At 31.5% G+C, this 144,179-nt stretch overlaps 13 protein-coding genes across 19 annotated transcripts; 10 read left to right on the top strand and 3 right to left on the bottom strand.

Moving 5' to 3' along the window:
* Nucleotides 1-514: 514 nt before the first annotated feature.
* On the top strand, nucleotides 515-1,297 carry LOC105788942 (60S ribosomal protein L12-3). The gene has a single exon (XM_012616042.2). The coding sequence runs from the start codon at nucleotides 565-567 to the stop codon at nucleotides 1,063-1,065; it is 501 nt and encodes a 166-aa protein (XP_012471496.1). The 5' UTR covers nucleotides 515-564; the 3' UTR covers nucleotides 1,066-1,297.
* Nucleotides 1,298-19,175: 17,878 nt separating this feature from the next.
* LOC105788941 (probable aquaporin PIP2-2) lies at nucleotides 19,176-20,951 on the top strand. Its single transcript, XM_012616041.2, has 4 exons — nucleotides 19,176-19,573; nucleotides 19,652-19,947; nucleotides 20,285-20,425; nucleotides 20,532-20,951. Exons 1-4 carry the CDS (start codon nucleotides 19,249-19,251, stop codon nucleotides 20,643-20,645), a joined length of 876 nt encoding a protein of 291 aa, XP_012471495.2. The 5' UTR covers nucleotides 19,176-19,248; the 3' UTR covers nucleotides 20,646-20,951.
* A 3,539-nt stretch (nucleotides 20,952-24,490) lies between these two features.
* On the top strand, nucleotides 24,491-25,192 carry LOC105788940 (uncharacterized). Its single transcript, XM_012616039.2, is given in 2 exon segments — nucleotides 24,491-24,688; nucleotides 24,690-25,192. Coding segments are annotated over 2 exon segments (381 nt in total). The 5' UTR covers nucleotides 24,491-24,571; the 3' UTR covers nucleotides 24,954-25,192.
* A 2,727-nt stretch (nucleotides 25,193-27,919) lies between these two features.
* Nucleotides 27,920-30,136, bottom strand: LOC105788939 (signal peptidase complex subunit 3B). Its single transcript, XM_012616037.2, has 7 exons — nucleotides 29,980-30,136; nucleotides 29,412-29,637; nucleotides 29,240-29,287; nucleotides 28,977-29,039; nucleotides 28,626-28,679; nucleotides 28,383-28,469; nucleotides 27,920-28,273 (listed from the first exon to the last, which is right to left on the bottom strand). Exons 2-7 carry the CDS (start codon nucleotides 29,535-29,537, stop codon nucleotides 28,148-28,150), a joined length of 504 nt encoding a protein of 167 aa, XP_012471491.1. The 5' UTR covers nucleotides 29,538-29,637; nucleotides 29,980-30,136; the 3' UTR covers nucleotides 27,920-28,147.
* Nucleotides 30,137-40,754: 10,618 nt separating this feature from the next.
* On the top strand, nucleotides 40,755-44,643 carry LOC105788937 (protein disulfide isomerase-like 1-4). The gene is made up of 12 exons (XM_012616036.2): nucleotides 40,755-41,390; nucleotides 41,528-41,657; nucleotides 41,851-42,016; nucleotides 42,104-42,222; nucleotides 42,319-42,399; nucleotides 42,563-42,649; nucleotides 42,793-42,867; nucleotides 43,010-43,078; nucleotides 43,169-43,249; nucleotides 43,329-43,463; nucleotides 43,572-43,628; nucleotides 44,272-44,643. The coding sequence occupies exons 1-12, from the start codon at nucleotides 40,810-40,812 to the stop codon at nucleotides 44,461-44,463; spliced, it is 1,773 nt and encodes a 590-aa protein (XP_012471490.1). The 5' UTR covers nucleotides 40,755-40,809; the 3' UTR covers nucleotides 44,464-44,643.
* Nucleotides 44,644-47,914: 3,271 nt separating this feature from the next.
* LOC105788936 (proline-rich receptor-like protein kinase PERK12) lies at nucleotides 47,915-48,842 on the top strand. The gene is made up of 2 exons (XM_052627563.1): nucleotides 47,915-48,052; nucleotides 48,201-48,842. The coding sequence occupies exon 2, from the start codon at nucleotides 48,210-48,212 to the stop codon at nucleotides 48,693-48,695; it is 486 nt and encodes a 161-aa protein (XP_052483523.1). The 5' UTR covers nucleotides 47,915-48,052; nucleotides 48,201-48,209; the 3' UTR covers nucleotides 48,696-48,842.
* Nucleotides 48,843-55,218: 6,376 nt separating this feature from the next.
* LOC105788935 (hypothetical protein) lies at nucleotides 55,219-59,116 on the bottom strand. Of its 4 annotated transcripts, none has more exons than XM_052627562.1 (9): nucleotides 58,848-59,112; nucleotides 58,669-58,738; nucleotides 57,707-58,195; nucleotides 57,453-57,615; nucleotides 57,018-57,312; nucleotides 56,596-56,668; nucleotides 56,424-56,514; nucleotides 55,962-56,041; nucleotides 55,219-55,724 (listed from the first exon to the last, which is right to left on the bottom strand). In XM_052627562.1, the coding sequence occupies exons 2-9, from the start codon at nucleotides 58,669-58,671 to the stop codon at nucleotides 55,464-55,466; spliced, it is 1,455 nt and encodes a 484-aa protein (XP_052483522.1). In that variant the 5' UTR covers nucleotides 58,672-58,738; nucleotides 58,848-59,112; the 3' UTR covers nucleotides 55,219-55,463. The 4 variants fall into 4 exon arrangements, 3 of the variants coding, with proteins under 3 accessions (XP_052483522.1, XP_012471485.1, XP_012471486.1); XR_008193746.1 differs by lacking the exon at nucleotides 58,669-58,738 and adding an exon at nucleotides 56,166-56,263 and having other exon boundaries at nucleotides 55,655-55,724; nucleotides 58,848-59,116; XM_012616031.2 differs by lacking the exon at nucleotides 58,669-58,738 and having other exon boundaries at nucleotides 58,848-59,111.
* A 7,773-nt stretch (nucleotides 59,117-66,889) lies between these two features.
* Nucleotides 66,890-72,132, bottom strand: LOC105788934 (zinc finger CCCH domain-containing protein 24). The gene is made up of 14 exons (XM_012616030.2): nucleotides 71,518-72,132; nucleotides 71,037-71,129; nucleotides 70,613-70,942; nucleotides 70,451-70,523; nucleotides 70,149-70,281; nucleotides 69,924-70,077; nucleotides 69,694-69,774; nucleotides 69,315-69,437; nucleotides 68,980-69,153; nucleotides 68,754-68,888; nucleotides 68,416-68,511; nucleotides 67,975-68,292; nucleotides 67,387-67,430; nucleotides 66,890-67,292 (listed from the first exon to the last, which is right to left on the bottom strand). The coding sequence occupies exons 1-14, from the start codon at nucleotides 72,052-72,054 to the stop codon at nucleotides 67,046-67,048; spliced, it is 2,538 nt and encodes an 845-aa protein (XP_012471484.1). The 5' UTR covers nucleotides 72,055-72,132; the 3' UTR covers nucleotides 66,890-67,045.
* Nucleotides 72,133-75,843: 3,711 nt separating this feature from the next.
* LOC105788933 (UBP1-associated protein 2B) lies at nucleotides 75,844-78,573 on the top strand. Of its 2 annotated transcripts, none has more exons than XM_012616027.2 (2): nucleotides 75,844-77,405; nucleotides 78,205-78,573. In XM_012616027.2, exon 1 carries the CDS (start codon nucleotides 75,906-75,908, stop codon nucleotides 77,403-77,405), a length of 1,500 nt encoding a protein of 499 aa, XP_012471481.1. In that variant the 5' UTR covers nucleotides 75,844-75,905; the 3' UTR covers nucleotides 78,205-78,573. The 2 variants fall into 2 exon arrangements, with proteins under 2 accessions (XP_012471481.1, XP_012471483.1); XM_012616029.2 differs by having other exon boundaries at nucleotides 75,844-77,417.
* A 2,904-nt stretch (nucleotides 78,574-81,477) lies between these two features.
* On the top strand, nucleotides 81,478-89,747 carry LOC105788932 (la-related protein 1A). The gene is made up of 15 exons (XM_012616026.2): nucleotides 81,478-82,024; nucleotides 82,973-83,534; nucleotides 83,745-83,904; nucleotides 84,437-84,527; nucleotides 84,723-84,794; nucleotides 85,141-85,426; nucleotides 85,505-85,694; nucleotides 85,840-85,906; nucleotides 86,977-87,081; nucleotides 87,176-87,516; nucleotides 87,728-87,871; nucleotides 88,092-88,155; nucleotides 88,555-88,700; nucleotides 88,814-88,918; nucleotides 89,095-89,747. The coding sequence occupies exons 1-15, from the start codon at nucleotides 81,806-81,808 to the stop codon at nucleotides 89,237-89,239; spliced, it is 2,697 nt and encodes an 898-aa protein (XP_012471480.1). The 5' UTR covers nucleotides 81,478-81,805; the 3' UTR covers nucleotides 89,240-89,747.
* Nucleotides 89,748-97,245: 7,498 nt separating this feature from the next.
* LOC105788931 (leucine-rich repeat protein 1) lies at nucleotides 97,246-100,355 on the top strand. Its single transcript, XM_012616025.2, has 6 exons — nucleotides 97,246-97,681; nucleotides 98,604-98,675; nucleotides 98,832-98,975; nucleotides 99,253-99,324; nucleotides 99,436-99,507; nucleotides 100,053-100,355. Exons 1-6 carry the CDS (start codon nucleotides 97,473-97,475, stop codon nucleotides 100,123-100,125), a joined length of 642 nt encoding a protein of 213 aa, XP_012471479.1. The 5' UTR covers nucleotides 97,246-97,472; the 3' UTR covers nucleotides 100,126-100,355.
* Nucleotides 100,356-106,068: 5,713 nt separating this feature from the next.
* LOC105788930 (protein ETHYLENE INSENSITIVE 3) lies at nucleotides 106,069-109,227 on the top strand. Of its 2 annotated transcripts, none has more exons than XM_012616020.2 (2): nucleotides 106,069-106,301; nucleotides 106,721-109,227. In XM_012616020.2, the coding sequence occupies exon 2, from the start codon at nucleotides 106,859-106,861 to the stop codon at nucleotides 108,704-108,706; it is 1,848 nt and encodes a 615-aa protein (XP_012471474.1). In that variant the 5' UTR covers nucleotides 106,069-106,301; nucleotides 106,721-106,858; the 3' UTR covers nucleotides 108,707-109,227. The 2 variants fall into 2 exon arrangements, with proteins under 2 accessions (XP_012471474.1, XP_012471478.1); XM_012616024.2 differs by having other exon boundaries at nucleotides 106,069-106,404.
* A 10,456-nt stretch (nucleotides 109,228-119,683) lies between these two features.
* Nucleotides 119,684-122,683, top strand: LOC105788928 (probable carboxylesterase 18). Of its 2 annotated transcripts, none has more exons than XM_012616017.2 (2): nucleotides 119,684-120,046; nucleotides 121,484-122,683. In XM_012616017.2, exon 2 carries the CDS (start codon nucleotides 121,545-121,547, stop codon nucleotides 122,490-122,492), a length of 948 nt encoding a protein of 315 aa, XP_012471471.2. In that variant the 5' UTR covers nucleotides 119,684-120,046; nucleotides 121,484-121,544; the 3' UTR covers nucleotides 122,493-122,683. The 2 variants fall into 2 exon arrangements, with proteins under 2 accessions (XP_012471471.2, XP_052483520.1); XM_052627560.1 differs by having other exon boundaries at nucleotides 120,641-122,683.
* Nucleotides 122,684-144,179: the final 21,496 nt, after the last annotated feature.

Raw genomic sequence — 144,179 nt, 5'->3', positions numbered from 1 at the left:
GTTGTTATTATATGTGAAAATTTGTTATAAATGGTAAGCAAAAAACATAAAAGTGGGGTTTTATAACAAATTGGAGTGTTATAATTAAATGAGCGTGATGGTTATAAAGAGGACTGGCTCTACATTTTTACCAATAATATATTTGTGGTTTGGTCTTAAGTAGAGTGATTTTATTATTATTATGGTAATATAAATCTAGAGTAAACCAGTTAATAAGGAATATGTTGAATAAAGAAAACTTTCCCAATGTAAATTGGGGGAATAGTGTAAACAAGGAAACCTCTTTAACGTGGGTGTTTACAACTAAAGACTATGTATAAGAAAAATATGATATGAATGGTAGTTTATAGAAGCCCAAATACCAAGACTATACAATTGCTCGGCCCAATGCAGTCTCTGAAAATAGTAAATGACGCAAAAATCCCTCGTACGTGCCTATTGTTCCCCGGCCTCGTAAAAGGTTAAATCGGGTATTAAACAATAAAAACCCTAGCTATATTATGTCATCTCTTTACACTCTTTCATTTTTACGAAAACCCTAGCCACCTTCTTTCCTACGCCAAAATGCCGCCAAAATTTGATCCAAGCCAAGTCGTCGACGTCTTCGTCCGCGTCACCGGCGGTGAAGTCGGAGCAGCTAGTTCACTCGCTCCGAAGATCGGTCCGCTCGGTCTCTCTCCCAAGAAGATCGGAGAAGATATCGCCAAAGAGACTGCCAAGGAATGGAAGGGTCTCCGCGTAACCGTCAAGCTCACTGTCCAGAATCGCCAGGCGAAGGTCACGGTGGTACCGTCGGCGGCAGCGCTGGTAATCAAGGCATTGAAGGAACCGGAGAGGGATAGGAAGAAGACCAAGAACATCAAGCATAACGGGAACATCGCACTCGATGATGTCATAGAGATCGCTAAAGTAATGAGGCCGAGGTCCATGGCTAAGGATTTGAGAGGGACGGTGAAGGAGATTCTGGGCACCTGTGTTTCCGTTGGGTGTACCGTCGATGGTAAAGACCCTAAAGATTTGCAGCAGGAGATTGATGATGGTGATGTTGATGTTCCTCTCGAGTGAGTAAACTTTCTTTATTACTTTTAAGATCATATCTTGTTTAATTTTGTTTATCTGTATGGTTTTGGAGAATTTACGGATATTTTCTATCAGAGATTGTTTTTGAGGTTAATTTTAGATGATTTTAACATTTGTGGGTCATCTTTATGGCTATATATGTGATGTTTAATTCTATCCTCTGTTTGTCCTTTATATTGTATTTTTTTCGTAATGCAAGTCTTGGTGTTTTGCTTAAGCTTGGTAAGTTGGAAATGAATTGAAAATGTGAGTCTTGTGACAATGCTTCAGCTTATTAAGTGAGAAATTAATGGAAAATGTTGCATTTTAGTATAGTTTTTAAGTTATTCAATGTGATTTAGGAACTTGATTGCATTGATCTACTGGTTCTCTATGAGTAATATTATTGAGATTGTATTTTAAGATTGAGATATCTTTGAATGTTGTTGCTAAAGAATCTGAATGCACATACTATTAGAATACTTTGTTATCACAACAGGATTATTTGCTTTGTTAGTTGTAGCCGTCCAGGCTTAGATTATTTTCAAAAGTTTGAGAGTCCTATTCTTGCTGTTGTTGTCAGCTAGACCTTTGAATTTATCCCCGAAACCCTGAACCGGCTTGGACCCAAAATGATCGAACTTGTATTGACCTGGTCTAAAAAAACCTCAGCCTCCCAAACCTTAAATGAAGACCTGGAGCAGAAATAATCCAAAAATTTTAAAACTCGAGTTGATCTAATCTAAAACAAATCCGATCCATTCAATTTACACGTTTATTGGTCTGACCATTTTTACATGCTTAACATCACTTGTCTGTTTAGCTGGTTTAGCTTCATTGCTAAATGTTTGATTTATCAGTGATTTATTTGATTCATTATTGCATCCTGAATAAATGTATTATTGTGTTGTGGGCTATCAGAAAGCTTAGCATCTGTGTAAATTTCAGTCTTCCCTCTAGTATTCTCAAATTCTTAATTTTGTCCTTGGTACTTAAATTTGGTCTCTCTAGTTTGATTATGGTATTAGTTATACCAAATAGCTAACACTTTATGCTGATATGGATTTTTTTGTTGTTGTTGGAAAGGGTGTTTTTAGCTGTATTACCTATTTGGATTAATTAATGACAGCATAAAGGTAGGAAAAAATAAACTATGTCAAATTAAAGTACATTAAAACTCCAATATGAGTATATTTGAGGGACCAAAATCATAATTAAACCTTGTAATGCCCAATTATATCCCGGGCCTATAACTAACATAAAAACCAAATAATAAAGTCCATTTACAAAATAAAAATTAATTTGGTCCAAATTAAATGACCCAATATCACCTAGCCCACTAACCTAAACCTTAGCCCAACTGCAGTGGCCATCAACACCAAAAAAAACAAACAGCAGTCACCCTAAGCAGTTCGCAGCAACCTCTGCGCACGCTGCGCACGATTTCTCGCCAGTGGTACCTACAATGAGCCACGAACAGTAGAGATAACGGGAAATATAGCAAAAAATTGTAAAATTTATTATTTTGGCTGTAAAGGTTCGGCTATAAAAGAGCCAATTGATTTCTGTAATGGGGTTAGAAAAAATCTTGTATTGAAAACATTATTGAAGAAAACAAAAACAAAGAATAAAAAAAAACAATTTTGAAGGTAATTAGTTGATTCCGTTTTTCTTTTCTTTTTATTGTTTTGTTCTTTTTTCTTTGCTTTCTTGTTTTTTAAACCAAATAAACGAAGCAAAGAAGAAGGGGAAAAGTTCTTACCGGTGGCAGCGCCCCGTCGTCGTTGTGGCCGTTTGGAAATGGAATTGGAACGGTAGAGAAAGGGAGGCTACGGCGCGATTTTTGAAATGGAAAAGGGGATAATGATTTAGGGTTTAAAATTGGGGATTTTATAGGGCTTAAAACTATGTCGTTTGGGGCCCCAAAACGGCATTGTATAGCCCAACAACCTGAGCGACCCGACCCGTTTTCTTAAGACTCGCGTTTTTTATTTCAATGGTTTATTTGCGCGATTAGTCCCCTTTGTTTTATAATCTAAATTAATTTTTTTATTTCTTTCAAATTTTGCTGCATGTTTATGCCCATGTAGCTGCACAGCGTGTTGGAGGGTGAGATTAATTTCCCTTTTGGTCCTCCACTGTTAATTGCGTATTCTATTTGGGCCATTTGCATTTTATTTATTTCAAATTAGTCCCAAATTTCTGTTTTAAGTTTAAATTAGTCATTTTTTATTATTGCTATTAAATTAGTTAATTTCAATAGTATTATCATTATTTATTATTACTATTTTATTATTATTTCTATACATATACACACGAATATTTTTTATAATATATATTTTAAACTTTTGTAAATACATGTACATATTATATATATTATTTTATTTTCATAACTTTTATATACATGAATATATATACATTTACATTTTATAATGCATATATATTTTCTATATTATATATACATATATTTTATTTTATTTATATATATATATTTCATTTTTATATATATTTATATACATACATATTTTCATAGTTTATCTATATATTATATTTATACATTTTTATATTTTGTAAATATAAATGCATACTTTTATATACTCCTATATATCATAATTTTTATAAACGTATTTATAAACATAATTATATATATTTTTGTTTCATAATTTTAAAATATGTATACCTCCATATATTCTTCATATTTTATGTGCATTATATATATATATATATATATATATATATATATATATATAATAAATTTTTCATATATTTTATGGTTTTGTTGTTTCATAAAATGTCTCTTTTATGCCCATTTAATTACAAAAGCATTTTAACTCAACTCGTTTATCCTTTGTTTCTTTTACATTAGTTGACTCGTTTTTTTTATTTTATGTTACTTTATTTTATTTTATTTTATCCTTTATTGGATTGTTGCTCGTGCTATTCTCTTTAGCATTTTAAAATATGTTTGTATATTTATTTTTTTAAATGTTTGTTTTTTATTGAAGCATGAAATCATTTTATTTCTTAAAATTTTAAAATATTTGGCATTCACGTTTTTCGAGAAGAATTGTGTCCTAATTTACTGGGCTTCAATTTTTCCGATGAATTTAGAGAGCCAATTATTTGTTTTGCAGTAAAATCACATTTCAAATGAAAGCTTATTCTCAGGAATCCAAAAATGTTGGGTCCTAACTTACTGGACGTGACGTTTTGTCATCTCGAAATAAGAATTTCTAAAAAAATAAGGGTAATATTCGGTATTCGAAATTTTGAGAAATTGTGCCCTGACTTACTGGTGTCGATTTTATTCATTTGACCTAAATAACCGAATATCCTTCTTAGGTTTAAATGCATGAGTTTTAAAAATCAAAAGACAAGCCTAATTTTGAAGATTAAAAATGTTACGCCCTAACTTACTGGGTGTGACGTTTAAATTTCTTTGAAATAAAAATGTCTTATTTTTTAATTCATTCAAGTTAAAAAGTTTTCTTTTAAAATCTTTTCAGATTTTTGACACCAAGGCATTAAACAATCAATTCGGTACCGATTTTGGGCGTTACGAGGGTGCTAACCCTTCCTCATGCGTAACTGACTCTCGAACCTATTTTCTCAAATTTTGTAGACCAAAATCGTTTTTAAGGTGAGTCGATCACACCTCAATAAAGGATCGGTGGCGACTCTAATTTTTTTTAAAGTCGACAACTAATTTTTGTTTTCAAAAAAATGGTTTCGACAGCTTGGCGACTCCGTTGGGGACTGGTTAGAGAGTCGAGCCGTAAATTGATTAATTTTTGTCTTTTGGTCGAAAAATCAAATTTTGTTCTACATCATGATTTCCTCTTTGCATTCATTGGTTTTCATCGCTTGATTAATTGGTCTAAGTCCGTTAGTTTATTTGCATTTTGCATTTCATGGTTAATTTTTACCCCTCTAAGTGGGAGTGAGAAGCTACTCCTTCGTGAGGTTTTCACCTTCGTGCAGGATAGTAGATCACTTTCGGGATACATCCGTACCAATGTCTTCGTGAGATTTTCATCTCCGTGCAGCAATAGGGAAATGTATTCTCTTGAACCAAACTCGGTCCATATGAGCTTATAATGGGTGAGGATCGAGGAATCTGCTGGTTCGGGTACCTTTGCTTTAGAACCAAACCGCATATAATGAGCCATAGGAGCCTACCCTAGGTAGAACCACGCCGAACCCTTAGTGGTCGTCCGAATAAGTGCTCTTTTTGTTATTTATGTTTTTGTACTGACGTGTTTTCTTTTTGTTTTGATTACGATTGCATTGCATTTTCATCATAAAAAGAGGTGTTGATTCACGTTCAGTTACCAAATAGAGAGCTTATCATGGAAAATGGATTTCTTGATAAAGTGGAAGATAATACGGTTGTCCAAATATGATCCAAGAAAATGTGAAAAGAAAAAGATGATAGTCTAATGGAGTACACGACTTTTCTGCAGTGCCCGAGGATTCAGGTTGACAAAGATTGTTCGAGAGTCATTAATGCCCAACCTTTTTAAAGAAGCTAACAAGCGTCACGAGGATGAACGAGTGATTAGATCAAGCAAAAAGAAGGTAGCCCTTTTGAAGAATTCGCGAGATTTATCTTAAACATACGAATGAAGAAAGAGATCGATGTTTCTCGAAGTATAAGGGCAAGGCCGTATATATTTTTCGCTTTATGTAAAGAAATTTATCTTCTAGTAAAGTTTTTTAAACGGGATTGAATAAGAATCGACATCTCTTTTTGCATTCATCTCATGCATTTGCATTACATTACATTATATACATTAAAATCCATTAAAATAGCCTAATTGAGTAAAATTGTTTCAGTTAATTTGGAAAGCCAACACCCTTACTGCACCCAAGCAAAGGCTAGAGGAATGGACCAAAGGTTGGAGAAATTAGAGCAAATGCAAATACAGATGCAGGAGCAATTGACCAAATTTCAACAAGATATGAGGGATCAGTTGTTAGAACTCCAAAGAAATATGATGTGCCAGTTAACCTAGTTATTGGCTAGAGGGTTAGAAAGAGGAAATAGCCGAGTGGTCCACTTTGGAGATGATAATGAAGACCCTTCATATCCTCCAAGCTTCACCCCAACAAATACCCAAGCACAACCAAATGCATATCCACAAAGGGTAATGGTTAACATCCAACCCCAATATCAGACCAGCACCTCGACACCGGCGAATTTCTAGACTGGCTCAGGTTCCAACCCGATGGATAATTTAACTAATCCTGTTGCCATTGATGATCTAGCAGAAATAGAACAGGTGAGGGTGGAGTTCCCAAAACAATTTGAAGATCGTTACAAACAGAAAGGGCGAGAGTGGAACTCCCAAATCAATACTTTTAATACCCTAAGGAAAAAGAAAAATTAGGTGAATAATACGAGTGGGTATAACAAGGGTTATTCAAAGTCGATTACCGTAAGCCAGCCAAAGACGGTTACTACTAGCTATCAGAGCCCTTTAAGGCGAGAATCTTACACGAAGACAAATACAGAAGGGCCTCAGTTCACACCTATACCGATGTCATATAGCGAGCTATATCAAAGCCTATTTAATGCACATGTGGTGTCCCTCTTCTATTTGAAACCAATGTTGCCCCCATTTCCTAAATGGTATAATGCAAATGCTCAGTGTGAATACCATGCAGGAATTGCGGGGCATTTGATAGAAAATTACACCGCATTTAAAAAGATAGTTGAAAGACTCATTAATATAGGCGTTGTCAAATTTGATATGGCCTCCAATGCAGAAAGTCCGCTATCCAATCATGATTGATAATGGATTGAAGAAGTGTTGGGAAATGTTCACATCAATGCCATATATGAAGACACAATTTAAAAAGGGTCCTTGAAGATATTCGCCCTTATCAACTTGGAGATGTTCTAAATAATTGGACTGCAGAGGAAATTCCTGTAGTTTTTAGAGCTTACTCAGAGTAATGTTCAGAACACTCTTATTGCTTTTAGCCTAGAAGTGATAAGAATACCTTTGTGAAATAGGCTCATGTCTGAACGTTATTATTCTAATAAAATACATCTTTGCATTCATTTTTTGAGTCAATATTCTTTCATTCTTTACGAATAATTCTAGATTATTTCATTCTTTTGGATTTTCTTCCAAATCATTCATTCATAATCATACTGTACAAATAACTATTTTATAAATTCATACATTCTTTGTATATTCTTTTGTACCTATAATAGGACCCTAGATATCAATGTCATGAGTGACATTGCTACAGATTTAAAATCTTCTTTTGAGCGAGACATGTGTTTAGAGGGATCTCATAACTTTGAAGATGACATAGATCGTGGCCTATCTCCGGACTTGTTGAGGATGGTAGAGCAGGAAGAGAAAAATTTTACCTCTTAAGGAGACAATGGAGATTGTGACCTTAAGGGAACGTGCATAACCGGAGAAACAAAGCAAGACCTTGTTGAGTTACCTTAAAGGTTCAAAGATGTCTTCGCATGGTCATACCAGGACATGCCCGAGTTAAGCATTGACATTGTAATATGAACAGCAGTACGATATCTGAAATGTGCAGTTTATTCTAGGTTAACATCATGAACGATGTTTTGCCGGGGCAATGCCTTTCTCTTTGACTTACCATAGCTTTGCCCACTGAAGTCGAGTTGCCATTGCTCCGTATTTTTTGTTGGATTTCATCCTAATTGAAGAGGAAGATCTAAAGTTTTTTCGTCATAGTTAAATTTCACCCCAAAAGGCTCTATAAGAGAAACCTGATACCAAAAAAGATCTTTCGCATACAAAATGAAAGTGGAAGATTGTATGCGGAAGTCCTTATCTAGAATAACATTGATTCTGATCGAAAGGGATAACCAAGGCTTGCCTAATCCTATGAGTGCAGATTCAATCCAAAAATAAAAAATAAAAAGAAACAAAAACCTCTACCAGGGCAATGCCTTTCTCTTTAACTTATCACTATTTTTCCATTGAAGTTAAAATTATTTCTCTCTGGGTATTGGCTGAGCTGAAGTAGGATGAAGATCCCATCTCGATACGATCAATTGTACCTAATTGAAGAAAAAAGGCTAAAAGCTATTCATCACAGTCAGATGTACCAAAAACGGATGATGCAAGCTTACGACAAAAAGGTTCGTCCCAGAAAATTCCACGAGAGAGACCTGGTGTAATACCCCCTACCCGTATTCGTCGCCGAAATAGAGTATGAGGCATTACCAGATTTTACCGAATAAATTTTTTTTTTAAATTCAATATAACCCCTTTATAAATATCAAATCTTCCCTGCAAATTTTAAACCGAGACCAATCTGACACAACCAATCCATTTCAATATATTTTCAAGATAGATTTATCGTATTCATAAGATAATCTCATCACATACCAAAACCAAAATTTGTTAGCCATACCACTGAATACATTCATTTCACATTAACATCTACTTTACTAGCTTATACATGCAATTGATTTCCAAAATAAAGTTTCTTTATATACCGAGATCTTGAGGTTGACAGTGTGATGCGTCTCCGACCAAATCCGACCTCTGAGCTCTTAACACTACAAAATAGGAGAAAAGGAAACAGTGTAAGCACTTTGTGCTTAGTAAGCTCATGTAACAAGAATTATACTTACCTAATATTTTCAATACAATACAATAAACATTCATACATCCATTAAATACATTATTCCCCTATCATGCACAAAATCAACACTCAAATTAGTCCAATAATTTCCATGTATCAATAATTTATACCATGATTGATGAGCTCATCAATTTCATGATTTCCATTTCCTTGTTATTTTTCCATATTTATCCCGTTGAATTTCTCGAAATTTCGATGGGTTTTCAGAGGTACACTTTAGTGTACAAATTCGGTTCCGTCAATTCATATTCATGTGCACACATTTCCATTTCAGAGAGCACACTCTCGCGAACCTCATCCTTACAGCGGGATTACCAGTCCAGGCTAAATCCCCTGCAACGACAATTACTCTAATGAGCTTGGATCTGAATTACCAGTCCAGGCTAAATTCAGACCCTAATTCGGATTACCCGTCCGGGCTAAATCCATTTTCCACATATTCTTCGGGAGGGCTATATCAGGATAGGATCACCAGTCCGAGCTAGATCCTTTTTACCGTCAATTCCTTTTTAGAGATCCATCGAATTTTCCTTCCATTCAACCGGGATTTCTTCCCCTTTTTATCAAATATATCAATGTTTCATCAATTTTCATATAATGAACATTCAAATCATATTCACATCAATAACAAACATTTCGGGCATTTAAGAATATAATTCAAGTTACACGAACTTACCTAAACACTTGTTCGTAAACAAAAATCTACTAATCCCGAACTTTTTCTTTTCCTCGATCTAGATTCGTATTTGAATTTTCTGGATCTAAATAAATAAATTTAATCATTAATCTAATACATTTCATGTTCATATGTAACATTCTCTATAATTCCATTATTATTTATAGTGCATTCAAAGCTGTCTCACTGAGTCACAGTCACTAAATTATTTATATCTTGAGCTACTGAACTCCAAATTAAGATCAGCTAATTTTCCTAGAAACTACACTCACATATATTCTTACCATAAAAATTTCAAAATTTTTGGTTCAGCCAATAAGTACAGTTTATTCTTTAAAATTTCCCCTGTTTCACTATTCGACAGTTCTGACCTCTCTTCACTAAAAATTAATTATATCATTGTACAGAATTCGGTTGATGTTTCCATTTGTTTCTTCTGAAAATAAACTCATTAAGGAATCTAACCATATAAATTATAACTCATAATCATTTTTTTTACAATTTTTAATGATTTTCCAAAATCAAAACAGGGGAACCCGAATTCATTCTGACATTGTCTCGCAAAATCTATTATATCTCATGATTTACAAGTCCATTGATTAAATCGTTTCTTCTATGAGAAACTAGACTCAATATGATTTAATTTCATATTTTATTAATCCTCTAATTCGATCTCTAAAATTTTTGGTGATTTTTCAAAGTTAGACTACTGCTGCTGTCCAAAACTGTTTTAGTGTATGATGTTAATTACCATTTTCCCTAAACTTTCAATAAATGATAATTTTATCCCTGCTAAATTAACCTCTCAATTAAGCTGATTTTCTCAATTAAAACTTTATCCCATCACTTTAAACTACTTTATAAGCTTTGGAAATCAGAATTTCAGTACTAGACTTTAATTTCAAACTATTTCACAATTAGGTCCTACAAATCAATTTCTATTGAAATTACCTAATAAAATCATCTTATAAACAGATTAAAGCTTCAATTTCATCCTATTTCATCATAACTTCCAGCACATATTCATAGCAACTTTCAAATTCATTCATAAAATCAAAAACTAATGAATTTAGTAATAGGACCTAGTTGTAAAAGCCTTAGAAACACAAAAATTACAAGAAAAAGGCAAGAATTAACTCACTTGGTGCAAAAATTATGAAAATCCAGCTTGAAGAAACCCTTAGAACATTTTTTTGCTGATAAGAATGCAGAAAATAAAGAGAATTCTAGATATTCCACTTTAGTCCTAACTTTTAAAGTAAATTTTGCAATATTCCAATTTTACCCGTAATTATTCAATTCTCCTGATTTTTCTCAGCGTATGCTGCCCAAAATATCTTATTTTGGGCTTATTTGCAATTTATGTGCCTCTTCATTCAACAATTGAGCTATTTAATCCTTCTAGTAACTTTTACACATTTTTTAATTTAGTCCTTTTCACTTAATTGACTACCCAAACATTAAAATTTTCTAACGAAATTTTAATACCATATTAATAACACTTCATAAATATTTATAAAAATATTTTTGACTTGATTTTACGAGATCGAGGTCTCGATACCTTGTTTTTACCCAATTTCTTCAATAATTTCTTTTTCTATCTAACCACTAAATCGGTAAAATTTTTCTATCTATATTTTCATACGATTTTCCTATCATATCAATATTCATGTAAAAATATTAAAATAAATTTCTCTTTAAATCGGGTTTGTGGTTACGAAACCACTATTCCGATAACCTTGAATTTGGGCCATTACACCTGGTATTGAAAAAAAGCCTTTCTCTACAAAAGGATTTTAGAGAAAAATGAGTGCCAAATTGGGAATTTCCTTATGTTGTAAAGAAGACCTTTTCCGGAGGAGCACTAATCTTGAGTGAGATGGATAGTAAAAAACTTATCTAATCCTGTAAACTCAGATTCAGCCAAGAAATACTTCGCTTAAAGAAGAAGAGGACCAAGGTAAAAACCCGCAAAGGGCACTTTAAGTCGTAAAAAAATGATGAAATGAAAAAAATGAAAAAATGAAAATGAAAAAAGTAAAAATAGAGAGGCTAATGTGAAAACCCGCAAAGGGCGCCTTAGACTAAAGGGGATTTGAGTTGAAAACTCGAAAAGGGCAGCTAAATTTTGATCAGAATAGTGCAGGAAGTGATCAGAATGGGGCATGTGGTGGTCTTGATATACCTGAATCAGTAGGAAAGGATATGCGACATCTTGGGGCATCGACAGAGTACTGTAGATCTCTTAAACACATGTCAAACTCAGAATGGTCTTCAGCAAGTTTGTACAGAGAAGTTCAAGCTGCGATATCTAGGGCACCTAGTCTTTATACTATTTATACTTGCTTATTCTTGGAATACTTTATTCTTTTTCAAGATACAAGTCAATTCCTCTTTTATTCTCAATATTCTTGATAATTTATTCATTTTGAGCTATGCTCTCAAATCAATTCTATTTTATCCATCGTTTGGTTCTTTTTGCAAGCATGTTGCATTAGAATAACGATTAATGAACTAATAAAACTTTCACAATGGAAGTTTTGCATATTACTCTAGCAGTTTAAATAATACAGGAATTTAAAACAGGACTATTGTTTAGAATGCACCAAGTTTAAAAGTTGAAATATCTAGGAAGGAATAGTCTAAATTGAGACTATCCCTTCAGATTTTGTTGTCAAAGCATTGATTAAACAAAATGACAAGATGTCGTGTCGGTGATAAGGCTTCAATGAACAAGCAAACAATGATCACCAAGCAATAGGAAGAGGTTTCCTTGGAGAAGAAAGCCTTTATTTGTGCATGGGCATTTGGTATGACACCCTGAGATTGGTGTAAAGGACCAAAGAGCTTCACATTCTGTATCCTTGAACTGTGATAGGAGAGGATTGAGAAAATGTCAGATTTTTCTACTCTTGGGTTACAGCGGGAGGAAGATGGTACAAATTTTGCATCCTAGTAGATTGAACTTTAAAGTTTACAGTGGGGGCTGTTTAATTAAGTGTTTCTTCTGATATGCCAGCTGAGCAAGAAGGCATTGTGGCATATCAGTGATAAAATCTTAATAAACCTTGAGTAATGACGACCTAAGCGATAAAGAAAGACGATTCTCAAAAGAATAATATTCTACATTCATTCAAATGTCATTCATACACGTCTAGTTAGGAGCATTTGATTCATTTTGATCATGACATCCTAATCACTAGGCATAATTAGGTTCATAGATTGAATTATACAGGTCATGTTCCCCAGAGAACAAACCGGTGAAACCATAAAGCCTTATCTCCCTGAGTAGCAGTAGAGTAGGTTGAAAATAGCAGATCTTGTCTTTATGCATTGGCAGCGAAGTAGATCGAAGATACCAGCCTTGTCTCCATGAGCAGCAATAGAGTAGGTTGAAAATGGCAGATCTTGCCTTCCTGTACTGGCAGCGAAGCAGATCGAAGACACCAGTCTTATCTCCTTGACGTTGCAGTGGAATAGAATAAAGCCACAGCGGCGAATCTTACTTCCCTGGCGGTACAGTGGAACAGATTGAAGCTACGATGGCGGATCTAGTTTCCCCGACATTGCAATTTAAATATTGAAGCCACAACGGTGAATCTTACTTCCTTAGCGGTGCAGTGGAACAGATTGAAGCTACGACGGCGGATCTGGTTTCCCCGGCATTGCAATGAAAAAGATTGAAGCCACAACAGCGAATCTTACTTTCCTGGCGGTGCAGTGGAATAGATTGAAGCTACAATGGCGGATCTGGTTTCCCCGACATTGCAATTAAAAAGATTGAAGCCACAACGGCGAATCTTACTTCCCTGGCGGTGTAGTGGAATAGATTGAAGCCACGACGGTGAATCTTGTTTCCCCGACATTGCAATTAAAAAGATTGAAGCCACAACGGCAAATCTTACTTTCTTGGCAGTGTAGTTGAACAGATTGAAGCTACGATGGCGGATCTTGTTTCTCGACATTGCAATTAAATAGATTGAAGCCATAACGGCGAATCTTATCTCCCTGGCGGTGCAGTAGAATAGATTAAAGTCACGACAGCGAATCTTGTTTCCCTGACATTGCAGTTAAACAAATTGAAGAAAATAATCCTATCTCCCTGAAGTTGCAGTGGAGCGGATTAAAATAAGATATTATCTCTCTGAAGTTACAGTAGAGCAGATCACATCTAGCCTTATCTCCCTGAAGTTGCAGCGGAATAGACTGAAGATAGCAAATCCTATCTCCCTGAAGTTACAGTGGAGTAGATTGAAACACCAATTTCTATACCTCTGAAGATGCAGTAGGAAGGAATGGGGCTATTTGAAGAAGAAGAGCACCAAGGACCAGCATGACCGGGCAAAATTTGTCATTTTAAAGTCTTTACTCCGTTCTCGTTACACGTCAACGAGCAAAGAGGGGCAGCTGTAATACCCAATTATTGCCCGGGCCTATAACTAACATAAAAACCAAATACTAAAGTCCATTTACAAAATAAAAATTAATTTGGTCCAAATTAAATGACCCAATATCACCTAGCCCACTAACCTAAACCCTAGCCCAACTACAATGTGGCCATCAACACCAAAAAAAACAAACAGCAGTCACCCTAAGCGATTCGCGACAACACGCCGTTCAAGACCTCCTCTGCACGCGCAAGACGACTTCTCGCCAGTGGTACCTACAACGAGCCACGAACAGTAGAGATAACGGGAAATATAGCAAAAAATTGTAAAAAAATATTATTTTGGTTGTAAAGGTTCGGCTATAAAAGAGCCAATCGATTTCTGTAATGGGGTTAGAAAAAATCCTGTATTGAAAACATTATTAAAGAAAACAAAAATAAAGAATCAAAAAAAAATTGAAGGTAATTAGTTGGTTCCATTTTTCTTTTCTTTTTACTGTTTTGTTCTTTTTTTATTTCCTTTCTTGTTTTTTAAAACAAATCAATGAAGCAAAGAAGAAGGGGAAAAGTTCTTACCGGTGGCAGCACGCCGTCGTCGTTGTGGCCGATTGGAAATGGAATTGGAACGGTAGAGAAAGGGAGGCTACGGCGCGATTTCTGAAATGGAAAAGGGGATAATGATTTAGGGTTTAAAATTAGGGATTCTATAGGGCTTAAAATGACGTCGTTTGGGGCCTGTTTCAGTGGCCCCAAAACGGCGCCGTATAGCCCAACAACCCGAGCGACCCGACTCGTTTTCTTAAGACCCACGTTTTTTATTTCAATGGTTTATTTGCGCGATTAGTCCCCTTTGTTTTATAATGTGTCTAAATTAATTTGTTTTATTTCTTTCAAATTTTGCTACATGTTTATTACTGTTTCAATTTGGCCCATGTAGCTGCACAGCGTGTTGGAGGGTAGGATTAATTTCCCTTTTGGTCCTCCACTGTTAATTGCGTATTCTATTTGAGCCATTTGCATTTTATTTATTTCAAATTAGCCCCAAATTTCTGTTTTAAGCTTAAATTAGTCATTTTTTTATTATTGCTATTAAATTAGTTAATTTCAATAGTATTATCATTATTTATTATTACTATTATTATTATTTCTATACATATACACACGCATATTTTTTATAATATATATTTTAAACTTTTGTAAATACATGTACATATTATATATATATATATATATATATATATATTTATTTTATTTTCATAACTTTTATTACATGAATATATATACATTTACATTTTATAATGCATATATATTTTCTATATTATATATACATATATTTTATTTTATTTATATATATATTTCATTTTTATATATATTTATATACATACATATTTTCATAGTTTATCTATATATTATATTTATACATTTTTTATATTTTGTAAATATAAATGCATACTTTTATATACTTCTATTTATCATCATTTTTATAAACGTATTTATAAACATAATTATATATTTTTTTGTTTCATAATTTTAAAATATGTATACCTCCATATATGCTTCATATTTTATGTGCATTCACATACATATATATATATATATATATATATATATATATATATATATATATATAAAATAAAATTTTCATATATTTTATGGTTTTGTTGTTTCATAAAATGTCTATCTTTTATGCCCATTTAATTACAAAAGCATTTTAATTCAACTCGTTTATCACTGTTTCTTTTACATTAGTTGACTCGTTTTTTATTTTATGTTACTTTATTTTATTTTATTTTATCCTTTATTGGATTGTTGCTCGTGCTATTCTCTTTAGCATTTTAAAATATGTTTGTATATTTGTTTTTTAAAAAATGTTTGTTTTTTTATTGAAGCATGAAATCATTTTATTTCTTAAAATTTTAAAATATTTGGCATTCACGTTTTTCGAAAAGAATTGTGTCATAATTTACTGGGTTCAATTCTTCCGATGAATTTAGAGAGCCAAGTATTTGTTTTGCAGTAAAATCACATTTCAAATGAAAGCTTATTCTCGAGAATCCAAAAATGTTGGGTCCTAAACTTACTGGACGTGACGTTTTGTCATCTCGAAATAAGAATTTCTAAAAAAATAAGGGCAATATTCAGTATTCGGAATTTTGAGAAATTGTGCCCTAACTTATTGGGTGTCGATTTTATTCATTTGACCTAAATAACCGAATATCCTTCTTAGGTTTAAATGCATGAGTTTTAAAAATCAAAAGACAAGCCTAATTTTGAAGATTAAAAATGTTGCGCCCTAACTTACTGGGTGTGACGTTTAAATTTCTTTGAAATAAGAATGTCTTATTTTTTAATTTATTAATCAAGTTAAAAAGTTTTCTTTTAAAATCTTTTCAGATTTTCGACATGAAGGCATTAAACAATCAATTTGGTATCGATTTTGGGCGTTACGAGAGTGCTAACCCTTCCTAGTGCATAACTGACTCCCGAACCTATTTTCTCAAATTTCTTCAATTGAGTAATATTGTTAATTTTTTATATTAAATCATTGACTAAAAATTAACAATTCAACAATTTTGATGCACACCAATGAGATGTTGGTTGTTTTGGCAAAGGTAAAGGTTTAGGTTTGAGTCTCGCTATGTACAAATTATTTGTGGACTTTATATATATATATATATATATATATATATATATTCAAGTTAATGCTTTTAATTTTTAATTATTAAATTATAATAATTGACCTTGATTAGAACATTGATGTACTTGTAACTTTAAAAAGAAAAAGAAACAATTTATATGAACAAAGTTAGCAATTCTACAAATTAAATTAAAAGAGTTAACTTTTCAGGTGTTGAAAAATTCTAAAAGAGCTTTCGATGAAAATATTATCTGAAGTTAAAATATTTTTCTGAATATAAAATTTTTGTTTTTTAATACAATGTTTAAAATTATTGAATGTCTCTTTTAACTTTTAAATAAGAGGATAATGGTCATCAATGAATGTTGTATATATTTCAGTATTACAAAAATGTCATTTGAAGAGTATTTGGTGTAATAACATAAAAGATGATGAATATTTTGGTACAGAGTCGCAAATGAATGATAGGAGTTGTTTAATCAACTAATCTGAGAAAATTTTGTTTAAACTTTTTAGATTGCAATGTGATGAATTTAGTAAGTCTCCAACCTTTGTGGAATGGGATAAGTAATCCTTGCCTGAAATTTCCTCCTCACCGTCCAGCCAATGGCGCACCATAAATCTAGAGAATTTTATTTCATAATCGTCGGACACGTGGTGTCTTTCTAGCCATAACTTACATTCAAGAAAGACTAATAGCTGTTCCAAATGGAATGGAATTATTAAGTCTAAGGATTGAAAGTAGAAGAAAGAAATAGAGAAAAATCGAATTATAAATTTTTAAGAGGTTGATTTATAATTTTTTAGTCTTTCGAAAATAATTTCATTTTGAGCTTAAAACTTTCTTAGATATTATTTAAGAATTAAAGTTGAAATTTAGTTAAGGTTTAATATGAAATGGAACTCAAACATGAAATTAACGTCGTTAGTACATAAATTCTTTTATCACGCGAATTAATAAACAGGCGAAGTTATCAGATAATTATTTATATGCTACGATGATGAAGTTATGAGTGTAACATTTCGAGATTTTCATATGCAAAATTGAGGTGGAATGTGGGTCCATTTTTACATTAATGTCAACATTTTGCAAAACATTATACAAATATTATTGGTCAGCATCATTGTTAGTCTAAATGGTCGGTCTCCTTTATTTATTTATTTTTAAATTTTATAAAAAATTTATATTTCTCGATTTTCCAATCAACAAAGTTTACGAAATAATAAAATGTTAACTATATAAATTTGTTCAATATCTGAAAATGTCCTGAACTCAAAATGATTCAAATCTCAAATAATTTAAATTCGAGATATATACTAACTCGAAAATTTTAAAACTTGATTTATTCCAACCTAACAGATCTATTTTGAAACTATTTCGAGGGTGAAATTGACATCCTAGATGTTTATCATTTAGGATGCATAATTTTATTTAAACAACCAAATTTGTTTGGCTGCCAAGAAAATGATATCATTTCACCCATAACGAGATAGAATTAGGGTATACGCCTTTTAAACAGTAAAGTAACTTCCTCTTTACACTTGCGGTGAAGTGTAGTGGGTCAGTTGAATGGCATCATAGCCCTCAATTTTGGCTGGTGCTTTATGCTCTAGTAGGAGTAAATTTACTTTGGTGGAGAATTGTTTTACAAAAATAATCTTTTTTGAGTTATTTTAATTAAAATGAATTTTATTATTGTCTTTAATAATTAGTTTCTAATTTCACTGCGACAACCTCCAATTTTATCACTATATTAAATGATCTCACTATCGCCGTTCTTTTAACCTCATTAGAAATAAACAGATCGACCATTCAAACTAACGAAAAATAAAATAAAAGAAATGAAGAAAAATGAAATAGGTGGTTGAAAATCACAAGCATGCACATGTCAATGATTAAACAATAACAACAAAACATGAACCACATATTCATATCTTCTTGCAAAACTTAAATTTGGCTTTTAGGTATATATTCAGAGTCATAAGTTTATCTGGCAAAGTCCTCACCAGCCCACCATACGACAGCAGTTTTGCTTTATTTAAATAATAATTCATTTAATAATTAAGGAATCTGACCTATTTATTTATTTATTTAGGGTTTTGCTTTTTAGTAGTTGTATGTTTAATTTGTATTTTCTCATCAAACAAGTTTGGTGGATTATAGAAGAGTATCATCCATTAAATGTAAAAGGGATAAATTGTGATTCTAGTCTCTCTATAATGCTAAAATTTGATATTTAATCTATAATATTATTACTATGTTCAAATTGATACACTTTGAATAGCTCTTGTTAAAACGATCATGTGAAATTTTCTTTAAAAACACCTTAAGTGTTTAATTGAATATGGTTAATTGAATTTTCAGATGGTTACGATTGTGTGATAGAATAATATATTTTTAAAGTTCATATCATCACTATAATTATAACAACAAACCGTGTTATCAATTTTGAATTACTAATAACATTATAAAATTAAAGATAAAAATTTTAAAAATTAAAAGAAGAGATTAAATTTTAAATTTCATCTTAATAGAGGATTAAAATGAGAATTAGCCCTAAGTACAAGTAAGACAGTTGAAAACTTTAAAAAAATAATAGGGAAATTAGAAAAATAAAAACAAATGAATAGTTAAGGGTGGGACCATGCATATGAAGATAATCTAAAATTGGACGGCTTAGAATAAATGTTAAAAATAATCACATCATAATCAATCACCTTAATCACTATCATCATCATGATGTCGCCTCCTCTATGTTTGCCCCTTATATACACTCCCTCGCCCACTCACCCCTCTTCACCCATAGCTTAAACGAACATTTTCACAGCTTAAAACACAATATGACTAAGGATATTGAGACCACGGCGGAGCAAGGCGGCGGAGCGGAGTTCTCAGCGAAGGACTACCAGGACCCACCACCGGCACCGTTGATTGACTTGGAAGAACTCACCAAATGGTCGCTTTATAGGGCGGCGATCGCTGAGTTCATTGCCACCCTTCTTTTCTTGTATGTCACAGTGTTGACTGTGATCGGGTATAAAGTCCAAACCGACCCGGTAAAGAATACTGTTGACCCGGATTGTGGTGGTGTTGGTATACTTGGTATTGCTTGGGCTTTTGGTGGCATGATCTTTATCCTTGTTTACTGCACTGCTGGTATCTCTGGTGAGTGTATAATTAAATGCAAACTTTTGGTATAACATTGGGTGAGGAAAACATTGTTGAAACGTGTGAACCCAACAGGAGGACACATCAACCCGGCGGTGACGTTTGGACTGTTCGTGGGGCGGAAGGTGTCACTGATCCGAGCCCTGTTGTACATGGTGGCTCAGTGCTTGGGTGCAATCTGTGGGTGTGGGTTGGTGAAGGCTTTCCAAAAGACTTACTACAATAGCTATGGAGGTGGTGCCAACGAGCTCCAAGATGGGTTCAACAAGGGCACCGGCTTGGGTGCTGAGATCATTGGCACCTTCGTTCTTGTCTACACTGTCTTCTCAGCCACTGATCCCAAGAGGAGTGCAAGGGATTCCCATGTTCCTGTATGTTCCCTTCTCTCTTCTATAAATGAACCAATTTTTATATTTGAGTCAAATTAAGAAATTGAAAGAAAATTAGGGGATCAATTATTATACTACTTTTTTAGATTGTCCATATCTAGACTTTGTTATACACAATCAATTTTCCACTAATTTCCTTAGGGAACTTTCATGGTTAGGCATATAGGAGGGTTGCCAACTTGCCATATTAAGTCCCTACTATTATTATTATTATTATTATTATTATTATTATTATTATTATTTTTCTCAATTTTCAAATTATAAACATTATGAGTAATTATTTTCTTTGTATGCAAAAAAATAAAATAAAATATTTAAGGTGTTGGCACCACTTCCCATTGGATTTGCCGTGTTCATGGTTCACCTTGCCACTATCCCTATCACTGGCACTGGCATCAATCCAGCAAGGAGCTTTGGAGCTGCTGTGATTTACAACCAAGAAAAAGCTTGGGATGATCAAGTAAATTTCCTTCTTCTTTTTTTTACTTTTACTTTTCCTAAATATATAAAATTTACATTTCCACTGAAAAAAAAAATTAAATGAAATTCATGCGGTGTTATTTCAGTGGATATTCTGGGTTGGACCCTTCATTGGTGCTTTCGTTGCTGCCTTTTACCACCAATACATCCTAAGAGCAGCAGCCATTAAAGCCCTTGGATCTTTCAGGAGCAATGCTTAAAAACATTTCACCTTCATTACAATAAGAAAACAATGATGTAATAACAAATGAGGAATGAAAGCAAGTTTATGTCTTGTGGGAGGAGTTCCCTTTTGCAGTTTATTTTCTATACCATTGAGAAGGGGGGCCATTGAAATGTAAATAATAAAAGAAAAAAAAATTATGGATAAGGGTGTCTTTTCAATCCCTGTTTGTTTTTAATTTTTGTTGCTTTTTAATTAAGTTGTATTGTCATCTTTTATCATCTCCATTTCTTTTAATGTTGTTTTATTTTTGTATGTATCATATTATTGATTTGAGTCTCAACCACTCTCTTTAGATTATCTCTTTTCTCATCTATCATTATGTATTAACTTGCAACTCAAGCTAAGCATGCTGTAAGATTAAGAAGTTTTCCTCCATAAAATTATTGATGTGAATAATTTCTTATAAAATATTAGCTTATCCAACTGCTTCTTTTCAATCTGAAATGACTTGATCTTCCCTAAAGTTTAAGTCTATTTATCGTTAATGTTATTAAACTCATCATGCTGACATTGATTTTGTGTGCGCGTGAAAGGAGTTTTTCTTTAAAAGTATTCATATTAACATTTTAATTCTAATACTTAACAATCCAAACTAATTAATAATGTTATAAAATAAATAAATACTAAATTAAAATTAAAAAAAACTAAATTCTAAATTTGAAACTAAAACTTGAAATTCGAGTACCCAATTAGAGCACCAATAAATTTATTTAACACTTTATTTCAATCCCAACTTTCTAGTTTATCTTTGCCATTATTTCTATAGGTATCTAAAGTTAATTCGTAATTATTGTATTTTGCTTGAAATAAAATGAAATTGACAGTTTAAGTATCACTTTTGAAAAAAAAACCTTTAAATATATAAGTGGGGAAAACAGTACAATTTGAAGGCCAATTTTTAATTAAATCTTAATTTAGGATTAATACAATCTTTTTGAGGTTCGCTGGACCATTACACTAAACATTTGTTGGTTATAAATATTTGGTTTTAAGAATATGCTTTTAGTAAAGAGATAAAATATTAAAATTTTGCCTAATTGATTAACCTAAAACTAAAACTAGTACAATTAGTACTTGAGGATGACATCTTTAAAGAGATTAGATGAGTGAAATAAGATGATGTATTTGATTCCGTATTTATGTTAACTAATAAATTATTATATAATTTGTTGCTAAATAAAAAATAAATGTGTTAGGTCATATGAAATTTAGAGTTAATATACATTATCTTTCTCCTTATTTTATGGCCCTTTGGTCAATTTCTAGGGGTGTTAAGCTCTTTGATTCTGAACGATTTGGCTTTAAATTACAAAAAATTAGATGAGATTTTGCTGTTTTGAAAGCTGCATATGAAATTGAAATTAATATTATTTGATGTCACTATTATTGGAGTTATCAAATAACCAAAACTTAAGGTTTTTTATTACTTCTATTTCTATAAAAATCATTGGAAATTTTGTTTAACTACATAAACAATATAATGGTTTTGCTTTTAACTTAACGAGCAAACATTTATCAAAATGAAATCGTTTTACCTTTTCTTATTCGGATTTTCGGATAACTCGAATTGTGTAATTCATATTCGAGTTAAACCGAAAATTTTAATTTTTTTAACTCGATTAACTCGAACTATTTAATTCGAAATTTGAAATTTTTATTGAGTTTTTGAATCAAATCGGATTTTGCTCACTTCTAATACTTCGAACGATGAATACCTTAATCATTAGATCAACACATAAGGTTCAACTGTGGTTATTTTATATATATATCATCAGTGTAGGACTTTTAATTTGTTCGTATTAATCAATAGAAATCATAAATTAACAAGCCAACCACCAAACAAGTTAAATACTCATATAAAAGAAAGTTAAATTATGTTTTAAGTTTATCTAGTTTTGTCTATTTACAATTTAGTCATTATATTTTTATTTTCTAGATTTTAAAATTCAAATTCAATTGTTAACATTGTTAAAATTCTTATATTAAATTCACTAGTGAACATTTTAAAATAAAAAAATTATCACGTGATTGCCATGTAATAAAACAAACATTGCAATTAACCCGAATTTAAGAAAATAATTTATTAAAATTATTATATTTTTAAATTTTTTATAAATTTATATCAATCCTAATAATTTTTAGTAATTTTAATATTTAATAATCTTTTATGATTTTTATAAATTTTTTCTAATTTTTTAATCATTTTATGAGAAAATATTAAATTAAACTAAAAATTGTCACGTGTTACCGTTTAATTGGTTCGCCAATTCTTTTAATGTTGGACGTAATTAATAATGAAAATCATTAACAGACAGACTTAATTAATTTTTTTTGCAGTTTTTTAAGTATTTTTTTAACATATAAGCCCTTGAACATGTACATGGACCCAAAGGGTCCTCTTTGACTAAGCCAACTTTGAGATAAAAATGTACCCCATGAGAGGAATTAGCCCATTTAACTACTAAATCCACCTTTTCATTTTAAATGATTAAAAGGTTAGTATTCATACATCCGATGTACCACCAAAGGGAGTTATATAAAATTTATTGTTTCCTCGAAGATTCAAATCCGGATGAATTCTATAGATGAATATCTCTTAACCACTAAATCAATCGAATTCTCATTTTAAATACTATCATATGATAATATTTATGTCCATTTAATTACAAATTCGATTTTTAAAGTTCTGAATAAGATTAATCTCATAATCATCCCAGATCGATTTTAGCCCGAACTTTTACAAATTCGAATTTATTAAATTCAATTTATTTTGGAAACCAATTTTTTGACTTTTTTAAATTAACTCCAATTCGAATTTGCTTGTTTTACATCTGTACATATATAGGAATAAAATCTCCAAGACATGCCATCTCATGTGATGTGTGATGTGAGGATGCACATAAATGGCTAAAACATGTGAAGCCCTAAAGGTCCCCATCGGCTGAGAAAACCATGAATCTTGTGGAAATGTCAGAATGAGAAGTTACATCTCCTTCACATTTATATATGTTTTCCTTCTATTAAATTTGTAAATATAAACAATTTAACATTTTTTTTAAATATTTACATTACACAATTTATAAATAAAAAATAACATATTATAAAATTAAAAAAAAAGGAACAAAATTAATTCTTTTTGTGCAGATTGGTTTCTAAAATAAACAGTTCTAACCAAATCTTCCCAAATATCGCACGTACCTTCTAGTTTGGATAAATAACATTACTCCTATGTGTTTAGGCCCTTTGCTGATACTTCAAGCTAAGTAAAACCCTCTTATCATTACTTTTTATTTCATGTATTCATATTGTGTGTGTAGAGAAAATCATTCAGAACATTGATTCAATAAATGATGAGATTAGGGTATGATTTCTTTTCATTTGAATGGCAATGTGAGTGGGATGATAAAATTACAACTGAGTCCACAAAAGGTGTTTGAGAAGGCACTCAATCATATAGAAACTTGGCTTTGAGAGAAAGTAAATAGAGATTAGAGGTCTAATTCTGCCCATAATCCTTGTATTTCTTGGAGTTTTGAAATTTAGCCTTGAAACTAGAATCCAATTGATAACAATGTTGATTGACTTTTGTTAAATTTGAATATGTGCTATCGAATGGACTTTAATTTTTAAATCAGAGCTTTGAATATTAAAATGTTACGTGTTCAAGTTTTATGAGAATTCATTAATGATATCATCAATTCGATTTTAATTTTTAAATAAGAAAAGAACAAAGACTAAATTTTAAAAGCTCGAAGAATACAGGAATAAGAGGCATGATTAAATCAAGAATAAAAACAAATCTAAGGGACCAAAATTAAATGCCAAGTAACAAGGACGCTTTATAAAAGCCAATTTAAAAGGTAACCGAATTTTTTAACTCATCAAAGAGTCAGAAAAAACATGAGTTCATTTGCTCCTTTCTTGCTTATCTTATCTTCTCTAGCTTTAGTTTCCATTGGCAGAGGTGAAGAAAGAGCTCCTCATGGCATTGCATACGAGAGCCCCATGGCCTTTTCCCCCCTCAGCATATGACTTTTTTCATCCCAAAACCCCTTGTGTAGCTTCCACGTGCTCACCATTGCCTGTTGCAGCTCAAGTTGATGGTTCAAAAGCACTTGCAAGCAAGGTGTCATCAGGGCAGGGAGTGGGAGCTGGTGGAGTTGCTGCTGGCATTGTCTTTGGTTTGGCATTTGCAGTGCTTTTGGCAATGGGTGTTTACTATGTGCTCAACACCCGTCGTGTTAATGCGAATCGAGCCAACTCGGTTCAACCTGATGCCTAAATCATTTGCTCTTCAAACATCCAATCCTCGATGTACAATGTAGGCCAAGGCTTGATGGTGATGATGATGATGATGATGATGTAGGAGTTAGAATTAAGCATTTATGCTATCTTTTTTTTCCTCTGATCTTTGGATTTTTCTGCCACGCTTTAGTTCTGTTTTATGTTTGAAGTTGTTATACATAATTGTATGATAGTGTTTCACATATTTAGAGCACTGAGTGTTTGATATGATGTTAATCATAGGATGCCTTAAATAACTTTTTCCTTGAGGAGCCACCAACAACTCAAACCTAACCATTTAAGCCCATCCACTCCACCCCAATGCTATAGAAAGATGTAAACACATTTCATGATCACTAGCCAAGTGCCATCACTGTCAGCTCAAGAGGTGTGACAAAATTACTCGATTCACAGTTAAAGCCTATGCCCCATGGTAGTTGTAGCCAGCTAGTTTTTGTTTCCATTCTCAACCCATGCAATTTTTTTTTTACCCCAATTATCTTTTCAAGTTTTTACTTTTTTTTTTTAAGAGTAGAGAAAATGAATTAGTCAAGGTTTAAATTAGGAATAGTGTCACACAAAAATCAATTGATATTTTTATTTTACATAATAAAAAATTTAACTCTCAACGGTTATATATATTGTAAATTTGACACAGAAATACTAATTAAAATATTAAATTTTTAATAATATTCTACAGATTATCTTTCTATTCATTTTTTTTATTTCAAAAATTTCATGATCCTTTCCCAAACCAAACATGAACCTTTCGATTCATTTGACTCTCATGCTCAATTATTTCTTATTTATTGAGAATTAATTCCCAATATCTTTTTTTTTCTAACATAATGAGCTTACTCTCTCCCTCTCGTCACTATTCATATTCCAAAATATCGAAATTGATTACTAATTCAAGACCAGAATATTCGGAGGATTCTTGACCAAAATAGAAAATATATCAAAAACTAAAAGTATAATAAATAAATAAAAATAAAAATTTACATATAATTTGAAATTGCTAATTGTACTTAGAATTATATAATGTATATATTGTAATTTATTAGCAAAGTTGTTTCTTTTTTTCTCTTCAAATTCAAATAATTCTTCTCCCTTTATACATAGGTCATTGATTTAGCATTAGAAAAAGAGGCTTAAATCGTTTTATCGACATGAGTGTTTTATATCGAAAAAATATTTTTGTTTTGAAAATATTTCTGTATTTAGTAACATAGTAGTAGAAAGAGTATCCTGCTACATCCGAACTTCAATCGAGTTTGGCTTAACCATGTTAATGGTCCCTGATTATTGGTCAATAGAGCATCAAAGTTGATGTACCAATGAATCACGAAATACTATGGTTCTATAATATGATTTTAAAAATTTATTCAGAAATAATTTGCAACATTATTCGTCTTATATGCCACAAGTCAACAAATAATTTAAAAATAAAAATCATTTAAAGTTCATAAAATTCAAAAAAAACATGAAATATATACAAGCTCATGTTTAAAAATTAATTTTTGTCAATATTTCCGTTAAAAAATCTATTTGACTCTTTTAAAAGGTTTATGATCAAATTTAGGCTCTTTTTAAAAAATCAAGGGTCAAATAGAACTTCAAAAAATAACTAAATTGACAAAATGCAAACGTTTAGGACTAAATTTTTCATTATACCTTTTATTTTATGATGTAAACAATAATGCACTTGTGATTAGATTTAGATGTTGGATGCACTTGTGATTAGATTTAGATGTTGGATCCCAACTAAACCAACTAGGATTTACAATTTGATAATAAGAGAAACGCCATGTTATTTGGATAATTTCTTCATAAATATATAATGATATTTTACACTCTACTTTTAAAAAAATAAAATAGAAAGAAAAAAAACCTTAATCAATTAACCAATCAACTTAAATCTAATCAAACTTAAACCTTAACTGATTTAACCCAACTAAATTAACATCATTCATAAAATACTAATAGAAGAGACTTTGGATTTTACATAAAATATAAGTTCAAAAAATTAAGAACTTATTTTTTCTGCCCACCCTATGCAAATGCCAGCGGCTTTTAACTAAAGAAAATGGTCCCTGCCTCATTGGCTGCTCATTACAACCATGTGCCCAAATTCACCCCAACCCCCGTTCTTGATTAGGACGTATCATCAAAATCCCAGAGGGGCAACATTAAATTACCATAGTTATAACCAGTTTAACTGTAAACTGTAGGGTACCCTATCCTTCCAACTGGATAAGTTTCGAAACATCTTTCCCATTGTTCCTCCTACAGACAACAGACAAAACTGCTCTCTAGTCTAACTCAGACGAATTTGGAAGTGAAAATGTGGTTATTGCACTTACATGTAACTATCGACCAGTTCCATGGGAAAAGCCAAGAACAGCTGTTGTTTTTGCCCCATAGGAACACCCCGGTCCTACTTAAGAACAATTTACATCAGAGCCGGTTGATTTCGTTCAAGTCTATAAATCACTGCTACACAACCTGTAATTATTATATATAGGGGAGGATCATAGTACTTTAATGAACTAATCAAGAAAACATCCAAGATTATATAGATCATAACCATTAATCAAAGCCTAGAAACAACCTTTCTTAGCATCTAAGAAACTACTTTCAATGCCAGATGTCAAGATTATGTTTGTCTGAGTGCAATGCTTGCAGGTTCTAGCATATGATTATATCCCTAATGGAAATGCAGGAAACCACCCATACGGTAAACATTAGTTTCCTCGAAATTGGTGTCCAAGGATCAGCTTACACATCATCCATTGACTGCTTTCTTGACCTAGAGCATGTAAATCAATCCCTCTTTGAAACCCATTGCTTACTTAGATCAAATAGGGTAAAAGAAAAAGCATACTTATGTCTAAAATCTAATTCTTGAAGGTTATATTCATCAAAGAAGTTTTCAGTGCAAACTGCGAAGCAATGTGTATGGCCTTCTTTTAACACTTCGAAAGATTCTTTCTTGTTTCAATCTAAAAGTTAAATTCATTTACTCACTTTCTCAAGCATAAGTGTCAATGTTTCAAACTTTCTAATTCAACTTAATGTCCCCACTAAGAGGACACTAGATTTCAAGTTCTCTGGTTCAGCTGGGCTGTAATGTCCGCATATCAAGAAGGCTAAAGTTACAGCAGCCTCAAAAACATGATAGTGAAGAAAACCTTATCTATATTCCTCCGGTAAGCTATAACCGGTCAGGACTATTTTGTCAGCGAACATCTTTCCGGTCTTAGGCATGACATGCCAGTGCAATGTTAAGTTGAATTTTTTGCCACGGAGATTGTTTCCCTAGATAATGAAAGATCCAAGAAAAGAGATGATTATCCTCCATTGCAAGAAAGCCCTAATCAATTTAGGTAAATATGATGAACAAGCTACTTCATCTGAACGAGCATACCTGATCAACAAAGCGATACTTGTTTGAGGTGTGGATCCAAAACTTAGCATGTTCTTTGGCAGGTATAATGGCATCCCAAAGTGAGACCTGTACAACACCATGTCCAAAAAAAATCAACTAGTGAACATATTTTCTGCTAAGATCAACATAAACAAAGAATTTTATATGCTAATGACAGTAAGTAGGCCAGAGGATTGACAAGTCAGATACTTAGGGTATTTAACCAGGGAAATTAACCTTTACCTGATTCAAGGAATTCTTTCGGGTTTCGTACTCAGCTGCTACAAAAACGAATACCTGTGATATAGTATTTTAAACCAGCTTAAAAAATGATGATGATGATTACAACAAAAAGCAACTGATTACAAAAGGGAAGCCTAATCAAATCATCACCCCATCAAAATTAGAATTGTTGGGTGACAAATATGAGTTATAGAAATACATGAACGCAAGAAGGAAAAAGAAGCATCAGAATAGAACCAAAATGAAAATTTTCTTCTATCTCATGCACTGATAATATCCTACTATAATTGAAAGAAGCAAATGCCATAGAGTTCTAACAGAAGAAACCATAAAGATCTAGAAATAGCAAACCTGTTTTGTGTTCCAAGTAAACAATGACTGCAAATCAGCTGATACATTCATCGTTAGGCTGACCTACATAAGTCAAAAGCTTTTACTTAGAATTTACCAACAACAAACAGCAATCAATTAATTAGTGGCGTGCGGCTGCAAATAAGATAATAATAACTAAAGGAACATATTACCAAGAAGGGGGGTAGTGGGAAGAGATACACATGATCAAGTAGTTCTCTATCAAACACAATTCAAAAGCCCATGACCGAAAACAACATTACCTCATCATGCCCCTGTGGCTGCTTCTGGAACCAATTAATGTTCATAATCTACAATCACGCCAAGCAAAACAAAATAAGAGATTAAAATAAAACACGAAACGGTCCAAAAAGCAATTGCAAAATTTTCGATCTAAAAAGGTATCCAATTATGAATATAAGAGTAGAGATGGACCTTGATCTCTGCAGAGGGAGAGGGAGTGTTGAAGTTGTCCGAGAGAGATGTGATGGCGCACATTAGCGCTAGAATAGTCACGGCAAACGTTAGCAAACCATTTAATCTGTACCCAAAAGAATGCATCTTTTCCTCTTCCTTTGCTTTGTTTTACTCCTACTGCTGCTCAAATTTAAGTTCAGTTCCTCTGTTACTAGGATCTAAAGTACAGCGATCCAGAGTCAACCTAATAACAAAATTCAGAAAAAGTCAACACCAAAGGCAAAAACCCAACATCAAATCGACTAGGTTTCCATATGAGAGTAAAGTCACCCAAGATCAAAATCAACCAAAAAGAAAGCCCAATAAATAAACAGACATAAGAACTTAAAAAAACCAATTAAAACAATAAAATTTAGAAGAAAAAAAATTATCTAAAAGAAATCACGAGAACGATATTATTGCAATCAAAGCAAAAATTGAAAACTAAAGACAGTAAATAAGAGCATAAAATTATAAATCTGAGCTCTGATTGAACACAATGCAAATTAATCAAACAAAATGATCGAAGGAGATAATAAAATTTTACCTAGAAGTGAAGGGAGAGGAGAGGGAAGATGCAAAGAAAATTAAAACCAGATACGGAAGAATTAAGAAAAGAAGTGGGAAGGGGGTTTCGAAATGGGTTTTACTTTTATTATACTTTGCTGATTTTTACTTTCAAAATAAATTTTGCAGTTATAAATAGTAAACTATAGGGATAATAGTAATTTTAATCATCAAAATTTATAAATTGTGTTAATTTATTCTTGATTTTGAAAATATTTACACATTTTGTAATTTGGCTTTTTACAATTTTGCCTTTCTTTATGACCCTTCCAACTAAAAGTTAAAAAATAAATTTATCAGATAAATTTGGTTGAAAATATACAAAAATAGAAACACTCAAAAATCCAAGATAATTATTTTTCATCTTTTCTCATTCTTTTAAAATTAATCCTCAATGTAAAAACAAAAAAGTAAAACCGCAAAAGAAGGCGATTTGCACAAAGTGTGAATGTTGAGGGTTAATTCTTTTTAGAGCCAAGATTAAATTGACATAATTTATAAATGTTGAAGGCTAAAGTAGCTATTATGCTAATTTTAAAAGTTATTACAGTTAGCTAACTAATGACCAAAGAATAAATTTACTAATAATTGAGTGTCAATTTTGTAACTTTTTATAGTTGAAAAACAGAAAAAGAAATTTATAAATCCAATCCTCACCAAAAAAAAGGATTTGAACATGTGACCTTAGATAACCCTCTTCGCCTTAACTGCTCGACTATTTCAAAATTTTAATTCCTTTGCACCAAGAAATTTATATCTGTATTGTTTTTTTATTGAGTTATACTATGCTTAATATTTGGATGAATAAAAATCTGATGATTAAATTTTTAATTATTTAATATGCTTAAAACTTGAAATTTGATTAAAAAATTGTACGTGAAACTTTTTTATATTGAATTGAAAGTTTAAATCGTGATATTAAAATTTTGATTAGTAAAGAAAATGGTATAAAATTTGTAGATTGAGGACCTCTAGATACAGAAACCTAAGTGAGTAAAGTCCTACTAACCATTGGAGATGGGTGGATTAGTCACCTATCACTTAAAATTGTGGCTCAATCTCGTTACCAAATATGAATACTCCTATTAAATGTGAGTTTAGATAGGCGGTGTGTTTACCTATGGTTAGTGTAAAAACAGCAGTGGCGGTGAGATTAGACACTGTAGCGATACTGTAGCGTGAGACAAAAAGTAAAATAAACGCACCGCACCGCACCCAATCGTCCATCCAAACCCACCCTAACTCTCTAATAAAGTATTTATTAATCATACGCTAACCACATGACCCATTAAATATTTAATAAAAAAAAAGAAGCAAAACGTAAAGTCAAGTAGTAGAACACAAATAATTAAACTAAATTTGATGCGTCTACATCAATCTCCCAAAAAAAATAATTGCTTCAATTATAAAAACTTCAATCACCATTTTATTAGGAATCACCCGTTGCCCCTCGTTGATGTCACCTCTTTGACATCGAAACATCTTGTATAACCTCAATTTGCCATGTTGGAGGTTGACTAACTTGTTTGGAAATAACAATCACATTTCTTTCGTTAAAACTCTCAAATGAATGTAGATTTGAATCAACAAATGTTGGGTATACTTGCAAGGTACATTGCACTCTTAAGATGAAAATTCATATTCAAATCTTGAAGATGACATTGTGGGGGGCAACCATGAACCTTAAAAGGAATAGTCTTCATGGCTGTAAAATGAATATGGAGGAAACATTGATTCTACCAAAAATTATAGGTTTGAAAGATTAAAGTTTCAATTGATCTCTAAGTCATGTGGTATCTCTAATGACCCAAACTTGCTAGATTTTATTGTATGATGTGCACCCTTAGGAAATCGTTCTTTCCACAATAATAGTAGCACTAATTCCCCCTTATTTGAATTCTTTAAGCTGCCTATGCTAATTGGTTCTAGCATATGCTACGTTGTTAAATATAATAGCTACTACACCTCCTCGTGGACCTTGCAGATATGACTCGTAAAAGCTTATCTGCACTTTGTGATAATGGAACAAAATCAAGTACATGTTGTGGTTTAAGGCCATATGCCAAGTTTAATGGGAGTTATATTTATAGGTATGTAAGCAAATTCATCTTTTGGTATAATTGAATCCTAACTCAAAAAATTTCCCAAAGTTTGATTAACTACTTTACTCTACACACTGGCTTGATGATGGCATGTGGAAAAATACTTAAATTCAATCCCTACTTTGAACACCATATAGCCACATTAGAGTGTGCTATTTTTTATACACTATCAACTAAAAAAAAAAATTAATCATCCCTCGGATGTTCTAAAATGACCCAACACAAAATCCATACTCAAGTGATACCATGGTGCTTCTATTTATGGCAATGGAGTATACAACCTAGTGTTTTGAGAATTCTCTTTCCTAAGTTAGCAAAGGTAACATCGCCTCACAAATCTGCAACATCGTTGGACATATATGGCCAAAAATAACAACCCATCACCATTGTCATTGTTTTGTCCTTGCCAAAATGCCTTCCAAGACTATTCTCGTGAAGTTCTCGCATAGTTTGTTCACAAATTACTCTTTTATGATACACAATTGACTACTTTTGAAAAAGGACAATTTTTTTTTTACAACTTGTGATCATTGTAACTCCCTCACCAACCTAGCAAAAATTTGGTCTATCATATATTGATTCTTAACTATTTGAATCCACAACTTGATGACTCATTATAATTAAAATCATTGACTATCTACTGAAAGCATTCACGACTATATTTGTCACTCCTAATTTATTTTTAAAATAATGCATTTGGGCTCCTATTTTGGGCTAAATTTATTTAATTTGAGTTTTAAAGGAAAAAGGAAAAAAACTAAATTGGGCTTTTAAACCCAAAAAGTTATATATATTTTTAAAAGTAATTTTTTTTGTATTTTAATTTTTTAATTTTAATATATATATTTTCATATTTTTAAACAGCCGTAAGAGGATATTACTTACCTTATGCCAAATTTTCAAAGAATTAAAATAAATCTAATTAGAAATAATTAAAACTTAATTCAATTCTAAATCTTTTAAAATTTAGGTAAAAGGAATTATTTTAACCCACATTTAGTTCCAATTTTAGAATCAATTTAGAATCGAAATAATTATCCCGAAAAGAAAAATTCATGGTCCTTTAAAAATTATGAAACCCAAATCAAATTAGAAGGTCCATATTTTCGGAAATGACATACAGACTTCTCACATACATAGCACCCCATCATATCTTTTATTAATTGGTACTTCTCTTGAAGGAGATTCTTGGTTTTTTTTTTCTCTAGACATGTTCTTCTTTGAAGAGACAAGATGTACCTTTGAATTACTTGCACCATCGAAGTCAAGTAGATTGTCTTGGTTTTTGCGCTCTTCTTCTACTCTCAAGCGCATAATAAGAGATTCAATGGATAGTTCCTTTTGTATGTGGTGTAAGACCTTCACGTCGAACACTACATGCAAGTATCTAGAGATTTATGGGCTTGTTCTATCATAGATTTATTTTTCATACGAAGTAATGTCTACAAACATATTTTTTGGATCTAGATTTTTCTGTCATACTTTTGTTGTAATGCCTTCTAACTTTTCTTTGCTGAAGTATGCATTTGATCATAATAATCATACAAATGATCAGAAAGACAATTGAATAAATAATTTTTGTAATGGTCATGATTCTTCTCTCATTTCTTCACATTCTTTTCATGCTCTGATTTTTTTTTTTTGACTCTTTTTCATCAAAATGTATGAGACATTCAAAAGTATCAAGTGGTAAAATGTCTTTTGCTTCCATCTTTTATAATTTGCACCATAATAGAGGAAAGGGAGAATTAGATGACCGCCTTGAGTAGTTTTGGGCAATGTAAAAAAGGAAAGGGACAACATTCATCATAAGTGTTCATCTCAAATTGTTAAAAAATGTTAGACAATATATATTGTGCATGCGAGTATAGGATCAATTTCTTGTTGCTATACTATCACAACTCTAATAGTTAAAATAGAGCGACAGATATTGAGGCACGAACCTAGTCGCTTTCTTGAGATGACATGCACCCCCTTGCTAATAATAACCGGTGCGAAGAAATTTTATTATACATTATCTCTTGAGATGCAATAAACTAGTCACCCACTATACATTTTGTTAACCTGCACAAGTTAGAAGGTAAAAGCTTCACCCAATAAATTAGAACTCTTTAAAGGATTTAAGAAGACTTGTTTTTATTTCTCTTAAAAATAGATACTTTTCTTATGGAATTATAAGATAAGACTTAAGCAAAAAAAAGTTAACGAAACATTAAATAATTTTTTTTGAATAATCTCAATATAGGTTTTCTTTTTGAACAAACACAATGTCTAGAACTATCCATGATCCCTTCTCAACCCATAAATAGGAGGATAATGCATTTCAGCGCACTCGAAATCACGTCCTCCTATACTGACAACAATACTAATATTAATCGAGCTAAAACTCAATATGCAAACATTAAAAAAATTTAAATCTAAATTGAAAGAACTTACATCATTAAAATTTCATATTAAAACTTTACCAAACTTTAAAAAAAATTCATATAAACTTTTTTTTAAGTAAAATGCTTATAAAATATAGAACGTTTTGTCTTTTATTAAAATATCCCAAAAGAAATCTTTCTACTCAAACTTTTCAGCTTCCCATCTTTAAAGCCATCTCTAGAACACAGAGTTCGATGTTGGATCTTAATTCTAATCCAATTCTATAAATCAAATAAATAAAAAGTATTTTATCTTTTCAAAAAAATCAAACTCATATTTATATATAATTATATTAATAATATATATAAGATTTTTATTTTGCAAAAAATAAATTTTAATATTTTTCTATTTAATTAATATTTGATTGGCTCGTAACATTAATGATCTCAAACAGTCAAATATTGATTAAGTATAGATAAAATAAAGTTCTAAAATTAACACTAACCCAATCAAATATTTAAATAATAAAATAATTTTATTAACCGAACCAAATTGATCAATGCTCAAAATCTATGTCGATTTTGGTGACTCTATTATGTTGAAATTTTAGATTAAGTCACTTCATGACATGATTTGATTCTCTTACTTTTATAATATCACTAGCTAGTTCAAATAGTTTTAGCCGTTGCAATATAACGGTTGATTCTGAGTTTTGGTGACCATCTCTACAACATTCAATTTTGTGATTTTTAGTTTTGATGCATTTGCTATGTTCAAATTTGTGATCTAGTACATACACTTTAATTTGACATAAATCGATTCTTTTACTTTTATAATGTCATTGGTTTATCCAAATAATTTTGATCAGTAACTATTCTAGTTAGAACGCCAACTTGATTTTTTCTTAAAACACCATTCTAACACACACAATAAAATATATTTCATCGATTGAGACTTAACTCGATTAGCATGGGCATTATTGCCAATGCAATAGGACGTGAGTTTGAGTGCACTGAAGCACATTATCCTTGTAACACCTCTTACCCGAGACCGTTGCCGGAGTCGAGCATGAGGCGTTACTTGACTTAACTTATTAGTTTGGGGCATAAAAATTTACTTTTAAAATTTATTTCACTGTTCACCATAATACTGTGCACCTGCACAGCAGTCACTAATTTAATTATAACTCGAGTTACGAAACTAGAAATTTAGATCCGTAAATTTTCCCTGAAACTAGACTCATATATATTTTTACCATAAATTTTTCAGAATTTTTGGTTTAGCCAATTAGTACTGTTTATTAGTTAAAGTCTCCCCTATTTCACTGATTGACTGTTCTGACCTCTCGTCACTAAAATTTAATTATCTCATTGTACAGACTTCATATGGTGTTCTCACTTGTTTCTACAGAAAATAGACTCAATAAGGAATCTAGACATATAAATTACAACTCATAAATATTTTTGTACAATTTTTAATGATTTTCCAAAGTTAGAATAGGGGATTGCGAAAACCACTTTGACCTTGTCTAACTAAAATGCAAATATCTCAGAATACATAATTTCTTTGTCTACACTGTTATTTTTCTATGAAAATAGACTCAATAAGATTTAATTTCATATCTCATCCACCCTCTAATTCATTTTCTACTATCCTTGGTGATTTTTCAAAATCACGTCACTACTGCTGTCTCAAAACTGATTCACTGCCAATTTTTACTTTTTCATAATTTCTATGCATAATTTATCACCTGGACTTTTATAACAACAAACACCTTCATACTTAGCCATTTTAATAACTACTCATCATCAAATATTTACATATCATCTTTTGGTCATAATTTAAGAATATACAATCGAAATGACTAAGTCCCTATACATGCCATAGCTCGAAACATTTATCGTCTTAAAATACCGAGTTGTGGTGGTTGATAGTGTGAACGCTCTCCGACGTCTTCAAGATCCCGACTATGCTTGATAATACTATATGAAAGAAAAAGAAATAAAAGAAGTAAGCATAAAGCTTAGTAAGTTTACAAGTAAATAAATAACAACATTTAACACAAATAATGATATGCAAGTATCATGTTCTTAAGTTTCCTCTTTACTTACTCTCATTTACTTGTTTATTTACTTACCTATTTAGATAGCTTAAGATTACAACTTACTCTTCTCTTGCTAAAATATTGGTTCTCACTGATATCATAACATATTCTTAACTTTTATAACTCGCCTGAAGTTGCTAATTATACTTTTACTTGAACTTCCATAGAACATAATCTGTTTTCTAGCCCGTTGAGCCACATTGGAATATTAAGGATACTTGGGTCTCATATCTGATAATAACATGCCAAAGTCATGTCCCAGACATGGTCTGACATGAGATGTTTTTTGTACTGCCAATGTCATATCCCAGATATGGTCTTACATGAGAGTTCTCATATTGGTGCCCATGCCATGTCCCAGACATGGTCTTACGGGGGACCTCTCATCTCGGTGCCAACGCCATGTCCCAGACATGGTCTTACATGAGACCTCTTATCTCGATGCCAACGCCATGTCCCAGACATGGTCTTACATGAGACTTCTTTACCCAAATGTCATGACATTTGTATCCGATACATTCCTTATGTTTCAATGGGACTTTTTAACACTGATTCTCTGTCATCTTATACTTGAGTCAACATTAAATAAATTCATGAAATAAATATATAATTTCTCGAAAATAACAACATTAATAATAATTATTAAAATATTGTATTTATTTATCGTAAACTTATCTCGGTACAAAATTTGACCAAATCTAGCAACTTAGTCCTCTATCTTTTTTTTCCTCGATCTAACTCTGAATTTCGTTCTTCTTGATCTATAATAGCAAATTTAGCTTATTTAATACTCACATTCATCAAAACAATCCTGGACTCGAACTTTGGAAAAATTATGATTTTGCCACTAAACTTTTGTATAATTACACTTTTGCCCCAAAGCTCGGAAATTAAACTTCATCTTTTTTTTCTTATGTTTTATAACATGCTGAATATTTTTCCCTTCTATGACAACATCAAATTATTACTCTAACACTTACTTATGAACATTAGGTATTTTTACCGATTTTGTCGTTTTACTCGTTTTCACTTAAAAACCCTTAGCAAAAGTTGTTTAACATAATTTCAAGCTTCACATTCTACCATAAAACATCAAAATAAACACATTTCACCTATAGTTATTTTTCCAAATATAAACCCTAGATTAAATTATTGCTAGAATAAGCTAAATCAAGTTACCGGGACTCTAAAAACGTAAAGAACATTAAAAACGGGGCTTGGAATCACTTACTATGGAGCTTGGAAGCTTGAAAACCCTAACTATGGCTTCCCCCTTGCTATTTTCGTTCACCATGGAGAAGATGAGCACATTTTTGCCATCTTTTTCCCTTTTTAATTTTTTTATTACTAAATTACCAAATTGTCCCTAACTTAAAATTTTCCTATTTCACTTATATAATGTCCATTTTGTTCTACCAACTTAAAAAATGGTCTAATTACCATATAAGGACCTCCAATTTAAAGTTTCATAACAATTGGACAACTCTAACATGTAGAAATCAACTTTTGCACTTTTTACAATTTAGTCCTTTGGACTAAATTGAGTGCCCAAATGTCAAAATTTTTGAACGAAATTTTCACAAGATCATTCGGTGAAATCGTAGACCATAAAAATATAAGAAAAACAAATTTTTCCTCATCGGATTTGTGGTCTCGAAACCACTGTTCCGACTAGGCCCAAAATCGGGATGTTACAATCCTCTTATTTATAGGTTGGAGAGGGGCTATGGATAATTTTAGGCAAGCTTGTCAAAATGAGCAGATATAATCAGAACCTATAATGAGATTGTTCAATATATATATATATTTTAAAATGATGAGTTAGAATTTGTGTTTTTAAGGGAAAAAAAAGCCCACGGAAGTATTTTAATCGAAAAAGTTAAGAGTGTAAAGAGATTAAATTACATCAAATTAAAATATAAGGATTAAATCCAAAACAATTTAAACCTAAAGTAAAAATCTGAGATGTGGTTTTATTTATATAAATATATATTGTCATTAAATGTATAATAAAAGTTATATATTCGACAACATTTGATTTATTAATTTAATGATTTATATATTACATATTCGGATATTAAATTTATTATTTTGTATTAATTAAAAGTTGACATGAATTTAAATTAAAGAATGTTTATTATTTTCTTTTCTCTCACTTTTCTTTCCAACCAAATATGCTTAGAATTTATTTTTCTTCCACATTTCTACGCAACCAAGCATACCTTTAAACTGTGCTTAGTACGGATGAAAGAAAATTAGAAATATGAAAAATTGAAAGGGTGAAAAACTTGAAGGGTGGAAAATATAAAATTTCTTTCTATCAATATGCCTGGTGGGTAAGATGGAAAAATAGAAAGAAAAAACAATTTTCTTTCCCTCAATTGCTCGGAAGAGTTGAAAAGTGAAGGTAATAAAATAAAACAATTTGAAAAATGCATAATTTGAAATAAGATACACTTCTTTTGAAATGATTGGTTTTTATGCAAAATGATCACCCCTCCTATTTTCTTTCTCTCGTTTTCCTTTTCAACCAATCATACTCAAAATTTATTTCTTTCTACTTTTCCACTCCCTTCTTCCATCCCTCCACTTTTCCACTCAACCAAACACACCCTTAATGTTTTATTTTAGTATTAATTTACATGATAACTCACATTTGATATAGGATCCATACTTAACTTGCTCTAAAAAATATTTATTATTTTAAATTATTTATTTAGAAAATTGTTGAGCATGCTAATTCACGGGCTAAATTAGCCATGTATGCAAAAAAATTTATTGGCTAAATAGGTCGATTCTTTTGAAAATTTAGGAAAATAGGCCGTTTTTGGAAAGAGTGTGGGAAAACACATCTAACTTTAAGTTGCATTTTCTAAATTTTTTAACATAATTAGTTTCTTTGGTTAATAGGTTAAATGTTAGTGGTTTTGTCATTAAGTCTTAGGTTCGATTTCTCTCTCACTCACATTTATATTTTTTGTTTTAATTTTTATATTTTTAATTAATATTTTTAACATATTAACTCTTTTGGCTAAATAGTTAAATAATAATTTCATCTTTAAGACCTAGGTTCAATTCCCTATTCTAAACACATTTGTAATTTTTATTTCATGTTGATTCAAGTTTTTTTTCTATTTTAATTAATAAATTTATCATTTTCAATTTTTTATTTTTAATTAATCTTTTAATTTATAACTCTTCTATTCATAAAATCAAATAATAAATATGTAATTATATAATAAAAATATATATTTTACATATATCATTATGCTAAAAATATTTGAAATTAATAACTCATTTATATATAATATAAACATTAACTAGTTTTTTGATATATTTTTCTTTATATATAATATTTAGATGTCAAATATTTATTTTCTCCACATAGATTATGGATTGGTGATTTTAATATTATAAAATAAAATAATTATTTCAAATACAATTATTATTTTTATATGTAAAATATTCCAAATATCATTACTTTTTCATCTACATTGTGGGTATAATATTTCAAATATTATTATGCTTATATGTGAAATATTTTAAATACACACACAAAAATATATAATACTAAAATTTATTGCACTCATGATATGGATTGAAAATAAATATTACACATGTAAAAATTATATTTACTAATAATAATATTTTTAATAATCATTTGATTTTACTGAATAAAAGAGTTATTAATTAAAAATTAAAAACAATATATTTATTAATTAAAAATATTTGAAAAACATGAAATAAAAAATATAAATGTGTTTAGAAGAGGAACATTATACTTGGATCTTAACGATATGAAATTATTATTATTTAACTATTTAACTAAATGAGCTAATATATTAAAATATTAATTAAAAATATAAAAAGCTTAAAACAAAACAAAATAAAATATATAAATTTGAGTGAGAAAAAAATCGAACTAGCGTTTTTCCTCTCTCTCTACAAAAACAACTTATTTTTATAAATTTTCAAAAAAAAATCCAACTATTTACGCAACAAATTTTTTTTACGGTTAATTTAGCGAAATCTACTAATTAGCAATGGAAAATGATGAATTAAATTAATCTTGTCCGAATCCCGACTGAAAGACGAAAACGACGTCGTTGGACTGAGTTGTTGACCTTCTTGCTCAGTTTGACTTCCATCTTCTATTTCCTTCCACACTATAAACCCTACTCAGATCAGAGATCTCGTCATTCTCAGTTTCCTCTATCATCTCCGATCTCTTCTCGAAATGGCGTCGTTTCGGTTCTTCATAGCTATCTCCCTCGTTTCTCTCATCCTCATTTCAACGCTCACTCCTTCAATCTCCAAGACCGCCAAAAACGACAACGTCGAGCTTGACGACGACGAGGATCTCCGTTTTCTCGAAGAAACGGAGGGAAAAAAAGACGCCGCTCCTTCTCACTCCCACTTCAACGAAGAAGATGACGGCGACGACGAGTACCCCGACCTGGACGACGAGGAGTTCGGGAACTACCACGATTTCGATGACTCCGATTCGGATCCGTACAAGGAACCCGAAATCGACGACAAGGACGTCGTCGTTTTGAAGGAAGGGAACTTCAGTGATTTCATTGAGAAAAACAAGTTCGTGATGGTTGAGTTCTACGCGCCGTGGTGTGGCCATTGCCAGGCGTTGGCTCCGGAGTACGCTGCGGCGGCGACGGAATTGAAGGGAGAAGAAGTGGTGTTGGCCAAGGTGGACGCCACGGAGGAGAATGAGCTGGCGCAAGAGTATGACGTGCAGGGTTTCCCTACTGTTTACTTCTTTGTTGATGGAGAGCATAAGCCTTACCCTGGTGCTAGAAATAAGTAAGTTTTGATTAGGATTATGGGTTTTCGATTATCTATTGAATTCACGATTTGATTTTAGCCAAATCATGGTAAAAATGTAGAAACTAGAATGTACCGTCTTTGTTTAATTGAAAATTTAATCATTGACAATTCAGGGAGGCCATAGTGACCTGGATCAAGAAGAAGATAGGGCCTGGTATTTCCAACATTACCACCATCGACGAGGCTGAACGCATATTGACCTCAGAATCTAAAGTTGCTTTGGGTTACTTGAACTCTTTGGTGGTATGATTTACCTTTCTCTGGTTATATTTCTGTAGTCAACTATAGTTACTTGTTAGATTAGGGTGGCTTGTTGTTCAATCAACATGTTTGGAATTGTCATTAGGGGTGGCTTGATGATCGATCTCCATTTATTAATATACCCCTTTCTCAAATGATGTTGTAATTCGGATTCGGCTTGTTCTAATGATGACAGGGTCCTGAGAGTGAGGAGATTGCTGCCGCATCACGACTCCAAGATGATGTCAGCTTCTATCAAACTGTGAATCCTGATGTTGCGAAGCTTTTCCACCTAGATCCTCAAGTTAAACGCCCTGCATTGGTCTTAGTTAAAATGGAGGCTGAAAAAATAAACTACTTTGGTTAGTTTCTAGACAGATGCAATATTGATTGGAATCTTGATCCAACTTCATAGGGGAAGTTTTATACCCAATTGTTTTGTCTTGCAGATGGCCGGTTTGTTAAGACTGCAATATCCGAGTTTGTATTTTCCAACAAGCTTCCTTTGATTACAATATTTACTAGGGAAAGTGCTCCTTCAATTTTTGAAAGCGATATTAAGAAACAGGTATTCGTGTTATAACATTTTCTCCTATTTATGAACTTTTGAATTATACATGCCTTGGATTTAGTTTATTTGACACTTAAAACGTTGTTCTTGAAGATTTTGATGTTTGCTGCATTAAACATTTCTGAGAAGTATTTACCATCATTCCAAGAAGCAGCGAAATCTTTCAAGGGAAAGGTAACATTAAATCATCTAGATTAAATAAAAGTACTCTTCAGTATTTGTTTGTGTTGATTTTAATAACTATTGGCACGTTCGATTTCCATAAACTTTATTTCTCTCTAGTCCTGTAGATGGTAGTAACATCTTACTAATTTGTGTCTTTTATGTCTATTTGCAGCTTATCTTTGTTTATGTGCAAGTGGATAATGAAGATTTTGGAAGACCTGTTGCAGATTATTTTGGTGTCAGTGGAGACGGTCCCAAAGTATGTCTCCCTTACCCTTTATGGTCTTTTACCCCTAGAAAGTTCAATTTTTTGGATGGAAGATGTGGGAATGGGTGAAATTTTGTTGTATACTCCATTTGCAATGAGTTTGATGTTCACTATGGTGTTATTTTATCACACAGCTCCTTGCATACACTGGAAATGACGATGCTAGGAAGTTTGTCTTTGATGGAGAAGTGACGTTGGATAAAATTAAGGTGGTCTCTCTCTCCATGTCTCACCATATTTAGATTTATCCTACTCTCCTTAATGTGATTGGTTGACAATACTTACTCTTCCAATCAACTTGTAAGCAGTAATAGTTTGACTTTAACTTTAGAGGGTTCTACCTTTGTGTAGGCTTTTGGGGAAGATTTTTTAGAAGACAGGCTTAAACCTTTCTACAAGTCAGAACCAATTCCTGAAACAGTAAGTATCTTCTTTCACATTATTGAGTTTCTCATCGTTGATTGTAATCTAACTTCCATTTTCCTTCCCCTGAATTTCTATTTGACACAGAACGATGGGGATGTGAAAGTAGTGGTTGGCAATAACTTTGATGAAATCGTATTAGATGAGTCAAAGGATGTCCTTCTTGAGGTATTGCTGTAAGAAACAAAAATGCTTAATTATATCTTTCTTTAAATGCACTCATTCTGTTAATTGCACTGAATACCAGATCTATGCACCTTGGTGTGGCCATTGCCAAGCACTTGAGCCGACATACAACAAGCTTGCCAAACATCTCCGCGGCATTGACTCTTTGGTTATTGCTAAAATGGATGGTACAACAAATGAACATCCTAGGGCAAAGGTAAAAATTAACTCAAATCTGCGCTTCAATTCGTCGTTAAGCTCATGATCCTATTCAATTCCTATTTTGCACTTGAGCTTGAGTGGAACTTCTCTTATTTTTTGGCAGTCCGATGGGTTCCCGACAATTCTGTTCTTCCCGGCAGGAAACAAGAGTTTTGATCCCGTAAGTACTATATGATATTCTGCTTACATCATCCTTCCTATGAAATATTTTTGGACAAGTTATGGTTTTGGTCTCTCAACTATGCTTAAAATTGGAATTTAGTCCTTAGCACTTTAATTTGGTTTAATTTGGTTACTCTGCTTAATGTCATTAGTTAGTCAAAGTAGCTAACATCATTAACTATTCTGATAAAAACCTGACATGGCCGATTGAGTCTTAGCTCGATCGGCATGAGCATTGTTACCAATGCAGGAGGATCTGGATTCGAGTGTGCTGAAACGCATTATTCTCCTATTTATGGGTTGTGGAGGGGTTATGGGTAGTTCTAGATATTGTGTCAAAAAGAGCTGATACAATTAGAACTTATAATAAGATTGTTAGAAAAAAAAACTGACATGGAATTTTTCTTAAAAATACCCTTAGCTGATATGCATTTTTGTGTGTATCTTTTAATTTCGGTCAGTATTTGAAGGGTATCAGCTATTTGAGCTAACTAATAACATTATAAATGGAGATGGATTAAATTATCCCAATGGAGATGGATTAAATTATCCCAATTTAAAGTATGGTTTGAGTATATTCATCCGTTTCTCTTTGTAAAAAGATTGAATGAGAAAATGTGTGAAATACTGGGCATTGACAGATAACTGTGGACACTGATCGAACTGTCGTGGCATTTTATAAGTTCCTAAAGAAACATGCATCAATCCCATTCAAGCTCCAAAAACCAGTGTCAGCACCCAAAGCTGAAGCAGCATCAACCCCAGAAACAAAGGGTGAGGAGTCGAAGGAGAGTGATAAGAGCAGCAATGGTGGCTTGAAGGATGAGTTGTGATCTCACAGTGAGGTTATATTATATGAATAGATAAGAGTAAAGAATAGTGAGTAGAAACGAGGAATCCGAAAATTGTGAGGGTTCCTAGTGTTTGGTGTATGAGTTTTTTTTTTTCTTAGAGGACAGCAATTGGCTTTTTAGACGTTGAAGAATAAATGGCCCATTGTTCTCTTGCTATCATGCCACCTCATCTAAACATCTTCTTTCCTTCCCTTTTACCTATTAATTTTGATTCCACATTGCATTCGGGGGCACAATTACTTTTCAATACCATAAGTAATGTAATGCTAAATACTTCACTTTTGATTCCTCCAAATATGTGAAAATTAAATTATTTTTATTGTTTTCAACTAATTAATGACTCTTTAAATACAAAAATACTTTTTTATCATAAGAAAATAATGTATTAAACATATTTTCATTATTGAAAACAATTTTTGTTTTATTTATCAAATGTGTTTTTAATTTTAAAAAACAATAAATCAAATCAAAATTTAAAATGAGAATAGATCATATTTTCCAAAGCCAAACGAAATTTAAGATTTAAGTTTTTTTCTTCTTTTGAAATGGTATTATCGAAATACAGCTATTTATATTATTTAAAATTTTAAATAATTTATGTTGTTACATTAAATTATTTGGTGATTACCATTTATTTTACAAATAATTTATATTTATTATTTAAAATATATATTTTATATATCATTATATTAAATAATTTAAAATTTAAATATATTTTTTAATTTTAATATCATATCTAAAATTAACATTACAATTGTTAACATAATGCTAAAACTTGAAATTACAAATCAATATTTTTAACTTACATTTTAAGTCATCCTTAAATCAGTACTTTTCAATTGCAATAACAACACCAAATTAACTCTTAAATAAAAATAATTTAAACTCAATGTTAGTAATAAATCTAAACTCAAAATTATTCAATTTCAAATAACTTGAACAAGTAACTTATAATAACTCAAATTAAGTGTGAAATTTGAATGGTAAAATTCAAATGTTCTCAAATTAAAAATATTTCAATTCAAAAAATCTATCAGACAAATCTGAATGCAAAACATTCCAAACCTAAATTAGTTTAAACCCAAATCATCAAACTTAAAATAATAAACCCAAAATAAATGAATTTTTTAAATATAAATTAATCCAACTTAAAATCAACTTCATTCCTCCCATTATTTGTATCAGTTCACCTTTACAAGCAATACAAGCAATGAGAAATGGGATATTTGGTGGGGAGGCTGAAGAGTGAAGAGCATGTGAAGTCATGTGCCTTGGTCCATGAGACTCGGAGTTCACCGAAGATCGTGTTCCCTATTACCCGCCGCTGTAATTTGACCTTCATAAATTGAGTCGGTGGGGGTCTAAATGTAATCCATCAAGTTCAACTACTAATTCATTCACCAGTTGCCCAATGAAATTTTGAGTTTTATTAGGCGTAAATATTATGTCTGAATTCTCTTTTTAATTATTTTGGATTTAAATTTCATTATGTATGATTTTTTTTAAATTTATTTCAATTTTCAATTTATTATGCTTTAGATTAAGTTGTCTCTATTTTAAATTAATCGAACATATATTATTTATGATTTGTGTCGAGATTTGAAAAAAATTAGAACAGTTTTATTTCTTTTCCTAGTTTGCTATTGGTGTTTCCTCTCACCAATAAATTAATAATCTTTTAAACTTTTTTAATTTGTTATTAGTGTTTGTCGAGTGTCTAACTCATCAAAAATAAAAATTCTATAACAAAAACAAAATTAAAACTCATTCGATTAGGGAAATAGGATTAATCTTACATAAATTGATCATTTTATGAATAATTTTGTGCCCGCGACTTTTACAGTCTTGTAGAAAACAAAAAGGGGGAACCAAATCAAAATACAGATACAACTTTAAGCAAAAGCATGAGAACTCTAGCCTCTAACACGACTTTGGTTTCGGTTTTAATTTATCACAAATAATAAATTTGATCACGGATTATGCATCCTATAAATCGGTTATAACGATCTAGGAACATCCTTAAACTTCTTCGTAGTGGTCAATTAACTACCTCAAACCTCTTCTTAGTGGAAGAGCCCGACAATTAGCTCTTGCTCCCATAGTTTAATTATTCGACAAAAATAAAAAAAGTTTGACTTAAATCAACAATCTCAAATACGTGAATGATTCAAACTAAATCGCTAATTTCCTTAACATTATTTAAATACATCTAATTAAATCACGCAAATTTATTTTTAGTAAAATAAATAACAATTACTATCTATTATTCTCATGCTTGTAGCCAAATTAAGCCCTAGTCTTCTGATCCTAATTCACTTTGATAAAATTAAATATTTATTTAACTAAATAAAATAAAAGATACGAGTATAATGTATTTTAATGTCCGAAAATTATAAGTTAAATCTGCTATTAATTTTTGTATTATGTATAAGAATGTAAGTTGATACAACATTACACATGTGATAATATGTTATTTGTATAAAATTTTAGAAATAACATAATTTAACTTAATGAATTTAACATCTACTCTTTGGGTTATTATTGAAATTTCAAAATTTTAAAAGTACAATAACTAAAATGATCGACTTAAAATACAAGAATTAAATCTGCAACTTAAATATGGTTCAAAGATTAATAGCGGAATTTATCAAAATATATAAATTTATATCACTCCTACCTCAAAAATGACACAAACACAAACATGATACGAAAAATAAAACGAATATATACGCTATAGATTGTGTCATACCCATTACATGGGTGAAAGAAAAACTTAATAATAAATTATATTTATAAAAAAATATTTAACAATTGAATCATAAGTGTCTACTGAGTTTTAGCTCAATTGACACCGATATTATTGCTAGTGTAGGAAGACGTCGGTTTGAGCACGCTGAAATGCGTTTTATCCTTCTATTTAAGGATTGAGGAGGAGTTATGGGTAGAGAATGGTAAAGTATTTATCAATAAATCTCTTTTAGGCTCAATTTCAATCTTTAGACATTTTTTTAATTGTTTAATTTAAGCATTTTATATAAAAATAAGTTCTTTTATTGAATTGGTATCGAGCTGACTCGTAATATAAAACACATTATATATTTTATTTTTATAGATATAAAACAAGAACACACCAAAACTATGCTAACCATGAGATAACTTGAGACATGACATAAGAATTTAAAATAATTTAAACAAATAATTTCGTGAAAAATCACATAAACACGATATTTTAAATCACGAAAAAAACACATAATTTACTTCCTGTATATTTATGGTTTCATTTTTAGACCATCTTAGACTTTATTAACCTTTACAGTTTTATGAAAATAAAGATATCAATTTAAGCTAAATTAAAGTGAAGAGAATAAATCTTAGATTTCAACATAATAGAGGGATTAAAATCACAATTAAACCAAATGATACTTGTTTTGTCTCTCTTTAATCTCTCATTAATTGCCCATATGCTCCCTTTACTTAATCATTAAGTCCCTTAAATCTCTCATCAAAGCCGTCTCTTTTAATTCATTGTTTGGCTCCGTTCGTTCGCTCTCAACTTTCCATTCAACGTGTATTCAAATTTCCACATTGTTTCATTTTCACCCCTAAATTCCCGTTCCACTATATCTACCCCGTTTTCGTCCCATTTTTTTCCTTGAATTCTCCCCATCTTCAAATTCTCTCTAATTTTCAACTGCTTTTTTTTTTTCCTTTTTCAGATTGGTGAAATGGCTAAAGTCGGATTTTGTCTTACCTTTGTTTTGTTCATTGTTGCTGAACTCACTTCTGCTGCTGAACCGCCGGCGCCTGCGCCTGCGCTGTCACTCGGTGCAGACTTACCGCAACTCGCTCCTACTCCGGTAACTGGATCTCCCGACTCCGCGCCATATATCTCACCGGTAATGGATGCTTCGCCACCGGCACCAATGGGGCCATCTCCATCAGATCTGGCGCCAGGAAACTCGCCCGCGAGTTCTCCCGCTCCTTCACCGGTCGATGCCAGCGATATCAACCACAGCGACATCAACGCAGAAGGAAGCGAAGAGAAGAGCGGCGGCGATGGAGGAATGAGCGGCGGAAAAAAGGCGGGAATCATGTTTGGCGTAGTGGCGGCAGCGTGTTTGGTTGGCTTCGGTGGATTGGTTTACAAGAAGAGACAAGAGAATATCAGGAGATCTCAGTACGGGTACGCCGCCAGGAGCGAATTTCTGTGAAGAAGATGATGAACAGTACAAAGGTTTATCATTCAAATTTATTACTAGCATTTGATTTTGATTTGATATTTATTTTTTATTCTTTATAAAGAGATTTAAACTATTTTTGCATGAGTTTAAGATTATCGTAGCAGAAATTTTCAGTGAGTCCCGTACTGTTGTATTTCCATTACAGTTATCATCTCTCAACGATGTCCGTCTGTTTTACTACTAAAATCTATAGTTATTAATATAATTAAATTTTTGAAAAAAAGTTATTAAATTACGTTTTCAAAGGTTTTTTTTCTTTTATAATTTAAATTATTTTTAGAAAACAATAGCTAAAAATGATTTAAATTATAAAAGAAAGAAAACCTTGAAAACGTTGTTTTTTTCACAATTTTAATTATATAAGTAATTTTAAATTAGAGAAAGTTATTAGATATGTTTGAGTTTATAATAATCGGATAGTATGTTATTTTGTTGGTACTTAAAAAATTATAGATTTTAAGATTTTTTTTTATCTATATATTAGATTATGATTAGAGGGGATCATGAGTTGGGTCAGATCTCAATATAAATTTAGGCTTAGGCTCAGGTTCGGCCTCAAAAAATGAGCTTAAAATTTTACCCAAGTTTAGTCTGGATAAAAATGCTAAAACCTGAATTTGGTCTAGCCCGTCTGTATTAATTTTTTTTTAATATTAGTATTTTTATATGAAACAAATTTAAAAAATATAGTACATCAAATTAATACACTAAAAACATTAAAATCAATGTTTCCTAACAAATTGAAAATAAATAAATAATTTAATATTTATGTTTAAATAACATTAAGATAGGTGCAACTTAACAATCAAATGCCTCTAAAATAGTAATAAATTTAACAATAAAACAAGAATTATACAATATCTAAACAATAACAACAAAATAATAATAATATAATAGCAAAATGAAAGCAAAACAATGGCAAAACAACACCAAAATAGTGGAAACAACATCAAGTTTTTTTTCTAGGTCGGGCCCAAAAAAAGCTTACTTGAGACTTGACCTGTTTAGAAAACGGGTCTCATTTTTTTGTCCAAACTCTCTAACTTTTCGAGTAGGCGTTCGAGCCAAGCCAGGTGACTCGGCCCATGATCAGATCTAATTATGCTAAAAAAAATGAATAACAAATAAAATTTATATTAAAAACGAATAAAAGTTGAGTTGAATTGATAAAGTTGATATTTTTTAAATTACGATGGCTTGCTTTCAAATATTAATATGTGTTATTTAAATTGATTTTTTTAAATTTTTATAAAATATTTTTAAAAAAAACTCTCAAAACAATATTTATTATTTTGTAATAAAACTCATTTTCAATTGAATTAATGTAAGGTTAACTCATGATTTCAACTCATCGATCGATTATATATAGTATAAATAATACACTCATGGTAGTAGTTTTCTACAATTTTTTTTAAATAATAAAATTTTGGTGACAAATATATTAGCACATATGAGAGATTAAAATGCCGAACAATATGTCAATTTATCATTTTCACATAGTATTTACAAAAAAACACCTCAATATTTCAATTAATGGATTTATTAACTACTTTTTGGGTAAGGATTGAAATTTCATAATTTTAAAATTACATCAACTCTCTCTATAATAATCTTTTTCGGTTTATCAAAATTTTGGATGTTATATGAGGTGGTAGTTAAACATATATAATAACATTCAAGACATCTATAAAATAGCATTTGAGTTTTGAATCATATTTGAATTTTCAATTCTCAAATTAAAAATATATACTTTATTAATAATAATATTAATTAGTGATGTCTGGATTATATTTTAATAAACTTTACAAATATAATTCCTTTTATTAAAGATAGTTTTCATTTGATAAAATATTATTATTATATTTTATTATTTTATATAAAAATTAAGTATTTTATTGAAATAATTTCTTAATTAAAATTTATTATTTTTATCTCACATAGTAATATAAATAATTTTACTAAAATTTTAAGGCAAGAGGTTATTATAGAGAAGTAATTTAATAAAGATTGCATTTCACACTTAATAGTTGTTATAAATGAAAAACTGCACTAAGAGATTATTCTGCGGCAAAAGAGGTGTGGGGGCAAGTGGTGCCCTCGAATCATAGTGGCAAGTTTTTCTCATTTAATCTCTCGAAATGGTTGATATCCAACTTAGAGTATTGTGAGACGTTGGATTTAGTGGAAGTTAATTAGACAAGTTTATTTGGTACCATCATGTGGCGCATCTGGAAGAATAGAAACTTATTCGTCTTCAAGGCCTTACTTGGAAAGCATCTGAGATTGTTAAAGTATCTATTGCTTGGGCGAAATAATTTTGGTCCATACAAAGGCTCCCTTATCTAAAAATTGGGCCCACTTGTACACTACTGGTGCAGTTAGTTTGAATACAAGGTATGCTTCCACAGGGGGAGTGGTGAGGAATCACTTAGGAGAATGGGTGTTGGGTTTAAATCACTGTAACACACCTAACCCACATCTGTCGTCGAAATAGGGTTTCGAAGCATTACCGAAGCTTATCGATCAAACATACATAAATTTAAACATTGATATCATATAATATTCAGGTCAAAAATTAATTAAATTCATACATAATGTCCCTTATTTGAGCCCTCGGTGCCCAAAATACGTGTTAGAAACAAATCGAGACTAATTCGAAAACTTAGAGAATTTTTCGACAAATATTAAAATTTTCAAAGCTGTAGGGTTCACACGCCCGTGTTTTAGACCGTGTGGGCATTTGAAGTAGGGACACACAGGCGTGTCTCAGCCCGTGTTTATACCCGTGTAACTCTCTGACTTGGGTTACACGGCCGAGCCACACGCCCGTGTGCCAAACTGTGTGCCCTTTTGGAAATGGCCTCACACGCCCGTGTGCTAGCCGTATGTCTCACACGATCCAGTCACACGCCCGTGTGTTTGGCCGTGTGGACTCAAAATGTACCTTAAACGATAAGTTTACCATTCCCTGTAAGCTTGAACAATAAGCAACTTAAAAATCATTCGTTTAACCAATTCAAAACACGATCAAACACATTCAAAACATGTCAAAACAATCATCCTAAGTGCTTAACCAATGTACCCTCATAGGTACCACAATTATATCATCAAAACATATTAATAGAACATCATTCAAATCAAATTTGTAAACATGTCAAATTCAATCTATTTTATCTAATTCATGTTCATTTTAACATTAACTTAAACATGCCATAATAAGACCTTAAACATAAACACATATTTATATGTATATATCCAATCAAAATTAACTTATAATCTTATTTACAATCAATCCAAAAAATAATTAATATTTAAACACCCTAGGTACATGCCGACACAAAAGGAAAAATATCACCACGTTTGAGTTTGGGACCGTTGTTGGATGTTGAATCGGCGATCAAAATTAAGTACTTAACCTGCACACAGAAAACAAAACCGTACGCTGAGTAAAACTAAATGGTATTTCTATAATCCGAGTATTTAAAGACAAAATAATATAATATGCATATGTTAATTATAAGCACAATTGAATATTTAAAACCACATTTATTCATACAATGGCATTAGCCATACATTACTTAATTCATGAATACATCATTATATACCATACTCAATTTACATCACTTGCTATATATAATAACTTTTCACAATATGATACACATATCAATTAAACAACAATATTGTTCATTCCATATCCAATTCATGGATACACAATTCATGTGTCTCAATCCATATTTCAATTCATTGTCCCATTTTCATTTCACATACAATATCATCTAATATCAATCATAGTGCCATTTCAATTATTTACCCCTATTAACACGACTCAGACTCGGACGGATACACGGATCCAACCAAAACATACTAGTTTGGCACCCAGTGCCTCATTGGATAATTCGAAGTAATAATTTGACACCCAGTGTCTCATCGGTTAAACCGAAGTAAATTGGCACCCAGTGCCTTATCGAATTAATCAGAAGTAGTAAATTGACACCTAGTGTCTCATAGACTCGAAGTCGAAGAAATCCCTAAACTCTTCCAATCCTATGGCATGCCATCTATATCCGACTCAACCCGATACAGTTAATAGGGTTCCAATTCACTTTTCAAATACAACCAATATCCAATATCAATTTTTTTTTATAATCACATACACATATAAATTCAATTCAATATCAAAATGTCAAATACTCACCTGAACCACTTACCATAAACATTTAATCAAAATACAATAACTAATAATTAGATTCGGATTATAGAAATACAAACCGAAATTTTTGAGCTATTCCTCGTCGACTTTATCTTTCCCCTTTTTAGTCGAGGATTCCGATATGACGTTAGTTACGGAATTAAAACAATTAAAAATCATCAATACAATACAATACAATCTCATATTTAATATTTCAATTTTTACTCAATAGTTGCCTAAATTCCAATTTAGTCCCTAAACCGAGACTAACTTTTATTCTTTACATTTAATTCTTTATTTTCATACAAATTCCACTTTAGACTAAATTCAACTCCCTATTTTCAATCAAATCCCTAAATTTTGAATTTTCACAATTTAATCCCTATTACCCAAAATTTACAATTTATTCTACAATTCAATCCTTTTCATTTCTAACTTAAAATCTATCAATTTCATCCCTAATACTAAAATTATTCAACATATACAACACTTAAAAATTCAATAATTTCTAAAATTTTGACATGAGGCTAGTAGTATTTAATACCGAGATTTCAAAAACATAAAAATTACAAGAAAATGGACTAAATTGACTAACCAATTGAACTTTAAACAATTGAAATCCCTAACTTTGTATCTTTCTCCTTTCCTTCTTTCTCTTTCTCTTTTCTTTCTTTTCTTTCTATTTCGTTTAACCTTTTGTCTTTCTTTTGTTCTTTCTTTTGTTGCTTTTATTTATTATATTTACTTATTATAATATATAATATGATATATATATTTAATAATTAAGAAATAATATTATAATATTATAATATATACTTTAACTTTGGTCTGTTTGATTGCCAGTAAAATATTTTCCGTAAAATGATTTCGGAAAATGTTTTACTTTTCGTAAAATGATTTCTTGGAAAATATTTTCGGTGTTTGATTGAATTTGTGTAAAATATTTTCTGCTTGGAGATTTTTGAAAATATTTTTTGGAAAAGTTGTTTTTACATATATTAATATATATTAATAAATTTTTATATTTTAAATTATTTTTACATATATTGCAATGATTTATTTATAATAATACTCAATTATTAAGCTACAATATTAATCGTTATAAATTGAAAAAACTAATGTCAAATAAATTATTTGTAATTGTGTTAAAAAACAAGTATTGAATAATTAAAAACAAGTTCTTGGAAAATCGATAAATGAAGCAATTTTCTACCGGAAATGAAGGAAGGAATGAAGGAGGCGATAGAGAGGAGAGCACGGAAAATGTCTTACGGAAATTAGAAGGGTAAGACATTTTCCCTAAAATGTAACCCATTTTCCCTTGTTTTGGAGTTCATTTTCCAAATGAAAAATGTTTTCCTCCAATCAAACGCTGAAAAAGTTGGAAATGATTTTCCGGAAAATCAATTCCGTCAATCAAACAGACCCTAAGTTTTATAAATATCTATATTATGCGGCATCATTTATAAGCAACGGCATAATTGCTTATTTAGTCCCTTTAATTTTTCTTTAATCTATAATTTAACTTTCACCCTTTATACAATTTAGTCCTTATACATAATTACTCTTAATTCATGCAAATTCATCTAACTAAAACCTAATTAACCACACAACTAACTTCATAAATATTTAATAAATATTTACGAGTCTAATTTACAAAAACGGAGTCCCAAAAATGTATTTTCCAACACCCGTGACTATCTGGTTGTTACAATCACTCATTGGGAGAATGTTCAGTCTCTAATGCCGAGTTATGAGGCATTTTGGATGGCCTAACTCTTTTAAAAGAAAGGGGATGAGACAAAATTTTGATCCGCACTGATAATCTTGAGGTAGTCCAAACAATAAAAAGGGAAGCATCTTCAAATCCAATCTCTGCATTGGTAATGCAAAAACAGAGTGGTTTTTATTGGATGGTAAGCCATGCCTTGAGGGAAGCTAATCAAGTTGCTGACAGGATTGCTAAAATGGCTTCAGCGAATATGGAAGGTGTTAATGTGTTAACAACAGTTTCGGAGGAAATTCTTGAAGTATTTAATAGTGATAAGGCTAGTTGGTTTTTTGATATTATAAATATAGTTTAAAGTTTAATGGTCTTTTCCTCATAAAAAAAATCAATTCTAACAAACTAGATTATTATAATGAAGTATAGAGTAATAACATAATTTGAGGTTTACTTTTTTATATTGCAATTTTCATTTTTTTATCTTAAAAATTAAAATTTTAATTAGTAAATAATATCTCATACAAATCTTATCTTACCTCCCAATATATTTAGGGGAAAAAAACTTATGTAAACCCAAATTAGACATCTAACCCCAGCAAATTTAATTTCTCGACCATTAAACAAGTGTACTTCAACCCTAATTTTTCCTTTGCTTCTTCACTATCTAAACCCTAAAAAAATGCATTTTACAGCCTTGGGAAACAAGAAACCGCAATAAAACAAAGAAAAATTGCAACCATGTATTTCATTATATACCCCTTTTCCATTTTGGCCTAAATGAAATCTGGATAAATTTCGTAATGTAGTGTTGGAGAACCTGCGATCAATTGAGCTCCCACCCAACAGTTTCTGTATTTTGCCGGTTTACGTTATTAGGATCCGTCCGAGGCGAATTAACAGCTCTAGGGGATTGGACCGGAGCTCGAGTTATCACTTGTGAACTATGCTGTTGCTGCTCTAACCTAGCCCGCTGCCATCTTCTTCTACATCGTTGGATCTCAACGATGATGGAACTCCCACTCATTGTGACACCAAACCCGGAAAACGTTGCAAGGAGAACTGATAGTATTGCTTGTACCTTCACCTGCATGCCGCAGAACATTATGAATGAAATGGCTTTACGAATCAACCATGTTTAGAATGTCCCATTTTGGGTGCAAGAAGCTTAGAGCCAAGAGTATGCGGTCTAATCACCATTGCATTGCACCCGAACCTTAACTCATTTCATTCATGCAGCCACCCATAAAAGGTGACGTTCCGGAAACCATTTCATTGATATTCCGGAAAGAGGAATGTCCTTTAATACAAGATAGACACTTACCTGCGAATAAAATATATGAGCAAAGATGACCACCAAAACAAATTGAATCGATGCGTAAATCCAGACAAATCTTCGTGTAGCTGAATACAAAGATTCGAGTAGCTTTAAGTCAGAAAATCTTAAGAGAACAGTGTACCGGAATTTCTTATCAACTTTTGAACTTCCTATAAAATTCAGAGTTTTGACAGTCAATGGTATACCCACGTTTCCCAGCCTAGTCTACTATGGCTTCCTGATTGACCTCAAGTGTCAGCATTGTGTGCAAGCATGTATGTGTGTTAAGTTAGAATCTAACTTCTAACCTACAAAATACAACGGTGAAACATGAAATGAGAGTGTTATAAACAAAAACTTGGATCAATTGGCGGTGATCATATTCTGTTTCGGGTGGACGGACACAAAAACATGTTAACCGGACATTGGCAATAGTAACTTATAGCTCAAGTATGTTTGCGAGCCTACCCATTGTTGATGAAGTCATGGATGAAAGGAGGCCTATCACACAGGCGAATGGAAGAGATATAGCAATTGCACCTGTGCCCATTTTAACAATCTGCAGGCGAACGAATAATATATCGACAGTATAAAGTAGTGAAACTGGGGAAATATACAAATGAGAAACTGCTTATCCTACCAGAAGCTGCTCAAGGAAACAAAAATATGAAAGCATGCTGAGGAAAACAAGAATAGGGACCTCATGCCAAACCCTGCAAACATCTAACTGAAATTGTTACTTTCCTCTTTGTCACTTATTGAGCTCACGATAAAGAAGAATAAGAAAATATAGAAATACACTGCAACAATGGAACAGGCGAGGGACGAAGCAAGTTCGTAAAACACCCTTCCTCGTTTCAAAATTTACGATGAAGAAGTGCATAACATACTAGATGTGATATTATTCATGTGTATTGTATCTCTTTACCAACACCGAAAATAACTTCCAACGAATGATCCAATCAATGGTCGAGACATATGTACTAGAGTCTAGAGGTATATGAATATAAGGCCATCGATGAGGAGAAAAGCTAATGAGTCGGTAACAAATTGATTATTTACCTGTATCCAGGAACACCAGCTCCAACATTTTGAGGTCGAGTACTTTGGATTCGTAGAAGAGTGACGGGTAGGTTCTGGACCTCTTGGTTACACACATCACAGTTCTTGTTCCCTTTGATGGTAAACCATTTCACAGCACAGTCTTTGTGGGCCAAAGCGAGTTCGCCTCTGCAGCTGCATTCCATCTTAAGCGTTTCACCTCCTTCACATAGTTCAACCAGACAAATTCGGCAAACTGCCTCTTCTTCGGGAATGTCCTCACCATCAAGATCACTGTTTTCTGAATAACGAGATGCTGTTAAGACATCAGCTGGTACGATAGTTACGAGTAAAGTAAAACCTATCGTACCAATAAAATGATGACCGGAGGCAAGTTTGCAAACTTGAACTTATGTATACATATGCTTAAATGCATAGACAAAGATGAAGAGATACCAGCATCAGGTCCCACCGAAGCATTCGAGTTTATTTCTCCATCCTTTACTCGTGGAGTTGAGGGAACCACACGAAAAAATGAATCCATTCTCCTTAAGTTTCCTTCTTTGCAGTTGAGAGGAAGTGAAAGTGAGCGAGAAAACTGCCACATGCTTCCCTTTCTCTGCAAGGAAAAGTTCTACTTCACATTAATACATGCAGTTTCATACGCTATTCATTCAACATAAATCATGACAAAATATCACAAAACTTGCATTAGAAACACTTAGGCTTCCAGTGATTGCAGACTCTGAGTTCAAATGTGCAATACGAGTTACAGGCATCGAGGATGTCCTTTTCATCTGAGGAGTAAATATCTTTGTAACCGACAATGTACTTGCAATGACGGGTTTCTCCCTTTGTGAACTAGAAGAAGATTCGGGTTCAAAGTTTGCGGCCTTTTCGATGTCTGAATTAGGATTTCTATGCTTAAAGCTTACTTTTGGTAAAAGACTCTTCAAGGACGACTTGCCTCTCGACGAGGAAGGACCCGAGGATCCCGTAATTCTCGCATCGGACGGACTAGGTGTCAAGAAAAAATTCACTCTCCTGGGAGTCAAACTAGGTGTTGGGGGAATCTTTATTGCCACGGATTCTTGAAAGGGTTCTTCCAAAGTTCTCGAGGGTATCTCTAGAACGAGACCGCTTCTCCTTCGATTATGAACACAAGCTGTTTCCTCGGTTATTTCTAATGAATCTTCAACCTGAAAAACAAATCATCATCATGCAAGGAAACATAAAAAGAAGACTGCACTTGATAGTAACTATAAGACCAGCTAACCTTATTTCTTTAAAGTGCATCAATCAAAAGAAATTTCTTACAAGAAAGAAGCTCTAATATACATACATACATACACACACAAAAGTACAGCAGATTCTAATTCAAGGAGGGGTTCGAGGAATCCTCTGGCTGCAATTGGCTGAGTTTCGATCAGTTCCAGATCCGGGTTAGTCTCACATTCGGATTGTTGACATTTATGGTCAAATGTGTCAGGTTCAAATTCAGGTTACTACACTCATATCCGACATACAGATATAGAAATATGAACTCCAAGAATTTCTGGAAAGAACTTAGAAAGCTTAAACCCGAGTCCAAGTAACATAAGTTGCACAATGATCAACCCCAAGAAGAAAATGAAATTCAAAAATGAAAAGAACAAAAGAAAAAAAATCAAACCATAACTGAAGTTGGCCATGAAAATTTCTCTGCAAGGTCTCAAAAAAACCTTTGGAATGAAAGTTTGAAACTAAATTCAGAAACAGTAGCTATCAGTATCAACCAAAACACTAAAAAAGAAAATGGAACTTAGATTATAATAGTAGATTCAAAGGTGAAACAAAGAAGCTGGAAAATACCTGTTTAAGGCTATGTTCCTCCTCCATTGCTTTCTCTTCTGACCCAATCTTTTTCATCAACAAAATCAAAGAAATATCCCAGAGAGCTCAAAAGATATACAGAGAGAGAGGTGAGGGATCCACTTGAATAGTTATACACTGTATCATAATTTTTCTGCCATTAATATTTTTAAAAATAATTATATTTACCAGTTTCATAAATTTTCGAATTAATTTAATATTACATTTTTATAGAATATTTGTCGATAATTAATCTTCCTCGTGAAATCTAAAAACTTCATTCACATATATATATATATATATATATATATATATGTAAGTGAAGAATAAAATATGGCCTACTTATATTGACACTCTTCTTGCCAAACTACGGTCCACAGCATCAGTAGATGTTTTAACTTATTCATTTTAGCTTTTTGTTATTCGTAACAATCCAAAAGTTAAATTTTAGGTTAAAATGTATTGTTAGTCCCTGTGTTTTGATAAAGTTTGAAATTTAGTCCCTATATTTTAAAAATAAAAATTAATTTATCTTACCTTTTTCAATGTAAAAGTTTTAGCCGTTAATATTTTCTATCAAAGTTCATTAATATGACATGTTGATTGCGCTAACTTTATATGATACGGTATGCGGTTGACAGAAAATTAACATACTAGATTGAAATATTTTGACAAACAAAATTATAATGTTAATTATTGGATGAGCATTTTAAATTGAAAAGGTAGGAAGATTTAATTTCTAATTTTTTAATTATAGAGACTAAATCTTAAAATAAACCAACTATAGGGACAGGTAGTACATTACAATTAAATCTTTAAACTAAAACATTATCCCAATCAAGTCCTGTCAATTTATTTGTAAGCTTTGGTATTAAATGTCAACTTTATGTAAAAATATGTATTAATTTATACAAAAAGGAATCACATTAGATTCAAGCTGATAGTATTTTAGTTCTAGGATTCGATTGAAGGGCTATAAAATTTAGAGGTCGATTTAGGATTGACTCAGAGTTTAGGGATATTTAATGTAATTAATCCTAAACCTAAGAATGAAAGTGGGAGGGAGTGATGATTTTAACTTGGAAAAAGTAATTACTCATAATTGCAGTACTCATCCATGAAAGTGTGTCCTAACCAACAATTTAAAAAAAAATCAGAGTCATCCCGTCATCAAAGGGGGAGAAAAAGGGATCATCACAGGTAACTGGAAATGCAAGAAGCAAGGCAGTTGCACCCGTTGTCGGCATGAATGCCTCCATTAAGAGACCATGTTACGGTCACCCCCTCCCCTCACAAAAAAGAAGTTGTCGGTCAACAAAAAAGCTAATCGAGAAGCAGCGATGGAAAAGATCCACTGACCATAAAGAGGAGTCAACTACCAAATGAAGGTGTGCGATGTGACGGAACCCAAAAACCAATGAAACTTCAGCCAATGAGAAAACCTAGTGGCAGCACCTTATAAGGAGATCGGTGGCTTGCCGGCGAGAAAACAAGCCTAAAAAAAGAAAAAGAAAAGGAAACCACCCCAATTCCGAAGACTAAAAGCTAAAAAAACGAAAGGGGTGATATTAGCCGATCGCAACCAACATAAGAATTGGAGAAAACGCACTTCAACGTACTCGAACTCGTATTGAAAGGAAAACATCTTTATGCATAACCAAAACAAAAAGTGTTGGTTTTTTATTTTTTTTAAATGCTTATTTTCACCCATAATCCTCATTATCCCTTAAATCAACAAAAGAATGTTTAGCTTAGCTTGAATTATTGCAACAACAATTATGTCGATTGAACTAAGGTCAATGAACATAATCATGATTATTCTTACTTATAACAAATTGGTAACAAAAGATAAATCAAATATTGAAATCTTGGCAAACTAAATTATGATTAGATCTATTTAAGTGTCTGGTTATTCATTTTAGCCTCAAAGTTTGTCCGAAATATGAGAAGGATTGGACAAAAATATTAGACTTAAAAAATAGATTTGGATAAAAATATTAAACTTGTTTAAAATATAGATGGAACTTGAGCTCCAATACTCAAAATTCAAAGCCTCAACTCAGCCGATTTTGATATTTATAATATTTTTTCTTTTAAATAAGTTCAAATAACAAATTGGATTTTTTTTTGAAGAAACAAATTGTTATTTAAACTATAACATTTTCTCAAATTAGATATTTAATTTTTCTTTTGTCGAAATGATATCTAAACTATACAATATTCATTACCTAAAACCTTAAATTCATTTAAAGAAAATTCCATATGACAATAAGCGACCGCGTCTATATATCTCTTTATTGATAATTTGTGAAATGTCATAAAATAAAAGATGAGATAGGAAAGCAAAAGAGAGAGCGTATTTCATTGATCAATAGAAGTAATTCACAATGCTTCTCCAAAGTCTATATTTATAAACATAGAAAATATAAATGAAATAGAACTCTACTTTTAATAACTACTAGAATTTAAAGTTCATAAAAACTTATCTAGATCTTGATAGACATCCACTTAATAAAATATTCATTACATGAAACAAGAAATTAAAAAAATACTTTTGATTCAAGCTTTTTTTACCAAATATACTTCTTTAAACAAATATTTAGGAAAATAGTTGGGTATAACATTTAATTAGTGAAATATATGATGTCGGCAACTTGGGGTACCAACTTCAAAGTTGGCACCTCTAGGAGTCGGCTTCTATTTTTATACCATTGTGGAAGTCAGCACCTAGAGGTGTCGGTTTTAAAGTTGGTATCCCATGCTGACCTTAATGTAGCTATTAGGGCCAACCAATCATATTAGGGTTTGGGGTAACTACAACTAATCATATTAGTGTTTTAAGGCAACCAATAAAATCTTTTAGGGCTCACGTGTACGGTTCACATAAGGCTGAAGCAATAAAGTTTTGTTCGAGATGCATCACTTTAACAGTTCAATTTTCAATGGTGCTAGAAAAGACAGTTTTGGAACCCCATTTTCATAAACTGGACCCATAAAATATTTACGGGGTTGGTATAAAAGTTTATTAAAGTTTGACCCATCAATTTTGTTTATTAATTGCTTAATTAAGGTATAGGGATTAAATTGTAAGTCTTATCACTATAAGTTTTTATTTGGTCAAAGACTTAGGGACTTAAACTACAATTAATTGAAGGTCCCAAATGATAATTAAATCATTTTATTTTATGACTTAGTGGATTGTGATGTAAGAATCCACTCGTTTTGATTAATGATGATTATGTTTAATTAATTAAAGTTTAATTAAAATAATTAAGTAATTAAATGCTTAATTAAAGTATATAAGTAAAAACTTAGTGGAATTTTACTCTTCTTCTTCTTCTTCCTATCTTCATCGAAACAAACGTAAAAACTCAAAAGGAAAATCATTTTTGAGCAATTGGTCCCTAATTGGTAAGCTTTTCTTATATTTTTAGGTTATAAGAGCTTAATTTAGTTAGTCTGTATATCAACTTGTAAAACTGTTAAAATTTTTAAACTTGTCATTGTTGGTTTCTTGAGAATTTGGTGTTAAATCGATAAATTTTAAGCTTAGATATGAAAAAAACTAGATTATATGTTTAATTGTTAATTTTGTTCAAAAATTTAAAGTGAATAAAATGTAAATTTTATGTGAAATTTTAGTAGTAATGAATAGTAGAGGGTTCCTAAAGGATGTAATTGAGATCGATTTTAAAACCGAGACTTAAAATTGAAGAATATAGCTATTTCGATTTCAAGGACTAAATTAAAATTTAAGGGGCATTCAAATGGTAGTTGTACTTTCAATTTATCCAATTTGGTATCTATACTATTTTTCCGATGTTAAGTTATGACAATAATTGAAATGTGGCCCACTGTTACAATGCCACATGGCCTTGTGGGCCACAGCAAAAAATTATACGTGCTGACCATAGGGACTTGTTAGAAATTATCCATTTCATTTTTAAGGTCAAAATCATTTTTAAAAATAAATAAATTAAATTGAAACGAACTCCCTTTTGGCCGCCGCGGCTGTCGACCAGACTTCCAATGACTTACTTCGATCACTGGCACCAACAGAGTCTTCCTCCCCCTGTCTTTTGCCTCTTTGCCTTCTCCATTATTTGGATCACCATCAACCTTACGACTCTCCTAATCTCCCACACCTCCACTGGTCACCATCTCCTCCTCCCAGCAACACCAATTTTCACTCTCGGCCCCTCTCTAAATGCACCAATCACATCCCTTTAAAACATCCAATCCCTTCTCTTGACTCCCACACCGTCTTTAACCCTAAATACTACAACTTACACTGCCCACCACCATTACACTAACGACACAACCTCAAAGCACCACTCCATTCCCATACCCACCACCATCGTCCCCCAACCCATTACCCGATTCCATCTTCTAGCCCCAATCGTGTCAAAACCTCACCTAACCCATCATAAAAACCCAATCAAAATTCAAACAATAAGCTCAATAAAAACAATCAATCTTCAAAGAGAATAGAAGAGGGGATTTTTTTATCAAAGTCCTTTGTTGATTATTTTGCTTTTGCAGTATGGTCCACAATGCCGCCACACGGCACTCTTTTAGTGGGTCCTGTGTCCATCTATGTCTTAAATTAACGGTGCTAGATCGGAGTATCACATTCGACAATTGATGGAACAAAAAGTATCACATAAGACAATTGAAAAGTATAACTATCACAATGAAAGATTTGGTAAAGTTCAGGGGTAATTTTTGCTATTATCCCAAAATTAAATATACTTTAAATATATATAATGATAATAAAAGATATATAAACGTTTTGCAATCAAATTTTTATATTAAACTTGACATTTACAAATTTCAAAATATTTCAAAAAATATATATTTTCTCTGAATCTGAAAAATAATTTTTCAATAAACATAATTTTGAAAATGATATTTTTTTTGGTATAAAAACAAATTAGGTCATGTCTACCATCTTTCATTATTATTTGGTGGAGAGGAGACCTTTCACTAAATGTGGTGGATCATTAAGAATAACCAAACGATTTAATTTGTCTCCACATAATTTAACTAACTAATCAGCAACTTCATTCTCATCCCTCCGAATGTACTGAAACTTAAATTGTCAATTCTTGGAGCACTAATCATGTATCATCCTAATTTCATCAATATTACTTTCTGTTGCTAGATCGTTCCGAAAAACCTTGTAATTCTACCTATCTAAAGCCTCGACCCCATGCTAGTTTTAGACCTTCTAGGACAGCCCCAGCCTCTCACCACCTCACCTATTGCCGCCTTCTTGACACTGAACCATCCACGTTGATCTTAACCCATCCAGGAGAAGCTGGTGGTTGGAATCTTTTTACCGTGATAGACTTGAAAAAGATATTAAAATTGGTGAAAAACCTATGAAATCATGTGTTTCCATTTTTGTACAAAACCTATGGAATCATGTGTTAATCAAGAAGTGATGCTATCTTTAATTGCTAATGTTTTTTTATTCTCCTCCACCCAATAGAGAAAAAGAAAGGTGGTACTGTCAATCTATCAAGATTCTGGGAATAAAAATCTGTGGTTTAAAATTAAGTTTGAGAACTTTTTTTTAATAAATATTTACTCAAAGTGGCCTGAAAAATGAAACTTGAATGTTGGCCATCACTTCTTGTCGTCGTTTTGACAGCAACTGCAGCATCCTGTTTTGTGAATTTCGGTTTGGAATTTATTGTTGATCTTCTATATGTTTATGCTTTTAATACATATTAAAATTATAAATATGCGAATATATTATATATTAAACAATTATATATACTAAAATCATGTGCTGAATAAATTATAATTTATTGTTATTAACCCTTATATTATGCCCAAGTAATCAAATTTAATTAATTTTAATTATTATATTTTTAGAATTTTGAAACTCAACTTCTAACTCAAAGTGTAGCTATTGAAACCACTAACTAAAATGGTGTTTGTTCTTTTACGAATAATATGATAATATGTTTACTATATAGAATTTTGAAAATAATAAATTGAAACAATTTAATGCAATCACTTACATTATTATTAAAAATTTAAAATTTGCAAAATACAATTATAACATAGAGCAATGTTCTTATAATCGAACCAAACTCGATTCAAATGGTTCAACCATTACAAAATATTTTTTAATTTTAATAAAATAGAAAAATAAGAAAAATTAATTAACACAAATAAATAATAAAATAAAAGTTCATTTTATAAATTATAACCAATTAAACATTTAGATGAAATTAAATTCGATTCAACTAATCTATTTTTAATCAGTTGAATCGATTTTACAGAAGTTTGATCCTTCTCCGAAGTTATGGTAACGATTCCATTGGTTACAACTGAATTACAAAGACTAAACTTGACAAAGATAAAAACAAAACAAAAAGCAATTATAAATGAGTGACATCCATGAACCTAGACATTAGCAGAAGTAGATAAGGCAAATTTGGCATCTCCAAGAAGCACCAGTTGAGGCTAACAAGTCAAATTTGGTATCTCTTGGATTTCTTTGTCGATGTCTACTTTTCTTTCAATTTCAATGTGGGTTGATGTCAGCCCACTACTTTGTACCTTTTCATGCTTAATACCTTAAACTCCAGCAGTAACTAATGTTTATTACCATAAAATGATGTCAGAATCTGTATTTTTTTAAAATAATTTGGTGGAAGAGTGCAGTCATGTAAGAATGTTCCAAACATGGAGGGGTGGAGGGAATAATTTGGATTAAAAAAACTGAGGTGGGCAATTAAAAGAATATATAATAAATGTCCAGAGGTGGGAAAGGGAAAATGGAGGGACCCCCAACAAGACTTTCAAGGCAGCTAAGTGCCATAATGGTTGAAAGAAAATAATATACATGTATGCATACAAGAGTTGAGAAAAAGGGACATCCCCCACTAATACTATCATTAGGATTTAGGACTAGATGCAAGATATTTGTCAATAAAGAAAACAAGGGCATATATTATAGGTCAAATTATGACATTGATCCCTATAATTGGATTCCTAGTTAATTAATCCAAATAGTTAACAAAGTTAACTATTCCAATTAAAATGCTAGGGTGAATTTTTTATATTTAAAACAACCCTTCCACAGCTCAATGAGTTAAAATCATTGTTGTTTGAACTAGACTGGCTGATCGGACGAAAAACTAACTAAGATACTGGTCCGAAGAGTCGATTTAAACCATTAGATCAAGAACCAATACAAACCAATTAAACTGGTGATTGAACCGAGTTTTTTTAATTTTTTAAATTTTTAATCAAACCTATTAGACTAGTCAAACCAGTGGCTAGACCAATTCGACCACCAATCTGAATTTAAAAATCATTGGTTAAAATGAGTGTTTTTAAGAAAAATTCATGATAATATTTTAACTAGAATAGTTAACCGTGTTAATTATTTAAACTAACTAATGACATTATAAAAATAAATAGACTAACCTCAAATTTAAACATTTAAACATAGTAGAGAGACCAAAACTATAATCTAATCAATATAATATATACAAACACACATCAAAAGTGTTAGAAAAGAAGATATGAACCATGAAGAAGTGCAGAGAAAACCAGTTAGTCTATAACTCTATATATATGACTTCGATGAGATATGGCTTTTTTTTTTTTCCAATAACTGTTTAGGGTAAAATTATATGAAACAAAAGAATAAACAGACAGAAGGAACTACTGCATAAAGATATAAACGTATGAAAATGGTGGGATGGGACTTGCCTTGGGAGGGAAGGAATGGAAAAATAAAGGCCAGGGCAGGCTCAGCAAATAAAACTCAAGCGACTGCACCACTATCATATCCCACAAGACCCGTCATCCACGAAATCTTACTATTCATGGTGGAGACAAGTCCGTCCTAACTTTATCTCTTTGAGGTCCACTAACTCCATTAGCGTGACAAACAAGTTGAACCAACCACATATTAGTAAGAGAGACTTACCAGAATCAAGGGGTTCAACTTCAATGTTTGAAGCAAGGTCGACCAAGAGAATTCTTATAGTAGCATATATGAGAGAGACCAACAATAAGAGGAAGTTCACCCATGCCAGGGAAATTTCATTATGGAATTTAAAAACAATAGTCAACATGAAGGATTCAACTTTGAGCATCAAAATTTATGTTGCTAGACTGTCGACTAAATCTTCTGCAATATATTCATGTTCCATTGAGTGTAGGCCATACTATCGCTCCAAGAGCATTACCATTTCACAGTGTGGAGTATGCGGGAAAAGGTCGACAGCCATGGCTTTTACAGGTTGGAAAGGCTCTGAAATAGGCATAGACTTGGCTCTGTGCCGTGCTAAACCGGCACTACTCATGTTCCTCCAACCTCGGTTGTCTTTCTTCCCTTTCTCAACTTTCTCGGGAGATGGAGTGCAGAGCTCAATGGCATTTGCCACTAAGCTTTCGGGATTGCAAGAAATATACCTACGAAACAGAATGAGGGTCGAATTCAGGTTTGCTAAGAGAGGGAATGAAACAGCCAAAATAACAAAATAAAAAGCTCACAACAAGAACTTACACAAGCCTGCGTAATGGAGCATGAGTTCTTAACACTTTGATCACCTGATTTTTCAGAAAACAATAAATGAGATCCAAGATTACAAGATGAGATAGATTTACATTTAATTTTTTTTTAAACCTATAGGTTTGCAAAAATTAACTGATAGTAGAACAGTGTCTAATACTAAAGCCATCCAAGGTTTTCAAACTGGACCTGTTGTCAAACAGGTCAAACCACCAATTCTCAATCCGACTGCTTTGGCCGGTTCAATTGAATAAATTATTAAAAACCATAAATATTAAAAAAAGAAAAAAAGGGTTCAACTGCTGGTTCAACCAGTTCGTGGGTCAACTGGTCCAACCCCTTGCTCCGGACCAGTACCCAAGCTAATTCCTGGTCCAACTGGATGGACCGGTCTGGTTCTGAAAACAGTGAAGCAATCTAATTTTAGAGAGAATTCAGCGTGGATCCAGAATCTTCAAAATAACTGCTACTTGACAGGGATCAAATTTAACAAGGCAATAATGAAATACATGTCATAATCATAGAGCTTAAAGGAATTGGAACAAATACAACTGCTGGTATATCAAGAGTACAAATACTTACAGTGGGATGAAGTCCCATACGTGGAGGATCAACAATAGCAACAACATTTTTGAATTGTGGCACCGAAGAATTTCCATCTTTGGATGTGGAACTTTCCTGAAGTTGATTTTGGATCTCTTTTCCATCATTTTCTGAAGAACATTTTTCAGGCTCTTGGCACGAGCTCTCTCCATCATTACGTGCATTGGTTGTGAATGTATCTTTCTCTTCACCGGTTAATATTCTTTTCTCACTACTTTCTAAGGCACTTGAAAGTTGACCTTGTTTTTCAGAAACATTGAGGTACTCTTTCAACAGAGACTCTATTACATCCTCAGCCTGTTCCTCATAGAGAGCACATAAATAAATAACGAAATAAAGAAATGCAGTTCGACAACTATACTCCCCCCTTTTCTCTCAAACTAATTAAATCAAGCAAGGAGGCAAGCAGGAAAATCAAACCTTTGAACATATGAATCTACAATTTTTTATCCCATTAATCTCAGCATTCTTATACGCATCTTGAACTGCAGAAGCATTCATTTCAATGCCAATAACCTGCAGATTTTAATGCCGAGACAAGTTCAGCTATTAAAAAGGGAGAATCTGCTATGTATATACAGTTTAACTGAAATCATAATCAACTAGTTTAATACTTCACAAGAACAACATCAACAAGCCTCAGCATAGTAACTCTTTTCAATTATTATCCAACATGGAGCTCAATCTATGTCATGTATTCAGGGATGTAGAGTCTCAATCGTGCATGATGAAGGGAGGGAATTGGATAGTGGTATTACCATACCAACACGATGCGCTAACGTGAGTCCAATCGTCCCGGTCCCACAGCATATATCAAACAGTAAGGTATCAGGACCCAAACCAGCCCACTCACCAGCAAGTGAGTATAATTTCTCAGCAGCAAGAGTATTGACCTGCAATAGAGTTGCAGTTGCAAATTATCCAGATTTACCACCAAAAACGTTTCAACCAGAAAAGAAAGGAACTCAGGCACAAGGTCCTAACCTGAAAAAATGCTGTTGGAGATATTGAAAACCGAAGGTTGCTTATACAATCATGAATTCTAGCTTCTATGATGTTATTGGCTGTCTCAGGCTGAAGGCTGCTTTCCGTCTTCGGGATGGGTATTGAACGCAATGGAGCATCAGTTGGTGCCACGTTTGATATTCCTTGATGATCCTGGACGAAAACAATGACCACAAGGAAGAGCCATTAGATGAGGAGACAACATATGCTACCTGGCTTAGATCACGCGATTACAATGGTAGAGAAAAGAATTATGACTGGATGCAAATTATAAAATTCTGCAGAATACAAAAGAATTACAATGGAACTAGTACCTGAACAACAAAAACATTTAAAGGCAGAGGAGGAGAATTTGCGGCAGCACCTGCTGCAAATGCTTGAGCGAGCCTCTCAAACTCATTGGTTACTTGTGCCTCATCAAGCCCAACTGAGCAAACCTAAGCAATCAGTACATAACAAACAAGTTAGCAGATATGTAGTATATGTTTGTCTAAGGTAGTATATTGGTCATTTTAACTTCATCCATGATGAAAACTTAGTCTACCCACCCAACTGAAAAGATTATAACAACTTGAGGCTTAAGTATTTTCTCCTTCATTCTTAACCAGAGCATTCCCATGCATCTTAATAACAAGATATAGCTACAAAAGTAACCTGAAAGATGAGAATTGAGCTTTTGGAATAGACACAGACCTGAACAATGAGCATGACCTCTGAAATATTGGCCTCAAAATTTTCATCTGCAACCTTCCCAGCTGATCTTCCTTCCCGGACCTTGTAAATTGAAATAGAATTTGAACATATAATTAAACAGACTTTACCACCAATTTGATTTAGTGCAGCAGAACTAAAGGCAGCAATAGTACTAGTACTAGTTTGGTAAATTTGTTATGCTCAAAGCCATTGCTCAAGAAAAAACATACCGTTAACTGACGCCAAAATCCTGTATTTTTAAATCTGTTCCAAATTGGGAAGCTTAAATGTTGCAAAAACTCCTGAAAGATTGAAGCATATCTGCAAGCAATTTTAGAAACATTTGGGCAGTCCACAGGTTCTTCAACAGCCGTCACACCCTCCCTGAAAGGATTATTGTCTTTAGAGGCAAATTCCAGCTAAAAAGAGGTTCCCAAGCAGGTTAGAAGTATTACCTAAAATTCCCAAGCATGAACCCCACAGTTGGTTTTCCCTGTTGAGAATATCCAACAGAAAACTCACACTTATTACGGTATCCATTTACAACTGGTGATTCAATTATACCTTCTACTTCACATGGAAGACCGCCTATACAAATCAAGATTAAAGACAAGCACAGCCATTAGTGACCCTACCATTCATTCTGATTTAAAGAAGAACTGATGGAGTACTTGTTGAACTGCAAATTAAAATTATTATAATCAACATATAAGCTCAATGAGAGGATCAGTTTTTAATGAGTAAATGTGAAACATACCTCTTTCCCTAGACTGAAGAACCCACTGAGGAAGTGAAACACCGTTAGGACATGCTTTACGTGCATTTCTCGTCTGCCAAATAATAAAGGACAGTGAGTCTGATATAATTAATAACGAAAATCATCCTAGCAAAAACAGAGCAGAAGAAAAGCGTTTCTAACAAGTTTTTTGAGCATCTGCATGACAGAATTCTTCTTATGCTCCAATTGATCACCATAAGGCATATGAGCAAGGGGAGTGACTGCATCACGTGCACATTTTGCCTTTGAGGTGGAATCATCAAGTGCAGAACCATCACAATTTGTAGCACCATCTTGTACCTCGTTTGAAGCGATAGAGACACCTGCATTCTCCTTGATCGATGCATCATCAATAGTCTGTTGAGAGCTCAGAGTCGCAGCCATTGCTGATTTCACTTTCCTCTCAAATGGTCGAGGAATGACGTTTGCAACCTTCAAATTCTTGTTGCCAAAAGATTTCCCTTCCAATTCCTTTCAAATTGAACAAAATTTATTATGCCAGTCAGAAACTTACAACATGTTTATGGATCATTGGGTTTCTATATAACTGAAACATGAGATATACCTCAACTGCACTTTTCAATTGTTCTGCATTTTCAAAACTCACAAAACCAACCACCATGCCTTTCTTTTTCTTTGCAGATTTAAAAGTAATTCCCTAGAAGAAGAAAACAATTCATATGAAACACAAAACCAAAAACAAAAAAAACTTCGGGTTACATTCTGTTGCAATTCATGGAATTTATCAAATTATGTCAGTCATGATTGAACTTTAACTATCAACAAACTAGATCACCTGTCCAACTTTGGTAAATTATTTTAATGTAAAAATTGCCTTAACATGCATTCATGACTTACTTTCTAAACAGAGTGACAAATATATTTGGAGCTAACTTTTCATGAGAATTACTCAAAATTAACATACAGGACTTAATTTGTTAATAATAGATCTACGTGAAAATTAACATTAAATTAACTGTGTAAAATATCCAAGAAACTTCAAAACCGTTGATATGAAGACTTCAAAATTAATAAAACACCCTTACTTGTTCACTAAGAAACTTCCTCAAATTATCCCCATGCCATTTCCTTGGCAAATGCACCAAGCATTTACTCAATTGAGGGTCCCCACACTCTTCACCATCCTCCCCGCCATCCATAACCATCTCCGTCATCATAACCTCCTGCTCCTCCTCTTCCTTCGCTGCCACCTTCTCCCCATTCTCCCCTTTCATCGCCTTCTTCGCTCGCTCTGAGGTCGGGTCCCACGTGTTATCCAGACGTGGTCGGAGCTCCTCCTCGCCGTGCGCGTACTTGCAAGTGCTGCCATGAGTGCAGGACCCATCTTGACGCCTGAAGTAAGAGCAAAGGGTGGTTTTCCATAGAGGGTGGGGAGACGAGTTCTGGGTCGGGTCATCGTCGTCCCGCTTGCGCTTCTCTCCGGGGTTGGTGTCGGCCGTTGATTGGGGATCGGACGGCGGGATTGATTCGCAACTAGGTTGGGGTGAATCTTGGCCGTTGGTTTGGGCGGCGGAGTCTAGGGTTTTAGTTTCAGAAAGTTGGTTATTTGGTGAAGCCGCCATGGGAGTTATCGGAGTACTACTAGGTTTAGTTCAGTTCAGTTTCAGTTTTTCTAAAGTGACAAACGTGATTTTATGTATGCCCAAATAAATGGTTATAGGTAAATAAAAGTTAACTTCTTTATTTTGTGGGTTTTTTAGATGATAATAAAAATTTTAATCACGAAAATGAGAATGTTGTAAATGATATATTTTTTATATTGAATTTAGATTTTTTTTTTAAAGAGGCAATTATAATAATCAATTTATAAATTAGAAGAATTTAAATCTATTACAATCTTCAATCAACAAATCTCTAATCGAAACCGGTAGAACTATAAATAAAATGAGCAAAGAGTCCTTTGTATTAGCACATTTGGCTATATGATCCACAACCCCATTTTGATCCTCGAAATATGTCGGACACGAACCTCCCATCTTCACCGCAGCAATTGATGTAATAACCTTAATTCTACTAATTTACTCATCATTCTAAGCATCCTCAACAACTATACGCTCCTCGACAAATCAAGAATCACCCTCCATAAGAGTTTTCTCAGGGATCCTTTCAAGGTCACAAACCAACTATTTCATTGTCGGCTTCAACTCAACCGAATCATGCAAATGATTCCCCATCATCTCATCCGATGGTCTCCCTTGCTACCCCGAAAATTATATTATGAACTCTCAATTGCAACTCTTGAGAGGTGCCACTTTTTTCACTAAATTTAAACATCTCATTTTCCTTTCCATTATGCGCGTGCTTCTATTTATTCAAATTCAATGACACATCTACTAGTTGTATGACTATGTTTTTCCTCGATCAGCAGCACCCACAAGTCCCAGTTTTGATCCATCAACTGGGTCCCAACTCAAGTAGGGCTAATTAGATTAATTAAATCTTAAATTTATACCAATCAACCAAACTTTTTTATATATATTTTTTAATGTATTTTTATTTTATCATACATGCTTTATTATCTTTCCATCAGTTGTATATATACTCACTATTTAATCTAATGTTTTTGTACATTTTATTACCATACATATTATTTCATACATTTTATTACCGTACATATTATTTCATGTGTTATTATGATTAATTAATTTTAAACCATTCATTTCATTATTTATTGTATATTATATATAAACACGCATCTATGTTCTAAATCATGGTTTCACACGCATACACGTGATAGAATTTCTAATTTTATTTAAGAATTACAAAGTCTATCACATGCCTACGCTTGTGGAAACTAGTATTTAAAACACAGAGGTTAGTTTAAAATAATATATAATAAATAATGAAATGTGTGGTTTGAAACTAATTAATAAATTAAATTGTGAGTAAAATAAAATTTAAACACGTTAATACATCATATTAATAATACCAATTGCACTATAGTTATTTATCATGGTGTTGTCATCAATCTTGCGTTGATGATCACTTGAGTTAGTGTCGAGTTAACTTGTGACACAAACTCAATCAACAAAATTATTAATACTTAAAAGTATATTAAATTAAACATGTCAATTTAAAATATTGTTACAATATAACTATCATCGTCTTTCATATTGATCTTTTTATTCTTCAATCTATCATCATCTAGACCTACTCATTTTTTTACCGAGCCCAACTCATGAATAGATCTAATTATCTTCAATCAATATTAAAGCATTGGACTTCGGTGCAATTAATTGCTTCGAATTACAAATTATAATTACAATACTAAATTAAAAATAATATAAATTAAAATTAATCAGAACATTTACATTAGACAATGATAAGGGAAAGTAGGGGTGAATTTAAAATAAATTTAGTATAACATGTATTACGAATTAAATAAATGTGCAATGATGATAAATGAATATTATAATTTTTATCTTGGCATTAATTAAAATGATCTTTCATCACTTTCCGATGTTATTATCATTTGACTATGACTTAGAAGTTTTATCTTAGAAAAGTCACCACTTTAATATTCCGTTATTTTCTAGACAATTCAAACGTACTAATACTAATAATCTCCATATGTTGAATGCTATTTATAATGATAAATCTTAATTTTAACCAAGATATATCTGTAACATTAATTAAATGATAATTTATTTAAAATAATATATATTATTAATAATTAATATCCTCAATTTTATAGTCCAAACCAATATAAACTCTATTCTATAAAAAAATCATATGATTTTATCTATTATTGTTAATAGAAGATTTTATCTATTATTCATAACTGCATAGTTCAAATGAATAAAAACTCTATTATTTAAAAGGTTTATTTATTTAATATTTGTTTAGCAATTAAATGAACATTAAAGAGTGTTCTCGTTGATTCAAATGTTTATTCAAACTCGTGCTTTTATATATATTATAGATATATGATACTAATTTGTATTCCCATGCGATGCGTGAGTCAATTGTGTATATTAAATTTATAATATATTTTTTATTGTTCAAAATTTTAATGAATTTCTTCAAACAAATCATTAATAAATTAAAAAGTAGTGTAATTAAAATTTTAAAATATTTAACTGATTCAGAATCAGTTATATTAATGTTATTTAATTTTAAAATATATAGTTAATATTAAAATAATACAAAATTCATCATAATTTGAAGATTAATAATAATATACTTTAATTTAAATATTAGAATTAATAATTTTTACATGTTATTTATTATATATATATATTGTTAAATTAAATTGTTTTAATGTTAAAATTGTCAGTAATTTGCTTTAATCAATCAACATGATTAACTCTTATTATATTTGAAAATATAAATTTATCAATTTTTAAAATTATATTTTAAAGTTAATAATTTAATATTCATTGATTTTATAACGACAATATTAAAAGTTATTTCAATTAAGTAAAATCTTAAAATTAAGAGATAATTTATTTAAAATTAACTTTATATTTAACATATAAAAATTAAACAAGATTTAATAACTTAAAAAATTTAAAAGAAATGAGTAAAAGTGTAATTTACCCAAATTGTAAATAAGTGTTTCAAATAGAATGTCATGTGCCAGTAAACTCTAATACAAACATTATTATTTATTTCATTTTTTTAACCTCATATTACTATAATATATATATATGATCATGAAGGCACTAAATTGCTCTTGTCTATCACCAGTATTAAAAACTCGATTATCTATAATAAAATTCATTTTCGTGTTTATTTATATGCCCTTAAGATATATATATTCTTAGGTTCTTAAATTATAAAATATTATCGATATTTTGAATTCAAATAATTTTTAAAATAGATGAACACCTTATCAATAGATAATTACTTGGAGTACAATTAAGTATATTTTAAACATGTATAATGTTTAATATAAAATATTATTTAGACAATAATTAAAAAATCGGAACAGCTGATTGAATTAATAACGAAAACTTGACCCATTTCAATGTGTGGGTTGAATTGATTTTAGTTCAAATTAAGTGTATCGGTTTAATTTAAAGTTGTGTCTGATAAATTAAAAATTTAGGTATTGAATAATTAAATATTAAAAAATTTATTATTTTAATACGACATTATTTTGGGTTTGAGTGAATTGAGGTTTCAGGTGTTTGTCTCTTTACGACCATTCAAGTTGAAAGGAATTTAAATTGAAAGGGATGGAGTTGAAGTTTTGGTTGGAGTCAAAATTCACTCATAAATTTTCTTCAGATGTTGGGAATATAAATATAGATAAAAAGGCGTGGGCCAAGTTTATTGAGCCCAAAAGAAACCATGGGCGCCCGATCCGACCCATACAAAATATGATACCAGTACTTAAAGAGTAAACCCTAGGTTGTCCCGATTCTCAGTTCATCCCTAAATTTGATTTTGCAAATCTTTGAATTCCTCCATGGCCAGAAAGCGAAAGCAAAGCTCCTCTGACCCAGAACCCCCGAAAATAGCGTCGGAACCTCAACCGGTCCAAGAAAAACAGCAGCAACAACCTGTATACATATCCGAAGATCCGAACCCGAACCCAATCGTGGACGAAGAACAGCAAATACTAGAAGTGGAAGAGGAAATCGAAGAAGAAGTAGAAGTAGAAGAGGAATTTGAAGAAGAGGAGGAGGAGGAGGAGGAGGAGGAGGAGGAGGAAGATGACGAGGACGACGAAGAAGCGGAAAACGAAACCTTAGTAGGTTCATCATACGCGGCCGTCTTAAATGGAGCACCCAGAGAAGCGGGTCGAGAAGATGAATCCGACGACGAACCGGTCGAGAAAATTCTAGAACCGTTCGCTAAAGATCAATTGATTACCCTTATTAAAAAAGCGGTCGAGAATCACCCGGATTTTATCTCGTCGGTTCGGGAGTTCGCGGATGCGGACCCGGCCCATCGGAAGATCTTCGTACACGGGTTGAGTTGGGATACCACTGCCGAAACCCTTACCGCCGAGTTTTCAAAGTACGGCGAGATCGAAGAATGCAAAGCGGTTACTGATAGGGTTTCCGGGAAATCGAAAGGGTACGCTTTTATTCTATTTAAACATAGGAGTGGGGCGCGGCGGGCTTTGAAACAGCCACAGAAGAAGATCGGTATTCGAACCACTTCTTGTCAGCTGGCAGTGCAAGGACCGGTTCCTGCTCCGCCTCCCACTGGTCCACCGGTTTCCGAGTATACCCAGAGGAAGATTTTTGTTAGTAACGTATCGCCTGAATTGGACCCGGAGCATTTGCTTGAGTTTTTTAAACAGTATGGGGAAATTGAAGAAGGTCCAATGGGGCTTGATAAGCAGACAGGGAAACCTAAAGGGTTTGCTCTTTTTGTATATAGGTCGGTCGAGAGTGCAAAAAAAGCATTAGAGGAGCCTCATAAGAATTTTCAAGGTCATGTTCTTCATTGCCAGAAGGCCATTGATGGGCCAAAACAGACTAAAGGTGTTTCTGGTGGGCATCATCAGCAGTATCAGCATCATCACCAAGGGCAACATCAGAGCCAGTCTCATTACCATCATGCTAAGAAGGGGAAGTATTCGACTGGTGGGTCAGAGACTGGTCATTTGATGGCACCATCAGGGCCTGCTGGAGCTGGGTTCAACCATGGTGTTGCTGCTGCTGGGTTTAACCCTGGAGTGGCTGCTGCTGCACCGGGTTTAAACCCTGCTCTGGGACAAGCTTTGACTGCGTTGCTCACTTCACAGGGAGCTGGTTTGGGGATCGGTAATCTGCTTGGAGGGTTTACTGGTGCGGCTGCGAACCAGGGAGCACATGCTGCCGGTTATGGGAATCAGGTTGCAGGAGGCTACGGAAACCAGATGGGGGTGCAGGGTGGGTATCATAACCCACAATTGGGGCAGGGCGGTGCTGGTAGGTCTCAACCTGGTGGTGGTGCTCCTTATATGGGCCATTAGGTAAGCCCCAAGGTAAATGTATATAATTTCGTGGTTACTTTTATATCATTTCTATAGCTATTGATTTGCATGCGTAATTGACCGTCAAAAAACCTAATATAATTGACTGACTTGTGATACTGTATAAAGCTAATCATGATCTCACACTGTTTGAGATGAGTAGTGTCTAGGAGCAGGTTATGTAATTTCTAAGCATAAAAAGGAATTGCATAAAAATGTAGTACAAGCTTGCTTTGCCTTTCTGAAAGCACATAGGTGTTTATTCTGTAAGTTCTAAAGAGTTCAATTGTTGATTGCTTGAGATGACTTGTGTTATATTGTTTGATATTTTAACTTTAAAATTAATTGTTTATAACTAGTATTAAGCAACTGAAAAAAAGCTCTTAGTATGTTTTAACTTTTGATTTAATTGTTTAACACTAGTTTTGCAAACTAAGTTTTGTTGTTTGAGAAAGATTGGTCGTCTTAAGACTGGTATATTGAGTCTTAGCTTATCTATCTCCACTGACTTGAAGGGTTATTATCAATTTTCATAATCATCAACATTTTGTTTAAAATTCATTCATAATTTAGTTCCTTTCAAAGTTAAGAGAACAGCATCTCACTTTATTTTATTTATTGAATTTCATTTTGTATTCTTGCATTTGCTGCACTAGAAATTTTAGTTAGTTAAACCATGAAAACAGTCTTATTTGGTTTTGCCTAAGATATGAAATTCTAGTTCATCTTTATCATGTACCATTTTTCCATGAATCTTTTGTTTTATAAACTCTTTTTTATGCTTCTATTTATTGTGCAGATTCTCTCATAGATGCATCAATCATTTTTTTTTCGACTCTGGTGATTCTGAAGTTACTGGCACTCTTTGCAAATGTGGTCTTTAAATTTGTAACAAAAGTCAACCTCAAACCTGTATTTTTATTTCTATTTAGAACTCTTTCCCCCTCACTTGTTTTAAAAAAAGATGTACTATTTCAGCTTGGATATTCGTTTCTTGAAAAGTGTTGGGGAACAGGTAGAATTTCCTCGCAGAGGACACAATTGCTGTTTTCAGGCTTTCAAGTGTTACGCAAACAATGACCTTTTTTTTCTTTTTTGAACATTTTCTTAAATTGACAGATGTTTTATGGTGACTATTTCTTATATGAATCAGAATGTTTTTAATTTAGTTTTATGCGAGACAAAACTTTTCCAAGGTATTGTTACATTTTCTTGGTTTCTTGTGATTTTTTAAACTAGTTTTACCTTATCATAAATTGCCCTTTTTTTTGCTGGCGTTCCTCAAGTTTAACTTCATATAGATTGCTGTTTCCATTACTTTGATGGTAGTCTGTGTAGCATACCAGATTGTGAAGTCGTTAGCTCCAAGTATTGGACAAAATGAGATTTCGAACTGCAGGTACAATGGCTATATATGGTCCTGACCGTTGCTTTCATGCTTTAGGCTTTGCTTGGTATGAAGAATGGAAAAGAGTGCAGATGGATATTTTGTTAATCTAATGATTAAGCTACGAAGTATAAAATGATTATGGATCTAAACTATTTGATTAACAAATTTTGCATCTTCACTCCTTTTCATCATTCGTACAAAGCAAAAGCCTTAATATATTCCTAACTTAGGCACCCCCAGCTCCTACCAATCTCCCAAGTTCCCAACCCCTTTCTCCATATATTTCTCGGTGGTTGAGGATCCTTGCCTTCAGAATGAACAAGTGGAGTTATTGGTGTTCCTTTCTACAACGACTTGTGAACTGGCACCTTTGTCTTCAATGACAATTGTTTGTTCACGTAAATTATTTTGGTCAACATATTTTGCACTCGATTCGAGATGGGGAATGGAACCAGCCAACATGTTTTGAGGATGCTCTGACCTGTTGTTTATTGTAAAAATAAACACACAAAAAGTGCCCAACATGTCTGGAAATTGTGCCTTCATCTTGTTTGAGTTGATAGAGTTAAGATTCATTAGGCAAAGAATTTGTTGTTAGGTGAGTTGCTGGGACCCGACAGGCAAAGGATCTACTTGTTCCAGGTATGGAACTGGTCTTGGTTGGTCCTCATCCCTTTATGAAAGAGAACTGTCTACCTGCCTGCATCTTTAAATTGGTTGCCCCTAATATTAATGCCTTCCTTTATATACATATGTTTATACGGAAAGATAAGTGTTAAAGATAGAAAGGAAATCGATTTGTGCAGGTAATGTTTTCATCGTGACAAAGTGCAAAAACAAGGCACACCATGCATTGTAATCACAATGTCATGGCATTACAATATATTGTAATTTTAGAACTAGAGATAAAAATTTTAATGTTTTTGAAGATGGAAAGTTGTTTAGTATTTGTTTAATTTAATTTCTTTTTATTTAGTAGGAAGATGTGTATTCTAGTAAGATATAAAAATTTAATTTAACAAAATTTCTTATCTATGAATTAATTTTAAGTAAACGACTGTGATATGGTTTTAGAATTTCATTGACTTTTTAAGTAGCATACTAGATTCTTTTCTCATAAAATGCGGTTTTTTTATAACTTATAAAAATATAAAAGTTTAGAAAGGTAAATTATAATATTATGTTAAAATAGAAAAGATAAAACAATATGTTATATTTATGATTCGTGATAGGTGCAAAACATATCCTTATTAAAGTTTTATATGGTCGATATTTTTAAATATTGATCAATTTAGTAACATGATAAAAATAAAGATTAATATTGAAATACAAAATTGAATGTCTTTGTTCATCTATACTAAAATGAGTTGGTACGCTATGTGTGGGCAAGAAATATTTTCCAAATGAATGATAGGTTATAATGTAAAGGTAGTTATTCAAATGAAAGTGTATAGAATACTTTAAATTATTATTTTTTTAAAAATAGAGTTGGTGATATAAAGGTGTTGTTTGATAAATTAGGAAATAAAAGTTAAATTTTTAATGTTGAATGTAATAAACATTAATAGTATGGCATTTATTGAAAATTAAGTGTTGAAAATGATATATTATTTGATAAATATAATTTTAAAAAATGAGAAAACTAAAATGCCAAATATTAAATAAAAAAGTTAACATCCAAATTAATAAAAATATTTAATTTAAAGGTTTTAAATGAGAACATTGAAAATAATATTTTATAAAAATATAAAAGATAGAAACTCTTAATTTAAAATTTGTTTTTTTTAAATAAAAAGTTCATAGTCATTTTTAATCAATTTGGTATTCGCTGTTTAGTAACACCACCTTAATTAAGAGTTAAGATAATAGTATAGATACGTTGAAAATCTTTTGAATGAAATATCAAACAAGTCCTAGTGATATTAAATCCAACGAGTATTAATAACATTTAGCTGTTCTTTTGTATTTAATAAATAAATTAATATTTAAAATATAAAATGTTTTTAGTGAATGGTTATTTTATTATTAAAAATAAAATAAAATTAAAAATATAAAATTAAAAATTTAAATGAGTAATTTTTTTCTTCATCAAAAGGCGTTACGGATCGAACAGTTCACTTGGGTTTAATTTTTAAATAGCGTTGACTTGATTTATCATTCAAAATTTAAAATTGGTAAAAAATAAACTTATATTAATATTTATATATTTTATAATCAAATTTAAATAATAATATTTTTATAACATTTCTACATTCGTTTTATTCTATTAGCGTGATTTTAATTTAAACATGTTTCAACATGTTCGAACTCACGCCCTTCTATATTGATATAAAAGGATATTAATGAAAGTAAAACTCATAATTTGTTTTTTTAAATAACTATAGGTAAGTTTTTTATTTAATAAAAAAAAAAACCTATGAGCCATTTCTAAATATATAAGGCCAAGGGTCTCTTCTTATAGAAACGGATCCGGGCCGACCCAAAAGCTCTGAATCTAGGGTTTTTGATGTGACCCATCCTACGCAAAATCTATCCTCCCAAGCCACGTTTTCTTTTCCTACTTCCAATCCAATTCTATTTCGTCTCCAGCTATATAGACTGCGTTAGCTCAAGTGTGTAAATAGTGAAAACTTGCCCTGGCAATAGTTATTTCTCTCTCAATACTATAAAACCAAAGCAAAAAAGTAAAGCAGACATTCATGCCTTTGTTGGCTTTTTGAAGTTTTTAACCCTCACTAATCACTTTTGCAAACTTCCTTGGTCTCTCTATCTGCAACTGTCAATCTTTCTCAAATACTTACCCCAAAAAAACCCCACTTTTTAATACTGTTAAAAACCCACCCCAAAACCTTTGATCTTTTTGAATAACACCTTCATTTAGTGAATCAAAGAGTGCTTTTTTGTTTGTTTGTTTGCTCTTTTTTTTTTCTTGTTACGAATTGAATTGATTTACTGACTTTGGGTTGTTTTTTGGTTTGTTGGAGAATTTTGGTGGGTGGTTGTAGAGATTATGGTAATGGCTGATAATGAAGCAGGGGATGGTCATAACGAGGTCAAGTCACCATGGAAGACTCCTGCAATTGATGGGGAGAAAGTGGGTGATGCTCCTGTTATGGGTACCCAATCTTGGCCTGACCTTGGTGGGAATCAACAAACCCCTCTAAACAACAACCCTCAGGTTGCTGCTGATGTGTGTGCCCCAGCAGCTCCACACCCATCAGTAGAGCAGGTTCGTCATTGCTTTTTGGGGTTTATTTTTGTTTAATTGGTGATTGATCGCTTTTAGGAGTGAATGTATAATTTGGATGAATTTGAAATCTTTAGATGTAATTTGAGTTTGTTTTGGTAGACTAAGTGTGTCATGTGGAATTATTAGGTTTAATGTGGTCTCAAATGGACAATTTGAAAGACCAGGTTTTTAGCCTCTTATAATTTTGATTTGAATATCAGTTTATCTCCCAACCCTTCAGTAGGTCAGGTTAGTCTTTGCATTGGTGATTGATCACGTTTATGAGTGTGAAATTTGGATAAATTTGATCTAGCTTTAGGTGTAATTTGAGTTTGTTTTGGTAGACTAAGTGTGTCTTATGGAATTATTAGTGCTAATGTGTGTTTTTTTTTTTTTTTTAAAAAGGACAATTTGAAAGACCAGGTCTTTAGCCTCTTTTACTTATATATTTCATTTGAATATCAGTCAATTGCTTTCTGGTTTCTTAAATTTCTTTGATCACTTTATATCAATTAAAAGTCTTCTAGAGAGACTAAGCTATATTGACTAATGAGCAATGACCACCCTTTCATGACCTCCGGTTGTTAGACATGTTAAAAGGATGATTGTAGGAGTTGTTTTCACATGTCAAGAAGAATTGAAATATGTCAGATGAGTGTTCTTAATAAACCTTTGTGGAATATAACACTTCCCTTTGAAGAATTCCCTACATCATTGAGCCATCTCTGATTCTCAGTCAGTCTGGTTGTCTGTGTTTGCTTCTTCTTTGCATTTTCTGTTACCTTTATGTATGATTATATTGCGGGTCATCATATTGAGGCATGATATATTTAGTTGTTGCCAATGTACTTCTTTTTTTCTTCCTTGCAATTAAGAAGAAAAATTGAACAAATTGTTGTCTCAGTGTACCTTAATTTTATCATCTTTCTCATTTTTTGGGTCTTTCAGAGAGCAGCTGGGCAGCCGAAATCAAATGGATCTGGAAACCCCAATGCTTCTTATAAGCATTCATCAGCACGCCATCAGAAGTCAGACACTAAACGCAATCCTAATGCTGGGCCTCGTTTTCCTGTACCTTTACCTTATTATCAACCACCGGTGCCAGCTGTTTTTCATCCTATGGTACCTCCACCACACATTGCAGTTCCTGGACCCGGGTATGCTTACCACCCTGTTCCTGGACCTTTTCCCGGTATTGATCCTCAGTTGGTAAAATCTGGATCTGAGACAACAATGCAAGCCTTTGGTCCCCCAGTTCAAGGTGTTGATGCCAGCAGAAATATGCAGCTTCCTCCCAGAGGAGATCCCAATGCTTATCCTGCCAACTTCCCTAATAGAAGACCCAATGTGCAAGAACCTGGTGGACATTTTAATCCTGGCTGGAACCATCAACGGGCATTTAATCCTAGAGAACCCATTCCCATGCAGCCAGGTGTTGGACCGAGATCTTTTGCTAGACCTCCATTCTTTGGTCCAGCTCCTGGGTTCATGATTGGTCCAGGTTACCCTGGTAATATCTCAATCCCCGTATTTTTGTTTAAAACACTACAACATGTTTCATTACTTCTTACTTTGTCAAGCTTCCTTGCTGTTTATGTCTGCCAGCAAGGTAAGGCGTGTATTTCAGCCTCTCGGATGATACTGCCTTTTGTTCTTTTTTCAGCTCTTGTTTTGTATTATGCCTTTCATGGAGTAAACTCCTTTTTATTATGACCTTCAGGAGCTTTGTGCTATGTGCCTATCGCTCCTCCAGGCTCCATTAGGGGACCGCATTCTCCACGCTTTGTTCCATACCCTATAAATCCAGAGACTACTGTGCTCCCTCCGGAGATGGTAACTTTGAGGGCTAATATAGTGAAACAAATCGAGTATTATTTCAGGTGAGGAAGGCTTCTTTGCCTCCTATTTATTTAATATCTTTTTTTCTGGGTACCGCAGTCTAGAATTGCTTCTAAATTCCTCCACTTCCCCCATTTATAGATGCCATTATCAATGTTGGCATTTATGGGTATTTTTACTTAGTGCTTTGCTAGTAGGTGATTGATTCATTTGCTGTAAATCTTTGCACTTCCAAGTCTGATTGTGCGCACACGTTATTAATGGGGCCACTGAGGGACAAGAACTCTTACATAAAACTGATATTGTGGTAGCCACTTTAGAAAGTTTTCTATGACCTCATATCAATTATCTTTTGTATGTCACTGGAGTTTTTGGTATAGCAATCATAGTCTTAGGTATTTGGCATAAGTTTCATGCTCCATGTAATTGGCTCACATTGAGAGGCCAAAAATATGAACTTTTTGATTGTTTTTCATTAATGATTGCCGTAGATTTAATTGTTTTTCCAGCGCTACATAATGCGCATATCTTTGTATTAGTTGTTGACCTTTCTTACCCTCTTATTTTTTTCAGTGATGAAAATCTTCAAAATGACCATTACCTGATTTCCTTGATGGATGATCAAGGATGGGTTCCAGTCTCCACGATTGCAGACTTTAAAAGAGTATGTTAACTCACTACTACTTAGCTTATATGGCGGCGTATGCCACTGCTGTATTTTGTGTCGTTGGGTTTTTTTTGTTTTATTTATGGTTGTTGCATCATTAACTGATTGAATAGATTTTCTATCATCTTCATTTTTTTTCCTTAGCCTGAGAACTAAAGCTTTTGTGTGGTTATTTCACTTTCTGAGTTGCAGGTTAAGAGAATGAGTACTGACATACAGTTTATCCTTGATGCTCTTCAGAGTTCTAGTACTGTAGAAGTGCAGGTTAAGACTTTTATTTCTCTTTTGGGTCTACTGTTCTGAAATTTGATCTTTTACTAATGTATGCAAGTTCGGATCAGGCCACATGTTCAATTCTGACCTCTGAATTGATATACTTTTATCTTCTCCATATGGTTAGCTTTAATTTACCCATTGAACCAAATTCATAGTAATTTTGGTTAGCTATAATTATGAATCGATGGTGGTGATGGTGCTTATTTTCATACCTTAAGGTTTAAATTGTGTCTTATCTGTCATTGTTGTGTGGGTACATTGGTTAGTGATACTGCCTTTTGATGCTATTCTTCAGCTCAATGACCTTGTCTCTACTTGGTAATTGATATTATAGGGTGACAAGATACGAAGACGTGATGAGTGGTCCAAGTGGATCCCAGTTGGTTCAACAACAACATTGTCGTCGGAAGCTCAGGCTACTCAGTACCAACCAAAAGAGAATGTTACTGATTCCTGTGGAAATGATCTGAATGAAGATAATTCAAAGGACATCTGTGAAGAAAACTTCAATATTCCTTTGGAAAGTGGGAGCTTGGATCATGTACCAGCTGAGGGAAATCATGCAGAAGTGATTTATAAAAATAACAGAAAACATGCAGCCGTGCAAGTTCAATTAGATGGTGAGAAATGAGCATTTTCTGGTGGAAATGGTAACTTGAACAGGAAATTAACTGTTGATTCCAACATTAAATTCTCAGATATTGATCAGTTACAAGGAATTGATCGCATAAGGTTCAATTACCACAGAACTGAAAGTGTGGAATTATCGCCAGCTGTAGTAGTACAGAATGTTGCTGACCTGTCAAATGATTTTGCACATACATTTATGCTGGATGAAGAGCTGGAGCTGGAGCAAAAAACAACAAAAACTCTTTCTGCATTTAACAGGTACTAGATTGTGTATGTATTTAATTGGCTTATCTCTTTCAGTGTTGAGGTAGGAAAATTTTTGCATCTGAATAAAGGCTTATTTCGATGCTTTCAAATGCTAATAATGATCCCTTGAACATCTGAATGGCATTTTTTTTTTCAGACTGGATGAGGAAGAGGATGACGTGGTCAATGATCAGGATGTTCAGAGACTTGTGATTGTTACCCAGGTAATGTCTTACAGCTCTGTATGAATTCTTTTTCAGCCTTATTATTATATTTAATGTTTAAAGATTGGTGCATCGGAGCATCTAAGTTTGTGTTTTTACTTAGTAATTTATAATAGTTGTTCTTACTATCATGACCTTCAATAGTATCATATTGATTGTTCAATATCATCAGAGAAGATAAGAATCCCCGACTTATATTTGCTATCCAATGGAAATCCAATTCAAAAAAGATTATACATATGTATAGAAAAATTACCCCATCTAAATCAGTTTTTTCACAGGCATTGAATTTATGAAGCATATACATGAATTATGTAATGCTTCCATTTTGTGAAGTTGAAGCATTCTAAACTTCATTCAAGAGGGACTGTGTTCTTCCTCAGGTGAAATTGATGGATAACTTTTTTTTCTTTTCACATCGGTAGTGATTTAGCTTTTAGAGACATTAAGAGCGAATAGTTGGCTCTGCTCACTCCTCTCCCCTCCTCTTTAGGGGTGTAATCAAGCCGAGTCAAACCCGAATAGTGGTAAGCTCAAGCTTCACTTGAAATTCAAGGCTCGAGCTTGATCAAACATCAATTTCTAAGCTCAAACTCAGCTCGAGACTTAATTGAGCTACTCAATCTCAAAAGCTCGAGTTTGTTTGTACTTAAAACTATTTCTATATAATAAGGGTAAGAATGTCATTGCATAATATAAAAATATATTTAATGAAAAGCTTGATTAGGCATGTGAACCGTATGGTGCTCGAATTGGGCTTTGATCAATTGCTCGAGCTACTTGAGTTGTAGCTCGGCTCAATAATTCCTGAATCAAATTTGAGTTCTTTTCAAGTCAAACTCAAGTAGCTTGCGAGCATCGGTGTCTCATTACACCCCTACTCCCCTTTCATCTCTTACCTCCCAATTTCTTCCACTTTTTTTAATCTTAATTGGGACTGGTATGTTCTCTCTGTTTTTAGCTTATGCCTGTAAGCGTATGCTTTCTTTGGGTAATGTTTTACTTGTATTAAACTGTAGAGTGGTTGTGGTTCTATTTTTACGGAACATATCTTTTCTTCTGATGTGCAGAATAGTGGGATAACTGAAGGATCAAAAGCTGGTGCAAAAGATTCAAAGGCCATATCCAGTGAGCTTGCTGCTATGATAAATGATGGTCTTGTCTTCTATGAACAGGTTGGCACTAGTTTTTTCTAATTTATTAATAAATTTCTCGTTTGCTGTTTTATTTTCTGTAATCTAATTATTGGAACATGATTGTTGCAAGCAGGAGCTGAAAACTAAACGATCTAGTCGTAGAAAGAATAATTCTAATTATGAAAATAAAGACGGAAATCCAAGGTCTCCAAGGGGTGCATTAGGAGTATCAAATCTGAAGACGGGTGAAAATGCTGCTGGGAGCAGTAATCTTGAAGAATCTGGAGGATCGAGTTCCCGAAGGAAGCAAAATAAAGGCTTCTCCAAGCAGCAGTCATTCCATAAGCAGAGATTTTTCTCCGGCAATTCAAAGAATCATGGAGCTAGTCGTAATTCCATTGCAATAATATCAGAAAGTCCACCAAGTAATTCAGTTGGATATTTCTTTGGTTCTACTCCCCCAGATAGTCACGGGTTAGTTATAAGTGACCATTTCTTCACTTTAAATATCACGACTTCTGTAAGTTCTTTTTGCTTTCTTTCAGTAGTAACTTCCTTTACTTTATAGAGTGCAAGAATATAGACTTGTTACTATAGGTTTCAAATATAAATTAAACCTAATTAAATTGACTAGATGATGAGATTTTCCCGAGTTAATTGATGTCTAAGCTTCAATTTTTTACAGCCCTAGGCAGCCTTCGAAGTTGAGCTGTTCACCACATGGGACTCTTTCCAGCAGTCCACCAGTCGGTTCCTTGCCAAAGTCATTCCCACCTTTTCAGCATCCAAGTCATCAGCTATTAGAAGAAAATGGTTTTAAGCAACAGAAGTAAGGAATGGTGGATCTTTTCCCTAATATATATGTATTTGTGTATACTTATGCTCATCATGACTTGATGAGATTTTTGTTGCACGAAAAAAATATACTTTGTGGTTTGTTCTTGAGTCCATCAGCGTGGACTTGTACTTCCTTACAGAGGGGAGGGAACGATGGAGAGAGAGCACTTGTGAAGAAAATTTGGCTAATTTAGTTATATTTTTACATTCAGGTACCTAAAGTTTCACAAGCGCTGCCTGAATGACAGGAAGAAGTCGGGAATTGGATGCAGTGAGGTTGACTTTATATTTGAACTTTCTGAGCTATTAAAGAACTGTTTTACATTAAATGAAAAAGCCACTATTGCACATCTTATATTGTTTAATCTCCGTTACAAAGAAATGAGTTGTTCGGTTTCTTTCCATTTTTTGCCCCATTGTTACCATTTGTAATCACTGTACCTTAACGGAAGCTGAAGCCCTGAATATGTGTTAATGTTTAATAGCTGATTTATCCTCGTATACACATATATATGGTATTCCTAAGACTTCATATCTGTTTGGACATGTTTCTTGTTTCTTTAAATCATATCATCATCAATGCTGCAAAGCTACTATAGCTAAGCATTTGAATGCATTTTTCCAGTTGTTAAGAAATATAACTTTTCTAATGGTTCCCCTTGGTTATGCATGCAGGAAATGAATTCACTATACAGGTTTTGGTCGTATTTCCTCAGGGACATGTTTGTCCCTTCTATGTATAATGAGTTCCGGAAACTTGCTCTTGAAGATGCAGCTGCAAATTACAATTATGGGATAGAGTGTCTTTTCAGATTTTATAGGTAACATTGATGGTTATCCAAAAAAAAAAGGATAATTTTGGTTCATTTTTAGTTGTTTTCTTTACTTCTTTCTTTTCTATATGTGTACTGATTACGTTCTTCGTTTTTTTCAGTTATGGTCTAGAGAAGAAATATCGAGATGATCTTTATAACGATTTTGAACAACTTACCCTTGATTTCTATCATAAGGGCAATCTTTATGGCCTTGAAAAATACTGGTAATTTCCTTTTTTCGCCTAACATTTATGGCTTTGAAACGAGCGCTGCATGCTTATGTTTGAAAATGAGTATGTAGAAAAAGAATCCTGATTCTTGGAGATGAAATAATATTTCGGTTTCTTGCTTACAAATCTAAGGCTGTTAATTGAACTAGTATTTACAAAATATCCGGCAGGGCATTCCATCACTTCCGAGATCAGAAAGAACCGATAAAGAAACATCCCGAACTGGATAGGTTACTGAGGGAAGAATACCGGCGATTGGAAGATTTCCGTACCAAAGAGAAGAATACTAGTAGCACAAGAGAGGAGCGCCATTGATGAGTGACGTAATTGATCCCTAGTGTTATTGAACCCCAATTTTGACAAGCAACTCTGATGACTGGATCAGAGAGTAGGAAGGAGTTCAAGGTCTATATGAATTATGATTTGGTTTATGAATGCAGAGGGAAGATGAGTTTTGTGTAATGTATATTGGAAGGGGGTCAGATAAATTCTGGTGCGGCTGCCGATTCTGGAGGCTATCCATTTTTGTGTTTCCTGATATTTGTGTAGGCTTTTTTGGCTCGAGGGTATATCTTTTTTTCTTGAGTGATCTGCCAAGCTTGTGGAGATGCCATGTCCAATGGCATGCCTGTGTTTTTCTTTGATCATTTTAACTTCCCCCTTGAAATTGTTGTACATAAGGGAAACTGGACAAGTTTCAAGTTTTAAGCCACCCACCCCCCCAAAAAAAAAAACCAAAAAAAAAAACGTTGTAAAAAACTGGTGGAAATTGAACAATAAGAGATTTAATTCTTAATCTTACACTGTAAATCATTTTCTTTCACCTCGTTTTTACTTGCTAATATGAGATCATATATATTTGGTATGGTAAAGGTTTATTGTGGACGAAGTTGGCTGGATTTTATTTATGAATTACCAATGATTGGCTTTTTATTGTTTTGAGGTTTCTCCGGCATGCGTTTAGATGCATTTACTAGATCCCTTCTTTGTCGGGCAATGTGATGTCTCTCCGTCCTGTGCTGAGATCGCAAAGGTTGTTATGTATCATGATGTGTATGCTACTTAATCTATGATATTTCTTTCATGATAATAATAAGTTAAAAATGTTGAGGGCTAGAGACGGTGGCCGGGGCTGGTAGGAGTCTTGGTCCCTTAAAATAGAAAATTTTTTATTTAGGTCTTTTATAGTTTATAAAATTTTAAATTAGTAATGATAAAATTATATTTTGGTCCTTCAAAGTGATAAAAATTTGATTTAATCTTTTAAAAATTATGAAAATATAGACTACTAAAATGATAAAATTATATTTTTACTATTGCAAAAATATTCAATTTAGTTTCGCCTCCTAAAAGTTTTTTTGAACTCCGTCACTGGCAAGAGATGGAAAGATTTTAATTAGGATACAGGTTTATGCATCATAGACTCATAGTACAAAAATCTTTATTTTTATACTTTTAAAATGACCGCAAAGATCCTCTACTTTATAATAACAAGCAAAATAGTCCTTTTGTAATAGCAGAAAAGAGATTAATTTTTGAAGTGAGCTTAATTAAATTATGTGACTTCAGTTTAAAATATAACATGAATAATTTCTAACTAACACGACACGTCAATCATATTCATTGTAATTTAATCGGAACCATTAAAGTTAATCAATGAATAGAGTATGGAATCAGTCGACCTAAAATAATAATTCAAGTTATGCTATAATGAGTTGGGTGAATATACCATCAATAAAAAGTTCACATTATATAATTATCCATTTTAATTTGATAATTCAACTAAAATATTTTAAAGTTTATATCAATTTAAAATATTAACTCATAGTTTAAGAACACCTGCTTGTTGAATGAAATAGGGCTGAGAAAAAATTAAGAAAATAAAAATAAAATGTTTAATTTTGGTTTGATTTTATCAATTTCGGTTTAATTATTATGATTCAATTCAATTTTAGTATATAAGATTAAAAAAAAAGCTTCTATTATCCAAACCGAATAAAATTATATTTTTATTTAGCTTATAATTAGTTTTAAATTTTATATTTTATAACAGAAAATAAATATTTAATATATATACATATATATAAATGAATGAAAATAACTAAAAGGGTATATATATTTTAAACTTTTAGAAACTAATAACTCGTAAAATTTTGGTTTGATTCAGTTACCTTTAGTATTTAACTAATATAATTTTTGTAGATTAAATCTTAATTCGATTAGCATTGACATTGTTGCCAGTGCGGGAGTACGTGAGTACGAAGGTTAAAATATGCTTCAAATCCCTATATAGTTCATAAATTTGAAATTTAATCTCCCTACTTTTATTTTTAAGAATTTAGTCACTCTACTTTTCAATTTTAAAAATCCAAGTCTAGTTGCTATCATCGCTAAAATTCTTTTGTTAAATTTACTGGGGTGACATTTTAATTTTTTTTTAAAAAATCATTTGATATACTAATGTAACAAAAGAAATACCGTTGAAAATCTTGATGTGGATTTTTTCTTAAAACACCCATTAATTTTTTGTTGTTGTTGTAATAGTGTTCTTAAGAAACAAATGACATCAACATTGTAATTGAAATAGTTAATATTATTAACTATTTAGGCTAACTAATGACATTACAAAAATAGAGGGACAAATTATCTCAAAAATTAAAGGAAAAGGACTCAGTCTAAGTCTCAACATAGTATAGGGACCAAAACTAAAATTTGACCATTTAATTATAATGTAACAAAGGCAAACCCAAACAAGACCGTTATGGCATTCAAATTATATATAATCATGTAATACTATAATAGAAAAGTTAACAATATTAACTAATTAATCTAACTAATAAATTACAAAAATATAGAGATAAAATTATTTTAAAATTAAATTATAAAATTAAATTTCAAATTTAAGCATGATAAAGTAACTACAACTGAAATTTAACATTTTCATATAGTATAAAAGAAAAAAATCACATACCCAAATTACCTTCATTTTATATATAGTTTTGAATTATTAAATTAATTCCTGTTAATATTTTATATATTAAATATTTAAAATTTAAAATTTATTTTTTTAATTATTATTTTTAACATATTAACTTCAGTAGTTAGATGGTTAAATAACAGTAAAATAATCTTTGAGTTCTAAGTTTAATTACTCTTCTATGCACATTTATATTTTTTATTTCATACCGTTTTAAGCATTTTTTATATTTTTAATTAATGTTTTAATTAATAAATATATTGTTTTCAATTTTTTATTTTAATTAATAACTCTTTTATTTATAAAATCAAATAATTATTGTAAATTAGATAATAAAAATATATTTTGATAAAATTGATATTTATCATTTTTGTTAAATATATTTTATTTTTAAAAACATCAACTAATTTTTTATATATTTTCTTTATATATAATATTTATATGTCAAATATTTATTTTCTCCACCTATATTATGTTGATTTCTAATATTATAAAATTAAATAATTATTTCAAACATCATTATTATTTTTATATGTAAAATATTATAATTATTTTTGTCGTGGGTATGATATTTTAAATATTTTTATATGTGAAATATTTCAAATACACATAAAAATATATATAATACTAAAATTTACTACACTCATGATATGGATTAAAAAATAAATATTACACATATACAAATTATATTTATTAAAAATAATGATATTTGAAAATAATTATTTGATTTTATAAATAAAAATATGAATTAGAAATAAAAAACTTGAAAACAATATGTTTATTAATTAAAACATTAATTAAACAATATGTGCTTAAAAGGAATTGAATGTAGAACTCAAGGATAAAACACTATTATTTAACCATCTAACCAAAGAAGCTAATATATTAAAAACATTAATTAAAAATAAAAACAAAACTTGAAACAAAATGAAATAAAAATACAAATGTGAAGAGGGGAGGAATTGAACCCGGGATTAAAGGACAAAACCACTAACATTTAATCATTTGACCAAATGAGCTAATGTATTAAAAAGAGTTAGAAAATACATCCTACGGGGCGTGTTTTCAATAGAAAATGCTTCCCACATTTTCTGGTTCTCTCTCCAAAATTTAATCATATCTGTTTTTTTTATATAATACCTAAAACTATCCATAGTCCCTTCCTAACCCATAAATAATAGGAAAATATGTTTCAGCACACTCGAACCACATCCTTCTACCTTAACAACAATGTCCATACCAATCAAATTAAGAGCAAACCACATTTCCCTAAATATATTTTAAAATCAACATTTTCTCCCACAAAATGTGGAGTCCAAAATTACCCATTATTCCATGGCAATACCATAAACACTATTTTAATATATAGTTCAATTATTTTAAAAATTAAAATAACCATAATTTCATATTATAATCAATCCGAAGTCAGAAAATAATTAGGCGCTACAGTTTTGTGCGTCATTTTCATATGACAAGCATGTTTTCCCTTGATTGTCGCACAAAATTTCGTCCCTAATTTCCCCCTTTCCCTCATAAATCAATCTTTTTCGGTGATTTTATGTGTATATTTAAAAATTATTTTTATACTTTTAATTTTAAGAAATTATTTTATTTTTATTTTTTAAAATTTAGATTCAATTATTTATACTGTTACAATTGTTCAATTAAATTTAGGTTCATTAGAACACCGCTTTTTTATTTACATCACTACCAAATTTAACAATGTTAAAAATCAGACCTAATTTTGAAATACAAAAGTGAGGAGAATAAATTCTTAAAAATAAAAGTACAAAGACAAAATTCTAAATCTATGAAGAATATATAAACCCATGCGATATTTCAACTTTTTTATATAAATTATGAGTAATTACATTAGATACGGACTAAAGTTGGAATCGAGTTGGGCTAAATTTTAAATGGGAGTCAAGTGTTTTTAGTATTGTTTTCTTTATTAGCAATACTCAAAACATTGAGCTAATTATTACTTTTGTTTTATTGATTTTGGAGTTAAAAGATTTCATTTAATATCTGAGTTTAGTTTTAATGTTCAATTTAATATCAAAATCAAACAAAATTATGTAGTTCAATGCATATCCGACACACATATTCTAGTAAAAAATATAAGTACTTAATTGAGACAGTAAAAGAAAAAAAAACACCAAATACGATTTGATGATTACAGTTGTCTCCATTTGCCTGAAAAATGATGAAACTTTTTCATACAAAAAGGTGTATGATTTTGTTTCAATGTTTGAATTTTGAAACCAATTTGTCTCTAATTTTGTTTGCCATGGATTCTTCTCCCAATTATGACTTGTTTTTGGATTAGGGTTTCTTTTTCTTTTTTTTTCCTTTTAAAGTTAATTTGAAAAAAAATCATTAAGAGAATGGAAGAATATACCAAGAATGTAAAACAGTTAAATGATAATATAGTCTTTAAAATAAATAAATTAAATAATAGATTATTCATTAAGCGATGAGCGATAAATAGTTCTTATTTACTTGTTGAAAATAGATTTTATTTTAAATTAGCTAACGATTTAAAAATTAAATTACTAAAATATTAATTTCCAGTTAATCAAAATTTCCAGATACTTAGTTTATATGTATCATAATACAAATTTTCATATAATGTTTCAAAATTTTAAGTAAATGTTTGAAGATATGAAAGATTGAAACTATTTGTTACTCTTCTTAATTACAAACTTCTAGAGTTTTTTTTAACTTTTAGTTATTGTATTTTAAAAAATTATATCAAAATTTTGTAGGAAACATTTCATTTGTATCAAAATTTCAAAATTCTAAAATAAATTTATTTATTTGGGTAAATATGTCGGAGAATTTCAAAATTGATGAGTACTCTGGATAACTCAATTTCCTTTTTAAATTCCACCTAAAGTGGTGTTTTTTTAAAATTCTTCAAAATTTTATTTAATTAATACATATGGTCTCACTATATGATAAAACTTAAATTTTAAAAATATTTTTATTTAATTCTAATATATATTTTAAATTTTATTTTATTAAAATATTTATAAATTTTACATATATAACTATATCCATATTAAATATTTTTATATTAATTATTTTTAATATAATTATTTTTTATTCGTGTTTTTGGTTTTTGATAAAGAATTATGACCCATTCAATGTGCATAATTTTAGGTGTTTTTTGTTAACTTTATATATATATATAAAGCAAATGGACCAGCTATTGCTAGGCTTGTCTTTTTCCATACTTTAGTGGGTCGCACCTTTTGAATAGAAATGACATCGAGTCAAATATTTGCATTTATTGAATTATTTAATTTGTAATTTTACTTAAAATTTGATTTATTCATATTTAAATTTAAATTAAATTGTAATTTGATCATTTTTAGTCTATATATTTTGAAATTTTAAAATTTTAGTCTAAACTCAAAAGCGTTAGCGGTTAAATCCATTAACTAAAATGAATTGTTTTTCCTGTGATATTATGCGAAAACATCAAGCTGACATGTCACTTACACATCTGTTAATATATTTGTCATATAAGATTTTAGAAATAACAATATTTAACTTAAACAAATTTACTGACTATCAGTTGATTGGGGGTTAAAATTTCAAAAGTAAAAAAAAAATACAAAGACTAAAAACGATTAATTAGAATATGTAACTTGCGCATGGTTTAGGGAGTAGTAGCAAAAATTGACCTATTAATTCAAGGTTTTTAATGTATAAATAATAAAATATAGAGATAAGTCAACATTTAGTCCTACATTTGACCATCTTTTCAACTTATTGTTGTTTTCTTTTTCATGTTAGTCTTGAAAATTGGCAACTTTCTCAAATTTGATCTATACGATGAACTGACACTTTTAGGTTATCCCAAGTCATCACATTTTTTAAATAAATTTATAAATTTTTTATGTATTATCACATAGACCAGAATTAAAAAATCATAAAATTTAGGACTAAATATTGCTTTTATCTCTAAAATATATAAACATTTAACTATGGTTTTAGTCTACCTACTGCACTAAAATTTTATATTTATTAGTATGTCTAAATTACTAACATTGTTAATTGTTGTGTTAAAATGATGTCCGTAAGTTTATTTTATTTAACTTAAAGATTTTATTGTCATATAAAATTATTATTGGTTGAATATGGTTATATTAAATTTTCATGTGATTTTTATCTTGCAACCAAATAATAATGAAATTGGTTTCCGCAATGGTGGATCCTAGGACTAAGTTTTGAGGGGACCTAGTAAAATTTCAAAATTTTAGGAGTTTAATGAATTCTTATAAAAGAAAATTTTGGGGTCTAATTGAAATTTTGTGAGATTAATTAGAATTTTTAAAATTTTAAGAGAGTTTAATTAAATTTTCTAAAATTTCAAGGAAAAAAATAAAATTTCTCAAAATTTTAAGGAGCCTAAGTCTTCTGGTTTCATAAAACTTATTTAATAATAAATAATTAAATCATATCAAATTAGAGGATTAATTTTCAAAATTAACACAGAAGGACTAAAACCAAATTAAACTAATACATTTTAAATTAATCAAATTTTGCTATTAATTTTGTACAATGCATAAGTTGCAAATTTAGTATTTATATTTTAATTTAATAAAATTTAATGACGGTGCTTTTCTAATTTAAAATTTTGGTCTTGATCGTAATAATTAAATTTATTAGATCAAATTCTACTTTTAATCTCGTGCTATGCATAAATGCTACATTTAATTACTCCTTTTCAATTTGATCACTTTTAGTTTTTATTTTAAAATTTAATTATGATTCAAACTAGTTAAATACATTAATTAAAATAACATCAATATTTTTTGAGTATTATTTAAAATAACAAACAAATATTGTACATTTGTCACATAAAATTTTGAAATTTTAATTTTATTAAAAAAAAAACTTAACAAATTTAGTAGCACACAATAATTACTGGATTACAAAGTATACATTGTTTCGAATTCAAATTTGATCGCCTTCTATACTTCACAAGCAATAGCTAGTTTAGGACTCCATTTACTAGCCTCGCGGATAATTTTATTATCCTCGTGAGCAAGGTCATGTCCCTCATTACGAGCTTGTACACATGTTTTTAAAACTACTTGATTAGTTGCTGTACTTGGTGCATTTCTCCAAAAGTGTCCTAAAATATCCATTTTAATCGAGTTAAGATTAAATTATTCGTAAATAAATTGTATACTGTTTAAATTCACTAATTATTGAAAAAAAACTCAATAATTAAATTAACTCAGTCAACCCAAACCAAAGACCAAAGTCGAAGGTTTTTCTTTTCCCATAAATTCACATGAAATTCAAATTTCCTTTCTCTTAACATAAAAACCCAGAAAAAGCAAAAGAGTTCCATGTTTTTCGCTGCCATTTCCAAAGCCGATTCTACTTTAGAAATTTTGATACAAGTAAAGTAATAGAATCTTAAAGGAAAAAAAAAAGGCTAAAAAAGCTAACTTTTTTATTTTCTTTCTATTGTTCCTTCTTTACTCTGGGTTCTTTTTTCAAAGCATAAAAACCTAATTTCTAACAGAGCAGCTGCAACTATCATCACCCATGGCGGCACCGATCTGGGTATGGGCTTTTTACGTAGCCCTAACTCTATTTCCTTCCGTTTTGGGAAACTCAGAAGGCGATGCTCTTTATACTTTGAGAAGAAGCCTATCGGATCCGGATAACGTGCTCCAGAGCTGGGATCCCACCCTTGTTAACCCTTGTACTTGGTTCCACATCACTTGCAATCAAGATAATCGAGTCACTAGAGTGTATGCCCATTTCCCTTCTTTGTTCTTTTTGAAGATCTACAATGTTTTGATTTTGGGTTCATTTATTTATATGGGTTTTCTTTTTATTTTCATTTTTTGGCTGGAGAGGGCTTAGTTTCATTGTTTGATGGTAGTAAAACTCGTTGCTTAAATTGGGTTTTAGTTAATTTAATTTAATTTATTGTTTTATCTTTTATATGGGCTTTTTACCCCTTTTTAGAGGGAAGAAATGATGGTTACAATTTCACTGTGAAACTGTTAGATTACCTGGGATTGTAGATTTTATTTTGGTGGGCTTATGGCAATGTTATGGTGGGGGAAAAAAGTTGGTGAATTCACTGAAGAACTGTTGGCTTGTATATGAGTTTGTATTTTGCTCATAAACAGTTATTGAACAAGGGCAAATATGGTGGTAAAAATGGTTCAATCTGGATTAATGATAGAGTTGGGATAATAACACTATTTATAGAAGTTTTTGGTAATGTTTTAGGTTCTAAAATAGTGTTTTAATGCTTTTGTCTATTGAGGATTCGTGTCTTGGATGCAATAATTATCATGTTTAGGCTGTTATAAGCTGATCTACTTTAGCATTTCTTTGGCATAGGTGTGTTCGAGTCGAAAAAAGCTGGAGAATTGACTCTGTCAATAAGAAATGTTTATGTATTATCTCCATTTTAAGCATTGGGTTGTATTGGAGTTTTTGTTTTCTGTTGAAATTTCAGGTTTTTCTTGACGTGCTTATGGTTTACATGTTTTTTTAGAAGAATATGTTTATAATTTTTTGACATAAAAATGGTACAATTAGGTGCTTGATGGTTTTGAGTATATGATCTTAGTTGTAGTTTACAAATTGGTAAGTAGTATTCTGATGATTTTTCAATGGTAAATCGCTTATGGTTTCTTTCCCCCCTTTTTTGTACAGAGATTTAGGTAATTCAAACCTATCTGGACATTTGGTACCAGAGCTCGGGAAGCTTGAGCATTTGCAGTATCTGTATGTTCTGCTTCTTTTCTCTTGAACTTTTTTCTTGCTCACCCTTAATAGTGGCATTTTGGGGTTTCCAACATTTACGGGATACAACTGTTGGTATTCAAGTATTGTTATTCATTTTGAACTCTTTTTTTTTTTTTTTTTTTTCCTATCATGCAGGGAGCTTTACAAAAATAACATTCGAGGAACCATCCCTACTGAGCTTGGCAACTTGAAGAGCCTTATCAGTTTGGACTTATATAACAACAACATCTCCGGCACCATTCCTCCTTCACTCGGGAAACTTAAGTCTCTTGTATTCTTGTGAGTGTTCAAGTTCAATGTTTGTCTCTTTGTACATGATTGGACTATCATGAAGCTTTATTTCTCTCGGTTGTCTTCCCTTATCGGGTTCACTTGAAAAACCAATGATGAATTAATAGTAGATTATTTGGGGCTTACCTAAGCTACGAGCTCCTAGTTTTTTCTGTGCCACCATGATTACGCCATTCCTAGTTAATTCTCATTTCACAAACTGGAATGCTGGTCATTTCTAATTTATAAACACTAATCTCTCTCTCATTGTTGTTTCATGTTACAGGCGGCTTAATGACAACAGGTTAACTGGACCTATCCCTAGGGAGCTTGTTGGTATTTCAAGCCTCAAAGTTGTGTAAGTCTTGCAATTTTTCAAATAGTTTATTTCCAAAATACAATTCTCTGGTATTGTTTTGCAAAGCATTAAAGCTCATGGTTATCGAAACATTTACCTCTTTTCTTCCAGCGACGTCTCAAACAATGATTTGTGTGGAACAATTCCTACCAGTGGTCCATTTGAGCACATTCCTTTGAACAAGTAAGTTCACCGTTGTTTCTTTTATTTGCTTTATTTTTTTCGATCAAGTATCTGCATGTTGGAAGTATCTGCATGTTATGGTGCAATTATGTATCTTCGAGGCACCTTGCTTGCTAGTCTTGATACTACGTCATTTCCTTTGCATAAACTATACCTTGGTATCGACATATCTTCCCAATTGTGCACCTTTTCATAGTTCATCCCGTACTCAAGGTTTTTAAAACATGCCCCATTGAAAACTATGTTGCTAGAACTGTTCATTCTTCTTAAGGTACCCGATTCGGACACTCATGGATATGGGGATAGACTTCCAAGGATCCTCCAAATATGTATAACTTGGAAAAATCTTGCCATACCTGTGCCGGATACTGATCCCCGAGTCCGATTAGCATAGATTAAAATCCTTTCTATTCTTGTGTTTTTTTGCTTTGGTGGGACCTCCATGTGAAGATGCTTTGACTTTTATGGAACTATGCCATTTGTTTATTTTTGTTTTCCCTGTATGCAAAAGTGACTGATCTTAAATATTGTTCCAAATTGTATAGCTTCGAGGAAAACCCTCGTCTCGAAGGCCCGGAGTTGTTGGGGCTTGCAAGTTACGACACAAACTGCTCGTGAAGAAACCGATTGATGCTACAAAAGTTTGGAATTTAAATATGTAGTCACAAGATTTTTAAGTGTATTATCAGAGTATAATGGGGTAATTGTGGAAATGCAATCTGGTATAAGTATCTGTAAATCAGAATTTATTAGCATATGTAACAAAAACTATCATGCTCTTCCTATGATGTTTTCAGACAAACTAGTATTTGATGTAATGGTAGCGACAAGGTTACTTCTTGCGTGCATCCTTATTTGCCCATCTTTTCTCATATCCCTTCTGAATTTATTTTGGTTCAAAGCATGCATAGTATCCATCTTTGTTAATTTGATCCCTCTATTTGGCGAGTTGGGTTGGTTTTAGTAATTTTACCTTTTCTGGAGTAAGTGGTTTATTTATAGCAATATTTTAACACCGATTGAGTTAGTATCACAATTCAACCGATCACCAATTTAGTTAGTCGGAGAGAAATTATGACATACCATTACATGTATAAAATAAGCAATATGATTATGAGAGAATTTGTTTTTTTCTTTTTATATTTTCAATAAAACAATATAAATCAAGGTAAATTTTATTGAGATTTGATCCATGTCATTAGCATCTACAAAAAAATTTATTGTTTCAATTAAAGCTTATTTTAAGTATTTTATATGTTCTAATTTTATTACACATTTTTTCACTGACATCATTGGACTTTTTACCTAAATAATATAAAAATAATTAATTACGAAAGTAAGAATTTATTATAGTATTACAGTATTAGGATGGTACTACTGCTTTGACACCTGACATATTGGCGGCACTAGATTGAAATGTGTTGACCTAAAATATTTAGGGACTTGATTTGTAAATTTCCCGCTTTGATTGATAGCTAAAAGAAAAAGGATTTAATTAAAGGATTTTAATAGAAATAACAATTTGATTTGAATTTTAATTTTGAAAAGTAGAACAACTAAATTTCTTAAAATAAAAATAGGAGATTAAATTCCAAACTTAGCATATTTTAACTTTCAATTTTTTCCTTTTTCCTTTACATCGTAGAAAATTGGTTAATTTTCAATTTTAATCTCTATTATTTTTAAATATGAGATTTAATACTTATCCTTCAATTTCTAACATAATTTTGGTTTCTATATTTTTATAATGTCATTAATTAGTCTAAATAATTAATATCGTTAACTTTTCGATTAACATGTTCTATGGTTATATATAATTTGAAAGTTGATTTTAGATCTGAAAAATTGAGAGACTAAATTCTTTAAAACAAAAGTAGGACGACTAAATCCCAAATATATATATATTGATACAATGTCTAGAACTATTCAAAACCCTTCCCACATTTAAATAGGAGGATAAACACATTATATCTTTCTATATTGACAAAAATTCAATACCAACCGAGTTAATACTCAGTGAAAGACTTAGAGTATATTTTAATCTTTAAATTTTAATAAATAATGAATACAAACAAATAATTAACTTATTATATATATATAATAGTAGAATTAAACACGAAAGCTGACGGTACTATAACCAGAATCTTGAATACCAATGGATTTATTACTTGTGAATAGCGAATAACAATGAATTTATACAAAATCGACTAAAGCATGATAACCAAAAATCACTTAAATAAAATATCGAAGCCCTACAGTTTTTACCATGAATTTCAAACATTCAATTAATCGAAATATTAAATCATAACATAAAATCCATAAAACTTAAAAGAGAATCATTCCAAAATTTAAAATTTAATTAATTTATTTCCAACCATTCGAAACGACGAGATTTAGGTCTCACTTGATAGAACTATAAAAATCTGAATTAAGATCTATTATGTCAGATCATCAAGAAGCGTGCTTAAATCCATGGATATCTTTAAATTTTTTAGTTGTATACTTCTGATCTTCCACTTTAAAGAATGTGGATCTCTTTTTTTGAATATGGAATGTTAGAACGTTAACCTTAATTTTTAGTTAGCCCATCATCAATTAAAAATAAGTTATCAGAGTATTTACATATATTCGATTGATATTTTATTTAATGATTAAAACTCAACAAACTTTAATTATATTATATCGCTTTTAATTTGAACTAACATTTTAGATTGTTGGGCTATGGAGAAAGGAAGTTAAAAGTGGATTTTATGTTTGTTTCTCGAGAAGTTTTTCTATTGAGTTAATTTTTTTAGACAATTACGTTTATTTTCTTTAAATTATAAGTTGTTTTTTAATTTAATGTATTATTTATTTATTTATTATTTTCCACGTGTAATCATCTTATTGGGTTATCTAAGTAATAAATTATATCTCATTAAAATATTTCACATATGAAATTCCACATCATCCTTATTAACTTTTTAACTGTATTTTCATTAAATCTATTAGAAAAAGCATATTGAAAAAAAAGAACAAAGGTTGATGGCCAAAAAAGGCTCAAAATTACAATTAGGACCAATTTGACAAAACATGCAAACGTTAGTGGCCAAAATTATCATTAAGCCTAATATAAACTACTCCAACGTGCTAATAGTGTTTTTTTATAAGCTAGTAAAAGTAATCAATATATGACCGACATGTAGTAGATGACATGGATTTTTTTTTTATTTTTTAAATGTTCAATTACTTCTAGTTTAATTTGTTTTAAAATTTAATTTAACATAATGAATTTATTTTTATTTTAGGTTTTAAAACTCTTGTTTTCTTCTTAAATATCAATTTGTTAAGCTTGACTCAAAGCACAATTTTTGAACACGAAATTCCTCTAATATTGACAATATATTTTTGGAATTGAGAGCTTTATAAAAACCAACCCATGCTTTAAGTATGTGGTCCCTTTTTTATCATTTTTGCCATTAAATTGCATGTCGTATGTAACATGTCAATATGCATGAGTTATTTTTGTACCCTCGTAAAAAATTAACACAATTATTGTTTTGGGGTAATTTGTATGACATTTAACAAGTTTAGGTACCAAAATGGATTAACAAAGCTTCGGTATCAAGTTAGGAAAAACTGTTAGGTTCAAACACCAAATGAACCAAAAAAAACTTAGGTACTGATTAGGAAAAAATGTCAAGTTCATTTACCAAATGTTATATTAAGCCAAGTACAAATGATGCATAAAGTTATTAAGTATTACATTTGATAATAATGCATTCCAATAATATAAGTTCATAATTGTCTATCGATACTATTATTTAAGCATTTGATTAAATTGATGTCACCTATTAGTTGAATCTCAATTCGGTTGTGAAATGACTAAAATTGTATTTTATAAAATAAATTATTTCATTGAGAATATTTTGTTTTTTTTTACATTTTATATTAAATCAATAAAAGACACATATTTTAAACTTTAACCCATAATAATTAAAATTTTAATTTCACTAGTTAAACCAAAGCTTCAATTTGCATAGGTAAGGGCTTTGGCCTCCAAAAATCGAAAAGTTGTGTTTTAGATCCTTCAAAATTAATAAAATTTTAATTTAATCCTAAAACTATAAATATGTAAATCAATACAACAGTGAATTACATTTTAACTCTTATAAAAATATATAACTTAATCTCAGCTCTCACTAAACATTTTTGGCTTCGCCTTTACTTTTAATAAATATATTTTATACTATTTTTCACCCACATCACATATCAAATGCAAATCCATATTTAAAAATCTTATTATTTTACTAACAAGAGTTGGTAAGCTCACAATCCATAAGGGTGGGTTCGGAGGGGCGGTGCGTTCAACTTACTTTTTTGTCTCACGCTACAGTATCTAATCTCACCGCCACTGTTGTTTTTATACAAAGTTTCCACGGAATTTACAGATAAAGTTTTTTTATTAAGTTTTTTTTCTTTTTAATTTAATATAGATATAATTTTAAGGTTTAAATATTAGGGTCTAAAATTATAGGATTTAGAGTTTTAAGGGTTTTTCTTTCAAGATTTTGTAAACAAAATATTAAATTGGTCTTAAATATTGAAAATAAAATCTTTAAAAAGAATCAATGATGTGGATTTAGCCATAATCCTCCTTAAAACTTGGGGACCGTGATTGCAAACAAACCCTTTAAAAACAAGTATTATATGCCATAATATATGTTCATATAATACATACAAAGATAATTAATAATAATAAAATAATATATTTTATTAATATTTTTCCTCGTAATAATATATTTATTAATCAATAAAAGAGAATAAGAGATGCCCCACATTGAATAATAAAAGAAGATAACATAGGATGAAGTGAAACCAGTACCCTCCCTAACTCCAAGGCCTGAAATAATTGGAGACTGTTCAGGTTCTGCCTTACACTTTGGTCAATTTCTGATTTCAGTCCATCTACTTTACTCAATTTTGAATTTAGCGTTTTATCTTTAATTTAACATAATTTAATAATTTATTTTATATTATTATTAGTTAATTTAAATAGTTAATTCCTGAATTATTTCTATTAAAATGTCGATAAACTCACCCCAACGCAAAAAAAAAAATTATCAATTTAATTTTCTTAGCTAAATTTTATCCTCAACCTATTAAAAAAGTTGAATTTGATTGTCAATCTTTTAAAAGAGTCAAATTATTTTTTAATAAAAATATTTACTAAAACGTTATATTTTTAAACATGACAATCCGCATGATAATCCATGTATGTTTTATTTTATTTTATAAAATTTTTAAAAATTTTTATTTTAATATTTTAAAATTTATTTATGTATTGACGTGGCATATAAGACAAATAGTGTTATATTAGAATGGAGTAGAAATAGATTGTCACGTGGATTGCTACTCCAACATGGTTAAAATTAATATTTTAGTCAATATTTTTTAAAAATAAAGACTAATTTTAAAAATTAAAAAGTAAATTTATTAATATATTATTTTAAACGGAATGATCCAATGTTAACTTGGACAAGTAGTGGAGTAAACCCAAAAAAAATTATATTGAAGGGACTAAAATAAAAAAAAAATCAAATGATAAAATTTTTAGAACGAAATAAATTTTTAAACTATTTTAGGCGTAAAAATATTAAAAATCTATTTTTTATAAAGGAATTTATATATACAAAGAGGGGGGCAGTGACGCTGTTTGCCCCGCTCCCTATGCATCTGATTTGGACCAACTAAAGCCTGAAGTAAAGAAATTAAATAATTGAACTTTAAGGATTACATTCTTAATTTATAGCATAGTAAAAGGACTAAAACAAAATTAGACCCTTCTATATATTTTAGATATTAAAAAAAACTATATTTTTGTCTGAAGATTCAATAAGATTTGGATAAAACTGACATTAGGTCGCTTTCTCCCATTTTCACTTCTTTCTAAACTGTTAAGTTGAATTAATAGTTAAAGTGTTTATCGTTGCATGTCTGGCTTAAGTTCAAATCGTGTTAATCACGTTGCTATTAAGATTTTACTTTTTCTTATAATTCATAAAAAAATTAATACTTTCTATTTTAATTTTTTTCAGCCGGTCCAGTCCAATTTTAAAAACAATAAAAAAAACTCTTTAAACCTTTAAAATTTAATGACTAACTAATAGTTTGGGATAGTCCATGTATACTTTATTAAAATTCTAAAATATTAAAAATATTTAAAACTTAGAAAATTCATTAAAAAATTAACTCCAATAAGCTTTTATTTAAAAAAACAACACTTTTGACTAAAATTAAAGGTTGATGGTAAAATTATCTTAGCAAAAAAAAAAAGACTAAAGTAGCAAAAGGGATAAACATTAAAAAACTAAAATTTTTAAATTAGAAAAGGACTAAATTCTTAGAAATAAAAATAGAAAGATTAAATGTTAAAAGTTCAAATAGTATAGGGATTAAAAGCAGAATTAAACGTATATAATAATTTACAAAACCCCAATAATTTCTCCCACTTCCTCTCTTTTTTCTTTCCACCTATATCCCTCCTTTCTCAATCAGCAACAGGGAGATAAGTAGCCACCACCCTCTCCTCCCCCTCCCTCCCATCTCCTCTCTATTCAATAAACAATAACTCTCTCTCTCTCTCTCTCTCTCTCTGTCTCTCTCTCTCTCTACACTAGTAGAAAGGTTCCAACTTATAAAACAAACTAAAGGGATAATATTCTTTTTCCCTCTCTCTCTGAAAATCTTCTGTTTGTTGCTGAATTTACTTCTTTCAGCTTTTTGGAATAAACCCAAACTGTGGGTTTTTCCTGGTGAGTCTTGTTTTTAGATATGGTTGAGTGGATCTATCTACATGCACATGAATTTGTTTCACTACTTTCTTTGGGTTTTGATTATTGATCCATGGAATTTCAGGTTTTGATTTCTATTTTTGGTTCCTTTTGATAGTTTTCCTTCTTGTGTTTGCTCATGATTGATAAAGATGAGATTTTTGATTTTGTTAATTTATTTTTCTTTTGATTGTTGGTTGATGCAGCTGAGGTTTAATTGCCTAGTTTTGGATTTTTTTCCCTACTATATAAAAAACCCCTAAAAATTCTGTTCTTGATTGATAAAATTGAGGTCTTGATTATATCTGATGGGGTATTTTTAATCAAAAAATTAGTTTACTGGTGATCTGACTTGTATTAGATGGGCTTTGTTAAGTAATTTATTGTTGTTATTATTACAGGTTAACAAAGGCTTGTTTGTGGGTGATTTGAATTTATATCAGCACTTACTGGTAACAGGAGAAAACATAGTTTTGGGGAAGTTGAAGCTTATTGGTTGATTGAGAGATTCCCTTGAGTTTCAGGCTTATCTTGGAATAATGATGATGTTTGATGATATGGGAATTTGTGGGGATATGGATTTCTTCAGTGCTCCTTTTGGGGAAAAAGATGCGGCCACGGCAACGTTGGCGGCTTTGCGTACTGAACCAGAGGCCACAGTGGAAGATGATTATAGTGATGAAGAGATTGATGTGGATGAACTTGAGAGAAGGATGTGGAGGGACAAAATGCGTCTCAAACGACTTAAAGAACAGAACAAGAGCAAGGATGGGGTCGATATTGTGAAACAGAGACAGTCTCAAGAACAGGCGAGGAAAAAGAAGATGTCGAGGGCACAAGATGGGATATTGAAGTACATGTTGAAGATGATGGAAGTGTGCAAGGCTCAAGGTTTTGTTTACGGAATAATCCCGGAGAAAGGAAAGCCGGTAACTGGGGCATCTGATAATCTTCGGGAATGGTGGAAGGATAAAGTCAGGTTTGATCGTAATGGTCCTGCCGCTATTGCCAAGTACCAGGCTAATAATTCGATTCCCGGCAACAATGATGGGTGTAACCCGATTGGTCCAACACCACACACCTTGCAAGAACTTCAAGATACAACGCTCGGTTCCCTTTTGTCTGCACTGATGCAGCATTGTGATCCTCCTCAGAGGCGGTTTCCTTTAGAGAAAGGTGTTCACCCACCGTGGTGGCCTACTGGTAACGAGGAATGGTGGCCGCATCTCGGATTGCCTAAAGATCAAGGCCCTCCCCCTTATAAGAAACCTCATGACTTGAAAAAGGCTTGGAAAGTCGGGGTTCTCACAGCAGTAATCAAGCACATGTCTCCCGATATAGCCAAGATTCGCAAGCTTGTAAGGCAGTCTAAGTGCTTGCAGGACAAGATGACTGCAAAGGAAAGTGCAACATGGCTTGCTATCATCAACCAGGAGGAGACCTTGGCTCGAGAGCTTTACCCCGAGTCCTGCCCAGCTTTGTCCTCCGGGGGAGGAAGTGGATCTTTGGTTATAAATGACTGCAGTGAGTATGATGTTGAAGGGGCAGACAACGAGCCAAACTTCGATGTGCAAGAGCTCAAACCCGGGAATCTAAATTCATCTGATTTGAGTGTGGATCAAATGAGGGCCATCCAACAACTACCTTATTCTATTAAGGGAGAAGTTGTCAATAATTTGGACTTTATGCGAAAGAGGAAACCAAGCAATGATTCAAACATCATGGAACATAAGATCTACAAATGCGAGTTCTTCCAATGTCCCTATAGTGAACATCGCTTAGGTTTTCATGACAGGATTGCCAGGGACAATCATCAATTAACATGTCCGTATCGAAACTCCTCTGCACTGTTTAGTAGTTCAAGTTTTAATGTTAACGAGGTGAAACCTGTAATTTTGCCTCAAGCATTTGCGCAATCCAAGCCAACTGCACCAGCGGTTACTTCCGTCTCAACACCATTTGATCTTTCAGGACTTGGAGTTCCGGAAGATGGGCAGAAAATGATCAGCGAACTCATGTCGGTTTACGATAACAACATTCAAGGCAGCAAAAACATGAATCCCGGTAACAATCCAATCGCTGAAGGCCAAAATATTCTTCACCCGAAAATCCAACAGCCACAGGATGAATACTTTCGTGGTGAAGGAAACTTCTTCGAGGACTCCAGCATGCCCAATAACCATCAGATGTTTCCGCAAGGGGAAGGTCAATTTGACCGGTTCAAGGGCCTGAATTCTCTGTTTGAGACCGAACATAACAACAACAACAGCTTCCCGCTGATGTTCGGGTCTCCATTCGATTTGTCTACTTTCGATTACAAGGAAGATCTTCAAACGGTTGGGATGGACACCATCCCAAGGCAGGATGTTTCAATCTGGTTCCAGTAAAGCTGTAACGCCTGTCGGAACATGCACTAGCTGAAACCCTTTTTTTTTTCACTTGGTTATTGTAATTTTCCTCCTTGTGTGTAGCTGTAGGAAGTTTAAGCAAGCTTAGCGGCTCTTCATATGGGGCTTCAATAAAAACACAAAAAAAAACACGGAAAGCCCCATAGGATCTTGCTACTGATTTACATAGGATATTACTGTCTCATAAATAAGTTAGATGTGTTGTCTGTATGGGGTTTTTGTTTTCTTTATTACCTTCTGTCTTAAAACTTTTTTATCAGTTTACTACCATGATGATGTTTGGTAGGCATCTGATTGTGAGTGTTTTGTTGGGTACATATGGTTTGTATTGAAATGGGAACTCATTTGTCAGTTAATGCATCTTGTTGGCTATACCCATGTGAGGTATAGACCCACAGTAGTTAATGGATGATGATGATGATGTTTAAAGTTGACCGTCATCTCTCTTTCGTGGAAGATTGAAAATGGAAATTGCATCTTTTTCCTTTTCCTTTTTTAAATTATGGTGTGATGTTGCTTTCATTGTTGAGTTTATTTTTTTTATAGTATATAAAACATTTCTTTGTTGCAGATGGTGTTTTATGTGCAAAATCCATCTCCCATTTCATGTTTTTGTCCTTTCCTTACAATTAAATCATAATCTGCTTTAGCTGTCATGAATGAAATGCAAGCAACCGTGTACTTCTGTTTCATTTTAGTCTTACTTTTTTTTATTTTTTTATTATCTTTTTAATTCTGAATTAAAGGCCTAACATTTCAATTTTTGGTTAAATTTTGCTATTCGTCCCTTTATTTTGTAAAAATTATAGATTTAGTTTTTTTTATTTTTAATTGGTCAATTTTAGTCATTGTACTTTTTGAATTGATCAATTTTAGTCCCAATACAATTTTAAATTTTAGTCTTGACTTAAGCAGGGTCAATTAAATTTGTTTGGTTAAATTCAATTATCGGTCTTGTGCTATGCGTGCAGTTGTAGATTTAGCCTATATTCTTTAATTGGACTATTCTAAGTCTTAATACTCTTCAAAATTTGAAATTTCAATCTTGGCACGAATGACAATCGTAAATCTATTAACTGAATTTTCAGTGAGTAATATATGAAAATAACAAGCTGACATAATATCACACATGATATTCTTGTATCATCAGGTTTTGGGAATACATAACTTAATTGGGTGAATTTAAGGTTTAATGAGGACTAAAGTTTCAAAATCCAAAATGTACAAAGACAAAACTAAAAAATAGGAATTAAATCTACAATTTTCATTAAGTACAGGGACTAATAGCAGAATTAACCTTCAATTTTCAATTAAAAAATCAAAGATTCATGAAGGTGGCGTCTAATGACTTTCTTCAAGTGAGTAATTAGTTAACGGTTTAAGCAGATTAGAGGATAGTTTAGGAAATTTATAATTTTTAAAATAAATATATAACTCTAACTTTAAGTATATACAAATTGCCTAATTAACTCGAATTTTAATATGATTTAATCTAGTTTAACTATCTAAATTCGCTTAATTCAATTTAAAATTATCTAAATCTGCAATGATTTGAAACAGTATGTCGGGATAAAATAAAAACTCAAAATAACGTCTCTTACCTTTTGTTTTTGCGTTAAAACGATCCTAAATCAAATTTGACTGAATTAAAATTTTGATAAACAAACTCAACTAAAATAGATCCGATTAAAATTCAAAATAATTCTAACGAATCAAACCCAAAATAATTCAAAATTAAAAAAATGTAAACATAAAATAATTCGAAAATTTTTAAAATTTAAATTAACTCAAAAATCAGTCAAACCTAACTTATTTAGAAAAAGGAAAGGATGAGAAATGGACGAAACAGAAAAGATAATTATTAGGTTTGACTTTATAGTACAATTCATGTGTTTCAGGTGGCTTGGCGTGTGTTTAGGAAACCCTCCGTGAGCTACTTCACTACTACATCAATCCCACGGCTCAATTTTGGATCAGTTTGGTTTTATTATTTAGAAATAATAAAAACATAAAATATTTTTATATTTTATAACTAAATTTAAATATATTTTTTTATTATTTTTAATAAAAAATAAATCATTTGAGCGGGCCGAGCTTGATGTCAGGCTTAGAATTTTTTTTGAAATCGGAACTTAACTTGACTCATTAACACCTATTTAACATCTCACCATCTTATAATTCATAAATTTAATCATTGTTATTTATTAATTATACTAATGATGTTCCGGTGTATCGATAAGGTCGAGGTTTTGGGGTTTTAATGGTTTAGGTTTGAGCTCATTATATATAAATGTTATGCGTGTATTCTTGTTTAGATGATTTTGAATTTAAGTTCCATCATATGTAAATTCTGTCAAGATATATTCTAATTTTCAAGCCATCACGCATCGTATTAAATTAATTCTGATTCTAATTAATTAAATATATATTATTTTGAGTTAGCTTGTTAACATCAGTCCAAATTCAAATGGGCATTTGGGACAAGATTACTTAGCTGAATGTGGACTTTGATGTGTCTACCTTGAAATGGGCTAACTTTTTCATATTTAACTCAAGTGATTCTTTAGCTAAGTTAATGAAGCCTCGTGAGCTTGAGGTTTCAGCTATAGCTTGGTTTGATGTTGGGCTATACCTTTGCCCCCTTTTCCTTTAATGGAAAACTTTACTCTTATGTTGACAACTAGTGACGCCCATTATGATGATATGGAAAGAAAAAAAATTAGATTAATGAATTATTAGTAAAAAAAAAAATTATCCTGAGACAATTTCAAAGGCTTTTCTGCTTTTCCTTATCACTAAATTATGTTTTATTGAGTTGAAATTAGTAGCTTTAAGCAGTTAGTTAGAGGTTGACTAATGATGATGAAACATTGCAATTTTAGTATTAAGCATTTTGTTATTGCTTGAGGTTATAGACTTGTCTAAAGGTCAGATAATATTCTAATTTAATAATTTTGAATTGAGCCCATTAATTCAATGAATCCAAATCAATTTAGCAAGTTTAGATTTAGGTTTGTTCACGGGTCGAGTCAGGTCAGGTCAATTCAAATCGGACCTTACCGAAATTGTAGATTTGTTATAGCTAGGTTTGAGTCCAGCCTGATTCCAAAAATAGGCCTAAAATTTTGTCCAAGCTCAATCCGGATAAAAATGTCAAAACCTAGGTTTGGCCCTGCCCGACCGGATTAATTTTTTATATAATTTTTTTAATATAATACATCAAAAATACTAAAAACATTAAAATAAATGCTTCTCAACAAATTAAAAAGAAATTAAAAATTATTTATACTTAAATAACACTAACATAGGTGTAACTTAACAAGTAAATGCCTTTAAAAAAGTAACAAAATTAACAATAAAATAAGAGTTATAAAATATTGAAACAATAACAACAAAATAATAATAACAACATAATAGTGAAATTGTAGCAAAACAGTGAAAAAACAAAAAAAAAAAGTAAAATATTTTACTATTTCGATTCAGGTCAAGCCCAAGGGCCAAAAAACCTTACTCGAGGCTCAACCCATTTCTAAATGGGTCTTATTTTTTTTTTACCGAAGCTCATTTTTTGGGTTATATTTTTATTCATATCCTACCACTTTTCGAGTTAGCCCGATCCTTAGACAGGTCTAATTTAAATCAATATGATAGACTTGGATTAACTTAGCTCTTGAAAAAACAACTCTTCATCTAGAATCAACCAGCTTATATAACCTAATTTTTTTTAAAAAAATTTGATGTTTAACCTACCTTATTCGATTTATGAAACCTTTGAAAGAGAAGATTAAAACATCCTACTCTGAGCCAACGTAGCCGGAGTCTAGGAAAGTGGGGTGTGGGTTGGCAGTGGGGCATGACTCGTTTAGGTTTGAAATTTTCATTCATAAAAATGGTTAGCCTGCAAAAGGGGCAGCAATTAAGGAAGGTCCCAACACTGATTTCGGATTAAAATACTTGTATTGTTTAACCTGTTTTTCCGACATGCAGTGTAAGAAAAATAGACATGTTGGCTACAACTTGTATACAGACTTAGAGTTTTAACACGTTTATTTATTTTAATTGTTTCATTAAAAATTATGTTGCAAATTTATAACAAGCATACGAGAATAGGTGGAGCTCACCTGGGGTCGGTTGACAGTGAATTTGACATTTCTTAGCTATGGTTTTAAGTTTAATACAGGGATGGATTTTGACATTCAATTTTTTGAATCTATCTTTTTTTTTAGATTTAATGAGAATTTGCAGAACTTTTAATTAAAATTTTCAAAAAAAAAAAATCAGGAGACTAATGCAAATTTTCGAAAACTTGACGGAGCGGAGCATGGCTAGAGAGGTTGAAGGAACTTAGGGTCTGTTTGTTTACATGTAAAAGGTTTTACGGAAAATGTTTTCTGCATTTTCCTGTGTTTGGTTCATAGAAAACAACTTAGTCAACGGAAAATAACTTACAGATCAACGTAAAATAAGCTATTTTTCCTGTAAAATAACTTACCCTTTTGAAAAGCGTAAGTCATTTTCCGAAAAAGAGCTTATCTATAAATAATTTTATTTTTATATGAAATTAACTTAAATCAAGCTTAATATTATCATATTGATAATAAATTATATATATTTATTTTTAAAAATATTTATATTTTTCAATATTATTAAACATACATATTTAATTATTTATATTTAGTCATATAATAAATTATTAATATAATAAAATAATTTATTATTTTAATAAATTATTTAACATTTCAATTTTATTTTAAAAAATAATTTTAAATAATATCATTCACATATTATTAAAAATATTCAATATTAATATTTTAATAATAAATATTTATTACAATTATAAATATATTAATAATAAATGTTTTGTAGTATAAAGGTTAAAATATGTCATAAGTCTATGTACTAGAGGTGCTCATGGGCCGGGCGGCCCGGCCCGGCCCGACGGCCCGCCCAAAATATGGGAGGGTTTGGGTAAAAATATAGGCCCGAAATATGGGCTTGGGCAAAAAAAGAGGCCCGTTTAGAAAACGGGCCGGGCCTCGGGCACCACTTTTTTGGCCCGGGCCCGGCCCGGCCCGATATAATAAATATATTTATTTTTTTAATTTTAAAATATTTTTTACATACTTTTTAAATTTTTTTAATTTTAAAATATTTTTAAAATACTTTTTTTTTTAATTTTTTTAATTTTAAAATATTTTTAAAATACTTTTTTTAATTTTTTTAAAATTTTTAAAATAAAAATAGGCCGGGCCCGAGCTTATATTTTTTTCCCGGGCCGGGCCTGGGCAAAATCTTAGGCCCATATAATGGGCCGGGCCGGGCCTAGGACCCGGGCCGAATTTTTTTTATGGGTCTGGCCCGAACCCGGCCCATTAGCACATCTACTATGTACACTTCATATGTTTGCAATTTACTCTTTGTACTTTTATTTTCAAGAATTTAGTCCCTTTACTTTTCAAATTTAAAAATCAAGTCCAATTGTTGACATCGTTAAATTTTTTGTCAATTTTGTTGATGTCACATTTTTAAATAAAAAATACTCACTTAGTAGTTATGTAATTAAAAAATGACATTGTAATGAACCTAAATTTAACATAATATTTTAATATATGCAAAAACAATGTAAAATATAAAATTATAGATAAAAATAAATTTAATTAAACAATGACTGACTTATTTGAAAGAATTGCTCACCTCCATAAACAGTCTTAAGTGAAGGTGAGGATCTTTGGTAGACATTTCACTGAATTGACCCACTGTTTGAAGCATCTGGAACATGACTGGCTTCAACTCGAACTGTTGTGCCTCGATTTTGGGTCTCATAGTATCTAGATTAAAATAATGAAATATTGGCACGTCATACAGCCTTAGAGCTCTATTCCTATCATCAGGAATGATGATAGGATTTTGAGCAAGGTTTGCTCCGTTTCCTTGATTCAGATTTTCAAAGTTCATCTCTTCGGTCCTTCTTTGAGCTATTTGTCTTCTTCTTTGTCGAAAATTTCTTTCACTTTCATGATCTATGAGAAGTAAATCGATAATTCGATCAATACTCATAAACACTTGAAACAAACACAGAAAAATTGACTAAGTTAAAATTGAACAGAAAAATAAACCAAAATGCAAAATTAACAATTTCACAAATAATGACTTTTAAAAATAGTCCCCGACAACAGCGCCAAAAACTTGAAACGATGAAAATATGTAAAGTGTACACAATTGTAACAAGTAATAAAGTGACAAGTAAATGTCGAGTTATCGTACCCACAGAGACTGTTAAAGAAAAATTAATTATAAAATGAAATTCAAACACTTTGGTGATTAAAAATATTTTGATTTTGAGAAAGTGATTAAAAACTGAAATTTACCTAAGTAATAAAATAAAAATAAAAATTTCAATGCACAATTTCAGAAGATGATTTTAATCAAGATGACATAATCGTGTTAAATTAATTACATTTCTTAACTTAATATTACTAAAACAATGTTCATGTTGTTACGAATAAATTCACGGCAACTTGATAACTTGTTAACTATAGCACATACAGACTTACTAAATTAATTAATCTCTTGAACATATAACTATGTCAATTCAAACAATTAATCAATTTAAATAAGCAAGTAAAAGATTAAGTGTGTAATAGCCCAATTTTCAGTGGTGTCGGAAACAGTGGTTCGAGACCACCAAATCTGACGAGTAAGTTCATAAATTTTATTTATTTAATATTTATGAGTCAAATAGAGTTTTAAAAAGATTTTTGAATTGGTAATTTATGTTTTTATAATGATTTATTAGGTTCGAGTGGTAAAAACTTAGGTCAAGTGGTTTTAGAAAATGAGATATCGAGATCTCATTTTTATAATCAAAGCCATAAATATTTTTATAAATATTTACAGAGTGTTATTAAGATAGTATTAAATTTTCATTAAAAAATTTTAACATTTCGACAGTTAATTAATTAAAAAGGACTAATTTGAAAAAAATGCAAAATTCACTAATTATAATAAAGTGACTAAGGGTGGGTTTGGATGGGCAATTGGGTGCGGTGCGGTGCGTTTAACTTACTTTTTGTCTCACGCTGCAGTATCGCTACAGTATCTAATCTCACCGCCACCGCTGTTTTTACACTAACCGCAGGTAAACACACCGCCCATCCAAACTCACCCTAAATGGTTTGATTAATAAATAAGAAGGGACTTAAGTGATAAATATGCCTAAATTAATGGATGAGGTGGCATATGAATAAAATAATAATAAAATAAAAAGAAATAATGGTAAAATTATAATTATATTGAAATTAAATAAGACAAATTGAAATTTAAAAGCATTCTAGGCTCCAAATTTCAGTTTTTAAATAGACAAGGGAGAGAGCTCAAGCTGGTTTTTAATATTTTTGCCTCAATTGAGTTCAATTCTTACTCGTTTCTTGAAATTTTTATGTTTTTGAGATTGTTACAATTAGGTCCAATTAACCTTTACCTTAGTTTTTGATTTATTTGAAAATTTTAGAAGTTTCCATTGATGATTTTATATGATTTTAGTTATTTAATGATGAATTTGAGATGTCGATGAGTAATTTAAAGTATTTTGTTAAAGAATTTTGATGAAATTGTGATTTAGGGACTAAATTGAAAAGATACAAAATTCATGGAAAAATTCTAAATTTTATGGAATTCATGGGTTTCTATCTTTATATATGAAAATTGCTAGGCTTGGAATGAAGATTAAATTTCATGACTTTCATTTTCTGAGCTTAAGGACGAAATCAGGATTAATTAAAAGTATAGGTGAAAAATGATAATTTTTCCTAAGATGTGAATTGGATTGAATTGAGTATTAATTGTATTAAATTGATGTTAAATTCATTCTTATAGATCTGGATAGACCAAATACGGAGTTAGATCGAGGAAAAGAAAAAGTGTCGGATTAGTAGATTTTGCATACACGAACATTGTCGAGGTAAGTTCGTGTAACTAAATTGTATATTTATATTTTTGAATTGAATGTTGTGTATGTGAATTAAATTGTGTAATTGACATGTATGAAAATTGAACACACATCCAAATATATCCGACACATGTTAAGTCCCATTTGAAAATGAAATTTGATGGACACAGGGTTTTCGGTTGGTTGTGGTCTTGCATGTGTTGCGGACACACTACAGCTCGAAAGAGCGTCCCGTTATTAGCTCTCATGAGCTTCCCGATAAATGGTTCTTGCGAGATTCCTGTTAATAGCTCTTCGGAGTATCCCAATTTGGTTTTGATCCTACATGTGTTGTGGACACATCGCAGCTTTTATGAGCGTCCCGATATATGGCTCTTCGTAAGCTTCCCGATTAAAGGCTCTTTGTAAGCTTCTCGTTAATGGCTCTCCGGAGCTTCCCATTACATGGCTCACATGAGCTTCCCGTTTATGTGCTCATATAAGCATTCCCATATATGAATTGACGGATCTCAGATTTGTACACTTCCTGTGTACTTCCCGGGTATCCATCGATATTTTATATGATTCAAAGGGCAAAATCTTGATATGAGAAAATATATGAATTCAAAATGAAACATTATCTGTATATACACGAAATACATGGAAATTTGATGTTGATGAGCTCATATATAACTCTTGATATTCATGTGAAATAAATGACTAACATGTTTGATGAAGTTATGTGTTTAAGCTATTAGCCAACTTACTTGGATGCATTTTGTATGTTTATTTTAATGAAAATAAATGGTAAGTTAATTTTTTGTTATACGAACTTACTAAGCAATAAATGCTTACTCTGTTTTATTTCCTTTGTTTTATAAAACTCGGAGGCTCGTAAAGGTTGGAAGCTGGTTGGAGCTACATCACACTATCCCTCGGACTCTTCGGTATATATAGTAAACTAATTTTGGTTATAATGGCATGTATAGGCTAAATATGACCAATAATGGCAATGTAAATGTTTGGTTGTAATTAGCTATTGGAATGGCTTGTGAATGACATATTTTGATGTATTTATATATGGTCTTAATGTGTTTGATGAGTCTTTGAATTGATTAAATGAGGGAGATTATATAAGCTCATAATTAATTTAGTTGAGTTAGTATAATTGGTAAGATATGCATGTATGTGAATTGGGTTTATTAGGGAAAATTGAATACTTAGACATATGGGATATATTATAACATGTACTAGACTTGGTTTTAGCTTGATTTGAATGATTGGTATTACCTTGTGAATGTGTTAAAATGTTGATGTAGGTGGAAGATAATTTGACTGAGAAAAGTGGCCTATTTTTGTCCACATGGGCAGAGACACGGGGGTGTGTCTCAGCCGTGTGTGACACACAGCCTAGCACATGGGCGTGTGTCCCCTGCATCTAGGAAAAATTTTGGTATTTTGCACAAACAAAAATCTCTGAGTATTCGGTTTAATCCCAACTTGTTTCCAATGCATATTTTGGGGCTCGAGGACTCATGTAAGGGACAAAATGATTGAACATGATTGATTTCTGATATGGATGTTAAATGATATAAAATAACTATATTTGATTTGTAACTCTAGTAATGCTCCGTAACACTGTTCCGGCGACGGATATGAGTTAGGGGTGTTACAAAGTGTGGTAACAATATATTCTTACATTGAAACAATTTAATCACAATAATCTTACAAGTTATGCAAGGCTGATGTACCGTTAATACTGTCGCTAATTTAACCCTTAGCTACCTTAGAATATTAAACATGCACTGATTAAGTATTGTGTCAATTAATTACAATTTCAACACGTTTAATATTTAATTCATTAGTTACCTTACAATTATAATGCAAGTATAACATAATCATGATTTTACTTAATCAAACAATTTACCAAGACCTATAACAACACAACATGATTTTAATAAATTAAGTAGACTTTATGCAATCAATCTAACACGAATTAAATTTAAGCCATGTTAATTAAATTTAGAATAGCAACGTAACAAATATTCAAAGACATGTTCATAACAACAACAATAAAAGTTAAAGGATAGGAAACTAGAATCAAATCCAGTGTTTCTCTGAAGCTTGACTAGTTTGTTCTGCTCCTCATTCTCCGCTCGTTCTTGTTGAATCGAGGCTTCTATAAACACTAGAATGCTGCTACCCTAGGTGGATGAAGGGCTCTTTTCCAAAAAGGAAATCGACAAGGGAAATGGAAGGGAAAAATGGAAAATGAATGAGAGAGAAGCAAGTGAAAGAGAAAGAGATGTGTGAGATGAGAGGTGAGTTAAGTGAATAGGTGAAAGGGGTATTTATAGGTGGGATTAGCTACTAAAAATAGCAGAAAACCAGTAGCCATATACCCCACTTAGCCGACGACAAATGTGGCAAGTTTGAATGTTTCAAACTTGCTAAATTTAGCTAGGGCCAAATCTATAAAAGCTTGATAAGTGGAGGGATTTGAATGCAATTTCAAGGAAACTTCAAAGGCTGATTTGCAAGTCAAATAATCAACTAATTTGAGTTGATTGCGTCAGCATGTTGGGCAGTCCATTTGCTCGGTTAGATTAGTCTTTCGGTTTAGCACAATTAGGCCTCATTTCATAATTTAATTATTAATAATACTTATTTAACTCAAAATAAATTGGATTAAAATTAAAATTAATTATATTATATATTAATATTCATCATTTGGACCGTCTTAGGTTGGAAAATTTATTCGTCTCGATGCTTCAAAAATCGCTTCCCGATTTTGTGCTTCTAGTAGTGTCTGTCGAGCCAATTTTCACCATTTGTGCAAATCTGTCGAAAATAAATCAAAATTTATGAAAATAAAATTAATTAAAATTAAATATGTTAATAATTTAAGTAAAATTTAATTATTTTATAATTATATTATATTTTTCGATAAGAATGACACCGAAACTGCATGAATTTAAGTTTAAAAGGGCATTAAAAAATTTATATATTTTTGTGTTTCGAGAGGCATCAGCTTATGGTGGAGTGGCAACAATGGCTTGTGAAAACTTTTTAATTACCTTTTTCCATATTTGTAAAAGAAAAAAATAAAAAAAAGAAGGAAACATTTTAGTGGGATAAAAGGATTTTACCAGAGATGAAGTGGTTAAGGATGAAAGACGAGAGACTTTCTATTTTCTTCTTCTGAATCATCGTGGGGAGGTTGGGAAGGGAAGAGTCTGGAAACATGACTGAGGTAGGAGATGAAAGGGACGAAGGCAAATGGAAAAGGAAATATTGGTTACCAAGGGACCTTAACTAGTGTTGTTTTTTTTTAATTGGTTGAAGTGTCGGTGGCTTCTAGAGCTGTTTTCCGTTTTGTTGCCGGTCTGAAGGTATGTATTTAGGCCCAATTTGATAGACATGTTGTAATTGGGTTTTATTTTGTTTTGTAATCTTTAAAAAAATTATTTTAACATAATATATATTAAAAATATGTTTTCATCGCCTTATCTTAACATTTTCATATCCTCATTTTCTAAAACTAATCGTACCCGTTTAATAGGGATAGGCAAAAATGCTATATTTAAAATTTATGTTTCTAGAGGAGGCGAAAGGAATAGGTTGATTTGGCCGGGTGAACCAAGTGGAAAATTTTCTGTTAAAGAGGGTTATCATTGTTTAAGGGAAGATAATGATAATAGGGGTTTCGGGAATGCTTCTTCAAGATGGGTTGATAGAAAGTTATGAGTCTTTCGGCTCCAAACAGATCAGTGTTTTCCTTTGGAAAGCTTGTAAAAATATTTGGCTACTATGGAAAACTTATGGAAGAAGAAACTAAATGTTTTTCCTCTTTTTAGGATTTGTAGTGAAGAAATTGAGGTTGTGGAACATACGTTTCTGTTGTGTGAATGGACTGAACAAGTCTAGTTTGGGGTTGTCCCTAACTGGAGAATTAATAGTAAAGGTGTTACCTCTTTTGATTGTAGGGTTCTGATAAAGAAGATCTAGAGATGGGAAAAGCTTTAAGCCGGGGTGATGAAGAAGGTTAATTGTGATGGGGCCCGGGACTCAATGAAGGGGCTGGAATTGGGGTGGTTGTTAGGGATGATCAAGTAAAGGTTGTTGCTGGGTATGATGGTTTTAGGGAAGTTGATTCTCCAATTAAGGATGAAGCTATTGCAGTGGTGGAAGGCCTAAAAGTTGCAGAAATTTTGTAAGAATGGTTTTCAATCATGTGTTATTGAAATTGACTCAGAAATTTTGTAAGAAGTTGTTACAGGTAGGGGGAAGTTGATAATTGGAGAGTGTCTCCCTATGTAAAGGAGTAAGCATTTTCAGAAAATTATTTTTAATTTGGTGAGAAGTGAAGCTAAGAGAGTAGTGGACTAGGTTGCAAGACAATCTAAAAAGAAGATGTTGCTTGGTGACCGGGTTAATTCCCATCCATCCATCCATTATTTGTTTTTCATGTCTATTTTATTTTATAATTTATATTTAAATTTATAATTATTTTTCTCAATAATATTATTTTTAAATATAATGTATTTCATTATTGTATCCATAATAAATTTGAAATATTTTTGCTTCAAAATTGAATGTAAAGAAAATAATTTACGAGCATTGACTTTCTCCTAGTAACCTAGTTATTCTCAAACTTATATATGTTGGTCTATCCGCCTAGTTAATGTCTAATTTATTGATTATTATTATCTGTTTTTTGTGGTGGCTCGGATGTTGCTTTCACTCGTTTAAATTCCTCATACTTTTCTCACCTTAAGTAGCTTCAATCTTGTAATTATTGTTTCATAATTTCAAATAAAAATGTCTAGCACAAAAAAGAATTGGCCAAAACTTCCATTGGGGATCAGGCTTCTCATTGCTGCTCATTCTATGTCTGTGGATGCTTTTAGCCGCAACGATGGCAGCGCAGTAAATCGACGTCTCATGAATCTTTTCGACCCTAAAGCCTCTCCATCAAGAAAACCTGATAATGGCGTAGTGTCTTCTGACATCGTGGTTGACACCACCCGCAAACTTTGGTTCCGCCTATACAGCAACACTACCACCGCTGGCAAAATGTTCGTTCCCATTGTAGTCTACTTCCATGGTGGAGGCTTTGCGTATATGGCGGCCAATTCAATGAGCTACGATGACTTATGCAAGCGACTTGCGCGTGAAATTCCTGCTGTAGTTGTTTCCGTCAACTACCGTCTGTCGCCTGAGCACCGATATCCGTCACAGTACGAAGATGGTTTTGACGTTTTAAAGTTCATTGATAACCCTGATTTTGAAGGCTTTTCTGCTTTCGGTAATACCGATACCAGTAGCAGTAAGGCTTTTTTTATTGCCGGAGACAGTGCAGGTGGCAACCTGGCGCATCATGTGGCCCTCAAGGCTTGCCAGCATCAATTTTCCCGATTGAAGCTTCGTGGAGTTATAGCGTTACAACCTTTTTTTGGTGGAGAGGAAAGAACAGAGTCGGAACTCAAACTTGCTGGGGCTCCGTTAATCTCTGTGAAGCGCACTGATTGGATGTGGAAGGCTTTCTTGCCACACGGCTACAATCGGGATCATCAGGTTGTTAATGTATTTGGCCCAAATTCTGTTGATATCTCAGATTTACCATTTCCACCAACCCTTGTTTTTATAGGTGGTTTTGATCCTCTACAAGATTGGCAGAGAAAATATGTGGAGGGATTGAATAAATCTGGAAAACATGTTTACAAGATTGAGTACCCGAATGCGATTCATGGCTTTTATGCGTTCCCCCAGCTGCCTGACACTTCCTTGCTAATGGCCGAGATCAAGAACTTCGTGCTGAAGCAATTGGATCAATAGCTCCTCTTTTTTTGTCCTGATAGCCATCGCAAAATCTATGTATGCTGTACTTGCACTGCTTCATAAATGTCTCCTCACATAGGGTAAGACTATAAAAGCAAAATAATTCTCAAGTTTGTATTTGCATTTCTTGTCCTTGTATTAACACAACATTTCAGACATATACTATTAAAGGAAAACCAATTTGGCTCCGGACTGAAGGAAAACACATTATAAAAGAGTATAGATTATAAAATGTTAAAGTGAATAGGAGGTCCCTATATTATAGGGATTAGATCAAATTAGTCCCTATACTATTAAAAATAATCAAATAAGTCTAAATTGTAACTCAGTTAACATTTACATAACCATAAAAACTTTAAACATATTAATTATGTTAAACAATAAAAATAATTTTCAAACGTAAAACGTTAACTCTATTCCAATTTGACTTTATTCGATTCTTTTTCGGTAAATATTTGCTTTTATGGAGTTAAAAGCTATTTTTAGGCTAAAATTCAATTTAATATTGATTTTAAAGTGTATGGATCATTTTAATTTCTATTTACTTTGAATTAAAAAAGCTAAAATATGCCATAAGTTACTGTAATCTTCATAAATTTAGAATTTAGTTTTGTACTTTTATTTTTAAGAATTTAGTCTCCTTACTTTTTAGACTTCAAAATTTAGGTCCAATTGTTAGTGTGACATTTTGGAATAAAAAAATATTCATTTGGTAGTCATGTAACTAAAAAATGATATTGTAACCACTTGAATCTAATAGAATAATTTTAATAGTGTTAATAGTTACACTTGAATTATAAAATCTGAAAAGTAGGAGGCTAAATTTTAAATTTACAAATAATACAAAAATTAGGCATATTTTAACAAAAAAAATTGTCAAAGAATATTACTTTCACTCATGTTATTTTTAATGTAATTTTATTATGTAATATGAAATTAAATTAAATTAAATTAAATATATTAATCATGATAAGTCACATGTCATATTTCAAGATTTAATATGATTAATTATGTGTTATATGTCATATTTCAAGATTTAATATGATTACTTATGTGTTATATTCATGTTTTGATTAATATCCAATCTGGTATATGGATAAATCTCAAAATAGATTTTATCACTAAAAGAAAATTTATCTTAGTTTTTATTGATTTTCATCTCTTTTAGTTATTTATTAATTCAACTTAAAATAGATGGAAAAAGTATTTTTTGTTAATTTTGTTGATGTGGTATCCACGTGTATGCCACATCATAAATTAATTAATTTTTAAAATATTTTTTTAATTTTTTTAAATTTAAAAAATTAATTAATTGGTAATGTAAACATCCACGTGCCAATCCACATTTATGCCACATCAGCAAAGTTAACATATTTTCCATCCATTTTGAGGTGATTTGACAAACAGTGCAAGTTCAAGAACTAAAAGAGACGAAAAAATAAATAAAGGCTAAAATGAAATTTTTTTGTAAAACTAGAGGGCCAAATTAGTCATTATACCTTTCCAATATTCTACAATTATATTGGATTCTAACTAAATTTAAACAAGAGCGAAGTTTTTTCAATGTCATATTTTTATTCATGAAACCCAAAATGAAATATTATAAAAAAAAATGAATCATTTGAATGGGTTGAGCTTGAGGACAAGCTTAGAATTTTTGAAATCGAACATTAACTTGATTCATTAACACCTATTTAACATCTCACCATCATATAATTCATAAATTTAATCATTGATGAATAATATCTCAATGTGGTACCAAATCTTTTGTTATTTATTAATTATACTAATGATGTTCCGTATATCGATAAGGTCGAGATTTTGGGGTTTTAATGGTTTAGGTTTAAGCACATTATATATAAATGTTATGCATGTATTCTATTTTGAATTGAGTGACCGAATCTTTATTTAAATAAATATACGTGGTAAAATAAAATAAAAGTAAAATCCATATAGAACTACACTTCTTTTATTTTATTTTAGAATAAGGTTTTTTAAACCTTATTAAACTCCATCTATTTGATATTGATTAGAATAAGATGTTTCAATCTTACTACACTCCTATTAGAATATGGTTTTACAAGCCTATAAATAGACATAGTCTACTCATATTGTAATCAATTCGAATTCGACATAGTGAATTTTCTTCTCCTCTGCCCGTGGTTTTTTTCTCGAAAGGGTTTCCACGTAAAAATTTTGTATGTTCTTTATTTTTATTTCTTTTCTTTTTTCTCTCTTTTCTTTGAGATATATTGTCATTACCGACATTCTATTTTTACAAATTGGTATCCGAGCTTCCAGGTTGTTCATCTCAATCACGGTAATGGCGTCTTTGAAGTATGAAATTCCGCTATTGGATCGCAACATCAGATTCGCGTTGTGGCAGATAAAGATGCAGGCAGTTCTTGCACAGATGGACTTAGAGGAAGCCTTGCTAGGGATAGATAAGATGCCTTCGACATTGACAGAGGAAGAGAAGAAGCGCAATGATCGAAAGGCGTTAACACAGTTACATCTGCATTTGTTTAACGAAATTTTATTGGATGTGATGAAGGAGAAAACCGCCGCTGGATTATGGAAGAGGCTAGAACAAATATGTATGTGTAACACCCCTTACCCGTATTCGACGCTGGAATAGGGTACGAGGCATTACTGAAACATACACTTGTAAACATATTAAATCGAGTAATAAAATTTCATTAATTATTAAAAACTTTCAAATTATTAACATGCTTTTATAGTTCTTCACAATATAAATAATGCAACATTTCCTACCAACACAATCGAGATTCCGATAATCATTTCAATACATCTAATAATTGTCATATTACCAATAATAATTCAATTACAATAATAAATCACATATCTATATAATATTCATTACCAAATAGCATTCTCTCCAATTAAAATTATACAAAATATAGTTCATACGAACTTACGGGCTAAATTGTAGAAATACCAAAATTTAGTGACATTTTGGTAATTTTCTATTTTCTCAATTTCCACCCAATCTTGATCTAAATTAATATTTCATTCAATTTACTAATTTAAATGATAAAATAATTCATGAACAATTTGGTCACTTTGACATTTTTACAAATTTACCCTTAAAGTTTCACATTTGTTCAATTTAGTCCTTGAGCCCAAATCATGCAAATTAACCATTTGAAATGCAAATCCATGCTAACATAATATTCATACATTTATTTTTCCTCCTCCTCCTCTCCATTCCACATCCTTAATTTACTTAACATGCTATAAATAACATTATCTATAATTTCACTATTTTCTTGTAAATTTATTCAAAGCTGTCCATTTGAGTCATAGTCACTAAATCATTTATATCTTGAGCTACAGAAATCCAAATTAAGATCCGTTAATTTTCCCTGAAACTAGACTCACATATCTTCTTGCCATAGAACTTTCATAATTTTTGGTTTAGCGAATAAATACAGTTTATTCTTTAAAGTCATCCCTGTTCTGCTGTCTGACAGTTCCGACTCTTCTTCACTAACAATTAATTATCTCCTTGTACAGAATTCGAATGATGTTACCGTTTATTTCTATTGAAAATAGACTCATTAAAGATTTAAAAATATAAATTTGAGCCTCTAATTATTTTTTTCCAATTTTTTATGATTTTCCAAATTCAGTACAGGGGAACCCGAAATCATTCTGACCTTAACTCACAAAACCTATTATATCTCATGATTTACAATTCTATTGCTTACACCGTTCCTTCTATGAGAAACTAGACTCAATAAGATTTAATTTCATATTTTATTCATCTTCTAATTCAATTCCCACAATTTTTGGTGATTTTTCAAAGTTGACCTTCTGCTGCTGTCCAAACTGTTTTAGTGCAAAATATTGATTACTAAGTTTATAACACTCTTATTTTCTTTCTCTACACTATTTCTCATCACTTTCTCTTATTTTCTCTTCACTAACATACCAAGAAAATAAAACCTTATATAATAAAACTCTACATTAAAATCAATTTCATACCTTTTCAATAATATCAAACTCAAAAATATTTTGAAATCTTGATGTTCTTACCTTGCTCAATTGATTTCAATCTTTAACTTGATTTTCTCTCTCCTCCAGCTTCTATTTCTTGAATCTAACTTGATATTCTAGCTCCCCATAGTCTCCTTGTTATCTTTCTCTCTTGATGGCTATAGAAATTCTTTTGATTTCTAGGTGGAAATGGTAGATTTTTGGTGAAGGACCAAATTGTAAAGAAAATAAAGTTTCTTCCTTTTTCTTCTCTTCATACGTTGGAATGCATGGGGAAGATGATGATTCTTCATCTTTCCTTCCATATATATATACTAAATAGAATAATACTAAAATAATAAAATATCATTTAAAAATTAAATTAAAATACTAATAAACTAATATTTATTTAATTAATATAAAATATCTCCAACATCATCATTATCTTCTAGATTTCTCTCTCTTCTAATTGACCATTTTGCCCTTTACGATCTTTTAAAATTCCATCCTTGAGTCATCACTTAATTTGGTAAAATTGCAATTTAGTCCCTCAAAATTCTTCACCTTTTTCAATTTGGTCCTAATCCATTCATTTTCCTTAGTTTCTAGATCATTCCACCCTTAAAATATTTACACCATTGGTCCTTCAACTTTTTCATATTTATACTTTAGCCCCTTAATTTTTGAGTATTTACTCTTAGGCAACAAAACTTTTCTCACTTTTGCAATTTAATCCTTTCTTGAATTAATATGTCATAATATACTTTCCAATGTTGACATAACTCAATTACTCTTTTTATCACTTTATTTCCTTAATTTACCATATCGTGGATATTATCTTACTTTCTTACTATAGAAATTTTCGGATATTACAATTTCATAGCTAGTTAACCCTTCTAGCTTCTAGAATTCAAATTCTACATTTTATACAAATAGGTCATTTCCTTAATTAATCACTAATTCGATAAAATTTTCATATCAATATTTTCATGCAACCTTCTTATCATAATGCAACCCATGTCATACTTTTAAAATAAAATTTCCTCGTCGGATTTGTGGTCCCGAACCACTGCTCCACCTAGACCCGAATCGAAGTCACATAAGATGTCGAAAACTCTAACCAAAGAAGTCGCATATGAAGCAAGCATCTTTATGCTCATCGTTTGGAGGAAGGTGCGTCAGGTACGAACACTTAATGTTGTTTAAAGAAATTCTCTCAAACTTGGAGGCCATGGAGGTTCAGTATGATAAGGAAGATCTAGGGTTGATTCTACTTTGTTCGTTGACCCCGTCTTATTCAACCTTTACAGACACGATTTTATATAGCCGCGAGTCTCTCAAAATTGATGAGGTTTATGATTCTTTAACCTCATATGATAAGATGAAGCATCTTGTGGTTAAAACCAACTCTCGGTGAGAGAGTCTCATTGTTCGTGGGAGACAAGACTGGAATACTAATGATGATCATGGAAGGACACATGAACGAAATCCTCGCGGTAAATCTAAGGGTAGATCGAAGTCTTCAAACAGAGCTAAAACTTGTAACTTTTGCAAGAAGAAAGGGCACATTGAATCTGAGTGCTATAAGCTACAGAACAAGATCAAAAGGGAGGCTGCGAATCAAAAGGGAAAACAACCAGACAATTTCAGTGAAGCTGATCTTGTAGAAGACTACAGCGATGGTGAACTTCTAGTCGCTTCTGTCAACAATTCTAAAGTGAGTGAGGAGTGGATCCTTAATTTAGGTTGCACCTTCCACATGAGTCCCAATCGAGATTGGTTTACAACTTACGAAATAATGTCTGAATGTAACACCCCATAACCCTAAATCGTCGTCGGAATAAGGTTACAAGGCATTACCGAACATATCAAACAATCTACTAATAATTCTTAAACAAATAACAAACATATTATAATATAATCATAAAATTCATATAAATATATATTTTTATTACTAATTGACTTATTTTTTTATTTTTTTCCAAAAAAAAAAACTCAATATAACCCCTTTGTAAATATTTAACCTTCCCTGCAATTTCAAACCGCAACCAATTCAAAACCAATATCACAATCCATACAATTTCATATTCAAATACACCTAAACATATCTTAAACATCAACTTAGTAATTTACTAAATAAATATTCGCATATATTGTTTAAATTAATAAACTTCATTCATTCTATTTCAACTTTTACCAAATATACCAAATATGTTATGATAATTTTATTTCCATTTCATTACAACAAGTATCAAAATATCATTTTAGTATCATTTTCAACCAAAAACATAAGACACTTTCAAGTGACCAATAATAATTAAGTACATGCCACTTTACCAAAAGAAAAATTACATCACCAAATTTTGTACTGGAGTCGGGATCGCCCTGGATGCTGAGCCAAAACCTTAATTTCTAGTAACCTTCGCAAGGAAACAACCGTACGCTGAGTATTTCATACTCAGTGGTATTACTATAATTCAAATTATAATATAATAACCAAGTAAATTAAATCATTTAACTTTTAAAAGAATTTACCAAACTAATTCATATTTAACTTTCATTTCTCAATATCTACAATTCAATTTGGCTTTCATTAGTTAATATCATATACTATCACATTGAGCCATTATTTATCTCATGAACATTTAGTTCATGCTTGCTATTTACATTTTCATATTCAATTCACATTTTCAAATTATATTCCACAATCACGTTTCTTTTCAATAGCTCAACTGATTCTTCGTTCGATTTAACTTTTCAATTAATTACCCCTATTAACAGACCCGGACTTTGGCGGATACACGGATCCAACCAAACATACCAGATTGGCACCCAGTGCCTCATCGGATAGTTCGAAGCAAAGTTGACACCCAGTGTCTCATCGGCCTAGCTGAAGTAAAGTGATACCCAGTATCTCATCGAATCTATCCGAAGTAAAATAGTGACACCTAGTGTCTCATCGACTCGACGTCGAAGTATCCCTGAACTCTTCCAATCCTATGGCATGCCAACTATATCCGACTCAGCCCGACTAGTTAATAGGGTTTCCAATTCTCTATTCAAACTCACTTTCATTTCAAAATTTACTTTCAATATCAAATTCACTTTTTTATTCACTAATCAAAATTCAATTCAATACTAACACATATTTCTCATTCAATTCAATTTTCTAAATTCAATTCAATAAAGTTACTTACCTCAATATTTGCTTACCATAAATTAAATAAATTAAAACCAATATTTAATAATGAATAACTTGAATTATAGTAATACAAACCCGAATTTCGCGATTACTCCTCGATAACTTTTTCCTTTCCTTTCGGTGTTGATGTCTCAGGTTCTTTGTTAGCTACGAAAATTAAAATAATTTACAATCATTAATATATTACTAATTTACATGAAATACTAAATTTCTATTTAACTTTCACTTAAATTCCAATTTTAATCCTAACTAAATTAATCTATTTTCCCATTACAATTTATATCTTATTCCTATCCAAATTCCATATAAACTTAAATTTAACTATCAAATTTTCATCATAATTTCATAATTTCAAATTTCTTTCAATTTAGTCCCTACAACACAAAAATTATAGCCTATTTTACAATTTAATCCTTTAATCAATTCTAATCAATAAATCTATCAAATAAACCCTAATTCAATCATTTAGTCAACATGAACCCTACTAAAAATCTACTAATTTTCAAATTTTCAACTTAAATTCAATAATATTCAACTCTAGGACTCCAAAAACATCAAAATTATAAGAAAATGGACTAAATTGACTTACCAAATTAAACCCCAAGCTTTAAAAACCCTATTTATCCCTTTTCCTTCTTTTCTTCTTTCCTTCTCTGTATTCGAATGGTTCTGTTTCTTTTTATGCTTTATTTTGTTTGTTTTATTTTTATTTTATTTTACTTTAGTTTATTATATTATTATATTAACTTAATAATAATTATTATTTCTTAAATATTAAGTAAATAAATATATATTTTACAATAGTATGTATATGATTTATTACACTTGTACTTTACTATCACCATACATTTGTCAACTTATTAATTTGTTCATTGATCTAATAATATAATATCAATTAAATAATAATAATTATTATTATAAATATCTATTTAATAACAATATAAATATTACAAATGTACAAATTTTATTTTACATTTGTATTTTATCATCACCATCCACTTGTCATAATTTCAATTTATTTATCATATAAAAATCTTTTACTAATTAATAATAAATAATAAAATATATTTTTACAATTATATATATATAATACAAATGTACTCATTTAAATTAATACACTTGTATTTCATTTTACCTTACACTTGTCTTTTCTTAATTTATTTCATAATATAATAATATAATCAATTTAATTTATAATATAATAAAATAATAATAATAATAATATATTTTATAATAAAACAATCATAAAAATTAAAGATTTTTATGCTTTGCCGCCTCATTCATTAGAATAGGCTTAATTGCCTATTTAGTCCCCCTTATCTTCTTTTAATCTATAATAAGACTTTCACACCTTATTCAATTCAGTCTTTTTTCCTAATATCTATTAACTAAGCTAAATTCACCCAATTTAAACCTAATTAAACACTCAACTAGACTCATGATTACTCCTAATAATTATTTATGAACTCGATTTACTAAGACGGAGGCCCTATAACTCACTTTTCCAGTGCCTGTGAATTTTGGGTCATTACACTGAAGGTGTTGTTTTGATGGGAAATAATGCTTCGTGTAAAATTGCAGGTGTTGGAACAATTAAAGTGGAGATGTTTGATGGAGTTGTCAGAACACTTAGTGACGTATGACATGTTCCAAAATTGAAGAGAAATTTAATTTCGTTGAGTACTCTTGATTCAAAAGGGTACAAATACACAACTAAAAGTGAGGTTTTGAAGATTTCCAAAGGTTCTCTCGTTGTGATGAAAGGGCAGAGAAAGACTTCCAAGTTATATGTTCTGCAGGGTTCTACTGTTACTGGTGATGCAGCTGTCGTTTCCTCTTCCTTGTCAGATGATAATATTACTAAACTTTGGCATATGCGCCTAGGGCATATGAGTGAGAATGATATGACAGAATTGAGCAAAAGAGGACTTCTTTATGGGTAAGGAATTTGTAAACTGAAGTTCTGTGAGCAGTGCGTTTTTGAGAAACAAAAGAGAGTTCGATTCACCAGAGGAATCCATAACATGAAGGAAACATTAGAGTATATTCATTCTAGTTTGTGGGGGCCATCTAGAGTGCATTCGAGAGGTGGAGTTAATTATATGCTAACTTTTATTAATGATTTTTCTAGAAAAGTTTGGATGTTCTTTCTGAAGCAAAAAAGTGATTTGTTTTCCGCATTTAAGTCTTGGAAAAATATGATTGAAAAACAGACGGGAAAACAAATAAAATACCTCCGTATAGACAATGGCTTAGAGTTCTGTTCTGATGAGTTTAATAAATTGTACAAGTCAAAAGGGATCGTGAGACACTAGACAGTTCATCATACTCTACAGTAAAACGACGTTGCAGAATGAATGAACAGAACGATCATGGAGAAGGTTTGATGTATGTTGTCAAATGCCAACTTACCAAAGTCGTTTTGGGCCGAAGCAGTCTCTACTACATGTTTTTTGATCAATCGATCTTCATTCGTTGCCATTGAGAAAAAGACTCCACAAGAGGTATGGTCTGGTAATCCTGCTGACTATTTTGATTTAAAGATCTTTGGGTGTCCTGCGTATGCTCATGTTGATAATGGAAAATTAGAACCAATATCTATTAAATGTATTTTTCTTGGTTATAAAGCTGGTGTAAAAGGGTATAAGTTATGATGTCTTGAAAATAGAAAAGTTGTGATTAGCAGATATGTTATTTTTTATGAAACTGCTATGCTACCTAACTTATCTCTTAAAGACTCTTCCAATAAAGAAAATCAAAAGCAGGTGGAGCATCAGATTAATCCAGAATCTACAACTCCTTAAGCCAGTACAAAAATTCATAACAGAGTTGCTTCTTTACCACAATACTCTATCGCTAAAAACAGAACTAGAAGAGAAATTAAACCTCCAAAGAAGTATGTTGAGACTAATTTAATTGCTTATGCTTTAAATGTGGCTGAAAATATAGATGCAAACCAACAGTCATCTAATTATTCTGAGCCGGTTGCTGTGAAGACTTAGAAAAGTGGATGTTTGCTATGCAAGAAGAGATGTAATCACTCCACAAAAATAGAACATGGGATCTTGTGAAACTTCCTAAAGGTAAAAATGTTGTTCGTTGTAAATGAGTGTTTAAAAATAAAGAAGGAACTCCAGGAGTTGAAGAACCCAGTTGTGAAGCATAGTTCAATTCGAGCTTTGCTTGGTATTGTGGCCATGCATGATTTGGAGCTTGAGCAGTTAAATGTAAAAACTACATTTTTTCATGGAAAACTTGATGAGGATATTTACATGCAACAACTAAAGGGTTTTACAGTCTCAGAAAAAGAAGACTATGTTTGCTTGTTGAAAAAGTCCCTTTATGGTTTGAAACAGTCACTAAGACAGCGGTACAAGAGGTTTGGTTCTTTTATGACTTCTCATTATATCAAAAGAAGTAACTTTGACAATTGTGTTTACTTTAAGAAAAATAGTGATGGTTCTTTTGGGTGTCTACTCTTTTATGTTGATGACATGTTGATAGCAGTGAAAGATAAATGAGAGATAAGAAAGGTTAAAGCCCAACTAAGGGAAGAATTTGAGATGAAAGATTTGGGACCAAAGAAGATACTTGGTATGGAGATTCTCAGAGATAGAAAAGTAAGGAAATTGTACCTAAGTCAGAAGGGGTACATTGAGAAAGTTCTTTGCAGGTTCAATATGCAAAGTGCTAAGCCTGTTAGTACTCTTTTAGCAGCCCATTTTAGACTTTCATCGGCTTTGTCCCCACAATCAGATGATGAGATTGAGTACATGTCACATGTTCCATACTTTAGTGCAATGGGATCTCTCATGTATGCTATGGTTTGTTCACGTCTAGGTTTATCATATGCAGTTAGTGCAGTTAGCAGATACATGGCGAATCCCGGTAAAGAAAGTTGGAAAGTAGTTCAGTGGATTTTAATATACTTACGAGGTACTACTAATGTTTGCTTACAATTTGGAAGAACTAGAGATGGAGTCATTGGGTATGTTGGTGCTGATTTTGCTGGAGACCTTGATAGAAGAAGACCTCTCATAGGTTATGTCTTTACAATCGGAGGTTGTGCAATCAGTTGGAGAGTCACTTTGCAAACTACAGTCACTTTGTCTACCACTAAAGCTGAGTACATAGCGATTACTGAGGTTTGTAAAGAAGTCATTTGGTTGAAGGGACTCTTTAGTGAACTCAATAAAGAACTTCAAATCAATACAGTATTTTGTGACAGTCGGAGTGTCATATTCCTTACAAAAGATCAAATGTTTCATGAGAGAACAAAACACATTGATGTTCGATATCATTTTGTTCGTGATATTATTACTCGTGGTGATATTTGTAGAAGCCCAAATTTGCCTGGGCCCGTACCAAATGAACCAAACCATACCAAAAATAAAAATAGTCCAGTAGACCAATTATAAACCTGAATCAGATGGCCCAAAAAACCTAGTCCCAACTAGCCTAGCCCATTACAGAACCAAACCCAATTAACCCACTAACCCGGGGCCCAATTCAACTAAGGCCCGATTTTCCCAGAAAAAAATCACACTAGGGTTTCAGAAAAGAAACCCTAGCGCAGCACCTAGGCGCCGCCCCTTTTGACCTTTGGCGTTCTGACGCCGCCGGACGTCCATCACCGCCACGTCCACTTGCGCCGCCGGTTACCTGCAAAGAAGAAAACAACAAAAACATCAGAAACAGTAACAAAAATCGGCTATAAAAGCCGAACATGTAACTCTTTTCCCTCTCTTCTGGCAACTTTTGTATCAAAAAAGGATTCAATCGAAAAATAAAAAAAACAGATTCAAGGTTTTTTTCTCTTCTTTTCAGTTTGGAAGATTTTATTTTTATTTTGTTCTCTTTTATTTTCGTTTACATTTATATAAATAAATATAGTAAAATAAGAAAAAGGGGGTTACCTTTCCTCTAACACCGCGCCGGAGGAGGGGAAGTCGAGTGGGTTCGCTTCCGTTTTTGAGTTTTTTATTCGTTTTTCGCAAGTTTTGGCCTTAGATCCACGGCCTAGAAGCTACCGGCTTCGAAAAGGAGCCGAAAAGGCCTTATTTTGCGCGCCTCTGACCACCGCGCGTGGCGGGGCTGACGGTGGCTCATATGGCCGGACCCTGGCCGGACCAAAAGAGGGGGAGAGGTTTTTTTTTAGTTTTTTTAGAAGGAGAAGAAGAAAATGAAGATTTTAAAAAAAATTTGGGTTTAAATAACCCTCACAAAAGCAGCCATTTTTACCCTTAGGGTCAGTGCCAAACGACGCCGTTTTGGCCTCGACATGTGATGACTCGACCCGAAGGAGGATCCGTGTTTTCTTAAAAGGGTTATTTTGCATGATCCTTCTGATTTTAAAGCGCATCGCAATTTGGTCCTATTTCGCTATTTTTTTTATTTTAATTTAGCCACAACATTTTGTTTTTGTTGCATTTTGGTCCATTACAGTGCTGCGTTTTGGGGCTATGGTCGATTTACCATTTCGGTCCCCCTTTTTTTGGCGCGTGTCACAATCTAGTCCTTTCTGTTTTTATTTATTTTTGATTTCGCCCCAAATGTTGCTCTTTTATTATTTTAGTCCTTTTCTAGTTTTTTTTTTATTATTAAACCTATTATGTTGTTGTTGTTATTATTATTATTATTATTATTATTATTATTATTATTATTATTATTGCTTTTATATATATAGGAGTATATTTTTTATATTTTATATATACACTTATATACATACTTTTATATTTTATGATAGTTATATACGTATATATGTACATATTTACTTATATATATATATATATATATATATATTATAATGCATATATACATATATTTTCATGTTTTTATAAATTTACGTACATACACTGCTTTTATAACGTACATCTTATATTTTATATATCTTTGTATTTCATAATCTATATACATATACGTGTAAATACTTATATTTTTATATCTTATAATTTATATTTTTTTATATTTACATAATTTTATGTATATACATACATATATTTTTCCTTTATATGTACATACATATTTTTCATATTTTATAATTTTCATAGATTTTCCTTTGTTTTTATGTTCATTTATGTATTTATTTGTATGCCCATTTTATGCTTTAGTTTATTTATTTATTTATTTGCTATGGTATATGCATGATTGATTTATTTTATTTTTCGTTTTTGTTCATGTTTTTATTCACATTATCATGATTATTATTCCATTATGCATATAAATATCATATTTCAAAAAAGGAAAATATTTTTGATTGAGGCAATATTTCGCGTTTGAAAATTCGAGAAAACATGCCCTAAGGTGCTGGGTGTCGATTTTTCTCGTTCAACCAAATAGCTAAATATCCTTTTAAAAATTTTAAAATAAGGCAATGTTTTGCGTTTGAAAATTCGAGAAAACATGCCCTAAGGTGCTGGGTGTCGATTTTTCTCATTCAACCAAATAGCTAAATATCCTTTCAAAAATTTCAAAATAAGGCAATGCTTTGCGTTTGGGAATTCGAGGAACGTGCCCTAAGGTGCTGGGTTTCGATTTCTCGTTTAACCAAATTGACAAATATTTTCTTGAATTTTAATCTATGCCATTCGAGTTTTTTTTAGGATCGTATTTTAAATTTCTTTAAAGTTTTCAGTTTTTCGACATTAAGACATTAAGTAATCAACTAGGTACCAATTTTGGGCGTATCGAGGGTGCTAATCCTTCCTCGTGCGTAACCGACTCCCGAACCTGTTTTTCTGAATTTCGTGGACCAAACTTGTTGTTTTAATAAAATTAAATCGTTTATTAAAAACAACCACTTTTTGAGGTGATCCGATCACACCTCATCAAAAAGGATCGATGGCGACTCCCATTTTCGTTTTCATTTTCCAAAACCCAAGTCGACCCCGTTTTTCATCCAAAAAATGGTGTCAACAATATTGTTGTGAGCAAAATTAGTACTCATGAAAATCTTGCAGATATGATGACTAAGTCACTTCCTATAACCAAGTTTGAGCATTACTTAGACTTGGTTGGTGTTCATTGTTGAAGTTAAACCCTTAAGGGGTTTTATAGAAGAGGTGGAGAACTTGCTCGTTGAGAGTTCGCGATGAAGAACTTGTTCATTGAGAATTCATGTCAAGGTGGAGATTGTTAGAATTGAGTGACTCGAATCCTTATTTAAATAAAATACAGTGTTAAAATAAAATAAAAGTAAAATCCATATAGAATTACACTTCTTTTATTTTATTTTAGAAAAACCTTATTAAACTCCATCTATTTGATATTGATTAGAATAAGGTGTTTCAATCTTACTACACTCCTATTAGAATATGGTTTTACAAGCTTATAAATAGACATAGTCTACTCCTCTTGTAATCAATTCGAATTCGACATAGTGAATTTTCTTCTCTTCTGCCCGTGGTTTTTTTCCCGAAAGGGTTTCCACGTAAAAAATCTGTGTGTTCTTTATTTTTCTTTTTTCTCTATTTTCTTTGTTATATATTGTCATTACCGATATTTTATTTTTTACAATCTTTTTTCAAATTATTTTGAATTTAAGTTCTATTATATATAAACTCATATATTCTAATTTTCAAGCCGTCATGCTTCATATTAAATTAATTCTAATTCTAATTAATCAAATAGTATACTTGTAAACTCTTTAAAATATTATTTATTAGTCATTGGAGGTGGTTGAGTTAGCTTGTTAACATCGTCCAAATTTAAATGGGCATTTGGGACAAGATTACTTAGTTGAATGTGGACTTTGATGTGTCTACCTTGAAATGGGCTAACTTTTTCATATTTAGCTCAAGTGATTCTTTGGCTAAGTTACTGAAGCCTTGTAAGCTTGAGTTTTCAGCTATAGCTTGCTTTGATGTTTGGCTATACCTTTGCCCCCTTTTCCTTTAATGGAAAACTTTTCTCTTATGTTGGTACAATAAAAAGGAAGACAAGTTTAATGAGTGATTTAATGATGTTGATGACAAGGAGATGTAAAAGGTTAGAGAGATGGTCCATTCAAAGGGACAAGAGCTGCAAGTGGTGTTCTAAAAATAGGGAGTAAGAGATTGGCAGGTGTGGTTGTTGTTGTAACGACCCAAAATCTGTGGGTACCGGAAAAGTATGTTATCGGGCCTCCGTCTTAGTAAACAGAGTTAGTAAATAATTATTAGGAGTAATTAAAATTATGAGTCTGATAGTGTGTTTAATTAGATTTTTTTATTTAGTGAATTTAGTTTAATTTAAAGTAATTAGGAAAAAGGATCAAATTGAATAAAGAGTGAAAGTCTAACTATAGATTAAAAGAAAGTAAAAAGGGCTAAAATGGTAATTAAGCCATTTAGCATAGTTGAGGCGATTTTATTTGTTTTAATTATATAATTAATGATATTATATTATTAAATAAATCAAAATATGCCAATTGTATGGATATGATAAAATACATGTGTAATATATGTATTTGTACATTTGTAATATAATTGTATATTTTCTTAAATTTTAAGTAAAAGATATTTATTAATTAAATTATTATATTAAAATATTTTATTTACTTGATAAATTAGTTAGATAAGACAACTGTAAGGTTATGATATGGCACAAATGTATTTATTATATTTGTTATTAAATTTTATAATTATTAGTTAACTTAAATATAAAATAAAGTAAATGAATGAATAAAAAGAAAAGAAAACATAAAACAAAAGAAACAAAGCTAAAAGTAACAGAGGCCATTTCGAAACATAACAGAAAAGAAAAAGGAAAGAAAGAAGAAAGGAAATTTAGGGTTTTAAAGCTTGAAATTTAATTGGTAAGTTTAATCAAGTCTTTTCTTATAAATTTGATGTTTTTGGAATCTTAGAGTGAAATACTCTTGGATTTAAGTTGAAATTTTGAAAGTTAATAGATTTTTGAGTAGGGTTTATGTTGAAAAAATGATGGAATTGAGGGTTTATTTGATAGAAATTTTGATTGGAATTGAATAAAGAATTGAATTGTAAACTAAGCTATAAGTTGTGAGTTTAAGGGATTAAATTGAAATAAATTCGAAATTATGAAAATATGATAAAATTAGATAGTTAAATGTGAGTTTGGCAAGAAATTGAGTAGCAAAAGGGTATGAATTGAGAAAGAAAAATATATAGGTTTTGTTAGGATTCAAATTGGAATTGAAGTAAAAGTTAGATAAAAATTTTAGCAATTAAATTGTGTTGTGCTAATGATTGTGAAATTATTTTAATTGTTCGTAGCTAATATCGAGCCTGAAGCATCGGCTCAAAAAAGAAAAGAAAAGATCGTCAAGGATTAAATCCGAAGAGAATTCTAGTTTGTATCACTACAATTCAAACTTTATCATTATTATGTATTTAATTTACTAATTATGTATGGTAAGTATTTTAAGGTAAATGTTTAGTAAAACAAAAATTTATGATTGGGTATTGAAATTGAGACTGATACTGAACTGAATTATGAAGTTACTGAATATTGTTATATGTATTGCATTGAACTATGAAATTATTGAAGTAATAAGTTACTGCAATACTGTGAAACTGATTGAAATAAGGAATTATAATTGATACTGAACTAAGATGGAAATTGTACTGAAAAGTGAATTAAATACCCTATTAACTAGTCGGGCTAGTCGGATATAGTTGGCATGCCATAGGATATGGAAGAGTACGGGTTTTTGCCGGCTTACTGATCAGGCATTTATATGCCAACTACTATTACTGTTACCGATTTGACACTTTGTGTGTCGAATACTGTTACCGTTACTGTTACAGATTCAACACTTTGTGTGTTGAATACTGTTATTGTTACTGCTATCGTTACTGATTACTGTTCAAGTGTTGTGTACCGTTAAGGTACAATGTGTAGTACTGGTGTGTTGGTTAGAATCCATGTATCCGCCGAGTCCGAGTCAAGTTAATAGGGACAAATGAAATAAATTTACTGATAAAACTAAATTTGAATGATATGACATATGTGAAAGGTGAGAATTGAAATAAAGAAATAAGAATGGTATATATATAATCAAATGATAATATAAAAGATTGAATTGTTCATTAAGTGATGATAATTGTAATGTAAAAGTATGTGTATGTGATTTAATGTATTTAAATATAAGTTGAATTATAGTGATACCATTGAGTATATGCATACTTAGCATACGGTTGTTTTCGTGCGCAGGTTGTAGAAGTCAAGTACTGAACCAGCATCCAAAGCCAGACCAGACTTTAGCAAACTTTTGGTGATGTATATTTTCTTTTGGTAATGTGGCATGTACATAGGATGTATGTAACACCCTATTTTGGCCCGGGTCTAAAGGACTCAAATTACAAATTGGCTTAGGTGGCCCAAAATCTGAAATGAATAGAGGCCCAAATGCCATGGCCCAAAACGAATAAAGAAACCCTAGGGTTTCTACGGGGTGCATCAGCGCCGTAGCCCGTCCGCGCCGCAGTCAAGAGCCAAATCTCCATGCGATCTTCACCTGCACAACAAGGAAAGAAATAAATAGCAAAGATAGAAAGAAAATCAAAGATTCATAAATCGAATCAAACAAGATTTGTTTCTTTCTTTTATTTTTCATTCGGCTATAAAAAAGCCACCAATACACTGTAATCCGGATCCTAAAAATCAATAAAAAGAGATTATTTTCACAGCAAAAAAAAAAAACAAAGAGTTCAATACCGAGAGCAAAAATCAATCCGAAAAGGTTAATATTTACATTTTTATTTGTATCTACTGCTGTTATTACTCTTTTCTATCTACATACGAATAAAACGAGTAAAAGAAGGATAGAAACAACCTTTATTGGTGTCTGGAGTGCTGTGGACGGCCGAGGTAACCGTCTCCGAGGATAGACGGTCGGAAGCCGAAGAGTTACTCGAAGTTTGGGGATTTTTTGGCCATATTTCGAAAGATTCGAACCCAGATTTGGGTTTAAAGGAGTCGGAAGAGCCGAGAAGGGCATTTTCCCCTTTTCCGCCCACCGCAGACGGCGGTGCCGACGCTGGAGATCAGCGGCCGATGGCCGGACTGGATGCCGGAGAGCTGGGGAGGGGAGAGCCTTTTTAGAGGATTTTTGTTTTTTTTTTTTTTAAGGAATGAGAAAAATGAAAATTTTTAAGGTTTTTTTTGGCTTAAATAGCCTAGTGAAACGGCGCCGTTTCACCAGGCCTCCCCAGATGCCAAAACGGCGTCGTTTTGGGGAGGCCAACCCGACTCCGACCCAACCCGACCCGGCCTAGGATCCGCGTGTTTTTTAGCGAAGGGGCAAATTGCACTTTTAGCCCCTCCGCCTTTTAAATTTTATAATTAAGTTTTTATATTTTTAAATTCGCCCTTTTATTTATTTTCAATTTCAATTTAACCCTGCCTGAACGATGCCGTTTTAGAGGAGAAGGGAAAATTTCCCTTCCAGCCTCTCTATGTAATTCACGTGTTCAATTTAATCCTTTGGGTTTTATTTATTTGCATATTTGCCCCCAGATTTTTCATATTCGGTTCAATTTAGTTTTTTTTTTAAATTAATTAACTTCCATAATGTAATTATTTTTATTATTTTTTTCTTTTTGTAATTATTTTTATTTATATATGTATATTTGTTGTTTTTATGTACATATTTATTTATTTATATTTTTTAAAAACAAATATTTTTATATGTACGTATATTTATTTTTAATATTGTAATTATTATTTAATATTTTTATATATACTTTTTATGTATCCATTTATTTTCCTATATATATGTATATTTTCTATAATGTAATTATTATTTAATTTATGTTTTTTATATGTACATGTGTATATATTTTTAACAAATGTTTTATTTATATCCATATGGATATTTATTCTTTTAAAAATGCTCAAATATATATATTTTTAAACACCTATTTTATAATCTATATATGTTTATTAATTTTCTTTATCTTCATAAGTATTATGTATTGCATATATATATAAATTCCATAACCCAAAAATTTATTTGTAAATCATATGTATATTTTAATCTTCATAATTTCTATGTGCATATTATATTTTTTCTTCATTTATTTTGTTTGCTTTCTTCATTCGTTATTTAATTGTGTTTACATTTAATATTTTGCATGTCATGGATTATTGTCTTTTCATTTCGTTTATTTAGTTGTTTATATTATTTTTATGCCATTGATGTATTTATTATTATGGCATTTATACATATAATTTAACATTACGTTATCTTTTCACTCGAATTTAAAAATAGAACTTTTCAAAATAGAGATAATACTCGTATTTAGGATTTTTAAGAAAATTGAGCACTAACGTATTGGGTTCCGATTTTCTTCGTAAAATCTAACAATCGAGGATTGCTCTTTAATCAAACAAAACAAAACTTGTCATCGGGAATTCAATAGGAAATATTGAATGTTTGGGATTTTAGGAAATTGTGCCCTAATGTATTGGGTTGCGATTTCTTCATAAATTTTAAACAATTAGATATTTTCTTAAATTTTATACAAGTTTTTTTTGGACCAACTCATCTTGAAAAGAATAAAATGTTGTGCCCTAACGCATTGGGTGTGATATTTTTCTTTTCAAAAAGAGAAAGTCTTAATAAATAATTTAATTTAACTAAGGATAGTATTTTTTTTAAACTCTCGACTATAAGACATTAACTAATCAATTTGGTACCAATTTTTGGGCATTACGAGGGTGCTAATCCTTCCTCGTACTTAACTGACTCCCGAATCCGTTTTTCTAAAACTCGTGACCAAAGCTATTTTTTTAGGTGATCCAATCACACCTCAATAAAAGATTGATGGCGACTCCCAAATTTTTAAAGTCGACAACTAATTTTTGATTTTTTTCAAAAAAATAATAAATGGTTTCGACAATGTATATAAAGGTTATTATGTTTTGAATATAAATGGTTAAAAATGTTAGTAGTACAAGTCTAAGAATTATAATGAAAGAAGTTTATCCGTTTCAAATTAATTAGTACATTGATAAATTTAAATTGATATTATATTGAATTGGTTGAATTGGTTATGTTTGGAAATGGATACGATTTTAATTGCAGGGGATTTTATGTAAAAATAAGCAGAAATTCTGTCAAAATTTAAAAAAAATTTACGAAAATTTTTTCGGAATACTCGAACAAGTTCCGTTCTACTTTTAATACATGTTTTGGGCTTCGAGAGTCCATCATAGGGATTTAATTATTAAATTAACTATGAATGTTATTTTAATTATGAATTATTCGTAAGTTGTCTGATAGGTCCGGTAATACCTCGTAACCCTGTTCCGGCGACGATTTGAGGTTAGAGAGTGTTACAGTTGTCATTGTCCTCATTGACTTCGAGGAGGTATGTAAAGGAGTCGTTTGTAGGCTACTTGGGAGGGACGTCACTCATGTCATACAACATAAGTCTCTTATTAGTTCAACAATCTGACTTAATGTGATGGAGTTACATAATATGTAATTGATAAGTGATAATAATCTTATTGGGCGGAACTTGCAAGTTGACAATTAGTGGAGATTAATGAATTATTTGCAAAAGAAATTATCCTGAGACAATTTTAAAGGCTTATTCACTTCTCCCTGTTAGAGGTTGACTAATGATGATGGAACATTGCCTTTTAGTATTAGGCATTTTGTTTTTGTTTGAGGCTATAGACTTGTCCAGAGGTAGGATAATATTCTAATTCCATAATTTTGAACTAGTCATATTGATCCAGTGAATCCAAATCAATTTAGTAAATCTGGATTTATCGGACCTTGTTAAAATTGTAGGTTTGTTAGCTAGGTCCGAGTCCAGCTTGACCCCAAAAATAGGCCAAAAATTTTGTCCAAGCTCAATCTGAATAAAAATGCTAAAACCCAAGTTTGGTCGTGCCCAACCGGATTAATTTTTTATATATTTTTTTAATATAATACATCAAAAATTCTAAAAACATTAAAACAAATGTTTCTCAAAAATTGAAAAGAAATTAAAAAATATTTATACTTAAATAACACTAACATAGATGTAACTTAACAAGCAAATGCCTCTAAAATGGTAACAAAATTAACAATAAAATAAGAGTTATAAAATATTCAAACAATAACAACAAAATAATAATAACATAATAGTGAAATTGTAGCAAAACAGTGAGAAAACAAAAAAAAAAGTAAAATCTTTTACTATTTCGATTCAGGTCAAGCCCAAGGGCCAAAAAACCTTACTCGAGGCTCAACCCATTTCTAAATGGTCTTATTTTTTTTACCGAAGCCAATTTTTTGGGCTTATATTTTTATCCAAACCCTACCACTTTTCGAATTAGCCCAACCCTTAGACAGGTCTAATTTAAATCAATATGATAGACTTAGATTAACTTAGCTCTTGACAAAATAACTCTTCATCTAGAATCAACCAGCTTATATAACCTAATCTTTATATTTTTATCAACCAACGTAGCCGGAGTCTAGGCAAGTGGGGTGTGGGTTGGCAGTGGGGCATGACTCGTTTAGGTTT

Source organism: Gossypium raimondii, chromosome 2 (assembly GCF_025698545.1).
Source record: "Gossypium raimondii isolate GPD5lz chromosome 2, ASM2569854v1, whole genome shotgun sequence".
NCBI classification, from domain to species: domain Eukaryota; kingdom Viridiplantae; phylum Streptophyta; class Magnoliopsida; order Malvales; family Malvaceae; genus Gossypium; species Gossypium raimondii.
The sequence above is the reverse complement of the archived record's forward strand: the minus strand, read 5'-3'. Positions and strand labels throughout refer to the sequence as shown.

Coding starts and splice junctions, on each gene's coding strand:
- LOC105788942 (XM_012616042.2), top strand. CDS start 565: ATGCCGCCAAAATTTGATCCAAGCCAAGTCGTCGACGTCTTCGTCCGC.
- LOC105788941 (XM_012616041.2), top strand. CDS start 19,249: ATGACTAAGGATATTGAGACCACGGCGGAGCAAGGCGGCGGAGCGGAG. Junction 19,948..20,284: donor CAAGGGATTCCCATGTTCCT/GTATGTTCCCTT, acceptor AAAATATTTAAG/GTGTTGGCACCACTTCCCAT. Junction 20,426..20,531: donor AAAAAGCTTGGGATGATCAA/GTAAATTTCCTT, acceptor GTGTTATTTCAG/TGGATATTCTGGGTTGGACC.
- LOC105788939 (XM_012616037.2), bottom strand. CDS start 29,537: ATGCATTCTTTTGGGTACAGATTAAATGGTTTGCTAACGTTTGCCGTG. Junction 29,288..29,411: donor CTCCCTCTGCAGAGATCAAG/GTCCATCTCTAC, acceptor GCGTGATTGTAG/ATTATGAACATTAATTGGTT. Junction 28,274..28,382: donor AGTATCGCTTTGTTGATCAG/GTATGCTCGTTC, acceptor TTCATTATCTAG/GGAAACAATCTCCGTGGCAA.
- LOC105788937 (XM_012616036.2), top strand. CDS start 40,810: ATGGCGTCGTTTCGGTTCTTCATAGCTATCTCCCTCGTTTCTCTCATC. Junction 42,400..42,562: donor CGAAATCTTTCAAGGGAAAG/GTAACATTAAAT, acceptor GTCTATTTGCAG/CTTATCTTTGTTTATGTGCA. Junction 42,650..42,792: donor TCAGTGGAGACGGTCCCAAA/GTATGTCTCCCT, acceptor TTTATCACACAG/CTCCTTGCATACACTGGAAA.
- LOC105788936 (XM_052627563.1), top strand. CDS start 48,210: ATGGCTAAAGTCGGATTTTGTCTTACCTTTGTTTTGTTCATTGTTGCT.
- LOC105788935 (XM_012616031.2), bottom strand. CDS start 58,904: ATGAAAAAGATTGGGTCAGAAGAGAAAGCAATGGAGGAGGAACATAGC. Junction 56,669..57,017: donor GCTGGTGTTCCTGGATACAG/GTAAATAATCAA, acceptor AGATGTTTGCAG/GGTTTGGCATGAGGTCCCTA. Junction 56,515..56,595: donor GTTTCCTTGAGCAGCTTCTG/GTAGGATAAGCA, acceptor GTTCGCCTGCAG/ATTGTTAAAATGGGCACAGG.
- LOC105788934 (XM_012616030.2), bottom strand. CDS start 72,054: ATGGCGGCTTCACCAAATAACCAACTTTCTGAAACTAAAACCCTAGAC. Junction 70,282..70,450: donor TCTTCAGTCTAGGGAAAGAG/GTATGTTTCACA, acceptor TGATTTGTATAG/GCGGTCTTCCATGTGAAGTA. Junction 69,438..69,693: donor AGGTCATGCTCATTGTTCAG/GTCTGTGTCTAT, acceptor CTGATTGCTTAG/GTTTGCTCAGTTGGGCTTGA.
- LOC105788933 (XM_012616027.2), top strand. CDS start 75,906: ATGGCCAGAAAGCGAAAGCAAAGCTCCTCTGACCCAGAACCCCCGAAA.
- LOC105788932 (XM_012616026.2), top strand. CDS start 81,806: ATGGTAATGGCTGATAATGAAGCAGGGGATGGTCATAACGAGGTCAAG. Junction 87,872..88,091: donor AATGGTTTTAAGCAACAGAA/GTAAGGAATGGT, acceptor TTTTACATTCAG/GTACCTAAAGTTTCACAAGC. Junction 88,701..88,813: donor TGTCTTTTCAGATTTTATAG/GTAACATTGATG, acceptor CGTTTTTTTCAG/TTATGGTCTAGAGAAGAAAT.
- LOC105788931 (XM_012616025.2), top strand. CDS start 97,473: ATGGCGGCACCGATCTGGGTATGGGCTTTTTACGTAGCCCTAACTCTA. Junction 98,976..99,252: donor CTTAAGTCTCTTGTATTCTT/GTGAGTGTTCAA, acceptor TTCATGTTACAG/GCGGCTTAATGACAACAGGT. Junction 99,508..100,052: donor GAGCACATTCCTTTGAACAA/GTAAGTTCACCG, acceptor CAAATTGTATAG/CTTCGAGGAAAACCCTCGTC.
- LOC105788930 (XM_012616020.2), top strand. CDS start 106,859: ATGATGATGTTTGATGATATGGGAATTTGTGGGGATATGGATTTCTTC.
- LOC105788928 (XM_052627560.1), top strand. CDS start 121,476: ATGTCTAGCACAAAAAAGAATTGGCCAAAACTTCCATTGGGGATCAGG.